At 40.3% G+C, this 119,948-nt stretch overlaps 2 protein-coding genes, 1 long non-coding RNA gene and 2 other non-coding genes across 12 annotated transcripts; all 5 read left to right on the forward strand.

Annotated features, from left to right (window-relative positions):
* Positions 1-13,268: 13,268 nt before the first annotated feature.
* On the forward strand, positions 13,269-86,301 carry PHACTR4 (phosphatase and actin regulator 4). Of its 6 annotated transcripts, none has more exons than XM_033114563.1 (16): positions 13,269-13,499; positions 30,464-30,517; positions 42,213-42,243; positions 62,119-62,146; positions 63,110-63,286; positions 63,870-63,950; positions 68,644-68,808; positions 69,322-69,720; positions 73,540-74,140; positions 75,493-75,677; positions 76,440-76,593; positions 79,997-80,052; positions 81,175-81,236; positions 82,435-82,572; positions 83,240-83,316; positions 85,609-86,301. In XM_033114563.1, the coding sequence occupies exons 5-16, from the start codon at positions 63,142-63,144 to the stop codon at positions 85,622-85,624; spliced, it is 2,079 nt and encodes a 692-aa protein (XP_032970454.1). In that variant the 5' UTR covers positions 13,269-13,499; positions 30,464-30,517; positions 42,213-42,243; positions 62,119-62,146; positions 63,110-63,141; the 3' UTR covers positions 85,625-86,301. The 6 variants fall into 6 exon arrangements, with proteins under 6 accessions (XP_032970454.1, XP_032970455.1, XP_032970453.1 ...); XM_033114564.1 differs by having other exon boundaries at positions 62,119-62,142; XM_033114562.1 differs by lacking the exon at positions 42,213-42,243.
* Positions 86,302-92,957: 6,656 nt separating this feature from the next.
* Positions 92,958-95,397, forward strand: LOC117027491 (uncharacterized). The gene is made up of 3 exons (XR_004423932.1): positions 92,958-93,070; positions 94,105-94,138; positions 94,963-95,397. It is a non-coding gene; the product is annotated as an uncharacterized LOC117027491 (long non-coding RNA).
* On the forward strand, positions 93,789-93,993 carry LOC117027846 (small nucleolar RNA SNORA73 family). Its single transcript, XR_004423976.1, has one exon. It is a non-coding gene; the product is annotated as a small nucleolar RNA SNORA73 family (small nucleolar RNA).
* On the forward strand, positions 94,689-94,895 carry LOC117027847 (small nucleolar RNA SNORA73 family). Its single transcript, XR_004423977.1, has one exon. It is a non-coding gene; the product is annotated as a small nucleolar RNA SNORA73 family (small nucleolar RNA).
* Positions 95,398-103,330: 7,933 nt separating the features above from the next.
* On the forward strand, positions 103,331-118,568 carry RCC1 (regulator of chromosome condensation 1). 3 transcript variants are annotated; one of them, XM_033115319.1, is made up of 11 exons: positions 103,400-103,495; positions 110,687-110,768; positions 111,337-111,402; positions 112,292-112,479; positions 112,589-112,768; positions 113,949-114,045; positions 114,159-114,281; positions 114,776-114,931; positions 115,171-115,290; positions 115,632-115,784; positions 116,717-118,568. In XM_033115319.1, the coding sequence occupies exons 2-11, from the start codon at positions 110,696-110,698 to the stop codon at positions 116,890-116,892; spliced, it is 1,332 nt and encodes a 443-aa protein (XP_032971210.1). In that variant the 5' UTR covers positions 103,400-103,495; positions 110,687-110,695; the 3' UTR covers positions 116,893-118,568. The 3 variants fall into 3 exon arrangements, with proteins under 3 accessions (XP_032971211.1, XP_032971210.1, XP_032971213.1); XM_033115320.1 differs by lacking the exon at positions 111,337-111,402 and having other exon boundaries at positions 103,331-103,495; XM_033115322.1 differs by lacking the exon at positions 115,632-115,784.
* Positions 118,569-119,948: the final 1,380 nt, after the last annotated feature.

Below are 119,948 nucleotides of genomic sequence, written 5' to 3' on the forward strand. Positions count from 1 at the left end.
AAAAAATGTTTTGGAGAGTGGGAACATTCCTCAAAAAAGTGTACTGCCGGGGCAGCCGGGTGGCCCAGTTGGTTAGAGCTTGAGCTCTGAACAACAGGGTTGCTGGTTCAATTCCCACATGGGCCAGTGAGCTGTGCCCTCCACAACTAGATTAAAGGCCAACAAATTGGAGCTGATGGGCCCTGGAAAAACACACTGTCCCCCAATAAAATTAAAAAAAAAAAGAAAAAGTGCACTGTCTCCAAGGTTATGACAACTTTGAAGTAAATAATATTCATTTGTATATACAAGGTTTGCCCTGCTTTGAAAGAATCTGTCACTGATTGACCTTAAATTGGGCCCACTCCAGAAGTTCAGTCTTTATTAGATGTAAGATGAGGTAGGTGGCGTATAGGTAATAGTCATCATTACCATTTATTAAGCACTCACTATGTTCTGGGTACTGTGCTAAAACATTGCAAAAACTATCGAATTTTAAACTCTTACAGTGTAAGTTCTAGAGACCTAATACACAGTACAGTGATTATAAACAACAAAACTGTATTATAAACATTACACTTGCTAAGAAATTAGATCTTAATTGTTCTCAACACTTAGAAGATAATTATGTGGTGACATAGAGGTGTTAACTAATGCTACAGTGGCAATCATATTATAATATAAATATGTCAAATCAATGTGTTGTACACCTTAAACTTACATGATGTTATCAAATATGTCTCAATAAAAACTCTTATGACTATCTTTTGAGATAGATATTATCATCCGCATTTTACTGGTAAGGAAACTAAGACCATGAAGAAACATGGCCAATGTCACCAGCTGTGAGAAGCAGAACGGGATTTTAACCTAGGCTGACTTCAGATATATCCTTTCAAGACCCAACTAAGACAGGTTAGTTCGCATGTCCCTAGGTAGACAGGGGGGTCCCTGGTGGAATAAACAAAAAAGCAGCCATATCCCAAAACTCCAGCTTCTGGAATGTCTCCTTCACTCCAGGACAGAGATACGAGAATACGCCTTGAGGTTAATAAATGATCTCAAATCCCTTTTGACCAAACAAAGGAGCAGATCTAGTAGATAGGAATAGGTTATTTCATTAATCCCTTCAGCATGGGCAAACAGGACAAACCTAATAGATGAATTCCATTAGAAGGCTCCAAGCAGGAAAGGGGAAAGTATAAAAGTAAAAGCTTTTTGCCCTAGCTATTGGGCTTCCCAGTTTCAGGTACCCCCTCCCGCTTGGGAGCTGCAGCCTCTTCTCCTGATTTTAATAAACTATCTTCCTTTACAACTCCTTGCCTCTCTCTCCCTGGTCCGTGTTTCCATTCTTCGGCTTCACGAGACAGGATCCCGACCTACACCCAGAAATTGCCTTCAGATCTTACATCACAACTGCTGTGCTATAGTATTTGCATATGTTTATTTGAGGTCTTGTAGTGATGAGGAGGAAGAGAAAAGATTGCATGGGAAGACAGCTGATGTCTCTCTGATATTACTCCCACTGCCCAGCCTTGAGGACCTGCCTGTATCTGAGTCCTATACAGAGAGGGGCTGGAGTGTTCTCACATTTTGCAGTAGTAAGTCTTAATGGGTCTATTTTCATTCATTGTGCTGTACACAGTGGACATTTTCGATCTGGAAACTTATGGAAAATGTTCTTTAATTATTTTATGATTTCCTCAACTTTTACAAATAAGTTCTCTCTCAATGAAACTTTTTTTTCCCTTTTTTAACTTTCATTTATTTAAGTGTGTTTTTCCAGGACCCATCAGCTCCAAGTCAAGCAGTTGTTTCAATCCAATTGTGGAGGGCGCAGCTCACAGTGGCCCATGTGGGGATCGAACTGGTAACCTCTTGCTAAGAGCACCTCGCTCTAACCAACTGAACAAATCGTCCACCGCTCTTTATGGAACTTATATTCAGCTATTGTACTTCCTTGACTGGTCCTTTAATTTTCTTATCTTTTTTTCTCCTATTTTGCCTATCTGTGTCTTTTGGCTACACTTCCTAGGACATTTCCTCAATCTTATCATCCAATCTTTCTATTGGGCTATGACTTTTGCTTTCATGTTTTTTCATTTCAAACCATTTTTCCCCTTTTGAATATTCTTTATTATTGTTTCCTGCTATCACCCCATATATTCAGGTATCTTTTCTTCTCTTTGAGGATATGCATGATAGTTTGAGAAGTTTTCTGTTCTCTGTATTTGTAACGGTGACCCTGTATCTTCTATTTTTGAAATTTAAACCTCTGACGTAATTCGATTTGATTGAGGTTTGTCTTGGAACTTTTGAAAATTTTTTTCTTTGCTTCCCTGCCCTCCCACCAAACCTTAATAACTCTGTTTGCTATATGTTTACTATGCAACCAGTTTCAATGGTTCTGTTTACTTGGGGCCAGGGTACTGTGCCTGGCCAGGTGACTTGGGAGGGTTTTTGCATATGTATGGGATTCACTCCTGACCTTGGGGCAGATCAGCCTCTAGGAGGTGCTTTTTCCTGGAGTTGCATGGCCAACTTCTCCTTTCTTTGCTCTGCCTCTCCTTGCGTGCCTATAAAACCTTTTGGAGGTATTAAGGAAGGGAGACAGTCTTTGTGACAGGGAGTCCACTGCCCTTAATGCTGGCATTTTGGAATAAACCTGCTTTTCTTTTCACCATCCTCAACTCTTGAGTTTTGGCTTTTGTGTGGTGAGCAGCCAGACCTTTTGCATGGTAACATATTGTCTCAATTTATTCCAAATTTCTTTCTTCTGTTTGTTTTGGTGACTTTTCTTTCTTTTTCTTTTTTTAAAGATTTTATTGGGGAAGGGGAACAGGACTTTATTGGGGAACAGTGTGTACTTCCAGGACTTTTTTCCAAGTCAAGTTGTTGTCCTTTCAATCTTAGTTGTGGAGGGCGCAGCTCAGCTCCAGGTCCAGTTGCCCGTTGCTAGTTGCAGGGGGTGCAGCCCACCATCCCTGGCGGGAGTCAAAACGGCAACCTTGTGGTTGAGAGGATGTGCTCCAACCAACTGAGCCATCTGGGAGCTCAGCGGCAGCTCAGCTCAAGGTGCCGTGAGCAATCTTAGTTGCAGGGGGCGCTGCCCACCATCCCTTGCGGGAGTTGAGGAATGGAACTGGCAACCTTGTAGTTGAGAGCCCACTGGCCCATGTGGGAATCGAACCGGCAGCCTTCGGAGTTAGGAGCACGGAGCTCCAACTGCCTGAGCCACCGGGTCGGCCCAAGTGACTTTCTTTTCTGTTTGAGGGAAGCCTTTTCTTTGGTAATCCTTGTCTTTCTGCTCGTGAATAAAAGTGGGAGACTGAAAACTGATTGGAAGCTCAGTGCATGAAGATGGGAGCCATTGACCATGAGGTCATTTGTCCAAGAGCCAATGTCCATGAGTTACCATTAGCTGGGAGTCTTCAACGGCATTATCTTTTTTTTTTCCCCAATTCTAAAATTTTCTGGTTTTCTCTATATTGCTGCTTTTAAATGCAACATACAAACGTAGTAGATACCAGTGATTTTTAAAAATGTAACACATTAGTCAATACATTCAATACAGCCAAACGGAAGAGATCCATAGAAGAAGGGGGACGCAGCACTTCCTTGCGCTGCCCAGGAGTCCCACCCTGACAGCACCATCTCAGTGCTGTTATCTTTATATCTTTCATATTGGGCTTCATTGTCCCCATAGACGACTCATCTGCCCAGGGAGTGAAGGTTGGCTACCAACATTCTGGGACCAGAGTATGGGAAAAGTGTACTGATTCCCCTTTTTTTTTTTTTTTGTATGATGTCCTTAACTGTATCTGGTGACCATTATTTCAGAGATTGTCTGTTTCACTCTCTCATTCCTGTTTTTTTTTTTTTTTTTTTTGTTTCACTCTCTCAAGAGAATAAACCTCCATATTTCTGCTGAGGTGGAGGAAGGGTAGTAACCTAGAAGGTACAGTGAGGGAAGGAAACTAGTGATGTAGGAGATTTCTGAGTGAGTGCCGGGATTGTGTCTCGTGACTCATGAGAATGAAGAATGGAAGCACGGACCAAGGAGAGGTGAGGAGTTTAAAAAACAGAGGATAGTTTATTGAAAGCAAAGGGTCAGAACTTCCGAGCGGGAGGGGGTCCCAAATGGGGTCCCCAGCAAGGGGCAAAGGCTTTTATTCTTACATCTTCTCTTGCCCATTTGAAGAACGGAACTGGCACCTTCTAATGAAATCCATCTACCAGTTTGTTCTGATTGCGCATCCTGAGGGGATTAACAAAATAACCCACTCCTGTCTATCAGATTTGTACCCTTTGTCCGGCCAAAAGGAATTTTACCATTAACTTCAAGGCACTGTTACATTTTGTCCTGGAGCGAAGGAGTGATTTCAAAACCTGGAGTTTCAGGATATGGCTGCCTTTGTTTATTCCACCAGGGACCTCCCTGTCTACCTAACAACATGCTAACTAACCTGTCTCACTAGGCCTTCACCCAGTTCTTATTTTAGCTGCCTTTCACCCCCATTTTCAGCGATACCACTGGTATATTCATTCCTGAACATATCAGGTGATGCTTCTCAGCTTTCTCCAGTTTCTGGTCCAGGATTCAGCATTCTTGAGTCTGCCAAGCCTATTATTACTCATTCATCTGCTTTTCCTGCAAAATTTTTCACCTGCAAAATTCCGTTGTTTTTACTGTCCTCTCTCCCTTTTCTTATGCTTTAAAACAGTCGTTTACTGCAGTTTTAGTGGGGGTCGGGAGGGGAGGGAGTGGATAGAAAAACTAGGTGCATGAGAAATTACAGCCATTGTCTTTATCCAGAACTCTTTTGTTGTTTTTTTTATGGGATCATATTATATTCTACTACTTACAGACAGGAAAATTACTTGGGTTTCTCTGTGCTTCAGTTTTGTTCATCAGCAAGATCGCAAAAATGGTTGTACCTACTTTATGCTATTGTGAGCATTAAGCAAAATAACATGTTTAATTGTTAAGAAACATATTTTCCCCACATTTTTCTATTTCTAAAATCAGAATGTTTAGCACAAGACTAAGCATATTATGCACATTCAATAAATGATCTTAGATTCAGTGAAATACGGTAATACATGCAATGTAATTGAAGAGTGCCTGAAAACAAAATGTGTAATAAATGTTGAAGACAGGATTATTATTATACATACTAAACCATACTTAACATTCTGAAATCTGCTTATTCTACTTATACCGCCTTGTATCCATTATTCTACACCAGTAGACAGAGATCTACCTTACTCTCTTCAAAGTTATATGATATTCTATAGAATGGTTGTAACATCTAATCATTCCTCCATTGGTAGACATTTAGTTTTCAAATTTTTCTCTGAAATACTGATAGTGGACGCCCTAGTAATACATTCTTATACACTTGTTCTGGTATTTCTATTATAAGATAAAGATCTAGAAGTGGAATCACTGTATCACACTTGCTGTGTGTCTAAAGGGAATTTCTAGAGTGAAAGAGGCATGTGAGTGGATAATCAAGATCTTGATTGAAGCAGTCATTATGTAATTATGGAAAGCATGCTAGATTTGAAGACAGGAAGCCTAAATCCTAGTGGTGACTTTACCACTTCTCTTGGAAAACGTTGTTGGTTCTTTCATTTGTTCAAAAATACATAGTGAATTCTGCCTATTCTGGGCCAGGCAGTGTCAGAGACTAGGAATACAGAGATAAGTAAGACACAGTCCTTGCCCTCAAGAAATTTACAGTAATTGGTGGGAGATGGCCATGTAAACAGATGTTACTTGCTCACTGTGTGACCTTGGGAAGTTGCTTAACCTCCTGAACGAGTCCATTTTTCTGTAAAGTAGGTAATAGTCCTTTACACCATAGGGTTGCCATAAAGATTAAATGAAATCATGTATATGAGAAGTGCCCTGCACAGAACCTGGCACACAGTATACACTCAATGAATGGAAGCAATCATTATTGTTTTAGTAATAGGATAATTATAATAAATAATTTGCTATAGTTGCTGTGTTAGTAGATCTACCTTTCTGAATTCTTTCTACAGTACGAAATGAGTTGTTGAGACAATAATATAGCATATACAACATGGCACTTGATAAATATTTGTTTCTTTTCTTGCATTTTATGTTGAGATAAGGGTAAATATGCAGGTGAAAATACACACATCATACGTTTGAACACAACAGTGATCTTCCTGGTCCATGTGTCAGAGCCAATTCTGGGCACTTCCTCAGCTACACAGATTTCACCTCTGGCCATATCTGAACACCTGGAATGAGGCTGCATACTTCCCTGACCACAGCTGCAAGTAATCATGGAGACAGGATGTTTATATGGCCCAGGGCTGATGGCTGCCTCCTTCAGGGGTTTTTATCTCCCTGTTTACTAAGCACAGCTTGCACCCCATCCTTAATGGTCACTTATTTGCTTGATGTTGACTTTTGTGAAATAGTTTCTTTCTTTTCTTTACCACATACATAAAAAATTAGAATTAAAGGAAGTGTATCTTGATACCCAAAATTCTGAGCTTTAGTTACTAATTAAATTTAAAGATAATTCTAGAGGCAAATTTAAGCAGAATTAAGTGATAGAAAAATGATAGTATAAGTATTTTGCGTGGATTCTGTTTTAGGGATTAACTAGTATGTAATTACTAGAGACACTGTTGGTCACACACCCCCACCCGACCCCCTGTTTCTTTACTTCCCTGGAAGGTTTTAAAAACACTGATATTTACTTCTGTCTGATGTGCGTCTGGCTATGCAGATCATACCACCTTTCCCTGGTTTTTACTAGCAGATTCTCCTTGTAGACATAGTATGGTGCAATGGTCTGGTCCAGAGCCCATGTTTTGGAGTCAGGCAGACGTGGGTTTGAATTCTAGCTCTTCCATTTACTCGTACTTGCTCTAGGAATCTCAGGCAAACATCTCTGAAACACAGTTTTCTCATCTGCAAAATGGGCAATATTAGTATCATTAATTACATTAGAATAATACATTATTCTAATAATAATAATAATTATTATTATTATTCTAACTACATTAGAATAATAGAATGAACATGGCTTGAAAGAACAGGGTTTAAAACAGATAATATGTGTAAACTGTTCAACACAGTCCCACAGTATGTGCTTTTTAGTTTTTAGTTATGACCATGATCATGTTTACTTTCATTAAGGTATCTCGGGTAGTCCTTGGCAGATGGTTGATGCTCAGAACCTGGTAGCTATTACAATAAGTTACCTACAGTTTCTAACTGCCAGGATTATGGCTTTGTTATTTAATTTTGTAGTTTGTTAGAGATTAAGACAATCTTTTGCCTAGTATTTAGGGACCTGGTTTCATCATTCCAGACAATGTCTGGCACCCTTTCTGGCACATAGTAGGCTCTCAATACCTAGCTGTTGAATCATTCTCAATTGAACTGAACATCCATTCAGACAATAGCGCAAGAGCTGTGTCACCAAATAGCTTTCATTCCAAAATTGACAGCCAACCCTGACACAGACATGCTTACACAGTTTGTAAGGCATGATTTCAACTTCCTGCATTGCAGACACCTCAGTTAATAGTCCATTTCACTCACATGACCCTTAGAAGGAAAGGACACTCTAAATAGAAATATCTGCTAGGAAACATCTTAGAAGCTGAGAGAATGAACTTTGGTCTAGGTATAGCTCCAGGCTTATATCCTGGCTCCAGCACCGCCTAGTGGGTCAGTTACTTAATCTCTCTGAGAACATCTATCTTCTCATTTGTGAAAAGGAGATATTCATAGCGTCTATCTCATCAGGTTATTGTGAGAATAGTCACTTCTTTCTGAAAGCTTCCTGCCGCCCGTGGTAGGTTAGGTTCACTGTTATACTCTCCCTATACTACCTGCCAATTACCCTTTGTAATTACTTCTTCGACTGCTCAGTTCCTGATTGTGAACTCCCACAGGACAGGGATGGTGACTGTCTCATTCATTCCCATGTCCCCAGTGCCTGACCGTCCCTTGGGTGCACTGTATTTGTTAACTCAGTGAAATAAAAAGATAATAATGCACATAAATACAGAGCTTAACATTTAACTAGCTCTTAATAAATGGGATATATCATTATCTATAACATAGTTTGATAATAATACTCAGCAGAGTTTATTCACCTTGAGAAAACTAATATTGTAGGAGGAGCAACAAATTAGAGATAGGTATTATGAATCTAGGTCTGTATCTCGTTTGTTATATGTGCTTGGCCAAATCTTTATTCTTCTCATTTTTCCACTATTAAAATCAACATAAAATATTCACTCTGGTGTCCAACTTAACTTAGTCTTTGTAAAGTCTGCCATGTGCCAGGCCACACCTGACATGCTGTCCTGTGTATGCCCAGAGTTTCTAGATATAGATCCTACACTGCCCTAGTACTCTGCTTTCTCAGCTGCTGCTCCATTCTGACCCTGACTACCCCCTCTGGTTTGTTACACCAGTTGGCGGTCTCCTAGCTTCCAGCCTTGAACTACTCTGCTCCTCACAATAAAGTTCAAAATCCCTAAGGTGCTAACTGGAGCCTCATCTTCTTCCCATCTTCCCCTTGCTCGCTGTGCTCCAGGCTTTCCTAAAGTTACTTGGAGGCTCTAACGTCCCTGTTCAGGGCCTTCGGACTTACCTGCTGTTCTCTCTGCTTGGAGCATGGTTGCTCCTCTCTTTACCAGGCTAACCTCTATTCAACCTTCACGTCTCAGCTCTAACATCACTTCTTAAGGGAACATTACTTGGCTCCCTCGGAGGAAATTAGGCTTCCCTGTTATATGCCGTCTTCCTTGTAGATCTGGTGATTCATTGTCAGAGCTTCACATTTTAAAAGAGAAGTTTAGAAGGTGAAATTTCTGTTTTTAATGATGAGGGGTTATTTATTTATTTATTTATTGCAGGTAATTTAAAAATAGTAAAATACTGAGGGCGGAACCAACATATCTGTAGGTTAGTGACCGCCTGTGGCCTGCCTGTTTGTAACCTGATTGTCCAACCTTTGGCCGTACTTGGTTGCCGTGTTAATCATCACTCCACGATCACTCCACTTGTTAACTGTCCACTCCATGCCAAGCACTGTGCTTGGTGCTTTACATAGATGATTTCATATAATATCCCAACCACCTGTGAGGTCAAGTAAGGTTCAGAGAGGTTAAGACACTTGATCAAGGTTTACAAGCCTTAAGTGGTGGAGCCAGGTGCTAAAGGTCTTTCCGTTGGACTACTGTGTGTCAAGGTACAATTTGTCAGTTTAGACTGGGAGAGGCTCTGACGTTCTGCCCAACAACTACTACTAATATGTGTTGTGTGCTCACTATGTGCCAAGCATTGTGCTAAGCCCTTTACATGACCTGATTCAATCCTCCCAACATACAAGGGAGCTACTGTTATCATCCCGATTTTATAGATAAGGAATCTGAGGTATAGAGCAGGTATCTGATTTACCCAAGGTAAAGACAGGATTCAAACCCAGACAATCTGATGCTGCAGTCCCCAATCACCAATCTGGGTTTGAGCTGAAAGGGAAAAGGGAAGAATTTATGTTACTTTTTCTCCAATCCAGAGCCCCAATGAGGACTGAATTCCGAAAGTAATCCCCTCGGTTTTTTCCATGAACCTGTTATTGAGAGATGTGGCCTGCAGGTGGCAGCAACATTAAGTCTTTAAATTTTGCAATGTTCAAAGCTTTATTGAGGGAGTTTTATACAGTCAGATCCACTCATTTGCATATTGTTCTCTGATTGGCCCAACTAATTATTTGCATGTTAATTGGACTTAGTTCTCAGCCGGTGAGAATTGCCAGGCTTGTCGAGCCTTTCACAGCTGTGAAAGAAGAGGGCCGGCAGGATTTGGAACTACGGTGAAATCTTCCAGTCTAACAAACCATCGTGGTGCTTTTCAACTGTGTTCGGTGGAACTTTGCTTCAGTAGGCTCCCAACACTTTCTCAGTTCTTAGCTTTAAAAAAAAAAAAAAAATCCTATATTTTGTTGCAGTTTTTAAGGTACTGTAAGGTATACATTTAGGGAAAAATTCAATAGCACAAAAGGGTACACAGTGTAAAGTTACTCTGTTTCCCAACCCAGAAGGAAGCTGTGTATCTTTCCAGGTATAGACTATGGATTTAAAAAGATATGCACATATCCTTCTAAAGAAATAAATGATAACCTAAAACTACAAGTTTCTATAAGAAAATTTAGGGAGAAATTTTTGTGATCTTGGCTTAGGCAAAAATTTCATAGATATGACATGAATCACAGGAGGAAAAAAGACAAATTGAACTTAATCAAAAATTTTTAATTCTGCTCTGAACAATACTTGTTAAGAGAAAAGACAAATCACAGACTGAGAGAAAATATTTGCAAATCATATATCTAGTAAAGGTCTTGTACCTAGAAAATAAAAGGAACTATCACAACTCATTAAAAACAAACAAACAAAGAAACAAACAAAACAAAAACCTGTAAAAGAATGGGCACAAGACTAGTACAGATACTTCACTGAAGAAGATATTTAGATGACAAATCAGCACATGAAAAGAGGCTGAATATCATTAGTCATTAGGGAAATGTAGGTTTCTTTGAGATACCACTACACACATATTGGAATGGCTAAAAACAGATAATATTTTTAAACATCTTACAATATCAAATTCTGATAAGCATATGGAGCAACTGAAGCTTTCATTCTTGCCAGTGGAAATTCAAATTAGCATAGCCATTTTGGAAAACAGTTTGGGTTTTTAAAAATTTTAAAAACATTTACCATACAACTCAGCAATTCAACTCCTAAGTATTTACCTAAGAGAAATAAAAACTTATGTTTACACAAAAATCTGTACACAGATGTTTATAGTAGCTTTATTTATGGTTGACAAAAACTGAAATAATCCCAATGTTGTAAACTGGTGAATGAAGAATCAAACTGCGGTACATCCATACAATGGACTACTACTTGGCAATAAAAAGGAACAAACTGCTGATACATGCAACAACATGGATGAATTTCACATGCCCTATTTTAAGTGAAAGTAGCCAGATTCAAAAAGCTACATACTTTTTTTATTCCATTTGTATGACTTTCTGGAGAAAAACCAAACTACAAGAACAGAAAACAGATCAGTAAATGCCATTGTTGGGGGGGAGGGGCTGACTATAAGAGATAGCATGAGGGGATATTTTGGGTTAATGGGTAATTTAGATTATTATGGTGGTGGTTACAAGTGTATGCATTTGACTCATAGAACTGAACACCAAAAAGAATGAAATTTATTGTATGTAAAACAAAACAAAACTTTAAAAAACAAAACCCAATACTTCCTCTCCCCCTCTCCCACCATGAAAGCCAATGATTTCAGGTTGGTATAAAAGCAATTGCTGGTATAAATAAATTACTGTTTTCCTTACCAAAAAAAAATAACATTATTTGGTATACTGCTCTGCTCCATGCTTTCTTTTAAATAGAAAACTATTTCAAGCATAAAGAAAAATTGAGTTTATATAACAAATACCTAAGTACCTTTCGCCAACTTTATCAAATTTTCACATTTTGCCTAATTTTCTTGCAAATTTTTTCAAGAAACATAATAGCAGAGATATATTTTTAAGCCTCAATGTATCCCTCCTTTCACCCATTCCCTTTCCTCTCCCCTCAGAAGTAATCGCATGCCTGAAGGTTTTATTTCCACACATGATTTTGTATTTTTATTATGTATGTATGAAGCCTTAAACAGTACTGTTGTCTGTCGTATTTTAAAATTATGTATAGTATTAAGCTGTACATCACCTGCAACGTTTTTTCCCCTCAACATTTTATCCATGCTGACACCTGTAGCTTTATTCACTTTAACTATTTTGTAGTATTCTGTATTATGAATATATCACAGTTGATTTGCCCATTCTCCAATAGATGGCTATTTAGATTTTTTTCTCTCTCTTCCTCTCTCTTCTCTGTCTCTCGCTCTCTGTTATTTCAAACAGTGCTACAATGAATATCTTTGTACCTGCAGCCTGTGTCTATGTTCATTGTTGAAAACTTGGAAACTTATAAATAAATAGAAAGATGAAAACTAATATTACCCACCATAACAGTTATTATTTATTGACCATTTAACATATATCAAGTATTTGTTGGGCACTTTACGTGTGTTGCTTTATTTAATTCTTACACCAACCTACATATTAGGTACTATAACGTTTCGCATTGTACAAGATGGAAACTGAATTTTAATGAATTTAAATAACTTAGCCAAGGGCACACAGATAGGAATAAGCAGGATAGTTCTCTGTTGCCAAAGCCTCTGCTGTTAACATTGTGCTCCAACAGTGCCCATAAGCCCCAAATCCAGAAATATTAATGGCTAGAAATGATCTTTACTGTTAATCGGTCCCTCAGACAAGAAGAGGGGCCTGGCCCAGGCCACTTCCCACTTCAAAAATTACATTGGGAGTATAACATACATGCAGGTAACTATAGAAAAGTATGCACATCCCAATTGATGAATATTTACAAACTGTGAACGGAAAACAGTCTCTGTAAAATATCTAACTGAAAGGAACCACAAGGGGGGTGATCGGATCATAAATTCCTAGCTGGGCAGGTCATGGTGGGTAGTCACACCTCAGGCATATAACCTCCCTAGTAAGGTTATCTTTGCCTCAAGCAAGCCCTGTCCATTGTTTTTTGTGCATCTAACACTTTTGAAATGCCTCTTTCTCAAACTCCTAGGAAGTGTGACCACCCTCAAGAGAGCACTACCTTGTAATCCAATCACAAAGATTTCCCAGCCTTGCTTTCTCCGGGAGGCCTGAAACTAGTGAGAGTTGGAGTCAGATGGTGGCTTCCTCTAGGTAATGGTAGTGGAGAAAATGGAAAGGAACTGAGATATTTGGGATGTAGAATAACTGGACTTAATGGGCTGAAGGAGGTGTCAAGAATGATTTCTGGGTTTCTTCCTTATGCATACAATTGAGGTTAACTTGCTTCGAAGTTTTTTTCACTTCAATTGGCCTTCAGTAGTTTTTCTTTTAGGGAGATTATATAATTGAAATTTGGCCACACAGGGGCTGCACAGTTCTCTAAAAGAGCACACTTAATATCACCTCCCTCCTTAGGACTTGCCTGGAGCTCTGTATATTGAACTCTGTCTTCCCAAGTCCAAAGACCTTTGTCCCCCGTGGTACCAGGAAGACGGCCAAGTACTTTTACACTCGGGGTTCCAGCAGCGGGGCGGCGCATGCCCAGAGAGACGGTGTGGGGCCGACCGCCCCGGGAGATTCCCGCCATTTTGTCCCGCCCAAGACACAGCTGGCACTGCTCGGGGACTACAAGTTCCGTAAGGCCCTGCGGCGGCACTTCCTACCCCTCACTGCCTGGCCAGCTCCCTCTCACCCCCCCTCCCGGGGCCCGAAGGCTCTGGCTGCCGCTGGCGGCCGGCGGGCCAAGTAGGATTTCCGGGGGAAACTACTGTGGAGGCTGAGGCGGCGGCTGCAGCGACCCGGGTGAGTTCGGCGAGGAAGGGAAAGTGAGCGAGAAGTGCGCGGGGTCGGACTGCAGGCGTCTCTTAGGCTAGGGCTACGTTCTTGGCTCCGCCAGGGGGTCGCGGTCCAGGAGAGGGAAATGGCTCTGGCCGCGGTCTCGGGCCAGGGCGGGGCGGGCCGGGGCCGACGCCTCCTCCTCCGCCCTCCCACAACGGTCCGGCGGCTGCTTCTCAACCTGCAGCGCGCGGGGTGCGGGCTCGCCTTCTCCGCCCCCGGCGCCTTGGCGGGGCTCTTTTGTCTGGGCTGCTTTGCACCCCTTTGTGCTCGTGCGTGGAGTCGCCTCCTCCGGGGAGCCCTCCGGGCCAGTCCTTGACGGGGACCTGTCCCTGGGGATCCGGTTACCGTAACCGGATCGGATCAAAGTCCATTTTTCAAAACCATCCTGCCCCAGACCTCTGCATCCCGGCTGTGCCGAGCGGAAGCTTCGGTCCCAGGCAGAGGGAGACGGAATTTCTGTTGAAAACCTCGAAGTTATTGTCTAACTCTTAAACTTCAGTCCCAGGAGGCTCCAGGGCACGAATCTCCAGGCGTTTTTCTCGGGAGGGGGATGGGTCTTTGGCAAAGAAGTGAGTCCCACTCCCCGGGAAACGGAGAAGGGATCGAATTTGCTGCGATGTTTGTATGGGGCGCAGCTGTGATCGGGGAACCAAAGAACCAATGCGATAGGCAGAATGGTAGCGCACGTCTCGAATCTCGGAGGAGAGAAAGTGATTTATAGGTCACAGCGAGCAGCCTGTTCATTCATTGCATGCAGAAAAAGACTAAAGCACTTCATCCAGCCGCCCAGTTCCTCACCCCCCGCCGCCCTCAAATCCTTTTCTTACTTCTCCTGCTTAAAACCAAAAGTCGAAAGAAAACGTTCTTTAATAGAAGGATCTGCTTTATAGAGAAATCAGAAACTTAGTAGCTTCTAGAAAGCAACAGAAAGGACTAGTTCACTGAGTAATAGGAATGAATCTGGATTGCAAGAGGAGAGAGATTCTTCTTACTGCAACCGGTGACTTGTGTGGATTTGATCAAATTTTGTTAGATAGTGGTAACTTTAAGTATGTCCCGTTGGAAGACTAAATTGCTAGATATCCAACTGAAGATCATGCTTTATAAAGGCCATTGCAAATATTCCTTTTGAAAAATAGATTTAGTATTTCAAGTCTGAAATGAGAACAACCAGGACCCCGTTACGTGAATCAGGGATGGTTATAGAGGTTATATAGATTAAATTCCAACCTTTGCCAAATAGGCAAATAAAGCCCTTTGTACTTTATTACTTTGATATCTCATCATGGAAGTGATTTACTCTGAGAATCCCAGATTGTGTTAGTAATATTGTATAGGGATGAATGAAATTGTTCAATTTGTAATCCGTCAGTGAGTGGGGATTGTTTGTGTTTTCCTGGATATGCTTTGAAGAAAGCATCCACAGAATTATTTTAGTAGTTTTAAAAATAATCTAAGGAACAGCAGTTGCTAATGACTGTCTTACTTATTTCTTCATATGTGACAGTGCTATCAGTGTTATTTTTTGAAAACAGCTCATATACGTTATGTAATTTGATTCTCACTACAATTCTGTGAGGTGGTTCTTTCATTTTATGGCTGATAAATCTTAAATTTCCAGCCTCTAAAATGTTCTGTGACTTGCCAAGGTAGGAAACAGTAAACCATACTTACAAGTCCACTGCTCTTTCCATTACCTCACACCTATTGCAGTTACACATCGTACCACCAACGCCTGTGATTTACAGAAATTTAAATATTGGAGAGAAATTATGAAGATATTTTCCAATCAGAGCAAACTGATTTATAAGGAACTGGAATTTCTAAAATTGTAAACAGTGTCATTCTGAACCCTAAGTCGTACTGAATGTTGGTCCCATTACCTTGTCTTAATGGTATGCTGTGATTACTTTGCAGCTAGTCAGAATGGCAATTTTATGGATCCCTGGGAGTGGAAGGGTGGTGAGTTCCTGGACTGAGGTTTTGACTAATCTTTGCTTAAAGGTTTATTAAGAAATATGTTGGAGAACATATATATAGCAGCTTTGGCTGCTGGAACTAACACTGAAAAAAGAACTGAAATTCAGATACTTTTCTAGCCAAAAAGTCAAGTCTCAAGAAAATGCTCTCTTTAGTTTTTGCTTTTAATAAAAACTTTTAATCAGTTTCAAACCTGCAGTTTTAAGGCTTGGATTTATGTCAGAACATGCCATGAATGTGACATCAGAAATAGAAACCCACTTCACCTCCCTTAAATTCTTCTTAGGTAGAATGCATAACATACCAATGGAATTGAGTCAATATAATCTAGCCTTTCTCACTAGTAGAAGCCTGTTTTAAATTTCTCTGTTATTATGCCATCATAATGGAAGGAACTTTTTTCCCTTGTGTTTTTTGCTGTTGGTCTTATTTCCAAATTAATTCATTCAGTCAAATATTTATTGACAGCCTGTTGTGTTCTAAGTACTGTTGTAGACCAACCCTGAGGACAAAGCAGTGAAAACAAAAGAAGTCTTTTCCCTTTTGAGGTTTTTAGACAGATTAGGGGTGGGGTGAAAGAGGGAGGAGTCAGACTGTAAATAAGTACTAAATAAGTACAGTCCTCACTTATTTACTGTGCATCTTTGAGGGGTAACCTCTTTGAATTTTAATTTTGTCATCTTTAACATGGCGACAATGATTCCTGTTCTACCTAGCTTGTGCAATTGTTTCTAGAAGTGGGTAGGCTAAGTATTTGGTTGAATTATACGCTTCAAATTCCTGCAGTATGTTACTGTTGCTACTGTTAGAAAAGGGAAAGGAGCATTAGAAGAAAATTATTTATAAAGAACGAAACAGAAAATGGATGGATTCTCTGGTCTAAGAGAAGCTGATGTCCCATTGTAAACTGTTCTGTGACTATTAGTCATGTCTTCACATGGACTACCATAACCCCTTATGTAGACCTTTTATAGCACTTACCAAATAAGACCATAATATTTGTTCTATATTGTCACAGTTAACTGTCTCATGGCAGCGACTGTGTCCGAGTCTGCATCCTTACTGCTTGGCACACAGCTCCAGGTATTTCATTGGGACTTTATGTTGAATAAGTGAATGAATAACAAAAGTAAGCAGGAGCAATTGTGGAGAATATCAGCACACAAATGCAGTGGCAAAAATGGTTCTTTTATTCAGAAAATTTTTTTTGGGGGGGGGCCCATTATGTGTTAGGATGTGGGTTATGTTCTGGCGGTACAAAAATGTGAAGATATATTGATTCTGCCTTGAAAAGCTTACAACATGACAATACCTAACAGAATGGTGAGTGTTAAATAGAAGTGTGTTATGTGGGTAAGGGACTGAATGATTCTATTTTGGTAGACAGTGAAGGAAGGGATTACAGAGGAAGTGATTTTGGAGCTCATTCTTGAGGGATGAATAAGAATTCACTGGGTAGACCAGTTACTATTGAAGTTGATCTAGCCAGAGGGAGCAGTTTGAAAGTAGGAATGGAAATGCGAAGGTGTAAGGTGTATGTCTGGGGAAGTCAGTAGTCTGGTATGGCTAGACGGTATCAGTTTTTGTTATTTTTTTTAAAGATTTTATTGGGGAAGGGGAACCGGACTTTATTGGGGAACAGTGTATACTTCCAGGACTTTTTTCCAAGTCAAGTTGTTGTCCTTTCAGTCTTAGTTGTGGAGGGCGCAGCTCACCTCCAGATCCAGTTGCCGTTGCTAGTTGCAGGGGGTGCAGCCCACCATCCCTTGCGGGAGTCGAGGAATTGAACTGGCAACCTTGTGGTTGAGAGCCCACTGGCCGATGTGGGAATCGAACTGGCAGCCTTTGGAGTTAGGAGCACGGAGCTCTAACCGCCTGAGCCACTGGGCTGGCCCCATCAATTGGTTTTTAACATTTTGTGGTTCAGATACCCTCTCTAGAAATTTTGAGAAAAGCAATAGATTTTCATCCCAGAAAACTGTAAATAAGCAAATATTCACGTAAATTTAGAAAGTTATGAAATACTTAGGGGTCTCTGGACTGCTGTTGGGGTTGAGTAGCTGAAGAGTTACAATGGCTGGTGGAAGGAAAGGTTGATGGCTGGGTGCTGAGAAGCATTCAAAATGCTTTGCAATTCAGGCTTTTTGTTTAGGGAATTGCTAAATCATCAAAGATTTTTAAGCATGTAATTGACAATCTGATCTGTTTTGAAAGGTAATTGCTTGCTATGTTCAGGGTAGGTTAGAGGGTTTAGGAGAGATGTTTAGAAAGTAAGTGCTAAAAAGGCAGGATTGAGGGCTTTTAAAATTTTGTTTTTGATTTTTAAAGGATGGGAGAGATTTGGCTTGTTTGAAGTAAAGGAAAAGGAGCTAGCGGAGAGTCAGGTATTGAGAGGCACAAGAGAAAAGGGAGATAATAAAGAAGCCTTGGGAGGAATTAGAATCTAAAGGAGAGGTGAGCCTTGAAAAGAAAATATGAAGAAAGGAAGGGAGAGGCTGTATATGGAAGTGCTGGAGATGGAAATTGAAGTTGGAGTAGTTACTGTTTATTCTGTACCCAGACACCGATCTATGTACTTTTCTATATGTTATTTTATATAGTTTTACAACAATTCTATAGAGTGGGTGGGCATTCCTATTTGACAGTTGAAGAAATTATCACTCAGCGAGATGAACTAAATGCTCCAGAGGCACCGAATAAATATTGGAAGAGATCTGGAATCCAGATATATTTGGACTCCAAAGCTCAGGATCATAATTTCTGCCTTATAGAGAGTGTTTTAATATCTGATGACCTCTTTTTTTATCTTCCTTTCTGAAACAATGGGTTGGGTTATCTGCAGCATGATAAAAGGATAGCGTGGGCTAGACAACTTCAGAGAGTGTTGAAAGTTTGGAATAGCAGTTGTCGAAAAGATACGGGAGCCAACCAGAGACAAGTAAAAGGGCTGCTGAACAGCAGTTAGCACCCAGCTGAAGTCAGACACAGATTACCCTGTAGTCCACCCATTCGGTCTCCTACATTCTCAGTAAGACAATGTTTCTTGAATATTGTTGATGTGGGCCTTGGAAGACACACTATACTATAACGGAAGGTGCTGCTGCCACCGTCTCTGAGCAAGTCACAAGGCTTGTGCTTCAATTTTTTCATCTGTTAAAAGGATCTGCATTACTTGATCCCTCAAATCTAGGATTTTACGATTTACAACCAAAAACATTCCAGGGGGTTTTAGGAGAGGGAGTGTGTTTAGTGGCTGTTAGATTTTTTGGGGGACGAGATGGTTGAAATTATACAACTTTTAGATTCAAGCTTGGTTTTCAGTTTAACTTCTCTATTATGTTTAAAGCACCAGGTGTTTTGACAATCTGAAAGTTCTGACGTAGTTACTGTGTATAATGGACTTACTTACCTTTGGAGTCTGAAGACCTGGGTCTTAGTTCCAGGTCTGTCCCTTCCTAGCTGTGAATATCCAAGTCAGCTAACCTCTTTAAACTTTAGTTTCCTCATTTATAAAATTGGGATAGTAAACTTTTCTTTAGAGGTGTCAGATGAGCTAATGGATGTCGGAGGTCTTTGTAAACTATATATAGTATTTAATAACATGTGAAAAGTTATTGTACCTGGCAAAGGAAACGGGGGCTGTACTATGATCAGTGCTGTACCAGGGAGAGAGCATAGGTATAGAGTGTGTCCTTCCATTCTAGGGTACTGAGTGGTAAGGGAAACCTGTGTCTGAACTGTCTGCACTGAAATTTAGAAATGTATTTGTAGTGTATAATGTTGCAGGGAGTTTTGTCACGTATACATTTAAAATAGAATCTAATCTTGAATCAAATCTGTGACTTAAAAAAAAACTTCCATTGTTGAAGATTCTCTACATTTATTCTCTCAGGTATGGACTTGTTAGCCCAGTTTCCAGCAGTAGTTTTTAGATAGATGTTGACTGTTTTAGTTAAGGGTCGGTGACAATTTTATGATTGTCTGACAGAACGTTAGTGCATTGCTTGGTTTGTTAGTTTCCTTTACGGGTGGCTCATTCTGATGGAACTCAACATGTTTAATCTCTTCCGGATCACTCGCGGTGACTTCACCCCGTACAGGCCATCTAGCTGCTAACCAGTGTACTTGACCCTGCCTACGCAGTGGCTTACTCTCTTCTTAGCACTTTGGTTGGCAACACAGTGTCAAAAATTGGTATAAAGGATTAATGATTCATCCTTTCTTTGAGTGATCCCAAAGCACTTTGTCCATATCTCTGCAGAGTACTTTTCCCTCTGTAGTTTACCTCTTTATTTTCCCTACTAAATAGTACCTATACAAGTATATGAAAATGCACTGAATTAAAGATTCCTATGTTGTTGGTTTCAACTTGTTTAACCATTACAGATGGTAAACAGTTATTACAAATAATGCTGCCACATAGGTCTTTGTACATGTAATGCTTTTCTTTTAATATGAAATCCCTGGATCAGCAGGTATGAACATTTATATAGTGCTTTATTGGTTTTACCAAATTGCCAATATCATCAATACTCTAATTTTCAGTGCTACGAACAGTTTACAATACTTGTTTATTCACAACCAACCTTCCTAATAATGGATTTTAATATTTTAAAAATATTTCCAGGGAGTGGCCGGTTAGCTCTGTAGGTTAGAGCGTGGTGCTCTAATAAAAAGGTTGCCAGTTAGATCCCCATCCACATGGGCCACTGTGAGCTGCACCCTCCACAACTAGATTGAAACAACTACTTGATTTGAAGCTGATGGGTCTTGGAAAAACACACTTAGTATAAATAAGAGTTTTTAAAAAATCCAGTTTGATAGTACTGCATAATTATTGTCTTAACATGTTAATCAAGAAAGTCAAACAATTTTTCATGTGACTGTAAATTCTGTTCTTGTTTATCGCTCATTTGTTTGGGTCTTTATGGTCTTAGGTTTTTTGGTTTTGTTTTTGTTTTGTTTCTAGATTTTATTGGGGAAGGGGAACAGGACTTTATTGGGGAACAGTGTGTACTTCCAGGACTTTTTCCAAGTTAAGTTGTCCTTTCAATCTTAGTTGTGTAGGGTGCCATTCAGCTCCAGGTCCAGTTGCCGTTGTTAGTTTCAGGGGGCGGAGCCCACCATCCCTTGCTGGACTTGAAGAGTTGAACCGCAGCCTTGTGGTTGAGAGCCCACTGGCCCATGTGGGAATCCAACCGGCCGCCTTCAGAGTTAGGAGCATGGAGCTCCAACCGCCTGAGCCACCGGGACGGCTGGCCCTAATATAAAATAATATTGAATGTCAGCTGTAATTGAAAAATTTTAAAAGGGGAGTGAAAAGGTGAAGGCGATTAAGAGGTTCACATTTCCAGGTATAAAACAAATAAATCATGGGGATGTAATGTACAGCATGCAGCATGATACGGTGTCAGACGGTTGTTGGACTTATGGTGATCACTTCTTTAGAAGTCTATAAATGTTGAATAACTATGGTGTACACCTGAAACTAATATAATATTGTATGTTAGCTATGTTTTAATAATCTTTTTAAAAATATTTGATATATCACTGAATACTGTAGCTTTTAAAAGTATGTTTTGTTTTAGAGGAATTTCTCAGAATGTGATGTACCAGGGGTGCCAAAAAAATGTATGCTATACAAAGGACTTGTTTTCATCTTTTGTTATCAGTATATATTGAGTATTACAATTTTAATATAGTTTTTTCCTTTCTAAAATGGGCACACATTTTTTTGCACCCTTTGTATGTGATGCCGGAAAGAAAGAGCTACATTTTTCTGTGTGTGGATTTTGTCATTTCTCACTGATGATGAACTGCCTGTTGCTGAGATCTGTATTTCCTGAAAGTAGTGTTCTTTATAACTCACCACGGATATTTCCTGAGTACTTTTGCTTATCCATGAGCCACACCTCTATTTTAAAGAGATGATTCATGCCTCAGTGGTAACAGAAGGACCATGTTTAACTAGGAGGTGGAGGTCACAGTCCTGCTTGAACAGGAAAATTAGTCCCATTTTTATGTCTTTACCCTTAAGCAATATGTTAAATGTTGATTATTTGTGCCTAAAAGTAAGCTTTTTTAAGCATAACTTTTTTTTGAGCAGACTTTTAAAAACATTTGTAAAACTCCATCTTTACTGAGAGCATGATTGTAACCTATAATGCTTTATTTTCTTTGTGGTAAGGCAAAAATCAAATGAAGTTTTGAATTAATTCTTTCTATTTGTAGCTACCAAATTTCTGTGCAGAGTATTAACAAAAATAGTTCAGAAATAACAAAGTTATTTTAGGGAACTGTAGAAGTTTTCTACGATTTTCCAATTTCCAGTCAAAAGGGTAGATTCTCTGGTGACAGGTAAAAATGATACATGTAGATTACAGTATTTATTCCTTATATTAAGGTAGTAGCATGTGTCTGAACAATTGTAGGTCTCTCTGGAATTGCAGATGATACACTATTTGTTTCTTAATTTTGTTTATTTCTCTAATGATGTACCTGTAAGTCAAGTCCAAGGAATAAATGGAAATAACTCTTTAATTGCCCCTTTTCTGCCAATGTACATTGGTTTCATTACTTTGATAGTGTATTTTGATCAAGTTTAGATCACAATAGACTCACAGTCTACTTTGAGTTTTGTTTTGCAACTAAAATCAAGGAGTGGAGTGAGCTTATTAGCATTACCTAGAAGTCCAGTTCTACTTTTCATGTGATTAAAAAGGAAAAGGGGAACTCTTTCCTTTGCTACCTCTATTTCCGTTATTATACTTATCATATGGTTTTAATACTATTTGTTAACCTGACCGTCTCTTCTCTACTAGTATTGCTTCGTAAGGATAAAACCATAAACTTACTTCATCTTTGTACGCTACCTAACATGGTATTGAGCATGTAATTGGCTCTTAACAGCTACTTGCTTAGCTGAACAGTTATTAAGCACCTGCTATGTACAAGCACAGTCCATTTTTTCACTGTTTTATTTTTTAACAAATATTTCATGCGATTCTCAGAACTCTTTGAAGGTGGGTATTCTTAATCTAACTTGAAGCCGGACAGGAGTTTAAATTATTCTGCATTATTATCTTTGTAATTAAAATGACTTACCAGTTCTGTATCAGTGATTGATACTTGAAACCAACTTTTTCTGATTTGTTCAATGAGAGATAATCAGTTCTCTTAACCATCTACCCAGTAAATTTTCATTCTTTAGTTTTTTTTGTTTTTTTTTTAAGATTTTATTGGGGAAGGGGAACCGGACTTTATTGGGGAACAGTGTGTACTTCCAGGCCTTTTTTCCAAGTCAAGTTGTTGTCCTTTCAATCTTAGTTGTGGAGGGTGCCGTTCAGCTTCAAGTTGTTGTCCTTTCAGTCTTAGTTGTGGAGGGCGCAGCTCAGCTCCAGGTCCAGTTGCCGTTGCTAGTTGCAGGGGGCACAGCCCACCATCCCTTGTGGGAGTCGAGGAATCAAACCGGCCACCTTGTGGTTGAGAGCCCACTGGCCCATGTGGGAATCGAACCGGCAGCCTTCGGAGTTAGGAGCACGGAGCTCCAACCGCCTGAGCCACCCGGCTGGCCCTCGTTCTTTAGTTTTTGTCTGAGTAAATATATACACTTGTTGAGCTTTCTCAGGAGAGAAGGTTTATTTGAAGAACCTGGGTCTAGTATTATGGAAGTAGCATGGAAAGGAATAGAATAGGCAGAAGGATAATCTTGAATAAAAGATTCTTGTCCATCAAAAGAATGACATGATGGTTTACATCTTGGTAGATTCATCTATGTTTGTATTTACAGCTTGAGGCTATCTTGGACACTCAAAGCGAAACAAAGAATGAAGGCTATTACTAGGGTGATTGAGACTAAAGAACCATTTTTGCTTTTAACATCAGAAGTTATTAGTCTGTGGTACACGCTTCTGCAGTTCCTTCACTGGATCTACCTCGCACAGTTATTAAAGTTGCGGAACGGATGCCTGTACACATGAAGGGTTTTGCTCAAGCTGGGAAGAGCATAGATGCATTTCCCAATTCTCATACGCTCATGTTAATACCACCAAGACTATGGCTCCTGTTAGCAACAGCAGCATTAAAGATCTGTTAGCTAAACTGTAGATGAAAGGTTTTCAGTATTGCAGATATCAAATAAAACTGAAATGATTTTTCTTATTATTTGTCTTAGATTTTATGGACATTGTCACAGCTACCAGTTAAATGTGAACCAGACTGGCAAATGCTTCATATGCCTCTAAAATTTTATTTTTAAATCTGCTTGATATTAAAAAAACAGATGCTTTTGGTTAGGAGGTAAAAACATTATAGTCGGTTGTCCTGTGTAAGCCCGCTTTTGTTTATGTTGCCTGGCCCAGTACATCCCTGTGTTGATGAATGTCTGGTGTTTAGTTAAAAGCAGTTTATACAAAACAAGATTTTTAGCATTTAATTAAGTAACTTAGCTAATTTGTTGTTTGGCTAGTTTCATTTGTAATTTGTAATAAGAAAATGACCAATATATTTCCTTACCCTTTTCTAAATTTGCAGTCAGAAGGGAACTTGGAAGGGATTTGTTAGAATTTGGAGGTGGTGGTGGAGGGTGTAGAAAAGTGTTGGGAAGAGGATGACCAGCATACAAGCATTAACGAAAAGGATCACGTCTGAGGTCTTGACTGCCTTTTCTCCCTCCTTGTCCTACCAATTTTTTTTATGGTGGCAGCAACTTTCTAGTTTTTGCAAACTGAGATGTACCCATTCACCGATAATATCAGGGTTTGCCACTTTTTCTAGAAATGCCCTGCTGTCAGCATCTGTTTATAATCTAGTTGAATTTTTACACGGTCTTAAAGAAACATTTGGCAGTTTAGCTGGTGAAGAATCTTCTAAGAACAAATTAGACTAGTGGCTGTACTTTTTTTTTCTTTAAAGTATTTTAGATCCGCAGTTGGGAATCCACACATAAAGAGGGCTGACTTAAGTTATGTGCTGATTTTCGATTGCATAGGCAGTCGGTGCCTCTAAGCTCTTGCACTGTTCAGGGGTCAACTGTCTTTGGCCCCTTCCACCCTGGAAAGTGGACAGTTTATTCTTAAAGGAATAGGGACATATTCTGGGTGTAGGTTTGCCTTTCCTGCCCTTAGGGCTGTGCAGTGAGCACTACGTAAGAGTTTAGGAAATATTTAGTGAGCATCATCCCACCACACATCATTTCAGGACAGGGGACCGCCTCTGTAGTCAGTGCAGGAGCGGGCCCAGGGCCATGGCATCTATGGTGGCAGCAGATGCAGCAGCATCCAGAAGATGCTAGCCTGAAAGAGGACTAGCGCAGCCTGATGAAAGCACAGCTGAAGCACCAACTCAATGTAGCATTTTATGACAAAACAGTGCCATCCTTCACATGTAATATATGCATAGTCAACTTGCCATCAAATGGCTGGTTGGCTTCCTTAAAAGTTTGTGTCATAGTGAGAGCTTAGTGTTTGTCTCTGCTGCTGGCCATTGGACTTTTGGTGGCAACAGAAGCATCCTTGGTAAGTGGGAATTCACACTGTTGTCCATGCATAGTGTATATGTATCTCTGTCACCATACCACTTTCTTTCATGTGCCCATTGTGTCAGCACTGGGATGCCATGACAAGAGATGGCTGATGTCAACTGCTTGAATCATTGCTTGGTTGTTCAGTGCCTAACGTGTGATAGAAAGATCTTCAGATGTATCTACTCCTATGTCGCACATGCTTCTCCCCTAAGACCTCCTTGCTCCAGTTTGCTAGTCTTTCTCTTACGTCCCCTGACCAGCACGTCAGGACGTTTGTCTATGAGTCTGCATGTGTTCTAACCTCAAACCACTTCTTTGTCCACACAAAGAAGATAATCAGGTGTACTGCCTGAAGCTCTGCTCTCGGGGAGAGGTTTCCTTTACCGCTGTCGATCAGTGCCACCCCTGAGGAAGGCTGTAGTGCAGCCACGACAGTTTTGACTTGTACCCACTTACAGTCATCTGTGGAAGAGGTGAGGTGGTTGTTTTTTTTTGTCAGCTGGCTGTCAGGGTTCCCACGTGACCAAAGACATATGCTGAGGGAGTGGCACCTGTGCAGCAGTGGCGGGTGATACGAGGGTTTGGGCTTGCTCCTGATGCTTGTGTCTTCTGGTCCTACTTGTGCCCGGCGCTGGATATATCCCTTTCATCCTGTGCTGGCTTGGTGCTGGGTCCACCCACCCTTACAGCTTGGTGAGTGTCGCAGAACCCAGGTCGTGATGACGGGCGATTCTGGATAAATGGTCACTTGGTGTCCCATAGTCAGATGTTCCATATCTACTGGGACCTAGTAGCATGCCGGGAGTTGTTTGCAAAAGGCGTACAGTTTTCCACTGCAAGTGGCACTGCCTTGTTTCAGCACCCCAGGGGTCTGTGCAGTGATTCTCCCATGGGGCTTGCCATGATACCACAGGATCTGCCAGGTTATTTGCATCACCAACTAGACAGCAGAGCCCTTGCCTCTTCTGGGCTCCTCTCAAAAGTGACAACTTTTTGTGTCACTCGGTATAAAAGCCAGAGAGATATTCTCAGCCAGAGAGATATTGCGCTTCCTTCTTAATGGTGGGAGATACAAGATGGTTATTTACTTGGATGCCTTTCCTTGGATGGCATATCTTACGGAGCCCCTGACTATTGGGCCTATAGACATCTCACTGATATGATTGGCATCTGAATCTTTGCAGCATTTCTCTCTCACCCTCTGGAGGGCATGTGTCCTGACAAGGCCTTCCACGTACCGTCCGCCTCTTGCTGATCTGGTCCAATTAGCACGATGCTATGAATATAGAGGGTCGGTGTGATGTTCTTCAGGGAGTTCAGCCCCCTGTCTCTCAGGACTGTATTATGTGAGAGGGCAGCAAAATTGACACGTAGTCCTGTAAATGTCTGCTGTAATCCATTCTATGTGATTGCGAATGGTTTCGGATCCTACTTTCTTATAGGATTGAAGGAAAAAGAGCTTATTCCTCCAATCCTTAACTGCATACTATGCTCCTGGGGCTGTGTTATCTGCCCCAGCAAAGATACCACATCTGGCATCTCTGGTCTCCTAGGGTCAAACGGGCAGCTGCAATTGTGGCTACTGTTAGGTTGAGTGTGTGGTAATCTGCCTTCCTCCAGGATTTGTCTGGTTTCTGCAGTGACCACACTGGTAAATCCTGCATCCTCTAGGAGTGTAGCACTAATTTCTGTCACCGTCCCTCCCTCGCCCCTGGGATACAATATTGCTTTATTTTGTATTTATTATCTTGGCAGGTGAGGTAGGGCTGATTTTAGGGGCTTCCCTCCACTTGGCCTTCCCCAGTGTGAGAACTCTTATCCCACATGCCAAGGATTCAAAATGAGGGTTGCACTAATTTCCACTCCTGTCTATTTCAATTATACATTCAGGGAACAGGGAAATGACCACGAGGAGGGTCCACAGACCCAGCGGGCCCATTGTGAGCTGGATCTTGGCCAGGACTCAATTTGTTGCCTGGTCCACATAAGTCCCTGATGACACTTCCAGACTCTTCCAGGTGTCTATGTCAACCTGTCCTCAAAACGTTAGTGTTCCATTTCCCCAGTGTACAGTTACCCGAGTGAATGGCCATAAGCAGGGCTGACGACATAATCCGTGTGGCCAGTACTCCTGCATTGAGAGTGGGCGAGGGAACTTGCCCACCAAAAGTGCCACAGCACTCCCAGCCCAGGCAGGGAAAGGATGGCTGGGTGGGCACAGAGGGTGTGACCAAGAGCCCTGTCCTGGGAACACGGGAGGAGGTGGACCATGTGTGTGAGCTGAAGCTTCAAGCCCCCAGCACATGTTTCATTTTCCCCATCAGACTTTACTTACAGGACACAGATTCACAGATAAAATTAAGACTTTCAAGACAGCAACTACAGAGCATTAAGTTTCCTGTGCAGGGACCTTCTGAGTGTGCAGTCCAGGAGACCCATAGCGTATGGGTGGGTCTCTTAGAGCCGAAGGTTTCTTAGGGAATTGTTACACTTGGCTTTCGTGTTACTGGTTCATTTCTCCTGGGTACTTGGCCTTCAGGCAGTGGGTTCAGATCTGAACTGGCTCAGGTTTAGAAACTGGGTATGGGGTTCTGATTTTTTTATTGGGATGACCACCCTTAGCGTCTTGAGATCTTCTATCCTTGATTTCTTTTGATGTTAACTGCAGACAAAAAAGGGGCACTCTGATAAATCTAATGGAAAGGGACCTCACAAGGTGATCTGACCATAAATTCCTAACAGGGCAGGTCATGGGGGGTAGTCACACCGGGGCCTGTAACTTCTTTAGCGAAAGGTTTAAGCCAGCCCTGTCCATTGTTCCTGTGCATCTAGATTAGCACACCTCTGAAATGTAGAAGTAACTCTCTTTTCCAGACCCCTGAAAGAGAGCACGGAATCTTGTTAACTGTCCTGTAATCCAGTCCCTGCCTTGCTCTCCTACCTTTTTGAAATCTTTCTTACATACCCTCCTTAATTCAAATGCATAAAAGAAACTGCAAACTGTCATTCTCTGGAGCATTGGAGATCTTGCTTCCCAGCCATTTGTCATCAGTTGGGCTCAAATAAACTCTTTTAAAAATTTTCTACAGGTTTGGACGTCCTTTTGTTGGCATTACATAGAGAAAACTGCTCTTATTGGCTGCTTGTCATTTTGCTTCTAGTGGTATCATGTTTTATGAACTATCTCCATAAATCTGTGAGTCAGGTCCCTTGGACTGTCGCTGACTTTGCTGGTCTTTATGGTAGTAATTGTGTCTGTCTGGTTAACAGTTACGTACTGCAGACTGGTCTTCGTTTCAGGGTCCTGTCATCAGTGAGGCTAGTTGTGTAACAACCTCTCCTGTGGAGGAGAACAGCTATTAAACTTAATAACTCTGGTGCCTTCTCCCTGGCACATGCCTTATGACAGCCTCCCGACCACTCCAAGGAACAGAACCATTTGGTGGGTTTTCTGAGCACTTCAACAAGCCGACTTAATCCCTGAGCCTTTTAATCCCTTCCTCCGCTGTCTGCCACTGCAGTTTTGGCATTTGCTACTTAACATGGGCCATCACTTTCCAGCTTTTAGGAACCCTCCTAGTGGTAAGTTCACACCATATCCTGAGGTTTTTGCCAGGTGTGAAATCCTGTATCTCTGGAGCATGATCAGTTGCCTCTCCCTTTGCAATCTTATGTTCTGGTCCTCATGTTCAAGCACCCTCAGAATGCAGTCACATCTGTGCTCCCCAGGACTCGTCAGTCCATCTGGCTAGTCTTGCAGCTCCCTTAGGGTATGGTTCCTTTCTGACCTTATCAGAAACAGCACATCTGGGCTGGGTGATGCTGTGACTTATTGTAAGTTAAAGGCCTACTAACCAGGAGGCATGCAGGTGTCAGATCCTGAGGGGGCATTCTTTTACTGAGCAGGGTGGGGAGGCCTCTGCATTATCTTCAAGTGAGAGGAGAGTGCTTAGGTCTCACAGGGACGCCTGGCTGCTTTTGTAGTTTCAAGGGGTTAGGAGTATTTGGGTATTTGAGATTTTGGAGGGATTTCAACTCAGTTGTCTCCATCTCATGTATGAGGGTTTCATTCTTTCCTAATCAGGGCCTTGACACTGGCATAGCATACCTTCCTAGGCTGAGAAATAACCTTTGGAGCTGGGCTACTCTGATGATTAACTCCTGGGCCTGCCTGGTCTTCAGCTTTTTCTGTCCTGCTGCCACAGAAAAGAGCTTGCTTCTTTCTATGTTACCTAGGAGGCGCTGTGGCTTTCATATTTGACTTTCAATTGACTATTAATTACGCTTAGATTTTTGTTATCTTTTTCTTGTTTTAAAACTAAGTCTACTTTTTTTAACTTTAAAAAAAATTTTTTTTAAGTGTGTTTTTCCACCTCCAAGTCAAGTACTTGCAATCTCGTTGTGGAGGGTGCGGCTCACAGTGGCCTATGTGGGGATTGAACCAGCAACCTTGTTAAGAGCACCACATTCTAACCAACTGAGCTAACTGGCCCCCCCTGCCCTTAACTCTTCAAGTGCCTGATACATCCAGTCAACTAGATTATTCCCTTCTACAGACAGACCAGCACTATTCACTACTGGTGAAAGTTTAAGAATTGGACCAGTACCTTGTGTCAGGGATTACCTGTGTTACACCTACCACCAGTGATGGAGTCCTCATTGCCATTTAGTCTGCGAACAGTTCTACTCTACAACCACATTATAGTCCCAATTTTCTCAGATCACATGTGGCACCCAGTGGTAGTAGACTGTGTTCTCTGAAAAGCAGACTCTAAATTGGAGTTTGGTATTCAGACTATTTATTATGGAATGCTCTTGGGATCAAAACCATGAAAGAGACAGGAAGCAAGACTGGGCAGATTTGATACTTGTCTTGATTAAGGGTGAGGGAGGTTGGATTTCTATACTTAGTCATATTTCTTTCAAAACATTTTTTTTTATTTTCGTATTTGAGGGTTTTAAATTTATAGCTTACTAAACCACCCTCCGGTATCTAAAATAACTTACTTTCTTTAAGCCTTCCTTCCAAGATATTCTCATATCCTTTTTCAGGTGTTTATGTGAGTTTCGGGGAGTGTTTTTTGTTTCTGTTTTTTTAACATAAAAATTTGTCTTTTCCCTTACACTCTAGTAAATTCAAAATGGGATTGGAAAGAGAACTTATTTGAGGAGACTGAGAATGACATATTTTAAAATGAAAATTGTCCTTAAATGTTTTGTGATATTTTTATATTATAAATCTGTATTTCAACCCCCTTAAAATAAATCTCAGTTGGCAATATTCTCACATAGTAAGTTATACATTTCTATAATGTGTCAGGTTAAACTATAATCACTGTTATTGAATTGGGTTTATTTCTTTGAAAACATAAAAGGTGATGGATTTCAGATTTAAATATATTCTTTACCCTTTTCTCTTTTTTAGAAACTATATCCCACCTCCCTGAACTGATTAGTAGTGGCATGGAAGATCCATTTGGTGAGTATCATTTACATTTTTCTTAGTAAATAATATTTGTGTTTTATCCTCACCTGCATTAAAACTTTTACAGTAAATTAATTTTTTTCATGTTCAGTATGCTACTCTCAAGATTAGTGATTCTCAAACTTTTGATCTCAGGATCCCTTTATATTCTTCCTCTCCCCCACCCACTCCAGTTCAAGCTGTTGTTTCTCAGTCTAGTTGTGTAGGACACAGCTCCCTGGTCCATGCTGGTATTATGAGCCTTGTGCTCCCCCGGCTGAGGCTGTTGGTCACCAGTTGTCTGTCCGCCACTCACAGCAGTTCTCGCCGGCTGCCGGCCACTCACGCTGGCTGCCGGCCTCTCACACTGGCCACTGGCTGCTCATGGCAGCACACGGTAGCACACAGCAGCCCATGCTGGCTGCCAGCCACTCATGGCAACACACAGCAGCCCACGGCAGCACAGTAGCCGGCGGCAACCCACGGCAGCTCATGCCAACCTCTGGCTGCTCACGGCAGCCCAGCTCTAGGGAGAGCCGTTGTTCACAATCTTAGCTGTAGAGGGCGCAGCTCACTGGCCCATGTGGGAATCGAACCGGTGCTTCAACCACCTGAGCCACCAGGCTGGCCCCCTTTATGCTCTTAAATATAACTGAGGGCCCCAGAGAGTTTCGTTTGTATGACTTATATCTGTTAGTATTTACAATATTACAAATTAAAAGTGAGAAATTTTGAAAACATCAATTCATTTTAAAATAATGGACCCATTATATATTATATAAAGAACATTTTTAATGGAAAATAATTTCCAAAATAAACAAAAAAAATAGTGAGAAGAGTGGCATTGTGTCACATTTTTGCAAATCTTTTTAAGATCTACTATAATAGAGGACAGCTGATTCATACGTCTGTTTCTACATTCAGTCTGAATCTGTTGTGTTATCACATGTCATGTAGTCTCTGGAAAATTGATTCTACAGCTGGAAGATAACGAGAGTGCAAAGGCAAATAACCTCTTTGTGTTATTATATTATAAAAATTATTCTAACCTTGCTGTTAGGGACCCCCACTGGTCTCTAGACCATGCTTTGAGAGCTGCTGCTCTAGAATGTTAATTACTTCAAGTAAAACAAAGAACCATTTGGCAAGTTAAAATAAAATTTGAATTCTCTAACCACATGGTTAAGGGAATGTAAATCTTGATGCATAAAGGTATAGTATCTATCTTTTTGACTAAAATGTCAGTTACTGTGTATTGACATTTTTCTATTGACTCTACTTTCAAAAAGAGATACAGTCTAGGATATGTAATTAAAAAACATATTATATACTAGGAAGACTAGTTATGAAGTACTTTCCACTTAAAATATGCATCAGCTAAAAAGGAACCAGAAACAGTTTTCCTTGTTTAACCTCATCATTCATGTTGGAGGAAGATTTTCATTCAAGTATTTGGTGATGTTTTTACCAAATGAGAAAAGTCTGAATCTCATTTTATGCCATTGTAACTTGAAGAAGTATAGTAAAAATATTACCAAGTTTATATTCTACTGATGCCCAATTACCACAGATGACTGAGGTTAGGAACTTTGGGTACATGTAGGATTAATCAGATTGTTCAGATTAATAGCTTTTGTCTTGGCTTTGAGAAGACTGCTCTTGAAAACATTGCAAGATCTGAATTTCTCTGATTTTAATGACCCTAAATGGTCTCTTTAGGACCTTGGCTTTTTTTTTCCCCCCTGAAAGGTACTTTATATCAAGTTCATTAGTGAAATCCTTAGAGTGAACACTAGAGGGCAATTAGGACTTTATTCATAAATTTGTAGTTTTATTACCAAGTTAATTCTTGAGGGAATTATTTATGAACAGTTTTGTAAATCGAGTTGATTGTAGTTGCCTGGTGACAAATCCTAAAGAACATGTCCATATGACAAATGAGAGTAATGTATGACAACTCCAAAGGTTTTTTACTAGAAACTTATTTTTTTCTCTCTGACCTCCTACCTCACCAAAGTATAACTTAAATTAAATTTAATCTAATTAATTAAATTTATTATTATGCTAATTAGATTCAAATTAAATTAAATATAACTTAAATTTACTACAGAATACCAAAGTGAGAGTTGTTATGGAAGTTATAGTTGGCCAGTTGTCAATTGAAACATACATTGAAACGTGCTTTTGATCACTAACATGAGAAGAAGTTTGTGTTCTGTGGTAGTGAGTTTTTTTCCTCTTATACTTTAAATCTTGGAATTTTGAAATTAATTAACATTTATATTCATAATGTGGATTTTAGAAAAAAATGGAAATTAATCAGTTATGTATTTAACAACCAGCCTCGTTGTCACCTCCATTTTTTCTTTAAATGTTATACTGATTTTTTTTAGTTGCTTATAAACCATACATATGATAAGAATTTGGTTTATTGAGTTATGATCCACTCAATATCATTGGACAAAGAAAAGAATTCTGAATGTAAAATGAGTTTGTTTCTGAGAAGATGGAGTCCCTATAAATGGGGCAAGAATTTTTCTACAGTTAGGTTAGCTAACAGTTATGTAGATGTATTGAAAAAGAATTATGTTTGGTATTCTCAAAGTTAAAACGGGGGAATTTTTGTCCATCAAGTTCCAGTGCGATCAACCTAAGGCCTCTAGGACCTTTTTTACACGGACAGATGTTTATACATTTTATTATATTGTAAAATTTGTTAACTTTTTTCATTTTAACGTTTGTTAATACCACCTCTGGTCTCATTAGAAAGCTCTTTAATTATTGGGAAACTGTCAAGCTCACTCTGGTGGACATGTTTTTGAAATTTTTAATTTTCTCTTGAAAACTTGACTTATATCACTGATAATGAGAACTATTGGTTTTTATTGTTTTGTTTTTAGTAACAGGCTCACTTCATTCAATTTTGAGAAAATATTTGTCAAATATCTAAGTATAAATAACATAGTTTGTCATTCAGCCTTTCAAGCAAAAATGGTATTTCATGAAAAAAATGGGTTAGTTCCACTTGCAACTCAGTCACACAAGTACCTTTCCTGAAGGTAACCATTGTATTAAGTACATGCTTTGTGCATACTTACCATTTCGTCACGCAGATAATAAAAAGACATGTACCAAAGGGTTGAGAGTTATTAAAACTAATAATTTTTATATTTTTATTAAGGACATTCTTGGATTAAAGCTGGTTTTATTTATAACTGCAATTACCGTGTTTCCCCGAAAATAAGACCTAATCGGAAAATAAGCCCTAACCGGAAAATAAGCCCTAGCATGATTTTTCAGGATGACATCCCCTGAACATAAGCCCTAATGTGTCTTTTGGAGCAAACCTTAATATGAGACCCAGTCTCATTTTCGGGGAAACACATTATATAGTGAAAAATATGAGTCCTATTGCAGTTTGGTGGTGCTGCCTTCCTTTGTGTTAAAGTACTAGTAGTTTTGCTCACCATTGCTTTTGGACCATCAGCACAAGTGTGAACACAGTGAAAAAGGCAAATAATTCTTTAATATGAGTAAGTATATAGTTGCACCTCGTGGACTCCTAAAGGCTCTCAGGGATCCCCAGGGATCGATGGACCATACTTGCTTCAGTTTCCTGAGGTTCACAGAGTTTCTTCTATGGAAGTCATGGGCAAAGTCAAGACTTAGCCCTGGAAATTGTATTGGGCAGGGCTCCAGTGTGGACCAGGCCTTGGACATTTGGCAGAAATCTGGTCAGGGGGAGTGAGCAGGTCTGTGGTTTCTCCTAAATTGACTGGGACCTCCCTATAGCTGTCAGGAGTAGGGTGAAGAACATGTCTGTCAGGTGAAATGAGAGTTCTGAGCTCATTAGGCAGCTGAGTATTTTAAGAAGAAATTCACTAGCATGTAGTCAAGACAAGCTCACCATGCTCACCTGGGCACTATGTTCTTATCTTTGAAAAGAAGATAAATACATAGCAGCAGAGATCTTGGTAATGACAGCCTTCAGTATATCTCTTGAGTTACACTGCTCCAATCTGGAGAGATGCCCCTCTATGTGTGGTACACAGATGTCATTGTGGGATATTCCTAGTCACCTGGCGACGCTGCTTCTCTCCTAAATCTCATGTCTTTCTCTTTCTTGATTGCCCAGAGCTTCTTGACGTTGGACCTCCTGGAATAGTTCTCTGATTTTCATCTTTTTCCTTTAGCTCTGCTTCCTGGAAGATTTATCTGCTGTTGAATTTTTTGTTTTCCTAGTATTTTTTAATTCCTAAGAGGTTTTTTGTATTCTCTGAATGTTTCTTCCATAATATTCTTCTATTTTAACAAATTTTCTTTGCCCTGCTTTGTTCCTTTTCCCCAAAGTTGCTTTTCTCTGTTTTAGAGTTTTCCTTTGATGCCTAGTAATAATGAGCTGTCTTCTCGCAATTAAGAGTAGGAAGCTTTAAATGCATAGGCTGGTTGCCTTTGGGCCTTACTATAAACTTCTTGTCTCTATCATTGAGGAACTTCACCATATCAGTTATCAGGGGCCAAAGGGCAGTCTTCCTATCTTTGTTTAGGTGGTAAGGGGTGAAGAGGACTAGTGGGGGTTGCTGCATTTAACTTCAATTGTGCATGTGTTCGCTAAATTCCCCTCAGGTTTTAGTGCTATGTTCCCACTATCAACTCCCTTTTGTGTCCCTCTGTCCAGAGACCATTTGTGTTATTCCTTCCAGAAAACAGACCTCCAGAATTCTGCCAGGGTTGGTGTGGAACAGACATTCAAGGTCATGGAGTGAGGAAGATGATAAAAGGATCAAACAACTTTTACCCTGATTCTCTTTATTTTATTCCCTTCCCTTTTGTCCCCAGCTTCAAAGAATACAGTGAAAGTATTAATCCACATTGGTATCCGCTACCAGTTAAAAAAGAAAAAGTAATGACTACACTGTATTGTAAGTGCTAGGGGAAGAAAGGGCCCAGAGAAGAGGTTTATACAGTTTATGCTACTATGATGCTTCCTACCCCACTACTTTTATCTTAAAAAAAAAAATTTATTAAAGTATACATGACAAACATATTAGTTTCAGGTGTACAACACGATAATTCAATATTTGTATACGTTGCAAAATAATCACAATAAGTCTAGTTAACATCTGTCACCATACATAGTTACACAATTTTTTTATCTTGTGATGAGAACTTTTAAGATCTACTGGCATAGCAACTTTCAGAAATGCAATACAGTATTATTAACTACAGTCACCATACTGTACATCCCCATGACTTATTTATTTAATAACTGGAAATCTGTACCTTTTGACTCCCTTTACCCATTTCTCCTACCACCCCAACCTCACCTCACTGCTTTTAAAAATGGTTCATTCCTCCTGCTTTCATTTCTTCCTCCTTATCAACCATTGATGGGTTAACAGCCACTCTCCCCATAGTATGACAGAGAAAATGGGACTGAAACCGTGGCATATGAAACCTCTAAAGGTTTTTTGATATAAGAGGGGATCTGTTTGTATACTAAATTGCCTTTCCAAAATGATTTAACTCCTCTGACAATTTCATTAAGTTTCTATATACTCTCCCTTCCACAGAAATGAACACAACTGGTTGAAAAAAAATTTTTGAGATGTGTTTGATGAAATAATTATTTAATGAAATTGATTATTAGTGTGAATCTTGAATTTGAAACTAGTTGTAAAGACTATGCATATGCATGGTATTCTGGGAACAGAACAAGGTAATATCTCCTTTAGGTTAGAATTTATATCATATAGGAAATATGAGAAGAATTTTTTTGAGATAGAAAACAAACTATATCTTAAAGTCAAATATTTTCTTCCTACTCTGTATCTGAATTTATAAATCATTATTATGTTATAAAGGGGTTTTTCCTAGCTGTTCAAGGGCAGGTTAAGGAGACATGCCCAACGCTAATGCACTTCAAAGTTCATGGGGGGAAAATTTTGTGATGTTATGTTGTTACCACTTGAAACTCAAAATGTGCTAATAACACAGTCCTTCCCTCCCTCCCTCTTTAAGAATGAAGGACAAAATATGTACTTAATTAGTTTTGAGATCCTTAGGGTGTAGGAGATAAATTCCTCTGGAATTAAATGATGCCAAAAATGATGTTAGTTGTCTTTTTTTTCCTCTGGTTTTCAGTAGATATTTAACATACTTATTATAAATATATGTTAAATATCTTCTGTCATCTTATTTCCTAATAAGACTATAAACTTATGGAAGGCAAGATCTTTTTACTGTTATAACCCACTGCCCAATAATAAGCACGCAATACAGATTTGTATGTATTTCTTACAGTGGTTTCAAATTTTCCCATAAGGTAGAACTACCAATCTTAAGTGAAACGGAGTGTGGAGAACACCAGTTTCTGAGCCTCAATAGCACAGATGTCATATAATTGTGTGTTTTTGTCAATAGGAAAAGATGAGCCATAGCACTGGTGATGCAAGCCCGACCCGTAGTAACGCTGACATTCAGGACTATCTTCCATATCCTCTCAACATTGTCATCACTTCTGACTACTAGTTACGCCTTAGAAAATCAAAGCAAGTGTGATAGGTTGACTAAATATGTAGACTGGTTTCCATCTGAGCCCTTATCAATGTGTCATAGACGCTGCATAGGCAATGACTATAAAAATTAAAATTAAAAGACAGGGATAGCAGGGGTGGGACTTTCACTTAACATTTTGTATCTTCCTGTATGGTTTGTATTATCTTGCTATGTATATGTATTACATTTATTTTTCAAACTGTAAATAGGGATTTTATTTGGATTTGGGGGTTGAAATAGGGGCATTTTTGTTTCTTTATATTTCTCAGTGTTAAAAATGAAATATATAAAATTAATTTCTTAAAGGAGGTAAAAGAGAATAAAAAGCCATCATTCAAGGGAATTAAATGATCCACGTGAGCAGCTTACCTATTATACCTAAAATAATCACTCCACAGCTCTGTATGAGAATGTGGCCTTTTCAAACACAACTCATACTTTATTCTCCCTATGAGCTAGATTCAGCCTATCCTACCACACTAACACAATGGATTTATTCCTCATACATTCATTTGTTTAGTAAACACTGAGCAAAATCAGGAAGGCAGCATGTCGTAACAGTTAAGTCTCTTGAGTTAAATATGGGTTCAGATCCCAATTCTGCCACTTCTTGGCTGTGTTTTTTTGGGAAAGACAATTACTCTCTGATCTTCAGTTTACCTGTAAAATAGGGATATGAATTTTGCCTTTTTCACAAGGTTGCCGTAAGAATGTAATGAATTAATGCTTGCAATGTGCTTACAAGCACATAGTAAACATAGTAGCTGTGATATCCTAGGTTCTAGGGTAGAAACACGAATAAGACATGATCCCTGTTTTTATGGTGTTTTCAGTCTGTGTTAAGCAGTTGCAAGGTGCTCTCTAGGATTCTTTTTTTTAATAAGTTATTTGACGTATAATTTATATACAAGAAAATATACCCTTTTTAAGTATATAGTTTTGTTTTTTGACAAACATAGAAGGTTGTGTGATCACCACCACACTGAAAATAAAGAATATTTTTTTATCCCAAAATGTTCCCTGCCTCTTTTATAATCAATTTCCTCCCTCTACCCCCAGCCCCTGGCTACAGCTTATCTGAGTTCTGTCCCCTTTTCCATAATGTTGTTATATAAACATAACTGTATAATATGTAGTCTTTTGCATCTTTTTTTTACCTAGCATAATGCTATTCAGATTCATATATGTTATTGCATGTATCATGAATTCATTCCTTTTATGCTTTTTCTAGAATTTCATATAGTTGGAATGATAAAGCATGGATAGCCTTTTCAGATTGGCTACTTTCATGTAGTAATATGCATTTAAGGTTTCTCGATGTCTTTTTGTTTCCACATGCATGAAATACCTTTTTCCCTCCCTTTACTTTAGTTGGTGTCTTTCAATCTAAAGTGAGTCTCTTGTAGGCAGCATATGCATAGGTTTTGTTTTTTTATCCATTCAGCCATGCTATGTCTTTTGATGGAAGCATTTAATCCACTTAGATTTAAAGTAATTATTGATAGATATGTAGTTATTGCCATTTTATTATTCATATTTTAAATCTTTCTTCTTAAAGAAGCCCCTTTAATGTTTCTTAGAATACTAATTTGGTGGTAATTAACTCCTTTAGCTTTTTCATGTCTGGGCACTTCATATTCAGTTTAAGTATGGTCACTGGGATTTAAAAGTTGGTAATGAAACTAGTATGAACATTTCCCATTAGGCAGGAAGCCATTAGTTTCAAAACAACCTCAGTGGTTGGCTTCTCATGCTTGCTCAGAGACCTTTCGTGATAGAGCTTTGACCTGACTTTCAGTGGCTGGATAGTTTTTACAAGATTCTAATTTGAAACATCAGTGGAGTCCAAAACACATGCACAGGTGCACACACCCACCCACCCCATAATGGAGGCTTCTATTAAAAAAAACCGTGATTGTAGTATAATGGGCTAGTGGAATGGTGCTGGTGGCCTCCAATTCCTCATTGAAGATTTGTTTTTTCCTCATCAAACCAGTGTTTTCATCTGCTGGCAGTGAGAGTGACATCTGTAGCACTCTGTAGCTACAACTGTCCTTTTTTTCATTGCATAAAAAGATGAAATACAACATTTGACCTTGCCATTGAAACATTTTATATATTTTATATATTAAATTTTCATATTTAAATTTCCTTTGATGATTTTATATCTTGTTTATCTTCTTTGATCTTCCAAAAGAATTTAAATGTTATAAAACAGATGGGTCTGGCTGCTTTGTTTTGTCCATTTTTCTCCCCAGAGGTCAGTATTTTCCCTCGTCAGTTTAAAACTCAATAATCAAAGAGCTTGAATAGCAAGAACTCTCAAGAATTATGTCTTAAATAGTAAATGAAAAAAAGTGTTACCAAAGAAAAAACATTTTTGATAGGATGAGAAGCTTGGCTTAATACTAAAGGTGTGTTCTTGTTTAGTCCTGGTTGTAACCTTATAATGTCTCCAGGGCAATGGCTTAACATTGGTTACAATGAAGTACATTTAGTTTTGCTTGTTTATTGTCATACTCAGTAACACCAACCAAAAGGTGAAAAGGTGGATGGATGATTGATTCATTAAATCACTCAATAAATTTTTGTTGGCACATCACCCTAGTTACCATGAAGGAAAATAAATAAGATACAGTTTCACTCAAAGAGTAAACTAAGAACTATTAATGCTAGGCAGAATGAATAAGTGTTTTTACACAGATAAAAATAGTTGTGTTATTGTAATTTCATGCCATGTTATTCAGCATGACTTGTACTTAGGAAATTATTAAAACAAAACTTGCTTATGTAGCGTTTTTCTTTTCTCTTTTGTATCTGTGTTCTTTGAACAGTGTAGTGGTGATTTTTTTGAGGAGAGTTTTTTGTTTTATTGTTTTTGTCTTGTATCTAACAGGAGCATTTGGTGAACATGGGGAAATAGGAAAAACCAGGGGTTTCCTAACTACCTTAGAGAGTATAGATAGATAATACTTGGTGATGAAACATATTTATCCGATGCTATTAATAATGCCTGCTGTTGTATAATGTAGGTTAAAGGTGTTGTAAACCTGTGCTTCAGTTAATTGGGGTCCTCATGAAACACTGGATCTAGAGTATTTTTATTGTAGATTTAATTGGAGGAGGGGTAGAAATGTCTCTGTCCCCAGTAGTCAACTTTTCTTAATTTTAGACCTTTCAATTTCTAAGAAATTCCTTTAAAAACTGCTTTTGAGATAAGCGTTATTCTTATTGGTGGTCATATTGGAAATACCAGGGATGAGCTAAGAAAACAAATGTTTGTTTTTTTATTTTAACATTGTCATTTTGAGCAATTTACATAACTGCTTTGTGTCTGAATTTCACTTTTCTTAAAGTAATACCTCCTAGAGTTTTTATAAGGTTAAAAATAAACGTCCTTTTTTAAACATCTAGGAAATATTGTGTGAATCTAAGTCTATATTTAGGTCTACATGGATAGTGTAGTAGTTAGGAGGAGAGATTTGCATCCAGATGACTTAGAGATGAACCCTTACTTTGCCATCTGTTAGCTCTGAACTCCTTGGACGAGTTTACTCTTGTGTGACTCAGTTTCCTCATCTATTTAGTGGGATAATAAATGGTATCCTTCTCATATGTTTGTCATAAGAATTAGATAAGTTAATACATGTAAAACACTTAGAATAATTCCTGGCATTATAATACATGCTCAATTAATGTTAGTCATTATTCATAGAGAATGGGGAGAAGGAATGCGTGGGAAATTGAACTTAGTTTATTTTTCTAAGTTTTAGCTTTCTTTTCGTCATATCTGTTGTTAGAGATGTTCATATGTAACAGTAGATCATTTTGAATTTAGTATTTTATTTCTTTCTGTTCTGATTTTTCTGATGGAAACTTTTACCATTTAGTGAAATGATCAGAAACCAGGAAACAGGAATGAAGGGGAGAAGAAGCAGAGACCAGAAATCAGCTTTGAGTGATTAAAAACTGGTGGTGCTACTTTAATCTTTGTGTTTCTTTTAGAAACTAGAAGAAAAACAGAGCTAGTTTTTTAAATAAGCGTTTTATAAATCTAAAAGCAATTATAATTAGAAGATTGTGTTGCTTTGCTATTAAGCATCTACGGAAGCGAATTTATAACATGTAACCCATGGCTTGCACGATAATCTCAGTTTTTGTCTGCCTTTTTTTTTTCTTTTTGTCTTGAAATTGTTTGGTGATTTATTATATGTACATTACCTACAGGCCTGGCACTTTTCCCAACATAAATACTCCATGACCTGAAAGGACACCTATAGGCTAAACTAGTAATAGACCCTATTCTTCCTTTGCCTCCCTCTATCTTTTTTTCCAAATATTGAATGCCTACTATGTGCTGAGCAGTATGTAACTTGCTGAGGATATAAAGACAATTTCAGCTTTCTAAGAATGTAGGAGAGACAGATAAGTAAATAGATGATTATAAGAGTAATATGTACCCCTCTAGGTGCGGTATATTCAAGGTGACTTTGGAGCACAGAAGTGGGTGCCTAACTCAGTCTTAAAGTGTAGAAAAGTAGATGTTCAAAGGCTTCCTAGAGGAAGTGAGACGCATAAACTGAAATTTGTAGGAGCAGGAGTTAGCTAAATTAGGGAATGTGGAGAGGGAGAGAACATTCCAGGGAGCTAGAATGCCAAATGCTTAGGTAGGTAGACCTGGGAGAATACGTTACAGTTTAGGAACTCTAGGTTGTTCAGTAGGACTAAGACTAGTCCTAAAACTAAAGATGAGCAGGTATGGGAAAGTGGGGAGAGAAGAGGCTAGATCGAAAGATAGATATTGGGTCAGGTCTTGAAGGATTTTTTTGTAAGCTGTGAAGAACACTGTTAAATTGGTGTTGTTGTAAAAATCACTGTGGCACCGCTGTTTAGAATAGGTGGAAACTGGAGGCAGGGAAGAAAGAAATTATTACCACTCCAGGCACACATAGGAGGATGTCAAATTTGAGACTTGTATTCCATAAACAGTCTGTCAGACCAGGAAGATTTAGAAAATTGTTTAAATATATAGAACACTTTTTCCCCAAGGGGATAAATCCCAGAAGAATCATTTCAGCTTTTTATCTTTGTTCTTTTCATTCACTTGAAATCAACACGACTAACTGGCAGTCAGCTCTTCCTTGGTTTTTAGGATAGGTTTTATTCCGAAACCTGGGAACGAGGTGAGTATGGGTACAGTGTTTAATAACTGATTGGATCCTGTTTAATTTAGGGATTTTTCAATAAAAGAAATTATTTTTAGGCTGAAAAAACCATCAAATTTGCGTCTTGAATGGTTTTATTCGGTGAGTAGTTTTACAGTCTCAGTAGCACTAATAAAGATGAATTGTTCAAAAAAGATTAAACTAAGTTTGGGCTGGTTGCTTTAGCATAGACAGGTGAGTAAAGGCCGAAGTCCATGTTTTTCTCTGACCTCACTAGATTATTTTCTCAAATTATTAATGTGTTTCACTGTTACATTTTAAAACAAGATTTAGAAGCAAGGGTATATATAATCCAAAATATAATTCTTTTTGAATTTAGAAATTATATACGTAACTTTTTTCCTGTGCTTCATCTCCTAGGTTCTGTGGTGTGAAAGAGTCAGGGTTTTGAGAGAGGGGAATGGTACAAAAAGATATTTCACGCGTGAAAAACAAGAATAAAGTGCATTTGAATTACTGGCTAGAGCGTTTGATCGAAACACCATTTATGTAGTCATCCTTGGTTCTTTTGTAGGAATTACTGTTGATTCCTAGTATAACCAGCTGTTCGTCACTGAGAATTTTTATTTAGTAGAAGATGAAGGTTATATTTTCCTGCACCTACACTGGAAAGAATGTCCAAGGAGATTTCCTTGTTAGAAATTTCTGAATAATGTTTATAAATGCTACAGCTATTATCAGAGATTTGTTGTCTTCCCACTGGATATGTGGCTGAGTGTTGGTAATATTTAGATTTCTTTCTCACTCACTTAACATGAAATTAAGGGCCAGATGAGTTAGAGTTATGAAAGAGAGGAGGAAGGAGAGCAGTGTCAGTGGCTCAGAGCCACCTCTGAGTCACCAGCGATGAATGCCGCTTTACTGGGGAGCATTACTTGATTCTGACTGGTTAGTTTCTACACATCATTGATACCTTCTGGTTCCTTAATAGAGGCCAGTTGGAAGTTAGTTTTTATGAATGTCTTGTGGTTTTATAAAGTATGTTTTTTTTAAGATTACGATTCCTCAATTACTTTCACTGTAACTGTATAAAATCTACCTTCAGCTTATGAAAAAAGTACAGTTTGGAGTAGAAAGAATACTAAATGAATGGCCAGTAAGATGGAGTTTGTTCAATTGATAACAAATAGATATAATTCTCAGTAAATCTTTAAATGGAAATAAAACCATTATTTTTCCTTAGACTTTGAATTGTTATTAATAGTCAAAGATTGTAACTGAGTGTTATTAAAAAAAGTAGTAATTCAGTTGCTAAAGAAAGAATATAAATATCTTAGTAGTTTGTACTGAATAAAAGGAAACTTTTTTCCCCCTTAACTGTCAACGTTCCTTCAGAGTATATACAGCCTTTAGTAGTTGGTGTTTCGTAGTTGGTGCCATGGAAAGTAGATCCCACATGCTGATGAAACGTGGAGTTAGTGCTTTGAAATACTGAAAGACTTCTGTGTGCTTTAAAAATCCTTTAGACTAGCATGTCCAAAATAACTTTTTACAGTGATGGAAATATTCTATATCTGCACTGCCCAGTGTGGTATCCACGTGTGGCTATCGATCACCTGAAATGTGGCTAGTTCAACTGAGAAACTGAATTTCACATTATATTTGATAGAAGTATGTTAAATATTAATATACATGGGAATAATCATATGTGGCTGGTGACCACAGTATTGGACAGTGCACCTTTAGATATCAGACCACGGAGCAGCACATTTTGATAACCATGTCATTAAAATATACTATAGAGTAATTAAAATTTATTTTTAGTACGTTTGGAAATGTTGCCTTTTATTTTGTTTCTGTTGGAACTGAAGAAACTATAGTATTAGGAAGATGACAGAAAAAGTTAATTGAGGAGTTTTTTGTTTACTTCAGATCTTTCTATGTCATTTTCCTGCCACTCCCACAATTTATAATTTAGCACACTCTCTCTCTCTCAGCCCACCGGATTTCCCTTTCCTGAATAATTTTTCCTGTCATCATCTGTCATACTAGAATGAAGGCTTGGATTTTTCCCTCATTGTATTAAGTGCTGTTCCCCCAGCATGGAAACAATACCTTATACTTTAGAGGTGCTCAGGAAATATTTGTGGAATGAAGAAATGAGGCTTGTGGTTTCCCAGTAATAATCCAGTTCTTTAAACATCTGTTTTGCATTATATGGCAAGCATTGAGTCAGATTAGTCACATAAAGTACACTATGACCACTGCTCTTCGCCATAATAAAATATTTCTTGGAGCCATTATTTAAAACAGAACCTTGAACTGGTGAAATTGTTGGTTTGACTCTGCCTTAGAATTTCAGAACCTGAAGGGATCTTGGCAATGATTTCATTCAACTGCCTGATGTTACAAACTAGGGGTTTAAAGTTCCATCAATGTCATTTTTATCTTCCTCTTACCTCCCTTTTTCCCTCATCCCCACAACCTATGAATCTTCTCGCTCGATTATTTTTTTGTCCATATCCTCTCATCTCCATTCAGCTAATTCTCACTTTTATCTAGGCCTATCTTTCCCATTAACTCGAAGGAACTCCCCAAACCCTTAACCCAACCATAGAAAAGCCCTTTCATCTTTCTTAACTGAAACTTTCCTGGTTAATATAATTTCTTGTAACTCTCTCCTCAATTCTGGAAGCATCTCCTGACCCCTAGGGCATCCTTAAGATTGTAAGGTCTTCAAAACAAAAACCTTAATTGAAAGCAAAAAGGTAGACTCTCTGTAGTGCCAATTTCCTAGCCTAAGTTCTTTCATTTCGCAGAGCTGAAAGCAGTCCTGCTGGCATAATTTCAGTTTCTTTCTCCCATCAGCACAGTCCAACGTATTACAGGCTTGTAAACATGCACACAACTTCATGCCTGCCTTATATAGAGCCACTGTGACATAAAAGCATATCAGAACCTCCCACTTTTCCTAAAAAACTGTGGTGGTTAAACTTAAACATTCGCGGGGGGATATTCATTTATATAAAGAATCTTTTTTTTTTTTTTTACTTTTTTGTTTACTTAAGTGTGTTTTTCCAGGACCCATCAGCTCCAAATCAAGTAGTTGTTTCAATCTAGTTGTGGAGGGCGCAGCTCACAGTGGCCCATGTGGGGATCGAACCGGCAACCCTGTTGCTAAGAGCACCACACTAACCAACTGAGTTAACCGGCCGCCCCTTATAAAGACTCTTAAGTGGGATGAGAGGGTGCCAAATACATGAAGCATCTTCAATCATTAAACTCTTTAGAGATTCTCTTATTTAATCCTCACATCAACTCTATGAATAATTATCTCCATTTTACAGATGTGGACACTGAGGCTCATCTAAGTTCAGTAACTTGTTCACCTAATCAGTAAATGGGAAAGCTGAAATTTTACATAGTTATATGACTCCAAAGCCTCTGCTTTCTTCCATTGGTCAGCTGTGCTGCCTTCTGTAAGTGGAGGTAGGCAAGGAACAAGAGTTCCAGTATTTGATGTAGAATAGGAGGTAGGTATGTTTGTTTTCGTTTTGTTTTTGCAGCCAATGAGCCAGCTACAGAAAGAAACCGGTGTTATTTGGGGTGCGTAGATGAGTATCTGGTGATACCAGTGGCCCTGCCTTAACTTGAACCTTCTCTCTCTCTCAGCCTGTTCCTCAGGCTAATTCACATGAAGCGCAGAGGCTTTCTGCTAAGGAGCTTGAGCCTAACAGTAGTGATTATATGAGGTTTTATGCAAATATTCACCTGACAAATTTGTCTCCTTGGCAAGTTGTTACTATAATACTGGCAAAGCAGTAGATTCTAAAAAACCATCATGAACATGCCATTTCCCCCAAAAAAAGTGAGATTTCACAGCAATCTCAGGTTGTTTGGATTGATGGGGTAGTCCACAGTCTCTACATTTCTTCCAGCCTCCATCTGTAGCACTTTGCATCTTAATTTCCCTTTGTGACTAGATTCCGTGAGCAAAGCTTAAAAGTGGAGAATGCTGTTTCTTCCCTTCAAGGTTGATACATACTTGTTGCGTGCCCACTGTGCACTGAGTTGTGCCAAGAGTTGAGAGTTTAAGGATAAAGTCATCGCGGTCCCTGCAGGAGACGTTTCTAGCCTATCAGGAAAGTCTGAAGATCGCTGCAGTTTAGGAGGGTGTGTCCAGCAGTTAGCCACGATCTTAGCTTTCTACCTCCAGCCTTATCTTGTGATGCTTGTTCCTTTTCCTCACTTCTGTCATCCCTTCTGTGACTGACTCTTTCAGTTTAGGTGTCACTTCTTTCAAGATGTTTTCTCTGATTTTTCAGAACAAAGTGAGACACCCCTGCCCCCACCAGTGTACGTGTTTGCATAGTACCTAAGTACTCATCACGCTCTGCTGTAGATCCTGTTTACCTGGACTGTAAGCATGTTTAAGGGCAAACACTGTTGTTAGCACCAACACGTTGCTGGGCTCATAATCAGTGGTCAGTAAATCTGTTGGCATTCTGCTTAAGAGATTAAGGAAAGACTCTTAATGGAAGCAACAATTGAGCCAGTTCTTAAAGGATGAGTAGGCCTTTCCTAGATGCATATGGGAACGAAATTTCAGGCCAAGGGAACAATTTGTACAAATAGATGAGATGATGAAGAGTTTACAAGGGACTGGCAAGGCTTTCTAATTTCCACAGGGAGTTTGAGACACGGGTTATTTATTAGCTGTGAGATGTTATCTCCTCCAACTGTCCACAGCCAGCTAGACTAGATTAAGAGTGAGACCATGGGGTAAAGAATAGGAAGCTGCTCCCTCCCCCAGTTATATAATCAGAAGTTGAAAATTCGTCTTTTACTTGAATATGTATCTGTGTGACCTGTTAATAATTTCTGTTGGTCAACCATTACTAGAGGAAAGTGACTTTCTTCCTAATCTCTCACTAGAGCTCACCTCCTTGGGACATCTCAGGCCATAAGAAAGTATGTAGTATGCTCAATTAAGCTGTGGGAGGTGTAATTAAAATAGCTAAGAGCTTTTTCTCCTAGGTAATCCAATTTATATTGGTACTTCAGCATAAAAGTACATGTAAATGGAAGCATTATACTCTCATGATTGATCTTACAAACTGTTTATTGAAAATATGAAACATGTTCTCATGTTAGTATATGATATGATGTGATTACCAACATAGTTTTGGAGTTTTAAATGTCACTAAAAGTTTTAAATGCTCAGCTCTTTATAGGTTACATGCAGCGTTTAGAAACAGTTCTTTGATAAAACAAGGCTCTGGTTAGAGGGCTTCAAGTACTGCCTGAATCCAAGCTGCAACTTAGATTCCTTTGCCTATTAAACTTTTTTATAAGGCCTTACTGTACTTTTCCTAAATAAAATAGGAAGAAATTCACAATTTTTTATCTGTTACTTCCCCCATTCCTTGAAGCTGTAAGCTGTGGAGGAAAAGTACTTTAAAAAGAGTGTCTCTTATTAAGTGACAACTAACAAGAGATAGCTGTCTACTTCTGATAAAGTTAAACTGAGACTTCCCTTTGTATTCCTAAAATACAATGCATGGAAAACTAGAATTAACTCGAGGCTTTGATAGTTAAATTTTAATGCCATCAGTGGACCAGTATCTTCCCCTCTCTCTGCTTGTCTGTTTACCAGTTGGCACAAAGTAAATATTGATTCTTAGAATGGAATGGAAAAATGTCAAGGAACATTTATTGGCTTGGTACTTGGGCAATAAAATCTGAGAGATTTGTTGTTGTTGTTATAGACCATGCAGTTCCTGGGAAATGAATATCTTTAGGAAATAAATATTTCCTTGACCATTTATATGAAAGCTGAAGTGAGCCTTGGAGTTAGAATCAGGAGACTTGGGTTTTAGTCCTGGCTCTGAGCAAGGCGTCCAACCTCTTTGACTGTCAGTTTCCTTTTTCTGTCAGGAATAGAGATTGAGTCAGATGGTCACTAAGAATTTGGTTATTCTTTTATCTTTAAACTTTTATTGCCACCTTCACAATAACCTAGAATCAGCTTTGAGCCAAGCCAAGATGGGCGTTTAAATTTGGCAGGTGGTAAATAGCAGCTATACCAGGATCCATAAATCTGTTTTACTCTTGTGTGGTCCTGTCAACATGGATTTTACAGTACTATTCCTGGGCTCTGTGTGTATGTTTGTGTTTAATGGGCCTGGTTTGAACTTATTCACGGTGTTTTTGTCTGAGTGGTCCCTTCTGCTTGATGTTTCTGTACCCCAAACCTGCTTGTGTTCAGACTTCCTCCTTGGCCTGCTTCTTCCAGCTTGCTCTCGGGATTCATGATACAGAAATGTCATTCTCTTCCGTTTCTGACTAACCTCTTTGTAATGACTAAGTTTTTTGTCATGTACCATTAGCTGGCTGCTCTTGACCTGGCCTCTCCTTTCTTGACTTGGTTTTTTTTTTTTTTTTACTATAACAACTGTGATAATTATTGTTTACATTTATGGAGAGCTTTCCATGTGCCGGACACATTGCAAAGGGCTTTATTTATGTTCATGTCATTTAACTCCTACAGCTGCCATGTACTGGTAAGTATGGTATTACCCATTTTATAGATTAGAAAACCAAGGCTCAGAGAGGTGAAGTAACTTGACTAGTGTTACCACCGAGTAATAGATCTGGAATTAAAATTTCAATTGCCTCCAAAGCTCATCCTCTTAAGCAATATGCTGTATTATCTCCATGATGATGATGGTAACTTATTAGTTGAGTACCTACTGGGCACTGGGCAGTGCACCTGCCACCCCATTTTACAGTAGTGGAAAGTGTTACTGTACATGTTCTGCTTTTAAGCTAATACTTGCCAGGGTTTGAATGTATTGGGCATTCTTACATTGGAGCATTCTTTCTAATTTTCTTTTTGCTCTTTCCTGTTTTAATGGTCAACATCATAATGTTTTTCTGACTACTGTCAGTATTAACAATTAAATGTTGCCTGAGTATTTCTACACTTTGTTTTTCTTACTGATGCCTTAGCATTGTCATTTTCTTATTTGTTACAATAGCTTTTTTTCCACTTGTGTCAAAGCAGATAATGGGAATAATATAATGGGGGAAAGGAGAAAGTACTAAGAAGAGGCAAAAGGAAAAATCCAGATCCTAGAAACCTTTCTGAGATCTCAGTTTGTAGAACAAAGATTTAAACTAGAAGCTCCGTGTTTTGGGTAGTTGTCATTTGTTGAAGAAATATTAGGGCTTTGGTACTTACAAACGTGATGACGTAAGATATGGATAGGCTTTGACCTCACAAGCCTCAGTTTTCTTATCTGATAGTAGGATAAATAATATATTCTTTGCAGCACATGGTTAGTTGTGGTGATGATTATATAAATAACCAATGTAAAACTCCTTAATAGAGTGCTCAAATTGTTAGTTCCCCATTTTATCTTGAGGTGTTAGTGAAATAATCCAGAGTATGTGACCAAACCCTGTGGTAAGTTTGCGTTGTGTGTGGCTTTTTTACATTTAGAAAATTTAGTGTATGAAAATTTTGTTTACATTCATGTATGTAAATAGAAAATTCATCAAGCTGTATCCTTAATATCTATGTATTTGGCTATATGTAAATTAGCTGTAGCTCAGTAAAAAAGAAAAATCAGTGTGTGAGCTGGACCTTCGGTTGCTGTATGTGGTTACCTGGTATTTCCATGTATTTTACCCAGCATGTGGGGCTACTTCTTTATATTTCCCCAAGATTATACGGTGGTTGTTGAGCTTTAGCAGAAAGAGAAATACTGTGTAACACCTTCCAAACGTTTATTTCAAATTTCCTATCTTAGTAAGCAAAAATTTCAGAAATATTTCTTTGTATTTTTAGAAAAGGTATACACAATCCTAAAATATTGTTCCTAATGTTATTAATTTCTAGTATATAGATCTCATCCTGCTTTGGGTATGCCACTCACAGGTAGGAAATACAATTTTAGAGCAAGCAGTGCAGTGAAATGTGAAAACAGTCTGATACTTTTTGAGGCAAGCATGTCATACTTGCGAATGGCCTTCTGCTCCCATTAGCCTGCTATGCATAACCCTGGTGTTTTTTTTGTGTGTGATAAAATTTACAAGTTCTTTGGTAAACTCTCGAGCAAGCTCCCTTTCTTCTATGTCTGAGTCTGGAGAGCTGGAACCAAGCTCAGTGTCGGGAAAAGTAGGTGTGGACTTTTAGGGCTGTGTCGCTCAGCAGCTAGAATGTGGTTGGCAGTCTCCTCCCCTTCCTGCACTTCTGCTCTTCACAGTGTGCACCCTGGAATGACAGGCATTCCTGTGTGAAGAGAGCCAGCGTGAAGACATACTTATAAGAACCACAAGTGCGCAGGACGGGATACAGGGACACAAACGCCAGCAGATTGACCTCATGCCGTTTCCTGATGTTTGGCAGTGACACTGAGAGAGGAGTGCACGTCCCCTCCTCATGTGGATTTATCTTTTAAGAAAAGTTTGCTTTGGTTCGGGACAGTCTGTTGTCGTGAGACACATCAGACAATATAATCATGGGGCAAGCTGATGTCTCCAGACCGGTAAATCCAGATGCAGTTGGTGAGTAATAAAAGGCAAAGAAACAAAATCTTGACAGAGACGAGGCAGGTGAAGTTGAATATTTTATAGGGATTTGAATGTGAGGATTTTGGTGTTTATAACTTTGGGAACAATGAATGAACACAGTTATTTTTCATTTGGTTATATGAATTTACCACACAGTTTTGTTTTACTTGATCCCTTTGGAGTTCTTTTTAATACAACATTTCTAGGAAAACATCTTTTAATTTCTTGCCTTTGCAGAAGATAAGTGAGTGGTACAGAAACTGGATATTTAGAATTCAGTGGTGTTTTACCAGTATTTTGCAAAGGCTTGGGCAATTGATACATGTCTATGTAGTGTAGAACTGGAACTGTTGACTTCTATAAACAGGACCATTTTAAATAATTGACTTAATTTTTTAGACTCAGTTTTACATTTTCCAAATAAATCTCAGGCTCTTTCCACTGTGCTGGTGTTTCCATTTCTCGTAAGGAACACGTTGGTGTAAACATTTCTGAAGTCAGTGCTTTACATTTGACGTGCTATTATCTCAGAGACAGCTAGAGACCAAGCTGATGATTGTTAGTGTAGCTCAGGGTTTCAGAGCTTTTAAGTGAAATGAAAGTCCCTTGTCTCTGAAAGCTCATTTCCCCAGTGTGGGGTTTTATATAAGATGAAGATGAGAAAAATAGTTTTAAGTAGATGTTCATGAAAGGTTGTTAAATGTAAGTAAAGTGGAGGAAAATCTGTGAATCGTTTCTTGACATTATACTATCACAAAGATGTATACCTTCTCTTTTTGACTTAGGAAGCAGCAGAAAACATGTTCAGTCCTAGGCTGCTTTTTCATTTTTTCAGAAATGAAAAATGTCTGTGACTTTAAAGAAAAGTGTAAAAGTGAAGGAATACAGGTATCACTCCCAGATGTCTTATGATTTAATGATTTAGTTTCTAAAGGTATGTTTTCTCCCGAGACCTTGCCAGATGAAATTCCTCCTAAGTATTTTTAATATTTTACTGAATCTGAGGCACATGCATTGCAAGTAAGTCATTCAGCAACAGATTTTTAACACTGAAGTCAGGGCTTGACTCACTTTACCTCATTCACTAGGGCTGGGTCCGTATCAATTCACTAACTCACTTTTTAGTTTATAAATGAAATATTTCATAAGTAGAAAAAGGTACAGAGAAAAATGTAAAGGACCCTCTGGGGACACTACCCAGCTTTAGAAATAAAATTTAAAACAGAGATATATCCCACCCCACCCCACCCCTCTCTCTATGCCCACATTCCCTTATGATGACATTTTGCTTTTTTGCTGTCAGAGGTAACCACTCTCCGGAATTTGATGAATTCACTTCTGGGCCACTAAATTCTCCTGTGGTTTCTACACCAAAGATTAGTTCTTTATTGACAAGTATAATAAGGACCTAAATAATGCTAGGTCCTTGAGGTGGAAATGAAAGGTCTTTGAAAAGCAAGAAATGGGTAAGCAGGTATAACTTACTGGTGGGTGCTGATATTTAGGAAGAATGCCCACCAAACATCTATCTACTATACAAAACATTTCATCTGAGTGGATAAAGTGATATTTTTTATGCTTCTAAAGAAAAGTGAGAATCAAATTCATCAATCTTTATGACTACCAATATCCCCATTAAGAGACCGATAGAGAAGAAATAGAAATCACTCAGGTACCTAACATAAATTTTCATGTTCTCTCTAGATTTAGTTTTGAGGTTTTATTTCCTATTACCTAGATAATTTGTAGGTGACTGTAAGCTATTTTAATGGACAGACTCTATTATTTGTAATTCAGACTGTAATCTATTTGAGAAAATCAGGACCAAGTCATAAAGGCTTAACATTGACAACTTTGAGGACGTATAACATTACTTCAAAGGCTTTTACCAAACATAACAATTTTTAATGAAATTTAAAAAGCATTTCAATGAATAGGTGTCTGAAAAGTCTTACCAGATTCTTTGGAAGGATAAATGTACAAAATAGATTAAAACATAAATAATTTGGTTATGGTTGTAGGCCTATAATATAGTAGTTAGTTTTGAGCTTTAAAATTGATGGTGCTAGTTTTGGGCAAGCCAAGTGATGTAAAATAAGTTACTGAATGTATTGAATTGATTTATTATTTTCAAGGCACTGTGAATGTTACAGTAGATCCTGTATAGGTATAACTCATGTCTGTGCACTTAAGAAGTTCACTTTCTCATTTAGAATTTAAATAATAATTAAAAGAAAAAATTCAAAATACTTATAAATTTAAGATAAGACATATTTATTTTTCTAAGTTAATTGACTCCCTTGACTTATGATGGATGTCCAGAGCTGTTAACCAAGAAGAGTCTGCTTTCAAACAAATAATCTTTGCATGAAATTCATCCAAATTTATGCGATGTTATGTCAGTATCCAACTAGAGTTTTTACCATAGGATCTAAAATAAGAACTGGTGAAGTAATCGAATTATCGAATGCTGAGTAGGAATTTATGCTGTGGTGTCCATTCAGGAAAGTAAAAAGTTATCCTCAGCAGTTCATATAAAAAAAATGTATCCTTAAGTGAAATATGTCCATAGGTGAAAGTCTGTACATTTACTCAGATAAAAATTTCAAATAATACTTTGTAGTTCTTGATCGATCAACATCAAAGCTGTTTTTGTATTCACTAGAATTCTTTACTGTTGTATCATATTAAAACAACCAGCTATTAGCACATGTCCTTAAATTAGGCACAAGACCAAAGAATTTTAATAAGCTCTGCCCGACCATTTAGTCTGGAACATTCCTTCTTTTTGCCTTTCCTTTTACCATCTCTAGCTCTTTTCTTTTCGCTTCCTTTTTGGCCCTTCATACACCTTTCATTCATAATTAGCCCCCCTTTTTTTTTTTTACCACTTTTCTTTTACAGAGGAATATATTGTTTTCAAAGATACTGTATTATAATATTTTCTCTTACCTACATTCCTTTTCCATCATCATTTGATTTATTTTGCTCTGAAATCTCATGCACATGATAATGGGAGTAGTTCTGGGAAAGGTGATTGAGAAAAGTATTGTCAGTCAGAGGCAAAATCAGTAGGGAGATTAATGGATGAATAAATTTTAATATAGCTATATACCAGTATTAACATAGGAATAAATCATAGATGGGTTAATTAAAAGTAAACTACTTTCTAGAACTTTAAAGAAAAACACTTAGCATTATGTAGTCATCATTTATCAGAGACATTTCTCATACCCTTGTAGGTTTAATAATTAATGTTGTCTTCTAAGTAAGAAGGAACAGGCACGCTTTTTCCATATAATCCAGGAATGAGGAGGAAGCGATAGTATAGGAGTCTATTGTGGATTCCTTACAGGATTTTCTGTTATCATATGTGGAATACTAACCAAAAATTATTGTACCCTCTTTCTGCTCCACTGGATTTTCTGAATAGCCTGTTGTCACAACAATGTATCCCTCTTTCTACTTGCAAGTAAACCTTGGAAGGAAAGTTTAAGGTTTTTTTTTTTTTTCATGAGAGAATATATTTTGGCACCTCACTATGAAAACTTACTCTCAACTTGGAATTTTTATCAGAAAATTTTTATCAAGTTGCCAAGGGTAACACAGCATCACTTTTTGATTCAGTTATGGCCAGAAAACTATATTTTCCCAGAGCTGGAATCTCAGACTTAATTGTACCTGCAAGTACAGAGAGACCTTCTCCCTATCTTCTTGAGTGCTTTGCCCAATTTTTTCTATTTCCCAAAGGTCATAACTATGCAGTATTTCCTAGGGAAGTTACGTGCCTGCACTGGACAAAGCCTGCTTTGTTCATTAGTGGCAGCTTTTGCTTTCTGTAATTTTGTTGCAGTTTTCTAAGGTAGTTCTTTAAATCCAATAATAATCCTCTTAGGAGGCAAAAATGAGTAAGTACAAGAGTGTAAGTACCATAAATTAATGTCCTCCGTTTAGGAAGTTCTTATGCTGTTAACATGCTTGTATAAAAGCAAGATCTGCTTCAAGCTAGATAGGCATAAAAGATAATTAAACAGACAACCACTAGATTCTAAATATAATCAAACAATATATGTAAGTCATTGTGCTGTATACCTTAAACTTGAAAAAAGAAAAGATAATTGGCTCCTCTTGATAAATGGAGTATGTATCTTGTTGCACAAAACTATAGATTTTAAAATTTTGGGCAAATAACTGACTTATAAAAATTTTATTGGTAAAATTGAAGAACTTTGTACATTTTAAATCTAAACAGTTTTTAAAATCTGATAAAGTATAAGAAATAGAGGTGGAACTAAGACACACCCAGTAATTGTGTTGCCTATTACCAAGTCTAGTGAAGGGAGAGCGTAGTGAAGGCCGTGTTGAGAACTAAGTTTCCCGTTGACTCCCATTGCCTGTGCCTTACATTGCCTTCTAACATGGATGATTAAGAACTGGCTGTAAATCGGATGCTCAGATGAACACTAAATTTGACCCTTGCTCATCGTTGAACCCTGTTTTATCGTTTATCTCTAGGAGGTAATGTGGGTAATGTGGGTATAAAATATATCTATCGCAAATAGTTAATGAATACTTTATCTGAAGATAAACAATGCTAATTACTTTTTAATAATACTATACATTTATTTAAAAATCATTCCAGAATTCATCTGGAACAGCTAAACTTGAACTAGAAAACTTGAATTAAATGTTGGCCAGAAAAACCTGGGGGTTAAAGAAAGAAACTACTAGAACTCTGCATAATACATGATATAAGAAACAAGCCTATGAAATGTGAGGTGCTACAAGTTGAAGGAGGGAGTACGTAGTGCAAATACCAGGGCATAGTTTCAGGGCACTACTCAATCCAGAAACTTCATACTCTAGTTCGGTTAGTTATCTTCCTATCCCAACCTCCACCCCTTTCAAAAAACATGAAGACCTCCAACTTTGAAACATGCTTTCCTAGTGGCCTGCAGCTGCATGACTTAAGGAAAAATGTGTTTTCTTTAGAACACACGATCATAAACTAAAGCCAGCATCCTACACCCTATTTTCTAGCAAACAAAAGGGAAACTACCTTGTTTTGGCTCTCACAGAAAGCAGAATGGGGCCATAGCCCATTTTAAATTTCATAACTAGTTTAAACCGAACCATTAGGATATCCAATGTGATTCCAAGCCTGTATTTCTTCTGTCAAATTGAAAATGGGGGAGAGGTGATCATGAAATCAGAGTTGTTGAGAACAAATGATTGATGTGCAAATTTGCTTATCAACAGTTTCAAACTCACCTCTCTCTGCCCTTTATTTATGAGTGTAGAGCAAATTTAAGGTATTGTTTCATTAGAAATAAAAAAGAGGGAAGATTTTTAGGTACTTGAATATACTTTTTGTTGTATAATTTATTCACTTGTCAGTTTCTCATTCTAGTTTTCTAAGTGATGCAGTTGTGTTTTCTTCCTGTCAGACAAAAATTCACAGTAAGAAGCCTAAACTAGGGTACCAACAGTTTCAATGGATGCCAGAATGCCCCGCAGATGAGTGACTTCAGTTAAATCTAGTCAGTCACTGATATCAAGGATTTATGCATACTTGAAAACCCTTCATTCTACAGCTGGAAAATGTACACCTGGTAAATTTAGATCACCATTAAATTTGGTCTCGAGCTCCTTTAGCCCAAGATTGTACCCATGGCAACAAGGCTAGTATACTTAAAAGAACACTTTTTGTTTGGGAAATCCAAATCTACTCACTTTAACATGTGTCACTACTACAAATGCCAAAGAAATATATCCTTGAGTGGTTTAATTTGCTTACTATTTCAGACTGATTTTCATGTGAGAAATAATTCATTTTTATAGGAACTTAATGTTTAGAAAGAATTGTTTTCTGCTGTGTATTTATGTATATACTGGACTTCATTCATTAACAGTCACGGTTTGAAAGCTCCCACTTCCCAATGTAAAAAGTAAATTTGTCATTTTTCCAATTATATAAGCCACACGTGTTCATTGTAAAAACATACACAAAAAATATAGGAAGCTAGAAAGAAGAAACACAAGTCTCCCATGATTCTACCATTAAAATATATTTACATTTTGGTTTAGTTCCTTCCGTTCGTTTTAACATATTTTAGCATAGTTTAGATAATGTGGTATATATAATTTACATATAAAACTGTATTTATACTTTTATTTAAAAATTTTATTGGGGAAGGAGAACAGGACTTTATTGGGGAACAGTGTGTACTTCCAGGGTTTTTTCCAAGTCAAGTTGTCCTTTCAATCGTAATTGTGGAGGGTTCTGTTCAGCTCCAGATCCAGTTGCCGTTGTTAGTTGCCAGGGGCGGAACCCACGATCCCTTGCGGGGTGGGAGGAGGAGAGTTGAGGAGTCAAACCGGCAACCTTGTGGTTGAGAGTCCACTGGCCCATGTGGGAATCGAACCGGCAGCCTTTGGGGTTAGGAGCACAGAGCTCGAACCACCTGAGCCACTGGGCTGGCCTATATTTATACTTTTAATTTGGATTATTGATTACTCTAGTAACTTACTTTTAATGACTATATATATATTTTTATACACCTATTGTTGCACATTTAAGACATTCCCAATACCCTGAATAACATCTTTGGGTAGCTTCCATCTTCTAAAGCTAAGTTTTCTAGACTTTTATGTAAGTGTTATGAGAACTTAGGCTTTTATTAGAGAAAATAGTCTTATGTAATTTATACAGAGTTGGAATTAAAATTTGAAAAAAATGGGTGCATGGCTCTAGCCACTATTCCAGATAAATAATACCTAGTCAGAAAACAAAAGAATATATGCCCAAATGAATTTGGTAGTGGGAGACCAATACCTGTTTCGTAGACTCTTCAAAGTTGGATTTAGGAAGACTGCTGAGTTAGTAGGTTTTTCCTATGAATTTTACCATTAGTCTACTTTCAGTCTGCTACCGTCCCTTCTTGAAAATACTTTTGGACTGAAGTAGGGAAGGCTTGACTGGCTACCTCCCCATTATCATTTAATTATTTGAAGATCCCACCCTTCCTATGTAGGACATTTGATGGAATCAAGTTTTTGTGATTTCCCTCTGGTGTCAACATAATGGATTGTGGGGGAAAAGAGAAGATGATTTACCTCTTTTCCTTTTCATTAGGAATGAATGATTAATCTGCTTCCTTTTCTTTTTCTGATCTTTCATGCATGGGAACATTCCCTTGCTTCAAAATTTCTTTCTTTCAGCAGGCACCTACCTAAGCAAAAAGAGTTTGGGAAGAATTTTATCAACATTTTATTTTAATCAGTTATAGGTGTTGCTCTTGAATAATGGCTAAAAGAGTTTCCAAAGCACTCCTAGACTAATTTCCACGAAAAGTGCCTAAGAGTATGACTTTGGAATTCCCTCCTATGTATGTTATTAACAGCATAAAGAATCTGCCTCAGCTTGAAGCATGTTCTAAGGAAACATAGTGCACAGCAGTCCGTGAAGACAGACTCCAAATCCAGGCAACGATTTATGAATAAAAAAGAAAAATCAGTATTGTGATCTAAAAATAATGTAAATGATCTAACAACAATAACCTAAATCATAAAAATTGATTGCTACATCTAGTTTAAGTACAAAGTAATGACTTCTAAGAGAAGTGAACAAAGGATTGATAAAGTACCTATTGAAATTGGGAATGATTATAACTGGTGGCAAATTAATTTATAAGGAGGCTTTAATAAGAAACCTAACTTTAGAATTTGTACCGTTTATAAATTTTGATAGTGAGCAATATTTGAGATGAATACCAAACAGTTAAAGTAAATTACATAAGGTAGAGATTAATACCAATCATCCGGGTTCTTGTAAGAATTAAATCCTATAATGTGCCATTTTTGTAAATTATAGTCTAAAAACCTTTGTTAATGGATGAAGCCAGATATTGGAAAGACTTGTAAGATTTCAGCTTAATCTTTATTCTGAGGGCAGCATGATCAAAAGGATCACAGGCTGTGAAGTTGGAGAGACTTGGATTTGAATCCCATCTATATCACTTATGCTATAGGCAAATTGAAAGACTTCAAAGAATGAAACATACAAAAGCAAGCAGTCCGGGGGCAGCTAGATGGCTCAGTTGGTTAGTGCGTGAGCTCTCAACAATAAGGTTGCTGGTTCAATTCCCATATGGGATGGTGGGCTGTGCCCCCTGCAACTAAAGATTGAGGACGGCGACTGTACTTGGAGCTGACGGGCTATGGAGAAGCACACCGTCCCCCAATATTCCCCAATATTTAAAAACAAACAAACAAACAAAAACAAGCAGTCCAACGGGAAAAAAGCCAATGGGATGACATTTATAAAGTGCTGAAATTAAATAAACAAAAAACTCAATTCCCAACTGAAAATACTATACCCAGTGCAAATATCCTTCAAAAATGATGAAATAAAATTATCCTAGTTGGAAGCACAGAATTGTAGAAAGAAATGAAGAGTACCTGAAAAAGCAAATATGTAGGAAATATAAAATAATATTTTTTGTTAAAACAACAATAATGTTTTCTGTGGTTTATTGTTGTATGTATGTAGAAGTAAAATATGCCAATGACACAGAGTAAATAGAATTGAAATGCAAAATTCTTGCGTTCAGTAAATAGTAAAAGTACTAACTTAACTTGTAATAAGTTGAAGATGCACACAGAACAATGAGACAAATAGAAAATAAATAGCAAAATGATAGACCTAAGCCCAACTGTGTCAGTAAAAACATTAAATATAAATGGACTAAACACTTCAAAAGACAACAATTGTCAAACTAGATAGAAAAATAAAATCAAGGCAAAGTGTTAGAGTGATATATGAAATTTCATAATGATAAAAGGGTCAGTTCAACAGGAAGATACAATAATTCTAAATTTATATATATCTAATAACATACCTTTAAATATGTAAAGCAAAAATTAATAGAACTAAAAAGAGAAAGAGACAAGTCCACTTTCATAGGTAGAAATGTTAACATACCTCTCTTAGTAACTGATAGAACAAGCTGACAACAAATCACAAAGAATGTTAATGCTTTATACAACATGTTTACCCAACTTGACCTAATTGGCATATATAGAACACTGTACTCACTAATTGCACAGTAGACTTTCCAAGTGCACGTGGAACATAATATGTTATAAATCTGGAAAAAATAACTGCAAACTTTTGTATTTATTTTTAATTTAAACATATCTGAGACTAAGAAACACAGGAAGACTCTCACAATTCTTCTGTAGGAATACTGTGCTTCAGTAGGAAACTCTGGAATGATGCCATGAGTTTCTAGTTTATTTTTTCTTCGACAAACTATTGTGTTACAGGCATGTAGAGAACGTCTGCCTCTGTCTCTTTTAAATGCATCAGGTTTCCAGTAATAATCTGGGATTGCAATTAACAAACCTGACTGATCATAAGAAACACCTGTGAAGATTTTAAAAAACAGATTCCTAGGTCCCACCTCCTGGAGATTCTATATTTTGAAAAGGCAACTGGGCTGATTCCAAGTATTTGAACAGATTTGGGAGTTACTGAAATAATGTTCTGTTTGTCATATGGAGAGGGAAGGGGGAGAAGAGGGAGAATATAAGAATATGAATGAATGAATCTGTGGAATAGCTGGATCAGAGCTGGGTGTGGCTGAACCCCATGCATGTGGCAACAGGTATATCCACTTCTAAGAGTTTTATAAACATGAAAATTAAGCACATTTGCATAAAGCACCAAAGGAAAAAACTTGCTCTTTTTGCTGACTGTATTCATTGACTTTCTTTACATAGAAGAGAGCTATTAGCAATAGATGTAACAGTGCACACATTCATTTTTTTATCATAAGTTGTTCCGCTGTGCTTTTTTTTTTTTTTTTTTAAGGAGGGCGCCGCTCACAGTGGCCCATGCGGGGATCGAACCCGCAACCTTGGTGTTATTAGCACCAGGCTCTAACCAACTGAGCTAACTACCCATCCCTGTGCATATAAACAACTTGTTTAGAGTTAATATTCTAGCAGGCATAAATATATTTTAAAGGATGTCATTATTTTGTTGTTTTGAATATATAAGAGAAAGGGCACACAAATATATTGTTCAATATAATGAGGAATTAAAAGGGATAAACTAAGTTCGACTTTAGAAATCGAACAGGTATCTGAGAAGATAGTGGGAACAGGCTACATTGGCTCTATTTCATTTAAAGACTTTCCAGTCTGGGACTTTTCTGTGAATGTGTTACCATCTAACATTCCTAAAGTTTTATGGCTTTTTTTCTTTGTAAAAATATCATATGGCACTAATCTCGTTTTTCATATTGTTAGTCTGTTTTTTTGTTATTTATTTTTTTAATGTACCCTATTACTTTTAATCAAACAAGCATTTTACTAGGTGTCTTTTGGAACTGAGTGAACTTCACTCAGTGGATGTGTTAGCAGGACATTTAAAGTTTCACTCCCTCCTTGCCTACGCAAGTAAGGCTATTATTTGAGAATGAGCAGCTTATGTTACTTAGCTGCATTTTTGAAAGAGTTATCATTAACATAGGTTAAATATTATGATATTATGAATGCTTTGAAATATCTTGAGGTCTTACTGACATTCCATAATTGGGAGAATGCTGTCTTAGTGAACGCACTAACTCTTAAAAACAATACCATGGGTTCACCCTTGGGGGTCCATCCCAGGGCACCACCGAGGGGAAATTGTTGTGACAAGAGTTCTTCTACTGTCTCTGGCAACTAAACTAAAATATGGTCCAGTGTGATAATCAAATTCTATTGCATTTCATGTAAAGAATTAAAGTACTTGACACCCAGGACGCCCTCAAGTAAATCAACTAGGAAGAAAAGAGCCACTGTCCTGCCCTCTCGGTCTGTTGCACTTCAGTAACCAGGACCCTGTTTTGCTTATCTGGATACAGCAAAATAATGCATCAGCAGTCATTGCTACAGTCACTTGGATAATTACAGTTGTGTAAACCTGACCTTCATCAGTGGACTTCCCTAGACCCAGGTCTATCAGTTGAGAAAAGATAGATTGTGATAGTATTAATATTTCTAAAAAAAAAGTGCTTTTTGATTGTGTATTTTATGAAAAAATATCTACAGTATTAAAAAAAGATTTTTAGTGCCTTTATTATGCCCCTTTTATCCCACCCAGAAAGGTGTTATTTGCTCCAGATGTGAAATTGTTTACAGTAAAACATGTTAACTTATTACATTGGACAATATGGTGTGTGGTCCTCGATGTATTTCTATAAAGTAAAGGTTCCACTTTAATTCCAGGACTGTTATTCCACATGACTTTTTTTTTTTCTTCTCTAGACTTCTCCAGAGAACCCTGGGACAGTAGGTGGAGTGCAAAGCTGTATTGTGTTGCCTTCCTGCTTTTTTTGTTGCCTTCCTGCTTTTTTTCTATTATTATTCTTGGCCTAGTCTTGGCTGCTCCTTTCTCTGCCACTAAAGCTACCTAACGAAACCTTGCATGTGTGGTTATTATGAGGGACTTATTTATGGTCTTTCATTTCAGTCCTGCACATTTATCATGTCAGTTAATGTTTCTTGTAAAATCCTGGAAATGAGGATTGTCCCTAAAGCAACATTGTGATAGGCAAACTGGAATCTCAGCTGTACTTTCTAGAACAATGTCCTTCCATTTTAAAGCACACTCTTTCTGTGCCCCTACCCGCAACCCCAAACTCCTTCCTGTGCTCCAAAACTGCCGGGGGTCTTGTGAAGGAAGAAAATAATCTGAAAAACAGGTACAAGTAAGGTGTTAACACTTAATGTGTTACCTTTACCCTCTCTCTGCACTATTTATACCCTGAAAGAGGACAGGGAGAGCGCAATATTTAGCAAAGAATAGTGAATCACTCACGAATGGTGGAATTCCCAGCTTCAGTGACGAGGAGATAGTAATAGTAGCTGGGAAAGGCCAACCCCCATGCCTAAAGGATGAGAATGGCAACAACATTAGGCTACGTGGGGCAAGATCTCAATCATATTGGGAAGACACATTTGTGTGTGTATGCCTTTAAGAGATTTTGAGCTGGTTATGATCATCTCACTGAATTTTTATTCTAAACTTATGTCAGCTTGATTTGGTTCCTTTTCCTCCTTAGTAATTTATCTGTTATGGATTTTGATGTTTGGTGTCCATGTGATGTCAAGGAGTCTGACTGTCTGCATGGTTGTTTATCATTGCTCTGATCCTTTCCAACTACCACAGGAAGAGAGGGGAAGGGACATTTTCAAGATGATGCTGAAATAATAAATTGGCTGTTCTCTTCTCTCTCTTCCCCTCACCATGCAACAGAAGAAGCAGGCCAGCCCACCGCAGATCCAGGCATGATCATGGACAGTGTGGAAGCAGGAGGAGACGCGACACCTCCCACCAAAAGGAAGAGCAAGTTCTCAGGCTTTGGGAAGATCTTCAAGCCCTGGAAATGGCGGAAAAAAAAAAGTAGCGATAAATTCAAAGAGACATCAGAAGGTGAGATAATAAGATATAAATATATGTTCTGAGTTAGATTTACATATTTTGGAAGTTCCTATCTTTTTCATTCTTTTTCCAAGCTACTATTAACTCCCTATTAGAAGAGGGAATTGAATCTTTTAGAATTAAAAAACCAAGTGGTCACTCACTAAGTCGTGTATACTAAAACCTCATTCCCAGGTTGGTGTTTTGATGGGATTAAAGTTTATTTTTCAAATGGTAACGGAGTTCCTGAACTGTAACAAATCTAAGATGCTTCTTTTTTTCTTCTCTGGCCACTTCCTCCCAGAAAAAGTTCATCCATAAATACCTTATTGAAATTTCTACTAAAAAAAGAAAAAGAATTATGTAAGGATAAAAAAAAATATATGTAAGGATAGTTCCTTTTGGAAATGCTACTTTCCTAGTAGCACAACATATGAAGAAATTAAGTTTTTAAATTTAAAGTTAGTTTTCCTATTCTTTTCTTTCCAGAGACTAGAAAATTGAACCACTTTATTCTTTTACATGTGGAGTTAGAATGCTTAAGTTTACCTTTAACTGCCACATTTCTGAGCGCTGTTTTCCAATTTAATGTTAGTTTTAGAGCGAAAAATATCTATGCGAAAACCAAGAGAAGAGCTGGTTAAAAGAGGGTTTCTGTTGGAAGACTCTGAGCAGGGTAAGTTTGCAATTAAATAGCATATGCCAGTCTCTGTACACTTGGTCTTTGGTCTGACTAGGTATTTGAATTTTCTTTGTTTCTTTTGTTATTGCTGTTGTTGGGAGGGAGGGGGGCTTTAAAAAAAAACAACTGTTCATGTATCTAGAATATATATATTTTAAAATGTCTATTATAAAAGAAAAAGACAACTCAATAGAAAAGTCTACAAAAGCAGTGAACAGACAATTCACTAGAGTATATACAGATGCCCAATAAACAAATAAAAAGGTGTTTGGTTTTTTTTACTTCATTAGTAATTAAGGAATACAAATTAAAACCAAAATAAGACAATCCTGCATATAAACTAGAAAACCTAAACTTAATCAAATGACCAAGAACAAGAGGTAAAGGTATAAAATAAATGGAATTCACAGACAACTGTTGGTAGAAGTGTTAAAATGGAATAATTACATTGAAAACTAGTTTAGTGTAATCTGTGAAAGCTGGAGATATGTAAACCTATGTATAAGTATGTCTGGAACTTGGTATGTATCCAACAATAGTGTGTACACACGTGTATGGAGACATGTACAAAGATGCTTGTAGCAACAGTATTTATTGACAATAGAGCAAAATTGGAAACAACCTAAAAGCCCATTAATAGTAAAATTATTTAAATAACTTGTGATGTATTTATAAAATGACTTATTTATGCAACTATGAAAACAAACCTGCATGTTGTAATATGAATCTCATAAGTAATATTGAGCACTTAAGTCAGTCATGAAAGAATATATATTGTATCATTTCTATAAATGTAAAGAAAAATATGCAATATGGAGATGCATGCTTAAGTGGTTAAGCTATAATTTTTTTAAAAAAGGATCATCACAAGAGTTAGGATAGTGATTGCTTTGTGGGAGAAGAAAAGGTGTGTTACTAGAGAGATAAGGAGGCTTTAGGGGTCTGGAAACATTTCTCCCCCCACTTCTTCCGCCTCCAGCACCCACTCACTCACCGCCTCCAGCACCCACTCACTCACCCACTCCGGTTCAAGACGTTGTTTCTCAGTCTAGTTGTGTAGAACACAGCTCCCTGGCCTGTGCTGGTATTATGAGCCTTGCGCTCCCCCGGCTGGGGCAGTCGGTCGGCTGCTCACAGCAGCTAATGGAGCTCTCACCAGCTGCCAGCCACTCACGCTGGCCACTGGCCGCTCACGTCAGCACATGGTAGCCCACAGCAGCACTCAGCAGCCTGCTCGCTGCAGCTCAAGCGGACCTCTGGCTGCTCACCGCAGCCCAGCTCCAGGGAGAACCATTGTTCACAATCTTAGCTGTAGAGGGCGCAGCTCACTGACTCATGTGGGAATCAAACCAGCGACCTTGGCGTTAGGAGCATGGCGCTGCAACCACCTGAGCCACCCGGCCGGCCCTGGAAACATTTGTTGATGTCCATGATGATCACACAAGTGTTTTCCTTATAATATTTTGTTGAAATTTACATTTATGTTTTACATTTTTCTGTCCTCATGTTATACTTGACAGTAAAAAAACTGAACGATAGGATATTTATATAAAATTCAATGCTATCCCATCTATTTTTAATTTTTTTTAAAGAAGGCAAGTATTTTTGTGGGAATGAAAATATCTAATAAAGGAAAAATATTAAAACAAGTGAAAATAACATTTTTTTGGACTCTTAACACAGGGGAATAAATAAGAAATGATTTTATTTCTTCTAATAATTACATCCTATTTTCTTTTTAAAGTCTGTTTTCTTGCTGGGAGGGAAAAACTGTTCACCCTTCCTTCCAAGTGTCTAAGTTATCTGGCTGCGATCTTTAACTCTGAAATGGAGTGGTTGGTGAAAGATCCTTGGGGCAGACATTCTCTGTCTCTAATATCCTCAGATTTGTGCCAGCTGCAGATCTGTGTTGTTTCCTTTTTTAGGAACAAATTTGTCTCACACCCATATTGCTGCCCTAATCTTCTGTTTGTCTGTCATAAAACTCATGTTTTGGTATTTCCACACTCCTTGCTGACTTAACAATGTCAGGACTTTCTCCAGTGTGTGACTTTTATGAAGCAGCTTGTCGGAAGAGTTAAGACCATAGTTTCATTGGTTGCATTTCATTTCTCTTCATTAAAGTTACTTTGTGTGAGGCAAAATCTAACAGCCAAGATTTTAAAATGTCCTGTCCTTTGGATGATGGGAAAAAGGAGCCAAACTGATAGAGTAATATATCTTTTAGGTTTTGAACTATGTGAATGTATTGCTTATTCGCAGAATTTAATTATATTATGTATATTGAAGACTTAGTATCTCAACTATATAAAAACTAAGCAGAGAAAACAAGCTCGAAGGAAATACTAAAATACTAGCATTGGTGACCTCTGAATGTTGAGATGGGAATATAGGGGTTTTTTTCTTTCTACTTTTCTGAATTTTCTACATGGTTGTTATGAACATGTATAACTTTTGTTTTCTCATGAGTCTGTTTGTTTTTTTACAGTAGACACAAAATCTCCTAGGTCTTTAGGTAGTTAAGTACAATTATAATACCTCTGTTGCAGCACCTTTGGCCCTTGCTTTTTTGATAACGACCCTCCCTCACTCCATGCCCTTCCCTGCCTCTCATCTGTCTTGCTCATTTCACCACAAACCTTTACGTTACTTCTTTCTTGTTTTTCACCTTCATTCAGTCTCTTTTGTCCTATGTTTCCTATTGGCTCTTGATCCAAGTTGTTTTAGCCTGGAAACTCAAAGACCCTATTGATAAGTGAGTGCAGCCATTGGACCAGGTGCCACTCTGCCAACCAGAGAACTGACCTCAGCTTTTATGCTATCAGAGGAACCTCAGAGATGGGCCTCAGGGCCTGGCTTATATATTTCCAGTTTAGGCCAAAAGCAGTGTTTGAACCTAAAAGTTCTTTTCATACTTGAAGATGGCTTTTGGCACGATTATGATTCCAACTTGACTCTATTATGAAATACTTAATGGATTTTCTAAGTTGGTGGGGGTGGGGGTATTAAAACCAGATACTACTTCTATTCCACTCTATTAGCATTGCAGAAACCTTTTGCATTAAATATAAGAAATTTTACTTTAATATAGACAGACCTGGCTAAGTAACTTGAGAGAGAACTGATCACTTTTGCATATATTTTACTAGGATGTGCTGAGTAGAAACCAATTAATAATGTGTCTTAAACTTTTCACTATATGGTTTTCAAAAGTGCAGTCTTTGAAATGATTCATTGCTTTATATTCTAGAGAGTCCTGTTTTTGTTAAAGTTGGGCTATATTAACATAAGTAGTAACTTACTCTGTCTGCATAATTGTTGTCATCTTTTCCCTCCCCTTTTTTAAAATCAGAAAGTAGCTGTCAGAATATTTCAGCTTTAGAAGTACATTTGTATTTAGTGCTCATTTGCCTTAGTCTCTTCACTGCTTTTAGCCCAAATTCCCAACTCATACTGAGACTGCATGAAGAATGATACTGTCTAATCTCCTAGTAGGAAGTGGTGGGTTGGGTGAGGGAGACTAGTCTATGAGAACTCGAATGACCAACTCAAGAGACTCTAAAATGATACTACCCAGAGTGTCTCACTATGGAAAGCAAAGGACACCATATAGAGAGCACCTAGTTCCTGTCCCCATGACACTGGCAGGGCAGACAGAGTTTTTAGTCTCTGACGTCAGTTTTTCAGGTCTCTCCTCCAAAGGAGTCTAGAAAATCTCAGCAGTAACTGGGAATGTTTGTCTAATTGCCCCATGAAAGAATCTTGCCTACAGTTTTCATAGTGATGAATGATCGTTCCAGAGCCTCCAGCCTAGTGATCATTCCTACAGTTTCGTTGGTAGGAATTTGTCATGTATATCATGGCTACCTCTGATCCATCTGTCAGTGCTACCCCTTGATCTCCACTCCTAATGCCTGCAGGCACCCTCTGCTATTTCTCACTTATATTCTAACAGTAGCTTATTATTAGTTTTCCTGCTCCAATCACAGCGTAATCCATCTATCTTGCAGCTCTCAGAGTTAACCTTCTAAAAGACAGATCAGATCATATCTTCTCCTACTTTAATTCATTGGCTTCCTGTTACCTGCAGGATTCAGTCCAGGCTCTTGTACACGGTGTTTGGTATCCTTCATAGCCTGGCTCTGCTTGCCCCTCCAGTCCTATCCATAACTATTTCTCACGTGCATCTATCCTCCTGCCAGACCAAACTAGTTCCCAGTTCCCAAACATGTCGAGTAATTTCACGCCTTCATGCATGCCATTCGCTCTTCCTAAATAGACTCTCCCCATCTTGCCATCAGTGTGGTAGGCCCCTACTCCTCCTTTAAGACCCAGTTTAGCTACCACTTTCTGTGAAGCTTTCCTAACCCCATTCCCACCCCAAGAGAATTATTTCTTCTTTATTCCTACCATAGCACTTTATCCATTGGTAGCTCTTAATGTTTAGCATTATAATTATTTATGTATAATAAGTCTGTCTTATTCATGTAACAAGGCACGTGGTACATAATAGGGAATCAAATGTTTATTATAAAAAGGAATTACTTAATTTCAGTTACCTACTATAAAGGTTCGAAAAGTAATAATAATCTAGATCTGCATAATAAGCTAAACAGAAAGAAGGGGAAATGGGATAAGATGAGCAGGCCCTTTCCATCAGTTTGCTCTTTCCTTTTGGACCGTACAGGTGGTGAAGAGTCAGGGAAGTCGAGCCAAGTCATGCTAAAGAATGGCCACACCACCCCCATAGGGAGTGCCAGACCTTCTAGTCCAGTCCATGTAGAAGAAGAGCCAGGAAAAACAGCAAGTCTCAGGAACCCTGTTCCAGAAGAGGACCCAAAGAAGCGACTAGGTAAGGAATTCTGGATTTTTGCATTTAAGAGCCATGGATCATTCTTGTTTACTGCCGAGGTTTGCAAGAGCCAGAGAAGAAATAAAATCCAGAGGGAATTCTGTTCTTTAGCAATTCCTCAACTAGTTGTACCTTTAAATAGACTTTCCCACTTCTCATTTTTTCATTCACAAAATAGCTAAATTTGTGATTTTCAAGGACAGAAGGGGATGTTAAATATCAGATACCTGTAGGACTTTTTCAAAGCTACACCTTCCTCCTCCTCCCCACCACGTGATTCTGAGGTGCCTCTTCCTGGCTCTTGTGTGAAGAATCACTATGATAACAAGTCTCTCTTCTGATTGAGAAAGTGTCCTATACCTTAAGTATGTTGAGGTTGGGAAACTTTTGCCTGTTAACTGATCTATAAATTAAATAAAGGATGAAGTTGGCCATAATCAGTAGACATGTTAGCTTTTCCAATCTGTCTTGTTACTCTCTCTTCCATTTTAAATCCTATCTGTTATTACACAGGCTCAACTGGAAGCCAGCCTAATTCTGAAGCAGAGCCCGTTCCTGAGAATGCACCCAAACAGCCTTTACTTCCCCCTAAAAGACCCTTGTCCTCTTCTCACGAAGCAAATGAAGGGCGAGCAAAGGATGCCCCTTCCTTGGGCAGCACAGCAAGGCCCCTCTCGTCTACCGCCACCACCATCACCACCACTGCGCCTGCTGCCACTGTGACTGCCACAAACCTACCAAAAACTGTTCTTAATTCCTCTGTCCCCCCTTCCCCTGCACCCAGGACTCTGCCTGCTGCTCCTGCCAACACTAACACTACTGCTACCCCAAGCCTCCCTCATACAGTCCCGACCAAGCAGCCCCCCATTCCTCCCCCTAAACCAACTCACAGAAATAGCAACCCTGTCATTGGTAAGTAAGTCTTTGGGTTTCCGTTGTTTTGGGGTGGGTTGGGTTTGGGATGGTTGTTTTATTGGATAACTGGTATAATATTGATTTGGTCTGTGAGAGAAATCTCTGTATCTTATCCCTTTGAAGCCGCTCAGTATAGAGAAAAGTCTTGACAATGAGGCAGATGGTTGTGAATGGACACAGGCTGAAATCAGACATCACTAAAATTAAGTTGAAGGGGAGATTAATATTTTCCTAAATCAGTGTTTTTGAAATTCTGTCAATAGCTGGGGGAGGGACATGTGAAGATCACAACAGGTTTGACCAGAATGGAGAAAAGGTTTCTTTTAACCTACTTTAAACTGCCAATGCATTCCTTCAGCATAAGCCCAACAGAGGAAAAGATGATTGTGTAGATGCCAGTGTAATTTGTGATTCAGTGTCTGGCATAACATCTTCATGGGGAACTGCAAAAGATATTATTTAAATTGTCCTGATAAAATCAGGTTTTATCTTGGGAGACTTAAGAATGCTACTCTTACAAAATAAGTGGTTGAAGAGAGAAAGCATAGAAAATAATTGCTTGTAGTAATTTTTTTTTTTAACCTGAGCGCCTACTTAAGTCTGTTTTCTTTACATAAATGCATAACTTCTTAGAGGAATTTCCAAGAAAGGGAGGAGAAGAAGGAAGGTAGTTTTTCAGGGAAAATGATACTAGGCTTAGTGCTGCTTCAAATTCTTGTTAATGATTTGAGGAATAAAAAGTATGTTTGTTAAGTGATTAATACCACCAAGCTGTGTGTTGTGACTAGAACCTTGAAAAACAGGCTTAGAATTCACTGTGCGTATGGCAGGCTGGGATAGCTTGATAAAAACAGGATGCAGGTTATTATTATTATCACTGCGTTGGGTGGATAGTGACTTATCTCTGAGGAACTTGAGGAGCTTTCATATAGTTATTTTCAAAACCTCCTTGTGAAGTAGGAAACTGGTTTTATCTATTATATCATTAGGACAAGTAGAACATGAAGAAGTTGTGATTCATTCAAGGATGCAGTTACTGAAAGACAGAAACCAAATAGAGGCTTTTCAACTCTTACGTACAGACCTCTGTTCTATACACCTGTGTTCTCAAACTGTTGTCTAGACAGGTGTTCTCATCAGTCACCTGGAGGGCTGGGTAAAACACAGAGTTTCTGAGTAAGTCTGGGGTAGGGCCTGAGAATATGCATTTCTTTTATAAGTTCCCAGATAATACTGATGCTGCATATTTAGGGACCACACATTGAGAACCACTGCTCTAAACCGGTAGTATGCTCCTCTCTTTTCACAGTAGACAACATATAAAATGATACTATGTGTACTATATCCTAGGCTAAACTGCATAGGTCACTCTTGGCCTAAGGTGACTAGCTCAAAGCAGTAGGCCCTGTGACAGGGTTCACCATCAGTCCATGAGTGTTTCTCAGTAGAAGGAGAAAAACAGAACAGTTCACAAAGTTTTTATTTAGGTTAAATAGATTTGATTTAAAGGACTGTCCTTTATTCTGAAATCACGACCTTATTCTTTGGTGTTAAAAGTCCGTTTTTTTTTTTCATGAAAAGATTATGTTTATAAATGGTTTACTTAATACCAAGTTTTGGAGGGATTTAAAATTGACACCTAAGGTTGGTTGAGAATATCTTTTTAATTGTGTTGGTCCATGAAATCCAGACATCTGGAAACTGCTGTAGACATTGCTGCATCTGCTGACGGGCTTAACAGTCTCAGGACTGAGGACTAATTAGGAGTATTAGAGCTAAGGAAGGAGCACCATAAATAGCTAAACGGTAGGAGGGAATTGTAATCCCTCCAAGGAACATTCTGGCATCTGTCCCACAGAACCACAGCCAGATGCCACTGTCAGGGTATATTTAACATCTTCAGATATATGTTTTCCTTAGATTACTAAGGGTAATTTGCCTTATCATGTCACACATTAAATTACTCAAATTTGGTCTTATCAGAGGTGGTTTTGTTGTAAATGGGACATAGCTAAGTGCTATTTTTAGAGAGGCAGCAAAAGTCCAGTCTACCCTAAAATATCTCTTGCACTGATCCTAAAATTCACATTTTTTAAAATCTTTTTAAAATGTGTATGCAATGTTTTTCTCCAAAGTCCTTTGAAAAGTTTACTTGCAATGAGAGACATTAAAATATCAGATTACCTAGCCTTTTACTCTGAATGCTGCAAATGATTTAAGGCAAATAAATTTTTATCTTGGTGAACCTTGAGATACATGGAAACATGTGAAAACAATTATTGGGGCCAAAAGAAGGAATTTGGATAAAGGGTTAGAGGTTAGTGATCAAGAGAGCTGCTATTTAATTATTTTGCAAGGTTGGCCTCTGCGTGATGTGATGATCCACTTCGTAAAGGCCATTTGGAGCCCTCCAGAGGGACCCAGCTGAATCGCCACCTGAGTCACTGTGGGTTTTGAGGGATCACATGGGGATACATGTCATGATGTAGGGTAGGGGCCTCTCATCTAATACACATGTATGAAGACCCACAGTGTGCCAGGCACTGTGCCCAACCCTGTGTCCAGCCCTGTGGATATGCTGATGGACATAAGTAAGGGTCCTGTCATCAAGGAGCCCATAGTATAGTACAGAATGGAGGTGGGGGTTGGCATAAAGGACAACAAGAGGAGTGGACACTAATAAAATCAAATACAGTGGGACCCAGAGTTTGGAGCCTAACAGACCTGGGAACTAGCTGAGCCCTTGCCAGTGTGTGGTATGATCTTGGGCAAGTCACCTGACTTCTGTGACCTGAGGTTTTCCTTCTGTGAAATGGTAAAGATAATCTCTTATATAAGGAGAATATGAAGTCAAGAATAGGAAAGCACTTGATTCTTTCAAAGGCCTTTGCATTTGCTATAAAAATCCAAGATGTCATTATTGATAGTTTCACAATGCAGAGCTGAGATATCTAGATATCACTATTTATCAGGATCTGGTAACAGAGCCAGATGATGTTTGTTTGTTTGTTTGTTTTCCCCTTCTTCCGCCTCCGGTTCAAGCCATTGTTTCTCAGTCTAGTTGTGTAGGACACAGCTCCCTGGCCCATGCGGGTATTATGAGCCTTGCTCTCCCCCCCGGCTGAGGCCGTCGGTCTCTGGTCATTGGTTGGCCGCTCAACAGCAGCTCAAGGCAGCTCTTGCTGACTGCCAGCCGCTCCTGGCAGCACACAGTAGCCTACGGCAGCACACAGCAGCCCATGGAAGCTCACGCCAACCTCCAGCTGGTCACTCACGGCAGCCCAGCTCCAGGGAGAGCCATTGTTCACAATCTTAGCTGTAGAGGGCGCAGCTCACTGGCCCATGTGGGAATCGAAACGGCGACCTCAGCCTTAGGAGCACGGCGCTCCAACCACTTGAGCCACCGGCTGACCCAGTGTTTGTTTTTTTATTGCTGTTTGCATGTTTAAATTTTTAAATAGATACTGTTAGACAAAAAAACTTATTATCTGCATTTTTTTCTGTCTCTATTCATACTAACTTTACACCAAGATCAAGTCATAAAAAGTTGTGATCTCTCTAACATATCAAAGAAGGAAGAAATTTCTTATCAGACTATTAAGGTAGTGGTTTTCCTATACCTCTATACATTTATTAAGCCTCATAGATACATAAACATAAATTTTGTTTTAGGCTGAGCCACCTAGGGAATGGCAAAACCATGAAATGCTATACTTTGCCTGAAAGACTGAGCTCAGCTCCAATTCGAGGTCCTGAGCTGTCCCCTCAAAGTATTGTACAGCCATTTTAAATTGAGGTTTTCTCTCTCTTTTCCAGCTGAACTGTCCCAAGCAATAAACAGTGGTACATTGTTATCAAAACCCTCCCCACCCTTACCGCCTAAGAGAGGCATTCCATCAACCTTGGTACCCACCTCAGAGTCTGCTGCTGCCACCACCACCACAAAAGCACCAAGTGATCTGAGAGAGAAGAGCACGTGCTCTGTGGGCTCCGAACCACCGCTCACGATCCCACCTCCGTCTCCATCCCCCCCACTGCCTTCTCATACACCACCAGAACCCCCGCGGTCCCCTCCCGTCCCTGCTAAGACTTTTCAAGTTGTGCCAGAAGTTGAGTTTCTACCTTCTTTAGACCTACCCCAGGAGGTTCCCCAGCAGGAAGACCAGAAAAAGGAAGTACCCAAGAGGATGTTGGACCACGGCTCTGGAGAGCCCCATGTGACCTCGAGGCTGCCCCCACTGCCACTGCATATCCGAATCCAGCAGGCCTTGACCAGCCCGCTTCCCATGACTCCTTCCTTGGAGGGCTCTCACAGAGCCCATTCGCTGCTCTTCGAGAACAGTGACAACTTTTCTGAGGACAGCAATACCCTGGGTCGCACCAGGTCACTTCCCATCACTATTGAAATGCTGAAAGTGTGAGTGCTTTTAAAGCCTGCCTCTTGTTTATTCTACTTTCATTTCCTAGTTAGCCCTTCTTGGAAAGAATTATGTATAAAAAGAAAATGTGAATACATTTAAGAAGAATACTCAACAAATAGGACATGTGCTAGAATTTGGACTTTGCCCTGATTTCTATAACATTGTTTCCATGGCAGAAATTTTCGTGATGATACAAAAAATTACAAGCGTTTGTTCTTGAAAATTGAAACCACTATATTTTTTAACATGATACATGGTGCGTAAGATACATGGGAGTAAGGTAGCTTTGGGTTTATATCCCAGCGCTCTCTCTTACTTACTAGCTTGTAATAGTATACGAGTATGTACGTAACCTTTCTGCTCCTTCCTTTTCTAATCTGTAAACAGGAATAATACCTACTTGCATAGGCGTGTGAGAATGAAATGAGACAAATCTGAAAGCACTGGCACTGGGTAGAAAAAGACAAAGAGAAGTATAGAGAAAAAGAAGGGAGTTCTGAAAGATAGCTCAGTATTTACAGCCCCATAGACTGAAACTGGTCAGCTTGTTCTTTCCCTCATCTGTCCTCAAACACTAAATCTGTTCACACCAACTTTGGTACTAACACCTACTCTGTCTTTAAAATTCCGACAAATTGCGATTGAAGATGAACACTTTTTGGCAAATTGGAGATGTGCCTTACTAACTAAAAGAATTGGTATAGAGCTGTTGCAACATCCTACTTATTTGTCTTGCCATAATCTTTGTACGTGCTGGTATATTTATTTCACATCCTGAAAAGAGACCTTTGAGGAGTTTGAAAGTAGACTAAGTCATAGTTTTATGCCTCCAGAGGGTAAAGGGGTGAAGTTAGTTTTCATCTTTGTTTTTCTTTGCTTCCTGGGATTAGATCATCCTTTTGTCCTACTGCGTTGTTAAACCAAAGGGAAATGGGTTAAATATTTGCATTAAGTATCTGTCATAAGCCAGGTACAGTGTTAGATGCTGTACAGTTTTCTAATTTAATCAGACTGAAGCAAACTTGCATTTCCCATGTAGATCACCAGGGCCCTATGTGCCAGACACTAGTGCCTATTTTGTCTATTTCATTTTCACAACAAGCCAGTGAGGTGGGTATCATTCCCATTTATTGAAAAGTAACATACATGCTAATAAGTAAGTTGTAGAGCTGAGATTTGAACCCAGAGCCTTTAGATGAATAGCTGCTAAAGTTTCTTAGCAAGATTGTTACACGAATTCGAAATTATTTCATTCATGGACTTTTCCATAGATATTCAGTATTTTGCCTTGCAAATCAGTTGTCCTTTATATTTCTGAAAGGAAAGTATAATGATGTTAATTTGTTAGTCCAGACGATGAAGAAGAGGAGCAAATCCGCCCATCTGCATTCGATGAAAACATGCCGCCTACCTCAGTCGTTCCTAAACTACCACAGTGCTTGCAGGAGGAAGAGGAAGAAAAGGAGAGCGACTCTGACTCAGAAGGTCCTATTCAATACCGAGACGAAGAGGATGAAGATGAAAGCCAGCAGAGTAAGAAAGAGAGGGAAAAGCAGAGGAGAAAATTCTTTTCCAGATAAAGCAACTTGCTGGTCTTAGCAAGTATAGGATAAATGGAGACAGGCACCCTCTCCCGTTGAGCCATCTGGCTACCTGATGTTGGAAGCCCCTCTGAGGGACTTGTCCTTGCTATTCCCAGTGTTATAACAAGCCAGTGGGAGGGAGCCGAGTAGATGAGTCATTTGGGGTTTTCATCTGTTTTTGATTACAAAATTATTTACCTGGATGGTATTAAAGAATAAGGAGGAGAGGAAAGCTGGTATTTGGGCTGTGTTGAAAAGACAAAAGTGATGCTCTCCTTCAGTCTCATGAACTTAACTATGTGGGGCAAAGAAAAAAAAACATGCTCGGTCCACAAATCTACAAACAATGGAATTCTGATTCCTAAAAGTGGGAAAGCCGCCTTAAGAAGAGGAATTTTATGAGGTGTGTGAGTGCAAATGCCTTTTCTTTGTAATTCGGAGGGCTGTCCCATGCTTCAATTCTCTTCTCTAGCAATTTTTACTAAAGAGAAAAATATAGAGGACTGGTAGAAGGGAGCAGATACCTTCAGATGAGTCCATCCAGCTGAGAAGATTTTAGATGTCTTTAGCTTTACCCCCAGCTTTGTGTTAGCTGGGTGATTGGAGGCCACGTAGGAAGCGGAAGATATGCTGTTACTTGTTCAGACGCGCCTGGCTCCAGGTGAGGAAGAGCCTTAAGCTTCTATGTTTTTGTTCTTTCCCTCATGCAAAGGTGCTCTGGCCAACAAAGTCAAGAGGAAAGACACACTGGCAATGAAATTGAACCACAGACCCAGTGAACCAGAGTTGAACTTGAATTCTTGGCCTCGAAAAAGCAAAGAGGAGTGGAATGAAATACGGCACCAGATTGGGAACACACTCATCCGGTAGGCTTTTGTTGCAAGTACACTGATTGGATTGGATTATGCCAGGATGTGTATTGGAGACTGACTTTGTGATGAAGCATTCATTTATCATTTTGTTGTTGTTGTTTAATTGTAGATATAGCATAATTTTTAAAAAATACATATCGTACCTAGTTGGGTATCCTCTAAGAATTTGGAAACTAAGGAACTAGATGGTTCTTAGAGCTTTAAACTGTGAGATAGACGTAGCTCACAGCTTTGAACCATAAGATAGACATAAATACGTGATTTTTTTAAAGCTTTAGAGGATTCAGGTGGTTCCCAGGACAGCAAGACTTCTCTGTCATTTATCCAGTTGCTCAACCATGAGATGCCAATCCAATTAAAGGTCACACCCACATTTTTCATTGTATCTATCACATATGTTCCATGTAACTGCCTCCTTTCAAAGTGTTAGTACACTTTTCAAGTCACCTGGAACCAAAAGCAGAGAAACTGAATGCAAGCCAGCTTCCTGTACATACAATACACATAAGAGTCCAGGTATATAGGCAGGTATTTGCCCAACTCAGATGTATTTTGTGGTAGAATAAGGAAAAGGAGGTGGGACTCTTGACATTATCTTTACAAAGTAATTAACTAAAATATATTCTCCTCTCCTATGTTAGACACCTGGCACTCTTAATGCAAAACTGTGGCCTTCTGATTGTCAGTGAGACCATCAAAATTAGGAATTAGTTAAGAATGGGGATCTTGAATCATTGATTCCTTTTTCCCTTGCTGCAAAGCTAGTTGCTCATCTTTGAGTGTTATTTCACTCAAAGTCATAGTCTTAGAAGAGCTTAGACACTGGCAATGAAAAATCTGAAATTGAAATCTAAAAATATAGGAGATTAACATTTATAATAGCATCAAAAATATTTGTAGATAAATTTGACAAAAGGTTGTGTAAGACTTGTGCACTGAAAAGTATAAAATACTGCTGAAGAAAGTAAAAGAGACCTAAATAAATGGAGAGAAATACCATATTCATGGGTCAGAAGTCTCGGTATTAAGGTATTCACAGATTCAAATAATTCCAATCAAAATATTCCCCACTTTTGTTTTTTTCTCTGTTGAATTTTTACTTTCATTTTTTAAAATTTATTTTTCAACTATAGTTGTCATACAATATTATATTACTTCCAGGTGAACAACATAGTGATTAGACATTTATATACCTTACTAAGTGATCACCCGACAAGTCTAGCAGTAGGCTTTTTTTAAATTGACAAACTGATTCTAAAATTCTTATGGAAATATAAAGCATCTAGAATAACCAAAGCAACTATGAAAAAGAACAGGGTTGGCGGATTAACACAATCTTATTTTAAGACATATATAACGCTAAAGTAACCTAAACAGTATGCCATTGACATAAAGATCGACAAATCAGTGAAACAGGAGAGCCCAGAAATAGACCCTCCCAGTCATGTACAATTCATTTTTGACAAAGTTACAAAAACAATTTCATTGAGAAAGAATGGTCTTTTCCACAAATGGTGCTGGTGCAAAAATAATTTCAATTCATGCCTTGCATCATATGCAAAACTTAACTCAAAATGCATCACAGACTTAAACCTGAGAGCTAAAACTATAATACTTTCAGAACAATATGGATCAAACAACGATTTCTTAGATATGATCTCAAACGCATGATTCTTAAGAGAAAAACATTGATAAATTGCACTTCGTCGAAATGAAAACTTTTTGTTCTTTGAAAGACACTATTAAGAGACTGTAAAAACAATCCACAAACTGGCAGAAAATACTTGCAAGCCATGTATCTGATAAAGGTCCCATATCTAGACTATATGAAGAACTCTCCAGACTCAGTAAGAAAACCAAGCCACCCAATTTTAAAAGAGGGAGAGGGGCAGAAGATTTCAGCAGACACATCACCAAGGAAGATATACAGATGGCAAATAAGCATATGGAAAGATACTGAACATTTTCTCTAAGAAAATGGAAATTAAAACCACAGTGAGATACCATTATAAGCCCACGTGGGTGGCTAAAATTGCACAATTTAAAAGACTGATAATACCAAGAGTTGCTGAGAATGAGGTGCAGCTGGGTTTTCATACACTGGTGATGGGATTGTAAAATAGTAGAACTACTTTGGAAAACAATTTGTAAGTTTCTTTTAAAAAAATCAAACATTTACCTACATATGATCCAGCCATTCCATTAACTGTTATTTGTAATAGCCAAAAAAAAAAAAGGAATAGCTGTCAAAAGGCAAATGGATGAACACATTGTGGTATAGTCATGCAGTGCAATACTACACAACAATAAAATGAACTATTTATAATGCCACAACTTGGGTGGTCCTCAGTAATTATGCTGAGTGAAAGAACCTAGACCAAAAAAGAATATATATTGTATGATTTTATATAACATTTTTAAAAACAAGAAATAATTTTAGTGATACGAAGCAGATCAGTGTTGCGTGGGGGCAGGGAAATTGAGATTACAAAAGAAAGTGAGATTTTATGTGGGAGATTGTCGTAGAGTTGTGTCTCCCCCCCACCCGCCAACAAAGTGTCTTAACGTCTGGTACCACCTATTTGGAAGGCGGGTGTATGCAGATATAATCAAGCTAAGATGGGGTCATATTGGAATAGGGTAGGCTCTAATCCTATGACTGGGGTCCTCATAAGAAGAGGGTAATTTGGACAGAGACACACACACAGGGAAAAGGCTGTGTGACTACGGAGGCAGAGATTGAAGTAAAGCGTCTGCAAGCCAAAGTCAGGGATTGCTGGCAACCGCCATCTAGGAGAGAGGCAGGGAACAAATTCGCCTTCAGAGCCTTCAGAAGGACCCAACCTTGCCAATACCTTGATTTTGGAGTTCTGGCTTCCAGAACTGTGAGAGATAAATTTCTGTTGTTTTAAGCCACCCAGTTGGTGGTAATTTGCTATGGCAGCCCTAGGAAACCAATACTAGGGTGATGGATGTTTTATTATCAAGATCATGGTGAGGGTTTCATAGGTGTATACATATGTCAAAACATCAAATTGTGCCGTTTATTTGCTGAAGGAGCAAATCTGTTTGGGACCCACCAGTCCATCGCAGACCTTCATTATACAATGAGTACATTCAGGGTCTAACTGAGCTTTTTTGTGGTGATAGGGCTTGGTGACGTTAGAGGTAGAACTAGAACCCTGGCCTCCTGTTTACATGTAACATCTGTGTGAACACTTTTAATGTGCAAATTGTTTCATAAACAGTGAATCAGATAAATAAAATATGAGACAGTTTGAAAATGTATTGATTTCTTGCTAGTGTAGGGGCTAATATAAGCTAAAACCAAAACAAATGTTTATAAACTGGATTAGGAGGTTTACCATAGACAGTACTCTTATTTATCTCTTTTTAGACGACTGAGTCAAAGACCAACAGCAGAAGAACTAGAACAACGAAATATACTACAACGTAAGTCCAGCTATGGAAATAAACTTGTGTAGATTTTCTCTGTATATTTCTGATTTTAATATACATAACAGGGAAGAGAAGCATTTTCTACAGGGGCCAAGGAGAGAGTGTGTTCCAGCCGAGGAAGGACTACTCATATCTTTTCCCCTGAAGGAGTTCCCCCAAACTTCCTTTACAAGATATCATTATGGTATATTGTTTGTGTACTTGGATACTATAGAAAAGTTTGTTTTAATTTTCTCAATATCCTGAGACTACTTTGGGCATTTGGGAGGATTTCACAGTTTGTGGTGGACACTGCCCAACTTTTCTCTGTCTTCACGGAATTAAAATAATGGCTGTGCATTTGCAGGAGACCTTCCTGTTCCTAATGGAGTCTGAGGGCTGGGGCCCAAAGCAAGTCCCAAATGCAGCAGTTTTTTCATCTCTTAAGACTTTCATACCTCTAAAGTCACAAAATAGAACCACGTATTTAATTTTTTGTGTACATAATTAACTTCCTAAAACAGCATTCTAATCTAGTACAGGTTTGTTTTTCCACATTGTAGGGAGAAATTTGGCCCTGGAAACCTTCACAGTGGAAGATTAGGCTTCATAGGGTTACTTGTGGGCGTGCCCAGTTTGACCAATCCATCCCCTTCTCTCATCACTATTTAGATACATGCGACTTAGTCACTTAGTAAATTTTAAAGTGTGGGAGCCTTTATAGACGTATCACACAAAACTTAGTGTGATCTCCATTCTAAGTGGTTATTCTTGAGCAAAAGTCTGCAGTTTTTCTTAAAGAGCACATAGTAAATATTATCAGCTTTACAGGCCAAAAGTAAAATGAAGCTATTGTGTAGGTACTTATCAAACTTTTAAAAAATGTAAAGACCGTTCTTAGCTCATGAGCAGTAAAAATACAGGCAACTGGCCAGATTTGGGTCCATAGTTTGATATCCCTGCTTTAAGTATTTGACTACACCAGTTGGTAAGAAAGTTGTCTTGGTGAGCCATTCTCAATGTTTGTCTTTTATTCTGACTTGGAGCCTATAAGAAATATCTGCAATATAACTAGTGAAAAGTTTGATATGCAAATTGCCATTTTGAATATTCTTTGTTTCTGACTGTCAACTGTAGCTAAAAATGAAGCTGATCGTCAGGCAGAAAAACGAGAGATTAAACGTCGGCTCACTAGAAAGGTATGTTGCCCGAGTGTTTGGTTTTAGGCTGTCTACTGAGTCCATATCTTCTATTTGAACTATTTGATCAGAAAGAAATGATTGACTTGAATTCCCATAGATCGCTATAAAAATAAAATACATGATGCAAATATAGAAAACAACACAGCATTATCAAGAGCATTTTAATTTTCACTTTTATTATTTAAAGAAAGCCTAGCACAAGAAAGTGCTCAATAAATGTTTGCAGAAAATTTCACCTTTCACTTGATAACTGGGGATTTTGATGTAGACTCCAAAACCTGCTGAAGTATAGATAAGGTTATTTTCTAGTCAGGGAAAATACTGAACTGACCCTTAGTAATACCTGAAAAGTATGATAAACCAACTAGGATTTTTTCGTTGGTCCCAGATCAAATCTTTCATGTACCAGACCTGTCTTAGCTTTTCGAGTCTGGGATTAATACCTTTCTCCTTTCCTTCCCATCATAATAGTTTCCTGTAGATTCTAATTTGGTCTGAGTTCTGTGGATATTTCTGAAAACTTATAAGAATCCCTAGCACAGTAAGGGATCTAGACATTTTCTTCCTGGTTCCTCCCCTTCCCCAGAAACAGAGGAATCATCCCTGACAGACTGAGGGTAGCTAGAGGCCACAGCTACACTTGATGCCTTCAGGTTGAGCAGGTTACCTGACTGCAGTCTTAAACCATAACGTACTACAGACTCTGCTCTCCTGGGCATTGTCCACGCTGAACGTGACCTACTAGATACTTTTTTCATGTTACATGTATTCACTTTTTAATGTATTACATGTGAGTTTATAGCCCTAATCCTTTTGCTGCCCAAAACGCGGCCCATGGACCAGTAGCATTGTCATTACCTGGGAGCTTGTAAGAGCTGGAGAACATCAGGACCTGTTTAATCAGAATCTACATTGTAACCAGAGCCCCGAATGATTTGAATGCATGTTAAAGCTTGAGAAGCACTGGTAATACTGGTTACACTGGTTTATTGCAGTGGTTCTCAATCTTAGCTGTGCATTCAGGAGTTTTAAAAAAAAAAGAAACTCCCAATCCCCAGAATTTCTGGGGATGGTGGACCCAGGCATCCCCATGTGATTCCAATATACAGTTAACGCACTGAGTTAGGGGTGATTTGAACGCATGATCAATGCCTGATTCCTGGCATAGCCAACTAACAGGCTCCATTTCTTTCAGCTCAGTCAAAGGCCAACTGTGGCCGAACTACTTGCCAGGAAGATTCTGAGGTTTAATGAATATGTGGAGGTAACAGATGCTCAAGATTACGACCGGCGAGCCGACAAACCTTGGACCAAACTGACCCCTGCTGACAAGGTGCGTGTGTATGTGTCTCTCTCTCTCTCCCTCTCTCTGAAGGATGCAAGACACTAACTAGAAGGTTACCTGGTTGTGCAACTAAAAGAGGGAACCATAAACAAAATGTCTACTTTTGATATAATGTTAAGTTGGTAATCAAGATATAAAATGTCAAGATATACAAACCAAAACTTGATACCAACGATTCCATCGCCAGTACCAAAACTGAAAGAAAAGAAAATCCCTGCTCCTACCTCACAGAGTACAAAAATCTGGAAGGAAATAAAACACATTTTTAACAGTGGTTATGTTGGTTGGAGGGAGTTTGGGTGATATTTTACTAATTACCCATATTTTACTTTTTAAACTGGAAAAGCATTTTTACATGCTGTGCAAATGATTTTAAAAAAAGGTATAATATCTCTTTTAAGCTCTTCAGGTGTTTTAACTGGAAATTTTAGGTTTATCATGAGATGATTGGTGTCAGGGAAGGTGACGTGTCTTGGCTCTAAGCTTCGCCCAAACCTTCCCCCAGTGTGTTGACCTGGCTTCGTTCTTCCTTCTGGGTTGCCTGCCCAGGCTACAGTGACTCACAAGTTAAGCACAATAGAGAACAGATGGCATATCACTCTGTTATGCCACAGCAGACAGAACATGCTGAAACATCTTTGTTTCTACTCCACAGGCTGCCATAAGAAAAGAATTAAATGAATTTAAAAGCTCAGAGATGGAGGTTCATGAAGAGAGCAAACATTTTACACGGTAAGTGCCAAAACTCCCAAATACTGTGTACTAAGTAGAGCTCTACCGAAAAATAAACATACAGAGTTGTTCAGATAGGAGAGACATTGTTAAAAGAGGACATTCAGTGTCGATTGCAAGGAGACTACATCAAAAGAACTTAGAGTCAGTAGTAAATGCTTATACTGAATGTGGCATTTTATGTGTATTATTTAATCCTTGCAATAAACCTTCAAGGTGTGTTAATATCCCCCATAATATTGAAGAAACAGGTGCAGAGCGTTAAATACCTTGCTTGACTTACTAGTAAGTTACAGAACCAGGATTTGGAGAAAGGAATGAATGATTAAAAAGCCACACGGTGTTCTCTTCCCTGTATCTCACTGTCCCAGGTTATGTATGAGGAAATTGTTGCTGAGTTAGGGAAGATCTTGCCCTCTCTGGTTTCAGTTCTTTCTAGCACAGTTGATCTTACCAGTTTTGTGTATAAATTTCATTTTAATTAACTGTCTTCATGAAACAAGCCAAGATGTGTTTTGATTTGGAATTACTGTTGTGATTAAGGACCCACCCATTACCTAAAGAATCAGCCAGCCAAAAATAAAATCACTGTAAGTATCTAGGTGACTCAGAACATTTATAAAAAGAGGCTATAAAGAAGATATAATGACAATTCCAATTTGCTGTAAAAAGGAGGAAGAAGCAAAGTTGGAAAACATTGTTAAATGTTTTTCTATCACAATATAGGCAAATGATTATTTTAATTACAATTTTTTTTTGTACTAAACTCTGGCAGGAGTGGAGAAGGCATATTGTTTGAACAGCAATAACACTATTTAAGGCACTATAGTATGAACTCAAATAACACACCACACTTGCCCCCAAGGGGACTGTAGTTTAATCTAGGAAAAGATCTGTGTACTACTAAATATAGTACAATCAGTATGATAAATTCCTCAGTCATTCCCAGTCCTAAATCTACCAGGTTTCGTGTTCCAACACCACCATTTCCTATCTATGTCAGTGTTAGCTATTTTTATTGTAATTACTAGTTGTTAGAAACTATAGTGAGCAACAATAAAGGAAACAGTCAGAGAGAAGGTGACATTTAGGCTGAATCTTAAAGTGTATAAAAGAATTATTTGAACGAGAAAGATAGGAAGGAACATTGTATGCAGAAGGACCATCTTTAGCAAGACTATGGGAAGTAGGAAAGTGCAATGTTTCCGGGTATCAGAAAATGTATGGGGCAAAGGATGTACGGGGACAGTGCGGTGAAGCTAAGACCAACAAGATGGGTTACCGTAGCACTTTGAAGAGGTTTGGCTGTTATGCTGGATATCGGAACCATTGGAGTTCCATGTATTTGAAAACAGGCTCTGGTGGAACTGTGGAAGGTGGTATGGAAGGATGGAGGGGCTAGCAGTAAGGAAACCAGTTAGGAAGTCACTAAAATAGCCATAGTGAGCATACTGATAGCTCAGACCAAGGAAGTGATAGTGAGAATGCAAGAGATTGTTTAGAATCAACAAAATTTGGCTGTCTTTTGATTCCAGGGATGAATCAGGGTAGTAGTTAAAATGACGCTTAGATTTCTCACCTGGGATTTTTGAGGTCTGTGACATCAAGGCCTCAGGTGAACAGGTGAGGACATTTATTCACTAAAATATTTATTGAGCACCTACTACATGCTAGGTGGAGTGCAAGGTACTTGGGATATAAGTACAAACAAGACAGGAACAAGACAAAAAGTCCCTGTCCTTAACAAGCTTTTTTGTAAAAAAGGAAAGCAGACAATAAACAAAGTGGGAAATAAATTAGATATGTTGAGTTTGACCTGTGACACACTGAAGTGGAAATGCCGAAAAGGCAGTTGAATATTCAACCTAGGAAAGGAAACCTAGTGCAAGGAAAAAGCAAGGTCTAAAGATAGTAAATTTATGAGAAAAGATTGTGGTTCTCAGGCGGAAAATTGTTTCGTATTTAAAGGTTGGACTGAGGAAGATGGACCAGGAAAGCATACCGAGGAGAAGCAATTACAGAAAAAGTAAAACTGGGGAAAAGATAGTATTACAGAAGCCAAGAGAAGAGAGTTTCAAGAAGGAAGAGGGTCAGGAGTTTCAGAAGCTACAGAAAAGTCAGGTAGAATTAGAGCGGAGGAGAAGCAATTTTTAAAAATTAGAACGTAACATTTTGTTACTGTTATTAGGTTGGTGCAGAAGTAATTGCAGTTTTTGCAATTTTTAACCCTTTGATATATAGCAATCTGCACTATCTGGTAACCCAGCTCTTTGATCGTCTGTTTTGTTTTAGCTACCATCGTCCATGATGCTGAAGTTTGAGAAGAACTAAACAACCCCCGAAAACAGAGCTGCTTTGCTGCTTCAGTCTCCAGAATGACACGGCAGGAACTTTGAGCACTTACCAGCACAGCCAGAATTAAGTTCCCCGGGTTGTATTTCTGGGGTGAACGGCACTTCTATGAATGTAGCATTTCACTGGAATGGATTCTCATGTGTTGCCTTGAGCAAAACTGAACACTTTGTCAGTGCTTTTGAACCTTTTAATAAAGCAGCATACTTGAGAGGTCTTCCCTTACCAGCCACCAACGTTCTGGGCCACTTGCAGGTTCGAGTTTTATCACACCACATCCTCTCCCCAAGACGTCTGCCTGTGCTGAGGCACGGTTCACACCGTCAGCCTTACCTGCTCTGTCCTGGTTGTGAGACCCACTTGTGGCTAAATTCCAGTCATCAAATCAATTGGTGGTGGGGAAAACCTCTGGAGCCCCCCAGCCTTTTCGCAGAGGGGCCCCCACGTCCAGGGAGATCCTTCATACCACACTGGCATGTCAGTTGAAAGCATTACACTGTGTCTCTTGTCACACAGCAATACAGTCCTCTTCAGGTAGTCCAGCCTGAGAGAAGCTCAGGATCTGACATGTTCATCCTTTTTGACATGTCATCCTGATTTTTATTAAAAAAAAAAAAAAAAAAAATGAAAGAAGTCATGGAAACGTATGTTTTTTCTATTAAACAATTTGAGCTGTAACCAGATTCCAAGTAGGGAAAATGCAAAAACATGTATGTTTTCTATATACAAAAACAAAAGCAACAACAAAAAAAAGGACTTTATGTTTAAAGCCAATTTGACAAAAAACTGACTCGTGGCTTAGATTCTCACGGGCTATTTGTTGTACTTTTGTTGTACCAAATGATACTTCAAATCATTCTGATCAATAGATGTATTCTCCTCCATAAAGAAGAGTTGTGGCAATTCTGTGGGAGCACTTGTGCTGGCGGCCCCCACTCTTCCAGCCAGAATCACAGCAAAGCCCTCGGGATGTGGGATGCTAGATAGGAAAAGGTCTTTGAAGAAGCAATTAGGGGTGTGATCGTGACCCACTGCTGCCCCTCCGCAGTGCTGCTCGCCCTCCTGCTCTCTGGCAGTTTCCACTAAACTCATCCCTCTTCTTCGAAGATGTAGCCAGTGCATTTGGTGCCTGGGCATGGGCTCAGCCCCCATCCCTTTTTTTTATCTTGTAATGTATATTAATATGATTTCCTAAAACAAGCCTCATTGTTTTCTTTTAATTTTTATTGACAACCATACAGTCTCACTATTTCCCTCTAATTCTATTTGCCTCTAATTCCACACTAAGTGGAAGAAAATAAATCATTTCTGTTTAACTGATCAATGTGGCCTTTCCCCTTTACTTTCATGCTTAGAAAATTGTGACTGTTTTATAGATTTCTTCTGATTTCTTCTATGGTCCTTGTTCTATATGTAATCAGTTCGGTAGATGTTTCTCTTTTCTCCTTTCATGTCCATGTAAGATTTGCTGAAGAATCAGAGTATCAGGTCAAAATAAAAAAGCTGAAGTGACCTTAAAGAGTAGTGTCTTCTATCTGTGTGGGGGATGAGGACATATTTGGATTTCTCAGTTACTGTCAATGCCTTATACTGGCTCCACATCTCCTTAAAACTCATTCACATTTGGTATAACTGAGGGAAGGGAAGTGACAACTCTACAATGTTGTTAGAGGTCTGTATATATGGTGGCCACACATTAATTGCTAACTTGACTTCTAACCTTCCTGTCTTGTTGGTTTGGAGATTATTTGGCGTATGCCAGCATTCTCTGTGACTTCAGAAGCGTATGCCAGCATTCTCTGTGGCTTCAGAAGACATTTTCAAATCCTTCTTTCACTGCCTTACTTTCCCTTAATGTGCCAAGCTTGAAAAAGGATTTGATTTCCTGAGCTACTTACCTGCTTTCTATGTGCCACTAAGGAATCTAGTTCGCCTTCTCATTCGTGTTCTTTTGAAACGATACTTTGGGGGGTCAAGTCTTTTTAGGTGTTTATATATATATATATATGTATGTATGTAATGCATTTTGTGTTCCCTTTCCGTGTAAGTAACAATTCACAATCATAATGTAAAGAAGAAATAAAAGCTTGATGTATTGTACTTCCAGATGCTTCCCTGATGTACAGAATCTTTGTAAAATAAATAATTAAATTGTATATCAGTCTTCCTATCAATATTAATTATTAAAGTAATTTAGAAATTAAAAGAAACTATACTCTTCTGGTATGAAGTATTTATTTTATATTCTACCCTATTCCAAAAGATTTAAGCCAGCTTAAAATGGTACCTAAAATACTGCCAGGCACCCTCAATGAGATTAGATGATGGGGGAAAGATAATAGTAAGAACATTAACGTAGCCAGACGTGAAGCTCAGTCATGCTGTGTCTCTGTGCACACAGATACAAATGGAAAAAGAATAGGCCTCAAAGAGGAAAGCCAGCTGGGAACCCCACAGTATGTACCAGGGACTGCACTAGGTCCTTGATTCTATTTATCCCATCCCTAGTCTAAGAGGTAAGTGGAAATAGACTCATTTTACCAGTGAAGAACCTGAGATGAAGTTGTTTTGCCAAAGTCAAACCAAATTAATCACTGTACATATTCAAGGACGAACATACTGCATCCCAATCTATTCCCTACGAGGATTACTCTGTATGGACCACGTATAATTAGATCATTAGACCTCAGGCTGACATCGCAATAAGATAGTTTATACCTCACATACTCCTCTTCTGGCTAGCAGCCCAGTTTCAATCCAGGTGGCCTTACCAGTGACTCACTTTCCACCTGTCACTTCAGAAACTGGCCTTGATTAGTGCACCACCCTTTACCAAGGGTTAAAAGAAACCATGCGTCAGAACTGCTCATGTCATTGGTTTCTACCTGCTCCCAGATTTTCCTACTAGCCCTCCAAAGAGACCTCAAATTGCCATTACCCCTTCGAGATTAAGCATTGTCTCCAGAAGGGTGTTTTGAAGGTATACATTGCCGAGTGTTTGCTGAAAGAATAAATTTAGGGTTTTCACGGATTTAGATTAGTGTGTAGTAGAGAGTGAAAGCTTTGTAAAACCACTATCAGGGCATGTCCAGTAGATATTAAATGGGAGGGGATGGGATAGAAAGTGTTTACAAAAGATGAGAATGGACAACAAAGCCAAGCCTTAAAACCAAAACAGCCAACCACTTCTTTTGGGGGGGTTGGGGAACAGCATTTTATTGGGACAGTGTGTGCTTCCAGAACTTTTTCGAAGTCAAGTTATTGTTTTTTCAATCTTAGTTGTGGAGGGCGCAGCTCAGCTCCAGGTCCAGTCGCCGTTGTTAGTTGCAGGGGGTGCAGCCCACCATCCCTTGTGGGAGTCGAGGAATCAAACCGGGAACCTTGTGGTTGAGAGCCCATTGGCCCATGTGGGAATCAAACCGGCAGCCTTCGGAGTTAGGAGCACGGAGCTCCAACCGCCTGAGCCACCGGGCCGGCCCAGCCAACCACTTTCAATTCCAGCTCTAGGAGGCGTGAAGGGAAAAGCAGGACCACCAGCAACTTGGGCCACTTACTCCCTCTGTCTCTTTTGTGGATACTATTAATTTCTTTCCCCAAGAATTTTTGTCATCTTCATAAAACATAGAGGTCATCTGACAGGAATAAACACCCTCAATTTCCCTCCATACTGAGGAGGCACACACACTATTCAATCATTCATTTGTTTAATGTTTATTTCCTACTCCCCCCAGAATTTTCCCTTGACCCTATTTTCTCTTCAATCCATTACCCTATCTTGGGTTTTTCCTACACTCCACATATTAATGTCAAGCAATTTAAATTTACATACAGTCCAAGCAGTGAGCTAAATGAGTGACAAGGAAAAAGATGATGGAGGTGTAAACGGAACAGACTTCTTGACATTGGTTATGGTCTCTAGTTTCTACACTTTTCCATTTCTAAAGCGATGTTCACTCAACACATTAAAATATAAATTAAATCTAAAATAAAATGGCATTCCCTGAGGTCACCAGTTACTTCTCAGTTAAAAGCTTGTTTCCAGCTCCTAAGGTATTTGACTATTCTGCAGCATTTGATGCTTTGGACCATGTGCTGGTCCTCAAAACTTCTTCCTTAGCCTCTCAGACACCAGTGTCTCCTGTTTCTCCTCTGATCATGCGTTCACTGTCCTGCTGGCTTCTTCCCTGACCACCATTTAAATGATGGGTTTTCACATCCTCTCATCACTCTCCCTGCTCTCTACCAGAGTGACTTCTGGCATCACTCTTACTCTGATAAGTTCTAAATCTTTTTTTTTTTTTTTTAAAGATTTTATTGGGGAAGGGGAACAGGACTTTATTGGGGAACAGTGTGTACTTCCAGGACTTTTTTCCAAGTCAAGTTGTCCTTTCAATCTTAGTTGTGGAGGGTGCCATTCAGCTTCAAGTTGTCCTTTCAGTCTTAGTTGTGGATGACGCAGCTCAGCTCTAGGCCCAGTTGCCGTTGCTAGTTGCAGGGGGCACAGCCCACCATCCCTTGTGGGAATCGAACTGGCAACCTTGTGGTTGAGAGCCTACTGGCCCATGTGGGAATCGAACCAGCAGCCTTCGGAGTTAGGAGCATGGAGCTCTAACCGCCTGAGCCACCGGGCCGGACCCAAGTTCTAAATCTTTATGTACAATTCAGCTTTCTTTCTGGAGTCCAACCCTATATCCAATTGCCCTTTGTATATATATACTCGTATACCCAAATGTTCCCGAGGTAACATGTGTACCTCCAGTGTCTACCCCAACAGCCTACTTTCTCAATTATCAGAGTTAGAGACCACCATATGTTCAGCCTCTCAAGCCTGAAATTTTGGTGTTATCTGCAAGTTCCTTTCTTATCTTGTTGGTACAGTGGAACAATAAATTATGTGCATTCTCTACCTGGGAAATGTCTCTTGATTCCTAAATCTCCTCTTTCTTTGTTTACCATCCACATTCAAAGACTGGAGGACTTTATAACCTCCAGCCTCTCCAATCTATCCTTCAATACTGCCACTAGAGTTACCTTTCTAAAATGCAAAGAGAGTCACAGCAATCCTTTACTTCAAAATTTATTGGCCCATAGTTACCTGCAAGATACAATTTAAACTTAGCCTAGACTACAAAATACTTTGTAATTCAGCTCTTACCTACTTTCCAGTCTCATGAAAATTCCAGGCACTTCTCCCTTTAATGTTCCTTATCAAGCTGACTTCTCACTCTTCCTGGGAGACAGACCACAGGCCTGCTAGCTCCTCAGCCTGGAATGCTGTCATCATCCACACCGACCCCTTTATTATTCTTTCAAGTTTTAGCTCAAATTTTAATTCCCCAGGCAAACCCTCTTGTACTTTAATATTGTTCAATTCCTCTGTGTTCTCAGAATACTTTACTCATGCCATACAGTAGTAGTATGATTTGCTGCCATGTTTATTTCCCCCACTGTGAGCTCTTAAGGACAGAAAAAGTGTTTCATCTACAATCACTTTTGTGTCTACAACACAATGCCTAGCAAGTCAGTCATATCCACTAAGTAAATATTGAATGAGTGATTGAAAGGTAACCAAATAGAAGTAATATCACCAGAGAAGTAGCAGAATTATTTGTCTTCCTTCCTCTGAACTACTGGTTCTCAAACATTTTGGTTTTGTAACCCCTTTACAATTTTAAAAGTTATGCAGAACTCCACAGAACTTCAGTATCTGTGGGTGATATCTACTTATACTTACTGTACTAAAATTAACACTGAGAAATTAAAAAAATATTTATAATAATTTTCAAAATAACTCATTATAACAATATATTTTTATGAAAAATAGAAGAGTGGCAAGGTTTCACTTTTTTTTTCAAATCTCTTAAGTCAAGTTTAATAGAATACAGCTCAATTCTCATATCTGCTTTTGCATTCAATCTGTTACTACATGCTGTTTTGGTTTAAGTAAATGAAGAAAACCCAGTCTCTCACAGATATAGAGTTGGTAAAGACGTCAGCTGTTCTTTCAAGTAAAATGGTATTCCATGAAAAAAATGTGGCTATTTCAGTACACAACTCAATCATGTATTTTTCCTGAAGATAACTATTGCACTTCTTTTCCTCTGTGTGCAGCAAAAGTGCATTGTGTGTAATTCTCACTTTGTCACTCAGAATATTAAAAAGATGAATACTCAAAAGTCAAGAATTAATAAAATTAATGATTTTTACTTCTTCATCTAGGACCTTCTTAGGTGAAACCGACTTTTTTAAAAAAACTGTAAATTTGTGATGATGAATACAACTACCAGTACAGTTTGGTGACAGGGCCTTGAAACATACTAAGGTATTTGCAGTTTTACCGATGATTTCATTTCACAGCATCAGTGAAGAGTCAACACAGTGAAGAATGCAAAGAAAGTCTAAGTATTATTATGAAATAGTATTGACCTCATGGACTCCAAAAGAGTCTCAGCGACTTCAAGGTCTGCCTACTACACTTTGAGAACCACTTCTCTGGGCCTGTTTCACATCTTAAAATTTGGGTAATAGTTCCAATGTCTTAGAATGATTGTGATAGTAAATAATGTATGTAAAACACCCAGCATAAAACCTTATAGAAATAATACCATAAATGTTTCTACTCATTATAGCCCAGCAATGATGGCTCTATGTCAATTTATCTAATATTTATTCATCTAACACTACACTTGAAATTCTATCACATTTGCAATATTTCATATTTCACATATATCCTCAGGATTCTTGCGTAATTCTTTACATTAGCTGTGTGTTAAAATATACTTAACATAAAATTTACCATTTTAAACCATTTTTAAGTTACAGTTCAGTAGCATTAAGTACATTCATTGGTATGCATAGGAGGCTTTAATTTTAGCCAATTCTGTGTAGGAGCACTTGTCTTAACTACCTACTTAGCTATCAAATGTGTATTTCACATGTGACAGTGCAGATTCGATCCCTTTTGAGACTCCTCGCATTTCTCTAGTCGTCCTTTTCTGTTTTGCATACTTATTATGCCAAAGTCATTTTTTGGCGAGTTTATCTAACAGCATATTCTCCAGATTGGGTTAACTGCGTGTAGATAAGTAGATTTGATATTAGGAATGTACCTATCCGCCTACGTGCTTACAAAACTCAGTTTCTGTAATTTACATTCCTCAGCAAGGTCCCGCGCGAAGGCGCTCGCGTCGCGAGAAGCCTTTGAGCCAGGTAGGGGTGGGGCTTAGCGGACAGTAGAGTCCCAGCATCCTTAGCGAATTTCTGATTCCCTAAATGCGCATGCCATGGCGCAGGCGCAATAGGCATTTCTTGATTTCCGCTCGCTTCAGAAGGTATAAATAAGGATTCCTGCGACTCCTTCGGTCTTTTGGGGGAGAGTTGCGCTGTCTGTACCTGTGGTCTGGTGAGTGTTTTTACGCGCGTGGTTTGTCAGCTCTAGGTTAGTAGCCTGACTTGCCAACCAGCTTTTCCTGTGGAGATTATACTATCTGTAAGGATTGCCTTTAGCGTCTTCCGTGCTAACTGTGCTTAGCTCGTGCAGTGGGGTTGGGTCGGATGTGGGCTGTGGAGTTCTCGCGAGCCGCGAGTGAGGGCCATAACCAACGGGTGCGAGCGCCGAATTACCACCCTATTCACTGAGACGCTAAAAGCGCAGCCTCTCCCACTACCCCGCATTGCTTATCGTGCCATTTATTACCCTGCCTCCCAGGAGTCCTGTGTCCTCAGTGGAGTTGCATGCAGTACATTATTCCTGTCGCCCGTCTGCGTTTTCAGTCCTGCTTTCGAAATGACAGCTCTTAATTCTGCCAATCTGTTTTGTCATTAAGGATAATTTCACGACAACAGATGACGGGTTTAAAGATAGAGATCCGGAGGCTTAAATGCTGTCTAAAAAGGTTGTGCATTTACCATTTCAGCAACGTGCTTGTTGTAGTTTCTAGATATGTTTGTAGTACCTGGATGAAAAATCTGGTTACTGATCTGTGACTGCTGATCGGTCTTGAACTCGAGTTTCATTGACTCAAGTTTAGGATCCACCTCAACAGGGATATTCCTGGGAAGTCGCTACCAACTGGATGAAGTCAATTCCTAGAACAGTTGTCTAAAATAAGTTATAGTAACCAACGTGGATACCTCGGGAGGTCACTCTCCCCGGGCTCTGTCCAGGTGGCGTAGGGGAGCGTAGGGCTCTGCCCCGTGATGTACAGTCCCTTTCCACGGCGTTGGAGATGAAGCTGGGCTTTCGAGTCTGCGCCTGCATATTCCTACAGCTTCTCAGAGTCCTGTGGACAATGACTGAGGAGACAAACCATGCAGGAAACAGCTCTCTAGAGCACCTAATCTGGATCTAGGTTGATCAGCAGTGAAAGGAAAATTTGCTTTAATCAGGTTTACTGTAATGCTGGATTAAGCTCTTTACCCGGCCTTGTTTTGCAGCCTTCACTCAAGATTCCAAATAACTTCGTTTGAGGTAAGTACATCTATGAATTGCTTCAGGTTTATCAGTGTTTGCCTGTCAACATTTTGCATATGGTATTGAATCATTCTGAGCTCAGTCCCCTTTCATGAAGATGCTATTGCTTGCTGTTTAATACATCCAGATAGGAACTTGGCCTTTTTTTTTTTTTCCCAAATGGAACTGCTAAGATCTTCACATCTTTATGTGATAGAGGGGTTATTTCTGTTTTGAAAATGAAAAACTTCTGATAGTTAGTATTGACTTAGCCAAATTCACAGCAAAGCTTGGCACATGAACCACATAATGTGCCTAGCCCCTCAGAGGTCTGTCCAAGGAGATAAGCGTTTGGTGTCATGTGCTATTCCTTCCCATGGTATTAGAGGTGAAACAATGACTGGTTTAATAATGATTTTTAAAAAGTTACTAACCCAACAGGCTCTTTTCAAATCTCCATGTGTAGTATGGGGTGAAGAAAAATGAAATCCTTTTAAAGGGTTTTGAGGGCTAATGCTGTTTGGCAGTATTGCCTTTAATTACACTAGTTTGTGATTAATCGGGCATTCCAACGTGGATACCTCCGGGAGGTCACTCTCCCCGGGGCTCTGTCCAAGTGGCGTAGGGGAGCGTAGGGCTCTGCCCCGTGATGTACAGTCCCTTTCCACGGCGTTGGAGATGAAGCTGGGCTTTCGAGTCCGCGCCTGCATATTCCTACAGCTTCTCAGAGTCCTGTGGACAATGACTGAGGAGACAAACCATGCAGGAAACATCTAGTTTATACTAAGATTTAAAATTTTCAGTAGTTATCAGTATGACTAATATTTTCTGTTTTTATTCAGGAGAGAAGAGGAGCCTCACATAACTTGTTGGTGATTGGCAATGCTTTTGGGTCCTTTATCTGGCGGGGAGCGTTGGTAAAGTGGTACTATTTTTGGAACATAAGTAACTCCCTTTAGTGTAAAAGGGTAACAGGAGGATAGAAATGGAACTTTTCAGGTATAGCCCCAGAACTTTAACCAGTAGAGCAATGAAATGTTCCATTGGCCAAGTGACTCATTGGAATTTATAAGGAATTGCAGAAGGCACTGAGCATGGACAGCTCTAAAAGAGATTGTCCTTGGACTTAGGCCCAGAGACCCTTTCAGAATGCCTAAGGTGAAAAATTGTGATACCAAATTTAGACTGAAAGGACAGAAAGCTGAGACCCATGGGAAACAAGGTGTCCTATTAAAGATATTTCTGGTGTATTTATGAATTATAATAAAGATGACTATATACATATTTGTGGTTCTTGTTTTTTGTTTGGAAATGTGATTGATACCCTGAAAAATTTTATGCGTGGGGTCCTTGTTGAAACTACATATAGCAGTTAATGCCTGATGGGTTCCACATTAAAGACCCTGCGCTCTTGTCTGTCCTGTGTATCCTCATGGTGTCTAATGTTTAATTTCACATTGGCAGGTGTTTGCCATTGGGAAGATAACTGGTTCCTGACCAGTTATATAGGGCCCAAGTAAAAGCGCCTATAGCCCACTAGACATAGTATTAAATGATAGGCCTAGATTGCTAAGTAGACCAATCCCATCCTTGAGTTCCACGATGTAGTAGTACAGGCAAATTGATGTTAGTAACTATGAGATTGGTCATAAATGTTAAAATTGCACAGCAGCTAGGCTTATCTGTCAGTATCTGGGTGGGACACTTGGGCCTGGAAGAAAATTGCCTAAGTGATGTGAGGTTGAGTCACAATGAAAGCCCTGTCAAGCCCTTGTACAGGCTGCCAGCTTTGTATGGAAGTCATAGGCCCTGATTCATATGAGTACTAGCTGGGAACCATCTAGAAGGTAGGGTCTATCCTGGGAGGAGCTTCATGAACCTGAGAGGTCGGTGGAGGTGGAATAGCCACGAAGCCATTGGGGTCAGATTTAAGGAAAGTGAATTTGGGGATTAGTGGATAATGGCCCAAACTGGGATGTGTCGATGGACAGTTTTACAAGTGATTGAGAATGGGAGCTGGTTATTGTTTATAGCCATGATTTTGGAGAACAATCTGGGATAGCTTGTTGGCATTTTAAACATCTGAGAGGTCATCTGTCTTACGTAGCAGCACTTAACTAACTATATTTCCCCAGAAATAAGACCTAGCCGGAGCTCTAATGCATGTGCATTAGAGCCGATGGTCCGGCTAGGTCTTATTTTCAGGGAAACAGCTGTGCCAGGCACTGTTCTAGGCATTTGGCTTAATGTTTAATTTCCACAGCAATGAAGTGGGTATTAAACCATTTTGAGATTGGGGAACCCAGGAACATAAAGGCTAAATTATCCAAATCCACAACTTGGAAGTGGAGCCTCTGCACAAACTTGGCCAACCCCTGCAGACTGGCTAGGAGCGATTCCAGATGAAATGTAAGGTCCTGTTTGTATCCCCAGGACCAGCTCTACACCCCTGTTGTCTTGATAATACCACATGCACAGTCTTTACAGAGCAGTTGCTCAGTAGAATGTCTGAATAAAGTTAGCTTTTGTAGAGGAGAAAATCTCAGGGTAGAGCTAGTTAAATAATGCTGGGCAGGAAATACATGCATTTCTCTCCTGATGTCCAAGTATAGCTGAAGCAAAGCTGTCAGCAAGTATTCTAGGTCCCACTCTGTGCTAAACATCTTGCAACATACCATCCAAACAGGCTTTTCTGGCTTTTTTCTGTGCGTGGGCAGACAGTTGCCAAATGGATTCATGCTGCCTAAGTTTGAACCATGGTGCTACCACATACTGTCCATATTACCTTGGGAAACCCACTTAACCTCTCTGCCTCAATTTCCTCATTCATAGAATGGGGATAAAAGTACCTTCCTCAGGGTTGTAGTGAGAATTAAATGAGTTAGTTTGTAAAAAGCTTTTTACAGTACCCTAAGTACTAGGAGCTTGTTAAAATTCTCTGACTTTTCAAGCAAACAACTAGGGATACAGTATCTAATAAATTTTGTTGAAGTCTAACACCATTCATTTATACTGAACCTGGCTTATCTCAGAATGACCCTACCTTTCCAGGAGAAAAAGGAAGAATTGTGATTAGTAACTTGCCCAAGATCACATAACTAGGAAAGCAGAACCAGGATTTGAAGCTAACTCCAAAACCATATAATACACCATTAGTTTTGAACAGGCCATATAGTAAGATTATATGTACATTATTTCATCTACTACTACATGCACCTCTGTAAAGTAGGTAACTACCCATTTCACAAGGAAACAAAGTTGGAGGATTTGAGGACCTTGCCCAAGTAAAACAGCAAGTGGAAGAATATGCACCTGAGCAAGGTTAGTTGAACCTGTACTCAGTTGAACTTGTACTCAATCTATATATCACACCTCAAAAAAATAACTAACTTTCCACCTGGTTTAAACCACAGAATTTTTTTGTGCTAAGCTAATGTGACCACTACACCATAAAAACTCAGTTTCAGTTGTAATGAATTATAAATCTATCTGCCTAGCTTTATATGACTGGAAAAAAGATGAGTAGTTTCCTGGCCATGCTTCCCTCTTTTCACCCTTTTCAGTTTTTGTGCATGTCTTTCCCTCTGATAGATGGAACCCACGTCTTTATGGTAGTACCTGACATTTGATGAGCACTTGCTATGTGTTAGGCATTCTATAAACCTTGTAACAGCTCTGTGCCGTGCAGGGCCTTTTATTAAATCTATGTTATTGAAAAGAAAGACAATCAAGGTTAGATTATTTGTCCAAGATCATGTAGTATGGAACTTGAAGGTCTGAGTCTCTAGAGCCTGAACTTAACCACCATCCTTACTTCCCCTTCCCCTGAGCATCTGGCACCTTGAGCGTTCCATCATAATAATTAGCATTCTGATGTGATTATTTTTCCAGTCAATGTCCATCTAACCTACTAGTTGAGGGATCCTCAAGGAATGGGACCTTATATGTAAGCTCAGTACTTAGTACTGTGCCTGGCAGATAGCAAACACTGGTTGATAACTTTGTTTTTCTATTTCATTGATTTCTGCTTTGATCTTTATTATTTTCTTTCTTAGGTTTACTTGGGGTTTAGTTTGCTATTCTTTTCTTCATTTCTTAAGGTAGAAGCTGAGACCACTGATTTGAGAACTTTCTTTCTGGTATAGGCATTTAGTGCTATGAATTTCCCCCAAATACTGCTTTAACAATATCCCATAAATCTAGTATGTTGTGTTTTCATTCAGTTCAAATACTTTCAAATTCCCTTTTGATTTCTTCTTTGTTATATGGGTTACTTCAAAGTGTGTTAAGTTTTTTTTTTTTTTTTTTTTTTTATTTATTGGGGTGACAATTGTTAGTAGAATTACATAGATTTCAGTTGTGCAATTCTGAATCACATCATCCATAAATCACACTGTGTGTTCACCACCCAGAGTCAGCTCCCCAAGTTTTTAATATTTGGGAGTTTTCCAAAGATCTTTTCTGTTGTTGGTTTTTAATTTAATTCCATTTACAATGGAATATATTTTGTATATTTTCTAAGAATATATTTTGTATGACTTGAATCATTTCGAATATACCAAGACTTGTTCTATGACTCAGAGTATCGTCTATCTTGGTAAATGTTTCATGTGCACTTGAAAAGAATGTGTTTTACTGTTGTTTGAAGAAACAACGTGGAATGTGATGAATGATGACATGTTCTATAAATGTCAAGGTTCAAATTGGTTGAAAGTGTTGTTGAGGTCTATACCCTTGCTGGTTTTCTGCCTACTTCTATCAGTTATTGAGAGGGGGGTACTGAAATTTCCAGCTGTAGTTGTGGATTTATCTATTTCTTAAAGTTCTATCAGTTTTTGCTTTGTATATTTTGAAGTTGTGTTATTAGTTGCATATATGTTTAGGATTGTGCATTTTAATTAATTCCTTTATAATTATGAAATTACCTTTATCTCAAGATTTTTTGCTGTGAAATTTACTTTGCTGTTAATATAGCCAGTACAGCTTTCTTTTGACTGGTGTTACCAACGTATGTCTTTTTCTATCCTTTCACTTTTACTATTTGTGTATTTATAAAGTGTATTTCTTGTAGGCAGTGTATAGTTGGGTCTTGCTTTCTTAATTTATTATGACAATCTCTGCCTTTAAATTGAAGTGTTTACACCATATTTTTATACGATTAGCTTAGTTTTGAGTCTTATCATCTTGATATTTGTTTTCTATTTGTCTCATCTGTTCTTTGCTCCTTTGTCCTCTTTGCCTTTTTTTTTTGAGTACCTTTTTCTGATATTATATCATATCTTTTTTACTGATTTACTAGCCATAACTTTGTTTTGTTATTTTTGTGGTTGCTTTTGGGTTTATAGTACACATCTTTTTTTTTCAACTTTTATTATTTTAAGTGTGTTTTTCCAGAACCCATCAGCTCCAAGTCAAGTAGTTGTTTCAATCTAGTTGTGGAGGACGCGGCTCACAATGGCCCATGTGGGGATCGAACCGGCAACTTCGTTGTTAAGAGCCCACGATCTAACCAACTGAGCTAACCGGCCGCCCCTATAGTACACATCTTTAACGTATTAGAATTTACATTCAGTTGATTTTATACCATTTCACTTATTGTAGTATAAGAACCTTACAATCTATTTTCACCCCACAGTCTTTGTTATTATTGTCATGTATTTTATGTTATAAAACCCACAATGCATTATTATTTTGTTTAAAAAGGCAATTGTCTTTTTTAAAAAGAAAAAAATCTTATATATTTACCCATGTAGTTACATTTCCAGTGCTCTTCATTCCTTTGTGTATATCTAGCTTCTCACCTGGTATCTATCACTTTTCTTCTGCCCAAAGGTCTGCCTTTAATGTTTCTTTTTCTGTGGGTCTGCTGGTGATGAGTTCTTTCAGCTTCTGTATGTCTGAAACTACCTTAATTTCACCTTCACTTCTGAAGGATGTTTTTGCTGGGTATACTTTACTAGATATAATTTTGCTAGAGTACTTTAGAAATGGTGCTCCATTGTCTTCTTGTTTGCATCGTATCCTTGTTTTTGTTTCTCTGTACATTGTATCCTTGTCTTGTTCCTCTACATAGCACATCTTTTCTATCATTGGTTTTGAGAAATTTGATTATGATGTGCCTTGTTTTTTGTACTTGGAATTCCTTGAGCTCCTTGCATTTTGTATTAGTCAGGGTTCTCTAGAGAACCAGAACAAGTAGGATGTATGTGTGTAGATAGACAGACAGACAGACAGACAGACAGATAGATAGGTGTTTTAAGGAATTGGCTCACATGGTCATGGGTGCTGGCAAATCTGAAATCTGTAGGGTAGGTTTGCAGGCTGGAAATCTCACCAAGACTTGATACTACAGTTTTGAGCCTGGAGGCAGATTTGGCAGAATTCCTTCTCAAGGCCTTCAACTGATTGGATGAGGCCCACCCATATTGTAGAGGCTAACCTGCTTTCCTCAAAGTCTACTGATTTAAAAGTTATCATGTCTAAAAAACACTTTCACAGAAACATCTAGACTGATGTTTGACTGAAAAACTGGGTACCATAGCCTACCTAAGTTGACACAAAATTAGTTCACACAAAATTAACCATCATAGATCTGTAGGTTTATAGTTTGGATGCTTTTTAGCCATTATTTCTTAATGTTTTCTGTCCCCTGCTCCTCATTGCTTTCAGAGTCTCCATTTACCTGTATAGTATTTCTCTTAAAGTTATTCCATAGCTTACTAAAGGTATTTTTACTTAAAAAATATTTTTTTCTCTGTTTCATTTTGTATTGTTTCTATTGCTATGCCTTCAAGTTCACTAATCATTGCTTTTGCAATATCTAATCTATTGCCAATTCCATCCAGTGTATTTGTCATCTTAGATATTGTCATGAATTTTACTTTGAGTTTTTTTATATCTTCCATGTCTCTACTTAACTTTTGAACATATGGAATACGTTATAATGACTTAATGTCCTTCATTTATAATGCTATCATTTGTGTCAGTTCTTGGTTGGGTTCATTTGCTTGTTCTCATGTTTTTTGTTCAATAAATGAAACAATCATAGCATGTGGAAAAAGCAAAATTGGTATTTGGGTTCAAAGAAGGAGAAGGTAAGTGGGGCCAAGGAAAGCTTCATGGAAATGGGGCCTGAATTGAATCTTAAAATATATTATCAAGCATTCAGCTAGGCAGGAAGGAAGGCACCTGGTAAAGAGAACAGCCCAGATAAAGGTGAGGGGAGGAATAAGCATGAGCACCTTCAGAGTACAACAGAGGCTAAGGGGGAAAACGGGAAATCAATACCTGGGGTATTTGCTGCTTGGTGCTCCAAGCACAGCACTGAAGAAATACCTGAGTCTTTAAGGATTTCCAAACAGAGCAAGTTCTCAGTGATGATTTCGGGAGACTAACCTGGGGATCTCGGTGGAATAAAATGGAGGAGAAGAAATAAGAGGTGGGAGCAGAGGCCACAAGCGTGGTACTTTAGACCAGAGGGGCAGAAATAGAAACTTGAAGAGGAGAGGAGAGGGAGGAATCAGAAAAGAAGGTTTGAATCTGTACTTCTCAGAGAACCTCAACTTTTGCTGGAAGGTTGAAATTGGGGGGAGTCTAGATCCATGGGAAACAAGTTTTACTTTGGGTGTTGTATCTTCTGGGTAGAGATGTAGGACTGAATGAAAACTAGGGTGTAGGTCAGAACCAGACTGGACGGACTGCCCTCTCCATTAAAAGGTGATGGCTCAGCCCTGAACAAGAGTTCAGGTTCCCTTCTGCCACTCGTCTGATGACCCCAGAAACACGCTTAACCTCTTTGAACCTCATTTTTCTCATTTTCCAACTGTCATGAGGTTTTTGTAAGGACATGGTTGGACGTATTTCTGTAGTTAACAAAGTAAAAGGTTTTACAAAATAGATGATAATAACTTTTTTATAATTACATTAAGCCATGTGAATGAATAAGATCTTGGAGGAAGACAGCAAAGAGAGATCAGAGATCCCAGGGCTAAAAACTTGGAGAAATTTCACAGTACATATCATGCAAAGGAGGAGTCCATGATGGAGGCAGAGGTAAACTTGGAGAGGTAAGAGACCCTGAAGGTGGGGAGGGCTCTGCATAATAAAAGAAATTCAGTTTACTAAGAAATTCATAATTAAAAAAACTCATCAAAAGTGTCCATCTAGAGTTCAGGTATGATAAAATGACTTTCAGAGTCAGAATCAACATCAAATAGAGAAAATATCCTTCTGCAGAGGTCACTGGCCTGACCTGGGAAATCCCCCAATCAAATGGCCTGAGATGTCACCTCCCGGCACACCTGAAATCTTCAAGAATTGTTTGTATTCATCCTGTATCCAAACAGCTGGTGCTTATTTTCCTTTTCCAGCTCCCAACCCCAATTCACACCATTTTCCTAATCTGGTGCACTTGATCCCCCCACTCTTGGTTTCCCCTTCTCCCAAGTCCATTCTCCGTTTTGTTCTAACACAAACCTCTCACATCACTCACATTCTCAAATCCCTTCCATAATTCCCCATTGCCTGGGAATAGAGGCTGCACAGCTTAGACACACAAGACCCTGCATCCATCGCCCTACTCTCCAGTGCTCTCCACCATCCTCCCACAGGCAGCCTCTACTCCAGTCAGACCTTGGCAGTTTCCCACAAACCAACCTGGACTCTCATTACTCCCTGTCATTGCAAGAGATGCTTCTCCTAGAATGCCCTGGCCAATTCGAGTTAACTTGGAAAGGCTTCCTTAAGTCCCAGGCTAAGCCGGATGTCCCTGCGCCCACCCTTGTCATACCTCCGTGTGGTTGTTGATAGTCTGATTTCTTATCTTTCTCCGACAGAGACCCTCTTGAGAGCAGGGAAGATCAGAATCTCTCCGTACAGTCCTTTCCACACCATATTTTCCCAAACAAACCCTGCTTCCCAGTGGTATTTTTTTTTCTAAGTGTGTTTTTCCAGGACCTATCAGCTCCTAGTCAAGTAGTTGTTTCAATCTAGTTGTGGAGGGCGCAGCTCACAGTGGCCCATGTGGGGATCCAACTGGCAACCTTGTTAAGGGCAACCTTGTTAAGAGCATGGCGCTCTAACCAACTGAGCCCCCCTTTCCAGTGGTTATTTTGGTTGTCAGTCCACTTGTCCCAATTTGAGGTCTTCAAAGTATACGCCCACTATGCAGTGGAGTACAGGTGGAGGGCTCTTGGTCAGGAGCTCCCAGCCCGAGCGCTTCACCTACACTTCCTGGTGCGGCCACCAGGGGCCGCCGGGCTCTTTGTTTTGCTCTCTGGCCCGGGTCGGGGCCGAGGCCTGCAAAGCGCATGCTCTGGGGCAGTTCGCGGCCGGGCAGGCGAGCGGAGGAGTTCCTTGCGGAGGACCTGCACCAAGGTGGGTCGCGCGTGTCTCTGACGAAGGGCTCTGGTGGAGGGCGGCGCGCTGAGTTGCCACAGACGGAGCACGGGGGGCCTCGGTGGGTCTCGGCCGTTGCTCGCGCGCGCCAGGTCCCACGGCGGCGGCTCCACGTGAAGCCGGGCGGCAGGAAGGCGCGGGTGCGGGCGCGCGGGTTGTCGGCCCCGCGGGGCGCCCGGGCGCCAGCCGGGCCCCATCTCGTCCGAGCTAGGGCCCCGCAACCCCTGTGCCGCCGCGCCTCTCCCCGGCCCGCGGCGGCAGCGCGGGCGGGAGATTCAAACGGCCCGTGCGCGGCCGGCCGGGGTGCGCGCGGCCGCGGTGACCTCGCTGGCCGGTGTGCGCAGACCCGCGGGCCTGGGCGGGCTGCCCTGGCGGGGCTGCGTTTCCGAAACTAAGAAAGTGATTTTGTCCGGCTTTCCTTCGAGAATGTGGCTGTAGACGGGAAGGAACCCTTCCCGATGAGGTTCTGCTTTAGGAGCTCGAGGGTAGGCTGGTGAGGGTCTGCTGCAGGGAAAGAAATCTCAGCGTCAACAGGCACCACGACGGTAACGACTGTTGACCCTTTGGAGAGGTGTGCTGTGAACTTCGCATCGACTCATCTGTCAACAGATTATTCACTGGCTGTCTACCCCGTGCTGCGCTTACAGGGCTGGGGAACAATGATGAGAAAGGCCCCGTGGTGTGACCTTTACGGAGCTCCCCGTGTCCTTGGGGAGACCTGTGTAGGACCACAATTACATGAACGGCAGTGTGGTCACCGGAAGTATACCCGGGTGCTGCTGCTGGCAATTAATTCATCAGATAATAATTGAGATGCTCCAACCAAGTGTGACTTCTGTCCCTTAGCATAAGTTGAGGGTATGGAGTGTTACCGGAACTCTGAGGGGGTTGCCCAACCCAGCCCAGGAGGGTCAAGGATGGCTTTGCAGGGGAGGTGGCACTTGAATGGGGTTTTGAAGGAGCAGTAGTTATTCAGGAACACCGGGGGTGGAGGGATTAGGGTGATCCAGGCAGGGGGCACGGCATATGCAAAGATGAAGGTCTAGGTGAGTGTTGCAGTCAGATCTCACAGGTGTTTTAGTCTGACCGGAACACAGGGTACCAGATACAGCAGGGAACTGGGTTTTTAAAAGGTCTCAGGTGCAAGACTGAGGAACACTGGGTGGGGGTGGAGGAGGCAGAGATGGCTTCATCCAAGAAGGCCATTAAAATGGAGTCAGAAACAATGAATTCGGAGTTAACCAATGATCCTGTTGCAAAAACATCCCAAGAGCAGGAATCCTGTTTAGCTTTGCAACTTACTAGTTGGGTGCCCTTGGGCCACCCACCCAACTCCCCTGAGTATTCGCTTACCTGTAAAATCAAGGTAAGAGGTATGTGGTAAGGGTTACTAATATCCTATACTTTCCATAAAGCAGTGATTCTAACGACTGGTGGAAGCTGTGGCCCTTTTCTTCTGGGGAAATATTGACCCAGGCACAGCTCTGTATACAGGAGGCTACCCCTGGTGAAGAACTCTTAGGGTGAAGTATTCCAGCTCTGTGCCTGGCACATAGCAGGAGCTCAGCAAATGTTTGACAGATGAGCCCCTTTCCTCCGTTCCCTGGGGACCTTTGTTACAAAGAGATTCTTCAGCTTCTGAGTCTGGCAGGCAAGTGTCTGCCTCCTGACATCGGGGAACAGGGGGTAGCAGTGGGAACAGCTGCTGTGGTCAGAGAGGGCTCTGTCTCCCTTTGCAGAAATGAGGCTGTGGTGAGGTCACGGGGGTCACAGCAGGCACTTCAGGCCCCTGGTACTCTCCAGTCTGGTGTGACTTCATTCATCACACGAGGAAATGAAGGCCCAGGGAGAAGTGGGCAAGGGGAGTCCAGGCCCTGGTGGGGAGTGAGCAGGAGGCCTGCCCGCTCATCCCATCCCTGTGTGGCCTGGAGGGCCTTCTCCTTTCTTATTTGTAAAACCAGGGTGATCACGTTTAGCTCAGAGGGCAGATGTGAGCATTCTAGGGGAGGCTGGCACACCATAGGTGCCTATTGGTGGAAGTTGACTCTGTATCTGACTTTTAGTTATTTGGGACTGTGTCTCATTCTTTTCCCAAACTGTGAGCTCCTTGAAGATGGAAGCTGTGTTTGTCCATTGGGGGTGAGGGTGGGGACAAAAGACTACTGCTTATTCTCAGCCCACACACTCACTAGTTAAGAACATACCCAGAGCAGTTAGACAGGGAGTCTGTACAAAGGCCTGATTTATGCACTAGAGGATGCAGGTGGGTGATGAGTGTGGGGCTCCATTTTTGAGGAGGTGCCCTCTCATCCCCTGCCCTGCCCCAGATTGCTCACAGCAGCACTCTGCAGTGCCCAGAGACCTCCATTTGAGAGATGAGGATTCTCAGACTCAAAGAGAACCCAGGTCTGATGGACTCTAAAGCCAGTGTTCAACTCCACTGCAGCAGGGAGCTGTACCCATGGTCCTTCCCCATGTCCCTCTCAGGCCCTGGCTACTTCAGTGTCTCCTCTCTGGTCTCACCATCCTCTCCCTCTCAGCTGCCTTCTGCCCTCTGCTCCTTGTGTTTGGCTGAGCTCATGGGGGTTCCTGGGAAGGCCTTCCCAGGCTGCCTTGAGCTCTGCCCGGATCACGGCCTGCCTTTAGCTGACTTTTTTTTTCTCAATCCATCAGCTATACCTGGGTTCTATTCCTGGCTCTCCTTTACTGGCTTTGTGAACTTTGGCATGTAAATGTATTTCTCTGAGCCTCAGTTTCCTCAACTGTGAAATAGGAATGATAGTGCCTTCCTCTTCAGTTTGTGAAAAGTAAAATGTTGGCATATAGAAGATAGGAGAGGCTCATATTTTAAGAAGTAGACTGGTGTAGTGGATCGATATGTAAATTAAAGTAATTATGTTCCAAAAGTCTGGCCTAGTTTCTCTAGGAGAGAATGATTCCTTTAGGATTGGGAGAGAGATCAGAGGTGGTTTACCACCGAGGTGACTTTGAGACTTGAGTAGAAGCTCTTCCAGTAGGATAAGGGATGGGGAGGAATAGAGATGCAAATGGCATGGAGAGAACAGTAAGTCTTCTAAGATTGTGGGGGAAGAGAGAGGAGGATGTGACAAATAAGAGAAGAAGCCAAAGGTTAAGTTAGTACCAGAGCCTGGGGGTCGTTAGTACCAGGCTAAGAAATGTGGGCGTTAGATAAAGGCAGAGGGAACCACTGAGGTGTCTGAGTAAGGAAGCAGCTTGTTTCAGGTTTGAAGTTTACAAGGCTCAGGAGTGACTTAAGGAATGGGATGGGCGGGGGAGCAGCAAGACCAGAGACAAATTGCTGTCTTTTCTGTGGGGAGAGGATATGAGCGACAGCTCCTAGGCAGGCAGAGAAATGGAGGAGTGTGGCGAGGAGGAAGCTGGTCAGGGCACAGCTCTGGAGTCTGACTAACAGTTCACATCTTGGGAGAAAGATACTTCACCTTTCTGAGCCTCAGTTTCCTCATCTATACAGTGGGATCAGTGTGGCTACCTTGCAGTGAGATGCCCCAAAATATTTGCCAGAACACAGGTGGGTTCACTGGATCCGTTCTAACCCACAATAACACACTTGTTTTTGTTAGTACCCCGTGACACCAACCACCTGTATAGTTTTCTGTCTCCACTCTGGGCCTTGTCTACAGGTCAGCCCAGCATCAGTAGCAATGTGCTGACATAATTGTTTCCTGTGTTTTCACTGAACTTCTTGTTCTGAGTACTTTTCGTATCACCATAGTCTCCCTCCCCAGCACAGCTACCTGCTACAGGTCATTCTGAGGAGCTGATTGAAGATTTGCCTTTGGCAGGACGGGGCCCTGGACACAGTGAGGTGGCTGCCGGCCTGGCCAGTGGGATAAGCTGTGTTACATGTGAAACATATAACACACATAACAGGGGTACCTGTTGTATCCCACACCCCTCAATCCGCTTAGCTCTGTCTACTTGACATCCCTTCTTGGATGGCTCCCAAACACTTCAGACTTAATGGAAACACCTGATAAAATGGAGCCCCCGGTCCTTTGGCTCCTGCATGTCCCATAGTGTTCTCCTCCATCTCACTAAATGGAAATCTACCCCCACCGAGAAATCGAATCCAAAGCCTGGGAGTCCTTGTCTTGGGCCAAGCTAAGGCCTGTGCCGGAACCCCTGGATGTTTTTAGGATGGAAAAGTCATTCTGGAGTCCTCCTCTCCTTCCTTCCTTCTAACCTGCTGGCAAATCGAGTCTGTCTCCTAAGTTGATCTATTTTGTCTACTGTTCTCTGTTGCCTCAGACCAAATTAAGTCACTGGCATGTCATTTGAATAACCTCTTCTTCCAGTCCATCCCGTTTTCTTTACAGTATCCGGAGCAATTGTTTAAAGATGCAAATCTGGTGAAGACATTCCTAAAACTTGCCTGTTTCCCTACAAGGCCTTGCATGATCCAACCTGCTCCCTTTGTACACTTGACCGATCACTCTCCAGCCACAGCCACACTGGCCTCCCCACATTCCTGCACATCCCGCTGTTTACCACAATGCTTTCGTCCAGTCTTCCCCTACTGCCTTTCTCGCATAGTTCAGGTCTTAAATGTCCCCTCCCCGACCACCCTCCTCCCCTATCCCATTATTCTCTCTCTTGTTTTTATTGTGGTAAAATATACATAATGTAAAGTTTACCATTTCAACCATTTATATACGTGTAGTTTCGTGACATTGAGTACATTCACGATATGGTGCACCCCCAAGTTATTCTCTTAGAGATCACCTTGCCTACCCTTCACACTGCACCACCTGTAATCATTTGTTTTTTCTTTCCCACTAGAATGTAAGCTCCCTGAGAACAGGAAAAGGGTTAGTGTTCTTTTTTCTTGCTACACCTATCTCAAAGCCAAAAAGTGTTAATAGGCATTCAATAAATATTTGTGGAATGAATCAATGCTGCTATATATGAATGCAGCAGGTCATTGAATAAGGAATAATGTTTCATTCAACGTTGTTTCTTGATGAGATGCTGTAGTTGGTTCACTTAAAGTCACAGAACCTATTGACGATGTTAAGTGAGGATTTACTCTACTTATTGTGTGTTTGGCACTGCAAAGTCCTTTACAAACATTTCATTCAGTCTTGACAGCAGCCCTGAGAAGTGGTCATGGCATCCCCTTTCCTCGATGGGCATATAATTCAGAGGTTAAGGCTGCTGGCCAGCCACGGTCACAAAAGCCCAGTGAACAAGCCACAGCTCTGGCAGGTGAATCCAGTTCCCTCCAGTCCCAAAAAATGTGCATTTTTATTGTGGGGAGAGGGGTCTCAAAGAAGTGGGTTGGAGGGGAGGAGTCCCATCCCAGGAGAATAAAAGTTGGGTGAAGCTCAGAACTGCCACCTCCACAGAGTCAGAACTGGGCCAGTCACAACCTGCAGAGGCCCAACCTACACAGGCCCCTGACTACTTCCCTATTCAGTACTCTTCTCCCCCAGGGTGGTCGGCAGAACGTGCCCAGAAATTCAGAGGCCGCTGCCCTTGTTCATATACTGTGGAGTGGGAAGCTGGAGAGGCTGAGGCTCTAGGACCTACTGGAAGGAAGGGAGGTAGGGGCTGTTGGCTCACAGCTGAGCCTGAGCAGGGAGCTTGTGGTTCTGCAAATTGCATTTGTAGTCTTGGGTAGAGTCTCCATCCCCTCTCTATGAAATGGAGGCCAGGAGGGTTAGATTAGTGTAGAGCTGTGCCTGAGGGTTAGGTCCTAGACATAATAACGCCAGTGTTGATTTACTGACCACTATTTACTTTTAAAATATTAGTTCATTTAATTCTATACATCACAAAGGTGCAGGTACTATTATTATTCCCATTTTACTAAGGAGGAAACTGAATTGAGACGGGATTAAGTAACTTTACCCCAGGTCACACAGCTGGAAAGTCGCTGAGCCCAGACTGGCTCCAGAGGCTGTGCTCTTACTTGTCACAGGCTACACCACTTCTGCATCAGGGGAGCTCTGATGTGCCAGCCAGCCCTACCTGACAGAGGGCTCACACTCCAGAGCTCAAACAACTTGACTGTCTTTCACAACCTGAAAGACCAGGGCGTGATAAAGATTTCCAAGGCTGCTGGTGTGTGAGGAAAAAGGCTTTGGGCACAACTTGGGCTGGATTACAATTGAGAGAGAAGGTCTCTTCTCAGCAGCCTTGGGGAAGACACAGAGAGACCTTGGGAAGCAGCAGCAGTAAAGGAGGGCAGGGGCTCAGGGCTGAGGCTTTCAGCTACCCTGGACCATCATCCTAGGTCCAGTAACCCTTCTTGTCACCCATAGGTGATTTTCTTTCCTCCTTTGTAACATCTGGTGTTTGTATGTTAGTGTGACTATATATATAGTGTTTACCTCTTGTTGGGCTGTTTAGGAAAGCCAGGCTCCTTCCAGAAGTGGCACTTTTGGATCAAAGTGCACAAATGGTCTGGTTTAAGGTTTTATTTCATGAGACCATCTTTTTAAGTCTGATAATAACAGTAATGCATCAAAGTGACATTGGGTTATTAACCATTAGTTACAAAGTTACTAGTGATTATCTCAGGGTTTGCGAGAGTTAGGGGATATACTTAATGTTCTTCAGTGTTTTAATTTTATATACTAAACAATATGTAATGCTCCTTGTTAAACATCTTAGATAATATAGGAAGGTACAAAGAAAACAATAAAAGTTGCCCATAATCCCATTTTCTAGAGGTTACCACTCTTAATAACGGATGTATTTCCTTCACATTTTTCTACAATTATTTTTACATGTGTGTGCTTTATTTTTCAAAAATGGGAGGGGTTCTTCAATCTGCTTATATTACTTGGCAATGGTGAACATCTTCTTAATTCAACAAATCTCTGAAAGCATCACTTTTAATGGCTTCATACAGTTCTATCGTGAATATACCACGTCTTACCTAGCCAGCGCATGCGTTGCTCCGTTATTTTTTTAATGTTATGAAGAATACAGTGGAGAATATTTGTGGAACTTAATCTTTGGTGTATTATTCTGTTCTTGTTCTCAGATAAATTCTGAGAAGTAGAATTGCTGGGCAAAACCTTATTTCAAGTTGTTGCTTGATTTTGATAAACATTTCCTGATTAGAACAGGAAAATGATTGCCATTTCTGACATGAAGTAAGTATATGTCTGGATTTTTCAGGATAAGAACATGCCACCCAAGCGTGTAACTAAGAGAAGGTCACCCCCAGAAGATGCCTTCCCCAAAAGCAAGAAGGTGAAGAGTAAGTTGGCTTTGGCCTTTTATCTGGTTATGGGTGGCCTCTTTGAACCCCCAGAATCAGGGACTGGGTTCCTTTCTCCCTGACATTGGAAGCTGAAGCGCCTGGAAGTCCAGGAACTCCCCAGCTGGAGAGTCTCCTTGTAGCTGATTGAATCCCACCCTCTGGGAATCATTAGGGTACAGAAAGTAGTGGAAAAGCACTTGGGCAGTACTAGCCAAAAACTAACCCCAGGGCTTTGCCCCAGGCAGTAATGGGGTATGGTAAGGACCACTAATTTCCAGACGTGGGTCCAAGTCCTGGCTCTGCCACTTTCTAGGTGTGTAGCTTTGAGCAAGTCACTTACTTGCTGAATTTGGATTACCCTTTTCATAAAATAGAGGCCAGCACAGCACCATCCTCACTGGCCTGTTGTGAGGAAATGGAGGTAATATCCAGGTAGCATTTGGGGGGGTGGCTGTGGTTTCCTTTTGCCTGGAACCCTGGAGGGAGACAGGGAGGAGAGCCAGCCACCCCCAGTCCGGGGAGCGGTAGTGTGGGCCCACACTCAGACAGTGCCTGTCTTTTGCAGACTCTCCTAACCGGGCAGTGAGGGCCAGTGCGTCACGCCGCGTTCCTGGCGCCCACTCCTTCCGAGGTGCCTGTGGGCCGAGCCCTTCTGACCAGAAAACCAGACCAGGGCGCTCCCTTTGCACAGCCACCATGGCCCTGGCAGCCGTGGCCACACACCCCCCCCGAGGGAGGGGCTGGACGCCATTGGCTGTCCGGAGTTGCGGGCGGTTGCCATTGGCCTGTAGATGGCCCTGGGCCGCCCACTGGTTGGCGCTTCTCCTCAAATACCCATGTGGGCTCTTACTCCGGCCCCTCCTTCTTCAGCTGCGGGACCTGTGTCTGCTCCCTGATAGGAGCAGAGGTTATCAGTGTGAATACGTCCAAAAGTGGTCACAGCCTGAGGATGGAGGCTTCCTTGGTTTCAGTGCAAACGCCACTGCTTACTAGCTCTATGATCCTGGGAAAGTTATTCAACCTCTCTGAGGCTCTGTTTCCTTTCCTGTATAATGGGATCTTGAATATGGAAGGTCTGTAGTGTAATTTTGGGGACTACAGAGCAGTTTGACATTAGCAGAGTAAGCAGTCAGTAAAGGGTAGACATTACCTGAGCCCTCACTGCACTATGGCTCCTTATTAGGAACTTACAGCTAATCAGGAAAACGATCTTGTGTCTTCACTGTGCTTCCCCTCCCCACCAAGTTTCTTTTCACAATATTGAGTGTCTCCTTGTTTCCATTTCCTCCCTCTCACAGTAATAATGTGCTCGATTTTTAATCTATACAAAAACCCATGAGATAGGTATTTCTGTGATTGCCATTTAACAAACGAGGAAATCAGACTTGGAAAGGTCATACTAATGGTCTGTGGCAGAGCAGGGGCTTGAACTCTGTCTGTGTGGTCCTAGAGCCCACGCAATGACCGCTCCTGTCTCCCGTCACCCTACACACTCAGGGGCTGTCTTCTTCACCCCTCAGTCTCACATAGGTCCCACAACACAGAACCAGGCTTGGTGCTGACACTGGGCCAGGGCGACGTGGGCCAGCTGGGGCTGGGCGAGAATGTGATGGAGAGGAAGAAGCCAGCCTTGGTGCCCATTCCAGAAGACATTGTGCAGGCTGAGGCTGGGGGCATGCACACCGTGTGTCTAAGCAAAAGTGGCCAGGTAGGTTGGGGGTGGCACAGAATTGGACAGGGCCTGGGGTTGGGGGACTTGGGAAAGGAACTCTGAGCCATATACATTTCCTGCTCTAATGGGGACGTCCTGGGCACAGGTCTACTCCTTTGGCTGCAATGATGAGGGTGCCCTGGGAAGGGACACATCAGTGGAAGGCTCAGAGATGGTCCCTGGGAAAGTGGAACTGCAAGAGAAGGTGGTACAAGTGTCAGCAGGAGACAGTCACACAGCGGCCCTCACCGAGGATGGTCGTGTCTTCCTCTGGGGCTCCTTCCGGGTAAGACTGGGTCTGGAAGACTGCATGGGGGTTGGCAGGCAGAATTAACTGGTGGGGCCCCAAGGATAACTCATCTCCACACCCCTGTTGTGCGTACTTGTGGGGAAATCAAAGGCCCAGAGGCAGAGCTTAGGCCCAGACCTAGATCTGTGGCTTGTTCGTCCAAGCTTGTCTACACCACTGGCTGTTTCCTTGATTCTGATGTTATGAAGTGTGTGTCTTGGGAAATGGGTGAGTGAGTCAAGGATGCTTTGGCTGAGGCTGCTCCAGGAAGCCTGCTGTTCTCACCCGTCTCCCTGCCTTCAACCTCCCCCTTCCTCTTCCCAGCCCTCTCCCACACTTCTCAGGGGTCTTGGGGAGTGTGTGTGGGAGGGACAAATTGTCACATTTCAGAATTTCCAAGACATGAGAGTATAGTTTAAAAAGCAGATTTACCACTTAAAATTGTTTTGGTACTTTGGTATTTATTTTGAAATGTCAAAAGTACAGGAATCTGATGAGGTGTTTCCTCATCAGGGCCATTTTTAAAATTCTTATGGAGGGGGCGGTGGTTAGAGCACAGTGCTCGTAACACCAAGGTCGCCGGTTTGATTCCCACATGGCCCAGTGAGAAACAACGCTTGAGCTTGGAGATGAGCCACTGGTGGGCAGCCAGTTCGCTCAGTGGTTAGAGCGCAGTGCTCATAACACCAAGATCGCTGGTTCGATTCCCACATTGGCCAGTGAGCTGCGCCCTCCACAACTAGATTGAAAACAACGACTTGACATGGAGCTGATGGGTCCTGGAAAAACACACTGTTCCTTAATATTCCCCAGTAAAAATGTAAAAACAAAAAACAAACAAAAACTACCCATTTAAAAAAAAATTCTTATGGAGAATTTCAAATACATAAAAGTAATCAGAATAATGGACGCCCATCTAGTTGTCTTAACAATTATCAATTTGTGGCCAAACTTACTTCCTTTCTCCCATGCACTGCACTACTCCTGTTATTTTAATGCAAATCACAGACCATGTATGATTTCATTCATAAATATTTCACTTTGTGGCCTGGCTCCTACTCACCTCTCCATCCCCCAGCTGGCACCAGTGCCCTTCACCAGACAGTTTTGTGGTTGCCTGCAAGCCTGGATCTGGCTGGCAGGAGTGGCTGAGAAGTGCTGTGCCCCTCCCTTCCAGGACAATAATGGTGTGATCGGGCTCTTGGAGCCCATGAAGAAGAGCATGGTACCCGTGCAAGTGCAGCTGAGTGTGTCCGTGGTGAAGGTGGCCTCAGGTGAGTCTGGGGGTACTTGCTGTGGGCAGGAATTGGAGAACCTTGTTCTGGGCTGGCCCAGCTTTGGGCCTTACAGACAAACCCTGCATCCCCTGCATTCCTCTCATCCTCAGGAAATGACCATTTGGTGATGCTGACAGCTGATGGTGACCTCTACACATTGGGCTGCGGGGAGCAGGGCCAGCTGGGCCGTGTGCCTGAATTATTTGCCAATCGTGGTGGCCGGCAGGGCCTTGGTAGGTGGCTTAGGTCCCTCTGGCAGGGCAGCTTGTCAGTCTACCCCCAGTGAAGGTCAAAGGCAGGAGGGATTCTCTGTTTGTTCAGGCTTACATCAGATACACTTGCGGTGGTAGTTAAGAACTATGACTCCAGAGCCAGGCTACCCTGGGTTTGAATCCTGGGCCTACCACCTACTGGCTGTGGGACCCTGGGCATAGTTTCCTCATGTCTAAACTTATCTACTTCATTGGGTTGTTGTGAGGTTAAATGAATTAACATAGAAGAGTGGCTGGCACCTGGTAAGTTCCATGTAAATGTTACTTCTTATGGCTGTGGGAGTCTGAGTGAGGCACTTGTACTTTCTTGGCCTCAGTTACCTCTTCTGTATAATAGGGAGAAAAGTCCCTGCTTATCCTCACTCCAAGGGCTTTAGAAATGTAGGAGAAACTGACATGGGCCAGAGAGGAGAGTCTGTGTCTGCCACTGACCCTGGCTGCTTCTCTGCTTGTAGAACGACTCCTAGTTCCCAAGTGTGTGATGCTGAAATCCAGGGGAAGCCGGGGCCATGTGAAATTCCAGGATGCCTTCTGTGGCGCCTACTTCACCTTTGCCATCTCCCTCGAGGGCCATGTATATGGCTTCGGCCTTTCCAACTATCATCAGCTTGGTGAGTCTCAAGCCCAGCATCTCACAGAGCCCAGAGTGACCTAGATTCCAGTTTTGGTTCCACCACTCATTTGTGTACACCCTCGGTGGAGTCACCCCTCAGAGCCACAGTTTTGTCATGTATAAAGTGAGACTATCCATAACCTGGCGGGTGGGGTAGCCTCCGTGTGGGAGGGGATGGAGGAGGACAGCTCTTTGGACACCTTCACTCCTGACAACTCCCATGGCCTTTTCCCCCAGGAACCCCAGGCACAGAATCTTGCTTTGTACCCCAGAACCTGACGTCCTTCAAGAACTCCACCAAATCCTGGGCAGGCTTCTCTGGTGGCCAGCACCATACAGTCTGCATGGATTCAGAAGGTGGGACCCCTGGGCTGAGAATACCGTGTTCCCTGGGCACAGGCCTGGCCTGACTCTTGAGAGCATGGCCCTTGGAACCTGGGTCTGCTCCATGGGCTGGGCCACGTATGGGTCTATAGGGGTCACCCCTCAACCCCCAGAGTTCTGGTGCTCTTCCAAGTATGAGTTCAGTGGGGGTCTATGGGGCTTCTCCCAGGCCTCCCCCAAAACTGAAAGAGACACTGCAGACCTCCTTCTCACCACCCTGGGAATAGGGACCGGTTCCCATGGATATGGGAACTCACCTGGCCAACCTGGAGCACGCCCTCTGCTACGCCTCATTTCTCTCCCTCCTCCCACAGGAAAAGCATACAGCCTGGGCCGGGCTGAGTATGGGCGGCTGGGCCTTGGGGAGGGTGCTGAGGAGAAGAGCATACCCACCCTCATCTCCAGGCTGCCCGCCGTCTCCTCAGTGGCTTGTGGGGCCTCTGTGGGGTATGCTGTGACCAAGGATGGTGAGTGGGGCTGCCCACATTTGGTTTGGTTGGGGCCTGGGGTCGTGATTCTTACCAAACTGCCCAGCAGGCTCTGAGGTCCACCATCAGATGGAGCTGAGATGCAGAGAGCAGTGTTTACGATAACATTGCTTTTCTCCTGATGGTCAAAGAGCTCTGGCTTTGATGAACATAAAATGAGTCAACACATTATTTTAATAAAGATGATTTGTTCCGTAGAGCAGAAAAACAGCAAAGGGGATATAGGCCAGGCAGTAGGACTTGAACCCAGGTCTCCAGACTCCAGACTTCTAACTCAGGCTTCACATTTCCACCATGGTGATCCCTTTATTTACAACCTAGTATGTGCCAGCTTCCCAGGGAGTTATACTTAGAATTTTATTAGGAGAAAGAAGGCTTCGTAGTCAGGGTTCTGGCAAGCATAGCAGAGGAGGGTGTGAGCAGTCGCCAGAGCCTGAGTGGGTGAGTGGGACAGCCATGGAGGTCCTGAGAAGTCGGGCTGGCAGAGGTGCCTGATCTGGGATTATCTGGGAAAAGTTCCTGAGGAACTTGGGGCTTCCACTACATCTTGAAGGTTCAGTCCTTTATGATAAGCAAAGGAGGGCACAGGAACATCCAGAGCAGTCTCAAAGGCGGCTGGTTCTGGGAGTGGAGGCTGGCATGGGAGTTTGGGGCATGGCCAGTTGTGTAGGGCCTTGAATGCCATGCCTAGGCATAGGGAGAGGTCTTCGGCCATGGGTAAGGACTGTAGTCTCTGGGTGGCAAAGCACTTACCCATCATCTCCTTGGATTTTTCCAGCTTCCTTGAACTCCCAGAGGCTGGGACATTACCAGGCTGCTATAGGCCAAGGCCAAAATTCATTCTATGTCTCACTACAGAAAGGTGGGGCTAGGGATCCTGGAGACAGCTCCCCCATTTCTCTCCCTTGTAGGTCGTGTTTTTGCCTGGGGCATGGGCACCAACTTCCAGCTGGGCACAGGGCAGGAGGAGGATGCCTGGAGCCCCGTGGAGATGACAGGCAAACAACTGGAGAACCGCATGGTCTTATCTGTGTCCAGTGGAGGCCAGCACACCGTCTTACTAGTCAAGGACAAGGAACAGAGCTGATGAAGGGCCTGGCTCCCGGCCCCTCCACCCTTCGTCCTGGAACAGGGAAGCCGTGATGACTACAGACTCCAGCAGGCCTCTCCCAGCCCCTAGTACTCTGTTACCTCCTGCCTTTGTCCCATTAGCAGAACAGAATCCTTTTCCTCCTTTTCTTCCTCCTTTCTGGAATCATCTTGGAACCTACTGGATGAATGGGAATGGAAGAGGGGAGGGGGTTTTGTCAAGGAATGTTGCTCCCCCAGAACTATGTGATTAGATCTTTCCCCCTCATCCCTACCTCTCATGGTCCTGGCTGACCCTGGTTTTGCCTACGAAAACCAAAACTTCCTCCCCTGGGGGTTTGGTTCCCACACTCTGAGAAGTTAGGGCTCCATTAAGCCCTACTCTGGTCATATGCCATTCTTCTTGTCCTTGACAGTCCACAGGCAGGCAAATGGTACAGTCATCAGACCCAGCCCTCATGTCATGGACCTATGCCTGGGGGTAACTGGAGAAGGGGCAGGGCTACCAGCCCAAGCCAAATATTTGGTCCTGAACAGCTGTCCATTGTGGGGGCGGGGGGATACAATGATCTTCCAGTTGATCAAGAAAAAAGCCAACCAGCCTTTCTCCCAGAAGCACAAAGCATTCTGCCCTGCAGTGCTTATCCAGCCTGCCTACCTGCAACCAAGGGCCTGAAATCTCAAAGGGAAGCTACACCTGCAGGGCAGGACATGGGGAAAAGGGAAGGAGGGTTTTATAAACAAATTTATAGCAATATTGAGAGTGAAGGGAGGGAGGGGAAGAGGGTTGGAGAGGCAGAGGCTGGTCCCCAGAAAGGGAAGCAGCAGCTTGTACAGTGGCTGAGAAAATAGGAAACAAGTTTGATTTTTTTTTTTTTAATGTAAAGTATTTTGGAGGGGAGAGTGAAATCTTTTAAAATTTTGAATAAATTTAGAGTTTTATAAAACAGGCCACTTGTTTTTTACACACTCCCTGCCTTTTTAAGGGAGTACCTGCTATGTTGGGAAGGGCAGGATAAACCCACACCTATCAACCTTGTCAAGACTGGGCCTTAGGTGATATCACGATGTCCTGTGTGCCAGGCAGCTGGTGATGTGGTTGTTCCACACAAATCATAAAGGAGTTGATACTTGGTATTTATGTTTCAGGAATCACTGGGCTTTGTTTTTTTTATATTATACTTCATAATGAGACATGGAATGGATCTTTTAACATTCTAATCCCAACCCAAGACACCACCACATCTCTAGAAATGTTAAGCTTGCTGTTACATCATTTTCAACAGCTGATGTAATTGACTAAAGATGATGAACCATAATAACTCTTAAGACAACTTATGCATATTAATGTTGATTTTCACAGGCCTTTGAGCAACTAAATCATAGCAATGTCCAATATGGTGGTCACTAGTTACATGTGGCCATTTACATTTAAATCAAAATTTGTAAAAATTTTAAGTTAACTTCCTTTATTGCACTAGCCACATTTTAAGTCCTCAATAGTCACATGTGGCTAATGCCTATGGTATTGGGCTATGCAAATGCAGAAATATGAGGTCTGGCAATTAAGTTTGCAAACTAGCCACCATGCGCTTATATTGGCAGCACTGTACAAACAGCTCGGTAAGGTTTCATAACCTTGGTGTATCAGTGTCTCACAGCTGTGTTTGTGTTGATGTATGGCGGTGTCTTGCTGAGTGGCGTTCATTATTGCGTGTTTTTGTGTGCCATTGCAAGAATGTCTGAGCTTGAATTAGAGCAACGAATAAACATTAAATTTCTTGTTAAACTTGGCAAGAGTGGAAGTGAAATCAGGGACAAGAGTGGAAAGTGAAATGTTAGTCAAGTTTATGGGGATAATGCCATGAAGAAAACAGCAGTGTACAAATGGATTAAATGTTTTTCTGAGGGGAGAGAACATGTCACTGATGAAGAGAGGTCAGGGCAGTCAGTAATGAGCAGAACTGATGAAAACATTGCAAAAATTCATTGAATTGTGTGTCAAAATCATCGGCTGACTGAGAAGCATAGCAGACCAAGGAAACATCAATAGAGAAACTGTTAGGAAAATCTTAACTGAAAATCTTGGCATGAGAAAGGTGTATGCAAAAATGGTTCCGAAGGAGCTCACCGATGAACAAAAGCAAAGGAGAGTCCAAGTTTGCCAAGACCTTTCAGAGAGGCAAGACGATGTTTTGGGCTGTGTTATCATTGGTGATGAAACATGGGTGTACCAATACGACCCTGAAACCAAGCGTCAAAGTGCACAGTGGAAGTTAGCCAATTCTCCATGACCAAAAAAGTTCCATCAGTCCAAATCAAGAGTCAAACAATGCTGCTAACCTTTTTTGATATCAGAGGGATTATTCATTATGAATTTGTACCAAGTGGACAAACAGTTAACCAAGTTTTCTATTTGGAAGTGCTGAAAAGGCTGAAAAAGTTCCAAAATTGTTTTGAAGGGTGGACTAGGTGCTGGCATTGGTGCATAGCTTCCCAAGGGGTGTACCTCGAAGGTGACCATGGTGATATTCAGCAATGAAGTATGTAGCACTTTTTCTAGGATGAGTTTGTGAACCTAATTCAGACTTCGTATATGGAACGTTTCTGTAATTGCAGAAAGTTACAATGGATAATGTTGATACAGGAGATCTGTATATGTGTAACAGGAAAATTTTATTAGTGCCAGGATTCTTGGATGTCAGTGACTATTGGAAAAATGAATATGATGTAAAATATCTTAAAATGTATTCTGTGATTTATTTCCCCCCTTGAACTTTTGAGGCAGGCACTATACTGATTGGAAACTAACTTCTAAAAAAGGAAAATCACAGATGATACTTTCTTTGTGAAGAAGCACTTGTGTCTACTATCCCCGCCCCCCAAAAAAAAAATATGTCCATTTGGATTGGATTTACTGGAGTTTTTCCCTTTTGACAATATAGCAGGTTGAAAGTACCGTTCTTACTAATAGCTATTGTGGATTGGGGCTTAAAATGGGCCAGGCATTGTGCTGAGTACTTTATAGGCAATAATAGCTTGTTTAATCCTTAT

Source organism: Rhinolophus ferrumequinum, chromosome 9, assembly GCF_004115265.2.
Source record: "Rhinolophus ferrumequinum isolate MPI-CBG mRhiFer1 chromosome 9, mRhiFer1_v1.p, whole genome shotgun sequence".
Classification (NCBI taxonomy): domain Eukaryota; kingdom Metazoa; phylum Chordata; class Mammalia; order Chiroptera; family Rhinolophidae; genus Rhinolophus; species Rhinolophus ferrumequinum.

What these genes read in the sequence shown, in the direction of transcription:
- PHACTR4 (XM_033114559.1), top strand. Translation starts at nt 50,751, where the DNA reads ATGGGGCAAGCTGATGTCTCCAGACCGGTAAATCCAGATGCAGTTG. An exon ending in ATTCAAAGAGACATCAGAAG is followed by an intron (nt 63,287 to 63,869) that starts GTGAGATAATAA and finishes ATTTAATGTTAG; the next exon opens with TTTTAGAGCGAAAAATATCT. An exon ending in GTTGGAAGACTCTGAGCAGG is followed by an intron (nt 63,951 to 68,643) that starts GTAAGTTTGCAA and finishes TGGACCGTACAG; the next exon opens with GTGGTGAAGAGTCAGGGAAG.
- RCC1 (XM_033115319.1), top strand. Translation starts at nt 110,696, where the DNA reads ATGCCACCCAAGCGTGTAACTAAGAGAAGGTCACCCCCAGAAGATGCC. An exon ending in CAAAAGCAAGAAGGTGAAGA is followed by an intron (nt 110,769 to 111,336) that starts GTAAGTTGGCTT and finishes TGTCTTTTGCAG; the next exon opens with ACTCTCCTAACCGGGCAGTG. An exon ending in TTCCAACTATCATCAGCTTG is followed by an intron (nt 114,932 to 115,170) that starts GTGAGTCTCAAG and finishes CTTTTCCCCCAG; the next exon opens with GAACCCCAGGCACAGAATCT.